This window comes from Blennius ocellaris, assembly GCF_963422515.1.
Source record: "Blennius ocellaris genome assembly, chromosome: 16".
Lineage (NCBI taxonomy): Eukaryota > Metazoa > Chordata > Actinopteri > Blenniiformes > Blenniidae > Blennius > Blennius ocellaris.
In genome coordinates, this window is record NC_137665.1 from 3,791,150 (window position 1) to 3,911,774 (window position 120,625).

At 44.1% G+C, this 120,625-nt stretch overlaps 8 protein-coding genes across 13 annotated transcripts; 3 read left to right on the forward strand and 5 right to left on the reverse strand.

Moving 5' to 3' along the window:
• Positions 1-1,148: 1,148 nt before the first annotated feature.
• On the reverse strand, positions 1,149-17,782 carry smurf1 (SMAD specific E3 ubiquitin protein ligase 1). 2 transcript variants are annotated; one of them, XM_080511695.1, is made up of 18 exons: positions 17,542-17,782; positions 10,650-10,688; positions 8,618-8,726; positions 8,330-8,463; positions 8,141-8,206; positions 7,917-7,992; positions 7,473-7,684; positions 7,285-7,369; positions 6,490-6,636; positions 5,953-6,181; positions 5,725-5,828; positions 5,024-5,138; positions 4,749-4,927; positions 4,513-4,650; positions 4,298-4,418; positions 3,961-4,162; positions 3,030-3,105; positions 1,149-2,949 (listed from the first exon to the last, which is right to left on the reverse strand). In XM_080511695.1, the coding sequence occupies exons 1-18, from the start codon at positions 17,594-17,596 to the stop codon at positions 2,850-2,852; spliced, it is 2,187 nt and encodes a 728-aa protein (XP_080367821.1). In that variant the 5' UTR covers positions 17,597-17,782; the 3' UTR covers positions 1,149-2,849. The 2 variants fall into 2 exon arrangements, with proteins under 2 accessions (XP_080367821.1, XP_080367820.1); XM_080511694.1 differs by having other exon boundaries at positions 3,030-3,114.
• An 11,516-nt stretch (positions 17,783-29,298) lies between these two features.
• On the reverse strand, positions 29,299-37,197 carry wipi2 (WD repeat domain, phosphoinositide interacting 2). Of its 2 annotated transcripts, XM_080512054.1 has the most exons (12): positions 36,963-37,197; positions 36,067-36,149; positions 34,361-34,530; positions 34,158-34,254; positions 33,830-33,927; positions 33,645-33,737; positions 33,479-33,549; positions 33,276-33,389; positions 32,942-33,106; positions 31,792-31,899; positions 31,529-31,626; positions 29,299-30,601 (listed from the first exon to the last, which is right to left on the reverse strand). In XM_080512054.1, exons 1-12 carry the CDS (start codon positions 37,034-37,036, stop codon positions 30,489-30,491), a joined length of 1,284 nt encoding a protein of 427 aa, XP_080368180.1. In that variant the 5' UTR covers positions 37,037-37,197; the 3' UTR covers positions 29,299-30,488. The 2 variants fall into 2 exon arrangements, with proteins under 2 accessions (XP_080368180.1, XP_080368181.1); XM_080512055.1 differs by lacking the exon at positions 31,529-31,626 and having other exon boundaries at positions 30,466-30,601.
• A 4,971-nt stretch (positions 37,198-42,168) lies between these two features.
• On the forward strand, positions 42,169-49,805 carry mmd2a (monocyte to macrophage differentiation-associated 2a). Its single transcript, XM_080511157.1, has 7 exons — positions 42,169-42,462; positions 44,582-44,663; positions 45,639-45,799; positions 46,489-46,563; positions 46,723-46,824; positions 47,099-47,168; positions 47,903-49,805. Exons 1-7 carry the CDS (start codon positions 42,434-42,436, stop codon positions 48,101-48,103), a joined length of 720 nt encoding a protein of 239 aa, XP_080367283.1. The 5' UTR covers positions 42,169-42,433; the 3' UTR covers positions 48,104-49,805.
• Positions 49,806-50,003: 198 nt separating this feature from the next.
• On the reverse strand, positions 50,004-56,300 carry ap5z1 (adaptor related protein complex 5 subunit zeta 1). Its single transcript, XM_080511647.1, is given in 18 exon segments — positions 50,004-50,315; positions 50,428-50,642; positions 50,738-50,870; positions 50,941-51,038; positions 51,121-51,248; positions 51,444-51,562; positions 51,650-51,971; positions 52,053-52,215; positions 52,671-52,708; positions 52,816-52,956; positions 53,799-53,852; positions 54,037-54,211; positions 54,812-54,849; positions 54,852-54,923; positions 55,036-55,186; positions 55,431-55,611; positions 55,834-55,971; positions 56,201-56,300. Coding segments are annotated over 18 exon segments (2,460 nt in total). The 5' UTR covers positions 56,242-56,300; the 3' UTR covers positions 50,004-50,062.
• Positions 56,301-59,096: 2,796 nt separating this feature from the next.
• On the forward strand, positions 59,097-82,772 carry card11 (caspase recruitment domain family, member 11). Its single transcript, XM_080511573.1, has 25 exons — positions 59,097-59,204; positions 69,750-69,949; positions 71,279-71,416; positions 71,904-72,080; positions 72,837-72,985; positions 73,112-73,291; positions 73,396-73,542; positions 73,763-73,888; positions 73,984-74,184; positions 74,274-74,423; positions 74,777-74,846; positions 74,931-75,142; positions 75,258-75,364; positions 75,502-75,542; positions 76,586-76,718; positions 76,817-77,018; positions 77,123-77,249; positions 77,335-77,578; positions 77,942-78,026; positions 79,118-79,213; positions 79,342-79,459; positions 80,963-81,145; positions 81,733-81,854; positions 81,995-82,110; positions 82,484-82,772. The coding sequence occupies exons 2-25, from the start codon at positions 69,760-69,762 to the stop codon at positions 82,686-82,688; spliced, it is 3,519 nt and encodes a 1,172-aa protein (XP_080367699.1). The 5' UTR covers positions 59,097-59,204; positions 69,750-69,759; the 3' UTR covers positions 82,689-82,772.
• Positions 82,773-85,090: 2,318 nt separating this feature from the next.
• LOC308141482 (carbohydrate sulfotransferase 12-like) lies at positions 85,091-92,693 on the forward strand. 4 transcript variants are annotated; one of them, XM_080511660.1, is made up of 6 exons: positions 85,091-85,161; positions 89,222-89,457; positions 89,544-89,918; positions 90,787-90,939; positions 91,025-91,204; positions 92,039-92,693. In XM_080511660.1, the coding sequence occupies exons 2-6, from the start codon at positions 89,437-89,439 to the stop codon at positions 92,585-92,587; spliced, it is 1,278 nt and encodes a 425-aa protein (XP_080367786.1). In that variant the 5' UTR covers positions 85,091-85,161; positions 89,222-89,436; the 3' UTR covers positions 92,588-92,693. The 4 variants fall into 4 exon arrangements, with proteins under 4 accessions (XP_080367786.1, XP_080367789.1, XP_080367787.1 ...); XM_080511661.1 differs by lacking the exon at positions 85,091-85,161 and adding an exon at positions 85,196-85,674; XM_080511662.1 differs by lacking the exon at positions 85,091-85,161 and adding an exon at positions 88,903-88,967.
• A 4,244-nt stretch (positions 92,694-96,937) lies between these two features.
• Positions 96,938-102,115, reverse strand: LOC308141483 (complement C1q tumor necrosis factor-related protein 6-like). Its single transcript, XM_080511664.1, has 3 exons — positions 101,972-102,115; positions 99,763-99,963; positions 96,938-98,252 (listed from the first exon to the last, which is right to left on the reverse strand). The coding sequence occupies exons 2-3, from the start codon at positions 99,959-99,961 to the stop codon at positions 97,699-97,701; spliced, it is 753 nt and encodes a 250-aa protein (XP_080367790.1). The 5' UTR covers positions 99,962-99,963; positions 101,972-102,115; the 3' UTR covers positions 96,938-97,698.
• A 7,862-nt stretch (positions 102,116-109,977) lies between these two features.
• On the reverse strand, positions 109,978-114,560 carry il2rb (interleukin 2 receptor, beta; the record flags this gene model as incomplete). Its single annotated transcript, XM_080511877.1, has 9 exons — positions 114,450-114,560; positions 114,213-114,345; positions 114,039-114,105; positions 112,431-112,524; positions 112,156-112,301; positions 111,823-112,006; positions 111,627-111,732; positions 111,473-111,539; positions 109,978-110,754 (listed from the first exon to the last, which is right to left on the reverse strand). Exons 1-9 carry the CDS (start codon positions 114,511-114,513, stop codon positions 109,978-109,980), a joined length of 1,638 nt encoding a protein of 545 aa, XP_080368003.1. The 5' UTR covers positions 114,514-114,560.
• Between the last annotated feature and the right edge of the window lie 6,065 nt (positions 114,561-120,625).

A 120,625-nucleotide genomic window follows, 5' to 3' on the forward strand; every position in this document is an offset into this window, starting at 1 on the left:
CGTTTATCTGAATTTATGACAATTATCTCAGAATTATGAGCTAAAATAAATTATTGAAAAGAAATAGGCTGTTTTTCTGAATTTATGAGGTCCTGTTTTCAATACGCTTCCGTACCTCGCACAGTGTTAAAAGCCATTGAGAAGAGATGAGCGTTAAAGACCCAAAAATAGACAAGAGTCAAAGCCTATCTAATGTGCAGTGACAGATTGTTACACAGTGGAAAAGCTAAATAGCAAAAGCATGGTCCCACCTGAGATTAAATGTTTTCAGGTCCCATCAGGAGCAGCTGATCAACTGACCTGATGGAACTGAACCTCAAAATCTTGAAGAAATTAATGGAAGCTCAAAAAAACAAATAAAGAAATAAAGAAGCTTAATCCCTTCATTTCCATCACATTGGTTCTTTCTTAAATATAACTTTTGGTATTTTCTGTGCTTCTAAAATGGTAAATGGTCTAGATTTATATAGCGCCTTCTAACCACACTGAGGTAGTCGCATTACATATCAGCTCATTCACCCATTCACACTCACATTCACACACCAATGGGACAGAGCTGCCACGCTAGTCGACCACTGGGAGCAATTTAGGGTTCAGTGTCTTGCCCAAGGACACTTCAACACATAGACCGGTGTAGACTGGGATCGAACCTCTGACCTCTCACTCCGAAGACGACCACTCTACCACCTGAGCCACGGTTTGGATCTGTGCAGGACTCAAGGTTAACTTCCGATGATGTCAGGAGGCTTCAGATTCTAAGCAATATTCAATCAGAACTATAACAATTTATAGATATTTCAACATAATCAATATGCTATTGTGGTTTCCTCCCACATTTAAAAAAAAAATTCATTTCAAGTGAATTTCTGATTCTAAAATGTTTGTATGCGTTGATGTATTTGTGTGTGAAGCGTTGCGTTTGCCCTGTAACGACGTATCCAAGGTGTGATCCGTTATCAACCACTGTGTCCTGCGATCAGCTCCAGTGTCCTTGACCACAAATTGGATGACGACTAATAGAACATAGAGAACAGACGGCCCACCAATAAACGAAGACAAAACACTGAAGAATGAAAAAAACAAATCAATGTCGACTCCTTACAAGACTCCTGCAAACCCACAGAACAATGCACACAACAAGGAATGTATTTTCAACTTAATTTCTTTTAATATAATCTTATTTACATTGTATTTTCATAAATGTTAAGTACATAGTAAGTTACAATACTTTTGCATCCATTACACAGTGAACTCCTAGAAAATGCAGATTGAAATGATACTGCGTAACAGTCTTCAATCTACAACCGATCCCAACTTTGTTTTTGTTTTTGTTTTGTTTTTTTCCCCCTCCACATTGCTCGCTCCAATATTTAAGTGTTTGATTTCATTCACTTCTACGAAGCATTAAAGACCATAAAGAGGCTCATTCATGGTGGTCTTGCAGGATGACAACTACTTTTTTTTTTTTTTTAACTCTTAACATTCAGGCCATGGAAGGGGAAAAAAAAAAAAAAAAAAGGTTGGCAGAGAAACATCAGAGCCACAAAAGAATCAATAAAAGATGGTGAAATGGTTGATGATGAAAAAGGCTGGAGAATTTTCATTGTACACGTCACGGACAACCAGAATTCCTGAAGCTGACGCCTTATTTCCATCTCCGTGGCTCATTTTGGAAGGGAAAAAAAAATAAAAAATTCCAAGTTATGCCCTCTGACCTCTGCAATGTCAGTAAAGTTAGACTTTAAAATAGTTTTTTTTTGGGGGGGGGAAAGTTATTTCCCTTTCACTTCAGCGAGTGTAACAAAAACACACAGTTCTCATGAACCGATGGGAGCACTGCCCCCCCCACCCCCTCCCCGCAGCCATATGAATGTTAAAAAAATGTAACAAAATTAACAAAATTCAATAGAACCCACTTTGTGGATTACTTGAATTGCAGGAGAATTGACCCTTCGACTCTGGCAGAGGGGGAGATGAAGAGATTAGTGTGGGCTCTTCGTAGAGCAGACATAGCAGCTTGGTCAGTAATCACTTAGTAATAAATAATAAAACATCAGAGTGGGTCAGAGTGGTCGCAGATACAAACGGAAGAGACAAAAAAGTTAGCAAACCGAGGAGCAGGCTCATTTGATTTTTTTTTTTCTTCTTCTTCTTCTTCTTCTTTACAGCGTAACCGAGTGCCATGCCTGACACACACACACAAAAAAACACGCACGTATAAATTCACACCATCTCACATGCACTCTCTCTCTCTCTCTCTCGCACACACACACACGCACATACACACAGACACAGACATGCACGCATTCTGACACACGACAGTGGTTAAACATGAAGCATGAATACTAGTCAATCAATCAGCTCCTCAGACGGAAAGACAACCGATCGCTGCTTGTTTGTCCACAAATCTCTTGTTTTCCAGCATCTCTGTTCGCAGGCTCGCGTCCCGATTGGCTGAAATCTGTCCGGACTCGACTCGAGTCCGATCGGTGGTTAGACATTCTGAAGGATGACATCATAGCTTGTTAAAACTGAAGGTTAAAATTGCTTCTTCAAAACATCTGAAAAAATTTTTAAAATACTTTTTTTTTTTTGTTTGTTTGTTTGTTTGTTTAAATCTTCTATCTGCCCGCCTCTGTCCTGCTGCTGTGCTTCCTCCTTTAACCCCCAAAAGTTCGGTGGTGAAGAGGTGGCAAGAGAGTGGATTCGTGTTCTTGTGATGCTTGGCTGCTCAGTATACTCGTCGTATACGTTATACATTGTTTGTGTGTGTGTGTGTGTGTGTGTGTGCATACATGTAAAATGTCCCAAAAAAAAAAAAAAAAAACTATGCGTTGGTTGTGGATTCATCACTCCACAGCGAAGCCGCAGGTCTCCTCCACAGCCGTCAGCAGTTTCTCGTAGAGCTTCTCGTAGGACTCGTAGGGAGGGATGTCGATCCTGTTAAAACTGGAGACGGAGAAGAACAATCAGTCGGCGACTCTTGAGAGGACGACTGCAGGGGAGACGTGCGAGAGCAGAGTTCTCACCACGTGTGGGCCTTGGGCAGGTTGTCTGTGTTGGCGTCTATCAAGTGGATGGTGAAGAGCCTTGGTCCTGCAGAACCTGTAGAACCTTACACACAGACATTCTAGTTACCACTGCTCTACCCCAGAAGACGGCTCACCTAGCAGTCGTTAACGCAAATCAAAACGATCAAATATGACCTTATTATAAAGTACATGCTTGCAGCATCACCATCCGTTTTCTAATCATTGAATTCTTAATACAGATCGGAAATCCCTCTTTAATCGTCATCAATATCCAATACTTTATGGATTTGTGGCAGTAATAATCTAAACTGAAAAGCCACGAGAAGTTTTAATATGTATTACTTACTCATTTTGATGTGCACAAAATAATAATCTCTCAAATCTGATTGGTGCTAGTCATCCCTTAATGTTTGTCTGTTTTTTTTGCTGAATTATTTCTAATTTTTGAAGGAAAACATTTAATTTAAACTTCAGCACAATATGCTATAATTATAATATAAAAATGTGATTTAATTAGTTAAAAAAAAAAGCTTGACCCTCTGAAATATTAAAACTATTATTCTTGTGTTTTTAAATATCTTGTGTTAGTCTGAGAAAAACATCGCAGTTCTTTTTCCTCTGTGGTATTTCTATTGCTGGTTAACATTTCAATATCAATATCCTGTTTTAAGGCTAATTTTGTATCACTTGGCTTCTATAAAGCTGGTATTCTCTTGTTTTTTTTCTTCTGATCTCTACTTTTTGCATGATTTGTATTTTATTGTTGTACATTTTATTATGGGTTTAAGGTAAAAGCACTTTGGAAAAGTGCTGTACAAGATAAAGATTTGTTGTTAATGTGCTTGTACGTAAAGACTTTAGAAAGATAGAGCGAAGGTGTGTGTGTGTGTGTGTGTGTGTGTGTGTAGTGAGCCGGTGCCTGACCCACCCTGCAGCGCCTTGAACCCCTGTAGTGGGACTCTGGTGGAGCCGGTGACGAACTGCAGGAGGCGCCCTCTCCTCTCCTCGCTGAAGGCCTCCACCGCCTGCCAGAACCACCGCACCACGTTGCTGTCGCTTGTGCAGTGTTTCAGCCGCGTGTTGGTCTTCCAGTCCGCCAGGTCGATCTTTCCCAGTCCGCCGATGATCAGCTGGGAGGGTTTGAAACACAGAGTTAGGGAAACTTAAAAAAAAAAACAACACATAATGTGGCATTTGGCGGGCTGAAATGTATTAATAAAGAGACACTATTAGCAGGTTTTTCTGTACGACGGCGGGACGAATACCTCCAGTTCTTTGTGGTCGAACGGTTTGAGGAGGTGCTGTGGGATGAGCTCACTGAATCCCTTCTGCAGAGCCAGAAACTGGGCTTCGATTCCTCGCATGAATCTCCAGTTGACGTAAAGTCTGAAACGCAGCAACGCCGGCACCCGGTCAACACGAACACAACCGAGTCACGCTGACGGAGGACGATTGTTTTTTTGTTTTTAGCGATTATTACCTGACGTATTCCTTCTTGTTCTCCTCGGTGACGGGGATATTGCGGCCGTTCGGCTTCAGTTCGTGTTGTAGGAACTTCCCAAAGGCGTTGTGCTCCACGCAGAACGTGTGGTCGAGGACTGAAGTGATGTCGTTCTCTCTGCACACACACACACACACACACACGAATTGGAGCCACTTCACAGACTCAAAATACTACCAAACGTGTTGATTTGTGTTGCAGGTGCATTCGCTCACAATATCCACACGAGGCTCTTGTGCAACTCGGGGTCGGTGGTCTCCAGGTCGTTGAGCTGGATGGGTTTGCCCAGCAGCTGCTTGTAGAACGGCAGCGTGAAGCTCCCGTTGATGTAGTGGCCGTGGAAAACCGCCAGGCCCATCACGCGACCCACAAAGTGGAAATACGAAAGGTGGTCCTGGGGGGAGGCGGACAGAACGCGGTCAAGCGGCGGCCGAAGCATCCGGGCCACAGGGGCGAGCGGGCGAGCGCTCGTGCCCGCGGGGTCACTCACGGGGTTGATGGAGGAGTCGGGGTTGATCTGTAGCGTGTAGATGTTGTCCGTGGAGTACTGGAACAGGCCGTAGTACGGGTTCAGCATCTCGTGACACAACAGGTACAGCCACTCCCTGCAGACGGGCCGCAAGAGTCAGACAACGTTGTCAAGACAAGTTTAATATGACCTGGGGCCCGTTTCCTTCCTTAGTCAGTGCTCGGTCATCTTCGGAAGCTCTTACGAAATAGATCTGATGCGTCTGAAGGAGAACGTATACAATGTCCTCGCATGTATTTTTATTGGTGTTTCGACAATGATTCTCTAGAAAAACGGACAATCAATTATTACAAGATGCCGCCTTCGCAAAAGAGTCATGATGTGTTTAAAACGGTGAGTCGAAAGATGTGCCCTTACATCTGTTACATGACAAACTCATAATAACATGTAAAATACTTGATGGTGAGGATTTTGTCTTAAATCATTTAACGAGAACAGTGGTGGAATTTTTAAAAAAAAATCTCCAACGCACATCGGAGGAAGTCTGCGTTCGAGAGATGAACAACTTCTTGCAACGTCTCTGACTTGCGCAACGTGCGGTTTTACTCAGAAGGACGAAAAATCGGTTCTTCCAGGAGAACGAGGTGAAATATCAATGTTCTGCGCGAGAAGAGCGTAACAGCAGTTTGCAGGAGGCCGTCGATCTCGTGTGGCGACGTTACCTGGCGACTCCCCCGTAATCCAGGCCCTCTTCGCCCCTGAACTTCACCATGAGCCGCTTTTTTAAATCTTTGGGTCTCATCTTCATTATCTGCCGATACGACTCCTACGCAAACACACAAATGTATTGTTAAAGACGAAAGAAGGAGAGTGGGGGGGGAACAAAAAAACAATAACGTTCCAATGGTTTTGTTAAAAAACAAACAAACTGGAGGCTTTGTTGCACCCACCTCAAAGATCTCCTCTCGGGACACCTCTATGCGGCAGTGTCCTGCTTGAGGCTGCTGTAGCGAAAGCTCGTGGCGGAGCAGCTTTAATTTATGTACCAAGTCTCTCTCGTAGCGCGCCGCCACGTCTCCGTCCCCTCCGCCCCCGCCGCTCACGCCGCCGCCGCCTCCCTCCTCGCCCCCCACGTCCATCTGGGGGGCCTGGGAGGATTCTTTTGCTTGGGATTGCTGGCTGGAATTTGGAAAAGGAGAGGGTAGGGTCAGTGTGACAACGGGGGAAGGCGGCCAGGCCTCGGGGCAGACGGGATCACACACTGTGCATTCAGCCAGCGCAGCTCAATCGGCTATAAGCAGCTTTTTTTTTTTTTTTCCCAGGGGGTTAAAAATCATACGTTTCAACACGGTTAATGTCCGGTCCGAGGTCAACGTCACAGCAGTGACATGATTAGATTAACAGATTAGTCCTGAAATCGCTGATTTCGTATTCATTGGCGACCAGTGATTGACCCCCCCCCCCAGAGTGCGCGCGCGCACCTGTACCTGATAATAGTGTGGAGGCGTGGGTCCGTGAACTGAGTGGTCCGATTGTTGTGGTCCACAAAGTAGATCCGACCGGACACGGTGCTTCGGACCTCCCAGCCAACTGGCAGAGGACCAAGTTCCTCGCAGCTCACGCTGGCCAGATCCCTGCAGCAGGAACAAGGACGCAGGCTGAGATTAGTGAGCTTTCAATCAGCTCCCTGTCTCCCGACTGTTCTCAACCTACATACGATAGGTAGACTAAAAGGGGGCCCCCGAGGAAATAACCTTTCCTTTTCTTAATCTGGACCATAAAATTCACGGGTGAAAAGAGGACAAAACAGGTTTTCCAACGAAAGAAGATAGAAACGCGTCGCGTGCGAGGAGACACGGTGGGTCTGTTGAGAATACCGTGGCTGTAAAATGTTAATCTATGCAACTTCTCCACTATGCATTTCCAGTAGCTCTTCAGTTGGATCGGGAAGCACGGTAAAATCTTCACTCCCAACGCATATCGATGAGTCTTCTTTGTTCCCATAACCACGTCACCGCTTTCCCATTCATGGACCACTTTAACTCGGTATACCGACACTGGGAAGCAAATCCTTATCCAACTCACTGAAATCCTTATTTTTGTCCATGTTTGTCTTGTAAGAACCCACTAGCTTTGTCGAGGACTAGTGTCAGCTAATATAACTTATCACACATGGCTGATGTATTCTGTTCTTTTCTTCTATATTTGTGGTCCATCTGCTACAGATAGTATGTAGTTTTGTTGGAACCGGTCCAAAAGAAACGGGTTCGGTAGCGTCATACCGGGGTATCCGAGGGTCGTGCCAGGTGCTGACGCCCGTCTGTGTGTGGAGGAAGTAAACTTGGCCTTGCACCGTTGTTCTTTGCTCTGTTTTTTAAAACGAGAAGAAAGACATTATATGAAAGTTAGAAGACCTATTACAAAAAAAAAAAAAAAAAAAAAAATCGAGTCGGGTTGCTTTCGGGCTGACCGTATCCCTCCGGCAGGTCGGGCGGCTGGTGCCCGTGAGGTCTGTTTTGCGGGGTGTGGCCATGACCCCTCGAGTCCTGCCCTCTTATTCGCTGCGTCTGAAGGCGGCTCTCCTGATTGGGCGAATCGAGCCGACAGCTCCCGCCGCCCGCCGCCCCCGTGGGGTCAGAGTAAGGCAGCGGCTCCTCGCTGAAGCATCCCTCGAACACGGGCCTTCACAAAGACACAGAGCTCTCTTGATCCGTTCCCTCAGGTTTTAGTAAAAAAAAAAAAAAAAAAAAAAAATCGCAACCTCTATCGTCTTTTTTACTATTATTTACAACTCGGCAGCAGATGGCAACGTCGACGATCCCTCAAACACAAACACCTCCCTGTGGGGCCTCATCGGCACAAACGGCAGCTTAGACGGCATAAAACGGAATTCAAAAGCAATTATCGCACTCACCCATCGTTTTCCAGCAGTCCTCTGCAGTCCACGACGGGGCCGCCGCTGCCGATGCGGTCTCGCGTCTGCAGGCTGACTGTAAACAAGCAGAGGTCACAGAGCTGATGGATCGGCAGAGTGGGAGCGCGGCATAATGCACACGGTGAAAGGCAAAGCGACACAGTGAGCGAGGAGGACAATGTGAGTGATTTACACGGATAATCGGTCACGGTGTCCGGCCTTACCTACGATCTGGCCCCGCACTGCATCACTGTCAGATGGGTTCAGCTTACATAGATCTAAACGCTGGTCTAGAAGTACAAATCAAGACATTTTTGGTTTGTTTTGTTTTTTGAGTTGAAACAGCCGTTGGTTAATTGCACATTTGTGTGTTTTAAAAGCAAACCATTGAACAAAAAAAAGACAAGACTTACACCCTGTGTCTTTTAGCCTGCTGATGGCATTAGAAAGCAGTCGTATACAGCCCAGGAAACCGGCCCCTTGTCGTTTATGGATCTTCTTGTGGTTCCATATACTAATGGTGATGGAGTCTGTCTTCCCAATATAGCTAATAAACAAAACAAACAAACAAAAAATACATCTCCATTATTACAGAGAGCTACAATTCACCACGTTTAATCTATTTTTTTTTTTATTTTTTTTTTTATAAACAACACATAAGAAAAGTTTGCAGGTGAAATGAGCTTTCAGAAGAGACTCACAGGTCATAGTGCTGGTTCCATTTGGGGTCCAGTGTGCTTTTGACTGTGTCTGTGGAGTGGCATTGACCCGATCCGTCCACCACAACCTTGGCAAATGGATCTGGCAGACCTGCACGCACGCAGCTCGCATCACAACTTTGCATCGAACTGTGAAACACGTCAAGCCGTGTGTTCTCTGACGATTAGTCTAAACTTTGAATTTTTCCTTTTAACGAATCGTCTTCAACCGGCTCAGATGAGAGCGATCATCTTGGGTGTGTACAACGTGGTCATGTTTGGTCTGGTTACGGCGAAACCCCGGTACGAGTGGCGTGTTGGAGCGATGCATGTGTGAACGCCGTCATCGGCACTAAACAGGAAGACTCAGTCAGCTTGAAACGGAGGTCCCGGCGTGCTTGTAAATATATTCTGATGCAATTCGATCCAAGCTGAAGTGTGAATGCTGCACAGACCAAAGAGCTGTAAGCAGACCAAACACAGGATGTGCTGCAACTTAAAAAAAGAAAAGAAAAAAAAAAAGGGGGTATAGCCGCAGTTTATCGTTGGTTGCATAACGGAGGAATTCCTGCCACTGTTTTAGCTCCTTCATACATTTTATAGACTGCTAATGAGCTGCGTGCTGGTGCATTTAGTGCAGCTCACAGCATTTCATTTTGCAAAGTAAACAGCCGGTGGGCATTTACAATGTTGATGCGAGTCAGAAGCAAACATCTCCAACCGTAGCTCGGGGGACCGCACCACCAACGTGAACGTCAGCTGCCGTTACACGAACCATAATCGGAGTAAAATCACGCCGTGAAATCACTCATGTGACTAGATTGGCCTTATCTGATAGAAACTATGATGGGATTGAAGCAGGTTGCAGAACCCGAGCAGAGTCCGTGTAAACGCCACATCTGACCGCTTCCCGTCAAGCTTTTGTGCGTGCGACTCTTGCGTAACATCAATACGACAAGGCTCTTGGACATCAACAGACTTTTAAAAACTTGACAGGCTTAATGGAAAACACAATTTGGTTTCAGTGTCAGAAATTAATCGATCAGTTTTATTTTTTATTTTTTTTAATCTATCTTCAATACTGACAGACTTCCAGGGCTGGATGTAGGATTTGTCACGTTTACACGACAACGGCATAAACGTTAAAGTGAGGTAGTTACCATGTTGGGCCACGAGGGGGCGCCGTTTGCAAGGACACAGACATGCATATGGACAGACGACGAAGTTGAATTGCTAAAACGGGGAGCCTGAACAATAAAAACTACCCAGGAGGACATGGACTGGGAATCATGCCGCTCTGGAGGCCGCCATTGTTGTTATGCACAGTAGCAGCATTTCGGAAAAAAAACTTGTGTTTCCCTCATTTCCCACAGACACGGAGGGTTTTCAGTGGCTCAGAGCACCATCGTCGTGTAAACGGACACGTCACTGCAATGACAGTTTAACTAATTCACTTGTAAATGGCGTCTCAATCAGATAATATTCTTGACGCAGATAAACCCCCCATATAAATGGGAGCACTTTATTCAGTACCCATGTAAATGGGTCTGTCTGAGCCCTCGATTAGAATAACGAAAAAGAAACAATAGAAGCATTCACAATACAATATCTATGACAAAACAGTGACTGCACACATTTATCTGAATATCTGTTGACCATCAAGAGCAAACTGAGAATTTCAGAGGCCAATATCTGAATACATTATTTATTTGGCATAGTCATGATCAGTGCTTGTGGTTAATGTTCTCAGCTCTGAATGATGAATAAAAACGAGCACGACCCCACAAACGCAGCCCTGGTTCGGGGTGACAGTGTGGGGTATTATGTTGTCACGGTGCTATCACAGGTCAACAGTTCTCCCTCACGACGGCAACTGAGCGACATCAATGCCACCTTGTTTCAAGTGCTGCTTCCGAGGACACACACACACACACACACATACACATTGACTCAGACACATCACTTCATTGTGTGGACCGATAGACGGTGGCATGACGATTACGCACGTGCAAGAGATCAGAATGAAAGTACTTACGAAAGAAGTCTTTCTTCGCGAGGTTCTTGGCACATAATACTGCGGAAAAAAGAAAAAAGAAAAAGGAAAACACATTATGAGAAAACGCCAGATATGCAAATATTGAACTAATCTCACAGTGTGTAGGATGCGACAAAGCTGCAAGTGTAGAGCAGTGAACAAACATCAGAGGAGGGCGAATCCTGGCGAGGGCAATATATGAATGCCAGCGGATGGGAATGAGAAAGAAAACGTATGTGACATGGAGAGTATGAGCGCAGTAAAGTATAGGCTAGTGTCAGGATCTTTACACACACACACACACACACACACACAGTAAGAATGGCAGGATGCCTCCTCTGCCACATCATCTTTGTGGCTCCACAGTGCAAAGCTCAAACTGACCACGGCTCGGGGAAATCTGGAACCATGTACAAAATGCTTTGTTTATTTTGCGTCTGTCGGGTTATGCAAGTTCTTGGTATTTGTTTCCCCAAACAGCTGGCGCATGTCATTTGGTGTAACGATCGAGCACACCGCTGAACCGCGGCTAATTTTTTTTTTTTTTTTTTTTTAAAGAAGCATGCTTCAGGTCTTGGTGACACGAGGCGTGAGTGTGGCTGCTAAAATGAGAAAACAAGCGGCCTGTATGTTTTTCGCGACTGATGTAACGCACCCGAAAAAGACAACAAAACACTGGAAGGTGTGATTAACCTGAATAATATTGACACTGCAGCTACTAATGCAACCTGTTGTTGGCCTTGAGATGTGCGGCTCTGCCCTGGTTGAAGAAGACAAATGCACAGGCGCAGCTTAAAAAAAAAAAAAAAAAAGTTCTGAACATTACACAACTTTCATTTTCAGTTCCACAATCTTAAATAACCTGATATCATGTGAGGATCATGGCTACATTTAGTCCAAAGCTGGAGTTGAATTATCGGAAGTAATGAGTATTTCTATTGTATACCAACTGTGATCCACCTGAATGCATGAATAAGCTTGAGTGCATCAATGTAAGAAAAAGCAACAAAAAAAAAAAAAAAAAAATCACTTTTCATATTGTTTTGAACCGACAACTAACAAGAGAAAACCAAAACCTATAGCAACGTGTCTCATTTGTCGTTGAATCTTCAAAAAAGTCGTTATTTAGCTTTTTATGCACTCATGAGGGCAAAGTTATCCTTCATTAGTGGGTCAAGCGTCTTGGTGGAAATCTAGAGTTCTGTACTGCCGACCCCTTTGTCAAGCCTGACAATCTGTGAGAAGGAGCTGGAGTATATCGATACCAGCATTTACAGCCGCGGCGTCAAACTGGGTCCAATCCGGCACGAGCACATTGCAAAGTGTGAAAATTAACAAGGACACATTGACGACTGGGATTGCTTTTTTTTTTTTTAAACCGTTATCAAAGTAACTTCAATTTCTAATTAATCGACTGGGGATTGCAGTGGAGCAGACATGTTCCTGAGATCCGAGCTGATAGATTGATGAATGCTCGCCATCGTATTGCTGAAGTGGCACCAAGAGTGAGTTTCTAAAAAAACATGCTGAATGATGCAAAACGCTGAAAATGGAGGACATAACAGGCGTCGGGGCAAAAAACAAGTTAGAAAACACAATCCTCAGCTGTTCCATTTGAGAAATGTAGTTAATAACCAGAGGTTTGTAACGCAATCACATCAGATTGGAACGAGATGAGATGAATCTGCCCCGTTTCTCTCTGTCGGTGTAGTTAGGCCTCATACGGTTGATCAAGATGTTGAAAAAATGTAACCCCAGGCACTTAAAAATCATAATTACAGTATTGTTTTTCTGACATTTTGAGGCTACGTGATAACTACTCCAATTACAAAAGAAGATTCATTAATGGAGCCAATTCTAACGTTCAGGACCAACTCAAAGCTACACTGCGGTAAACAAAAATGGTAAAAAGCGAATTGTGAAAAATGTTGTCTCAGCCCAGATATAAGGCCTTGATGGCAGTTTCTTTTTGATACGCTCAAGTACGCAAAGCACCCTTTGAGCACCACAGTAAAATCTGGCAAGATTTGGTTTGGCCCAGGGAGACGTGAAGGAAGTTCGTCAAGGAGCCGGCGGTCGAGGATGTGGTGACTGTGGTGGCGTAAATGTGTCTGGTATGGCCTTGTCTATTTCCTGTGATTAACCCATGGAGAATGGCTGCAGGATATCCTTCCCCGTTCCCATTCCTCCTCCTCCTGACTCACACATTCCACGTCGAGGCTTCATCTTTTCTGTAGACACAATGAGAGAAACGCAGGCCGAGAAGGACGGACTCAGGTTTCTAATCTCTGCCACCTCTCGCAGCAGAGGAGACTCTTTGTCACTGTTCCCACTGCACAACCCCTCCCTCCCTCCCTCCCTCCCTCCCTCCCATCTCCTGCCAGACATAGAAGACACCCCTAATTTCACCCTGCTGCTCCTTCATCCCCTCCACCTCTGACCAGCTCTTCTGTGGCACTGAATGTGTGTGACGGGCTCTTTGTCAGCCTCTCAGGAAATGCCTCTTTCTGCCAAGGTCATGGCTGGTAAAGAGACACACAGCAGTGGCTCAGCCGGGTCTCAATTTTCATTCAATGCCATTTTCTTTTTTTGGCATTTATGGCTTCTCTTAAAACACACACACACACAGACAGACTGACTAACTGACTGACTGACACACACACACACACACACATACACACAGACAGACAACTGAGAGCTGAGGAGAGCCAGCAAGGCGGGGATTTCTATTCATCCACTCTTGAGGGAAGAAGCACAAACAATCTGAATGAGATGATGAAAAGCTGAGCTGCTTCCTCGAAGGAATTTGAAGTCACGGCATGTTCGGAGCACAATCGGCCTCGTTTTGCACTTTTGCTTACTCGCGAACTTTCAGCAAAGAGGACAATTCATATTGTTCCGGTGACGGATGCAACTATTAAAACTGCAGAACCTCGTTAAGACTCCTTAAATCACAGATAAGGGGGGAAAAAAGCACTGGAAATGACGGCTAAGTGGGGTAATCTCTTTTTGTGCTTTCACCCGAGATGGAGTTAAAGTAAAGATCCGAGCACCTCTGTTGAACTCTCTTGGCGACCCTGCTTCAGCAAGGACTGCAAGACAAGAAAGGGAGAAGAATGGCCCATGTGAGACTACCTGGTGTGTGTGACCTTCTCCTCTCAGCTCCAAAAAAAAAACCCAGAGTGGCTGGTGGGCACGTGAGCAAATATTTCACCTACTTAATAACACACCCCGCACCAACACCCAAACACACAAAAACACAGTGTGACAAATGGGTTTCTGGGCTCCCTGAAACGCAAGTCTGAGCAAATATCAATCCAAATCAGTCGCGGAATATGTTCGCCCCCGCATTGTTAATGGGACCTCGGTGAGAAACGGTGTCGAAGGTTCGTCCACATTGCTGCATTCATCCTGGGCGCTTCTGCAATACTGCAAGCTCAGTAGGTGAGAGGATTACAGAGACTTACACTGCTTCCTAAGTTAGCACGGTTCGCTTTTCCTCTTTATCCCAAACACTTAAGCAGCTCTTTGTATCCTTTCACTTTTATTTTCCCCTTCTTTTTTTAAATGAAACTCATCACTCTCTCCCGCCATTGCCCTGCTTCCAGCACTATCCCTCCTTCTCGGGCGAGAGCGCCGGGTGGCCCGTTGTCCTGACGCCGCCTTGTTTTGGTGATTGAGCAAGTTGGTGTTCAATCCGAATTCCTGGCAGCCAAATCTGTGCAGCACGTGCTGCCTCCGTGCCCAAATCACACTGATCCTGCTGAATGACACACTTTTATTTAGTAGCGGATATTCTCAACAACAAAGCCTATTCATGTACTGACAAAATTACTGTTTTTCAGACTTTGTGACCCATTTATTTTCTTGGAATTGTCTGTTTGGACCACGTTTCTGCAGTCGCATCTTGTTAACAGCCAATGAAGCCATTGTTGCGTGAGGAATAGGTACAAATACAGGAAATAAATATTTGATCGCAGCAGAAGCACACTTCCAGTACCTTGGCGGATATAGCTATACAGCATTTTCTTTTAAAAGTGTCTATTCAGCTGCTTCTGTTTTACAGGGGTTGCGACACAAGTTATTGCAACTTAACTCAGACTAGATTAGTGTGTACACTTGATATTCTCTTGATGCAACTGGGATTTCCACCCTGTCTCCACACTCAAGATCAAGACTTTAAAAATACATCTTTTATTAACGCGACATGATCAAAAATAAATAAATAAATCAGGCTGACTTTCTTTTGTTTGTTTTCATACTATGCGCCATAGACACCAAAGCCACTTAATGGCATCTTCAGAAACCATCCAGCTTCTATCAGATCTCCTTTTTATTAAATATAAAGCGCTTCACTATTTTACAGTCAAGGTTGACGACACAAAAACAACAAGATAATCAAGATAAAAGATGCAATAATAAGTCCTCGTCTGACTGAACATAAATGCAGCGCAGTCTGTGAAATCTGACCCAGTATCAAACTCGCCCGAGTCCCTGCCACAGACACACAGGGCTTTTTTTTTCTTCTTCTGATGTAGGCCAAACAAGCGCTCTCTCTGACAGACTAAACAGAGCTGGCTAGCCTGGCGGCATTGCGCTCCCATTGGCTCAATGCACATTCCTCACCCAATTAGAATTCCACTCATACCTGTGGGGGCGGGGCACAGTCGGGGGCAATAACCTCGGTTTTCATCCAAGCTGAAATAATGACCGACTGCTTTACACACACAACCCCCACCCACCCACACGCACTTTCCCCGTTTCCCTTCATTTCAGCTCATCCACCTGTTTTCTTATAATGTACTCGTGTTGCTGTATTGCATTTACCACACTAGCACTGCACCTGCCATAACACAAAATGACAGAGTCATTGATTATCTCAATTCTTCTCATATGTGACTGATTGTTACCTATATAAATTAATCTACCAACTTCAATTTTTGAAGTTTAAACAAAACGTGACTGAAAAGACACAACTGACATCTTAATATCAAACTGGACAAAGCAAGCGACGGCCGGCTGACTCGGCCCCTTTAATGCATTTGTTCCTGTAACAAGCTGCATGTAATCAAAGACCCTCTTAGAAACCTGCTGACTGTCCCCACTAAATCATTAAAAACTAAAGCTTTCGCTGTTAAGAGCTCCACAGGTGCCTTTCCTTTATCTTAATGACTTCCGGAGATTTCATTTTTGCACCACACAATGCTTTCTGACACCCATTCGGCAAACCATGTTTACATCAGATTGATATTGTTACTTTTTCCTCGAATTAGGCTGTGTGACACTTAATATCTCAGGCATTTCAGGGTCTAAGAAACATACTGTAAACATGAGGGCCGCAATAATAAGCTTTGTGAATATACCAGACAAAGTTTGTAGAACAGCATTGGTAGGCAGAAGAAAACCTTAAAATCAATCATCCATTGTTTCTAAAAAAAAAAAAAAAAAAGTGCTTCTCCTGTTGTGTTTTCAGTCAATTGATATATTTGTTTAGTGCTTTTAAATCAGCTCTATTTTCAACAGTTAGATGAATTTCACCTCCTTGTTTTTTTTTGTGACAAACTCAGTTGTTTCCTGCTCAAGTTTGACTCTGCACAGCGGAATAAACTATAGGGTAAGATGATGGTTTGCAAAGATAATAAACTGAATTAAGTGAGGAAGTGAGAGAGAGATCTGATCTAACTTTTGACAAAAAAAAAAAACTGGCTTCTGCTTTTCTTGCTTGGATACCAGTTTGAGAACAAAACAATGTAGTGTCGAGAGGTAAACACTGCGTGGAGGACATTCTTAAAACAGCACATGAGGACATCAGTGTTTTGAGCAGCACTTTTTGCCGAAAAACCCATCCATCACAATCCTCCACTTGCTTTGCCCTCCAGAAATGGTTCATATAACCCACATAAAGAAATATTTTTTGGTGTGGTGTTTGCACAATTTTCCAACCATTGGGGGCGACCAGGGGGTTCTGTCCAGAGGCACAGAGGGGTCATTTCCATTTGAATGGAGGCCCCTGGGTGCACAGTGGGGTTACATTAGCTACAGTAAAACCTTTTGTTCCAGCTGTGTCCGTCTGTGACAGACAGAAGGAAGGGAAGGGGATACTCCTAAACGGGCTCCGGGCTCCGGGCTCCGAACCCCCCCCAATGTATTGAAACACAACAGTCCAAAGAGGCATAACGTGTCAAAGTTGATCGAGATAACTCGGCTGGAGCTCCAGCTGACACAGCAGCGATCGATGCTCACTGGTAATCCAGGCTAGCATGCTAAAAAAAATATATATCTAACGACAGATCGATGTATTTATTTGTAGTTTTCGTTAAAGGGGCTGCTCTTTTCATACGACGTTCAGAGGCCGTTGCATTCACTATTCCTCGGGCTGGTGGTCAGCTCTTCCAACCCCCCCTCTCCAAAAGGAATTAAAAAAAACTGGGTGTAGCGAGCAAAGCGTTAGCGGTCAACACTGAACTGCAATGTTGCTACCTGCTAGCGCTAGCTGGCAGTTGGTAAAGTTTCTCGTCGTGGCAGTCGAGCGGCAACGTTCCGGAGGGGGGGGGTTGTTTCGTTTTTTTGTTTTTTCCCGTGGGCTGAAAATAGTTAACCGGTGTGTGTATCTGAATTGCAGAAAACCCACGAGGCAGCGGGCAGCTTCTCAACTGTACCACTCGGTGGATGCTGTTAGCAACATGAGCTAACAGGCTAGCACTTGTTTTGCCACACAAAAACCGGATGTTTAGGCAAAACGGGAGCCCCGAAAGCCGCTTCGAACGCGTTTTACGTACAAACCGGCACATTTTACACAAGCGGGTTATGGTGGCTGTATTTCAGCTCCGGTTGAAACATGCACCGTAAGCGCTTTTCTCTCGGGCTCGTTTTTTTTTTTTTTTTTTTTTACCTGTCAGTCGGATTTTGATGCTGGACCCGTTCCTCCGACTCCCAGGATTCGACATCACTCCGGGAAAAAACGATCACACAAACTTCCCGTCGGAGTCGTCCGAAACAGCCGTTTCACCAAACGCCGGCACCGCGAAGAACTTCAGTTGAGAATCATGCGGTTTGTTGGTGTTTCCCTCACGGATAAACATGTATTATTTCACCGCAAAGTCCTGCGCTCCTTCGAAATCCTACAACACGGGAGAACATTTTTGGGCAGGCTCAGCGACGTCATGACGTCACGTTCTTTACGGGCAGAGCGTGACGTGCTCGCTCCAGGAAGCGTGGGCGCGCCCGTAAGGATCAGATACAGTACATTGAGAAAAAAAAAGGGGGATTTTGTTTTATGAACAATGTCATTACTTTATAACAAAATATTGTTTAAAACTCTGAATAACCCCGAGATGTGAATGTGCGTGTCTGTGGTTGTCTGTCTTTGTGTGTTTGCTCCGTGGTGGACTTTAGAAGATTAGATTAGATTAGATTAGATTGAACTTTATTGTCATTACAAATGCAACGAAATGCAGTTTAGCATCTAACCAGAAGTGCAATATCGCAAGTATCAGATATTATATACACATACACACTCACATATATACATAATAAATAAATAGGCAACAGTGTGAACTTGCTATTGCTAGAATTTACATTATTTACATTATATTACATTTAATGGACGAAGTGCCATTATCATGCTTTAATGGGGTGAGAGTTCAGTAGGGTGACTGCTCTGTGGAAGAAACTGTCTCGTAGCCTGCTGGTTCTGGCCCGGAGGCTCCTGTAGTGGCGGCCAGAAGATGGATGAATGGATGATATACCATTAATTAACCACTTGCAATTTTTCAAGTTTTCAAGATTTCATTTATGTAGATAATCATTCAAAAATTCCTGACGAAGTCGCGCTTGCTGCTTATCATGATGCCCATTCCACAACCCAGTTTTACGGGTTTTCCTATTGTGTAAATGCACACTGAAACAATACTAATAGTCGTCTGAGTAAATGTGGATGAATGCCATTTGAATCTTACTATCCTCTTCCAGCAGCAAGGGAGGAAGTACTTGATGTGCTCCCTTTTTAAAGAACGCTTTGATGCGTCATCAGAACCAAAGTCGAGCCAATATACTAGTGATGCTGTTGGCAAACGAACAAATGTATTCTGTGTGTGGAATCCTCCAGCAAACTGACTTTAGACTTCTCTTTCAGGAGGTCGCATCTATAATGTGATGGGCTTCTGAACAGAGAATGACAAATAAAAACAACGGAATCTATTGGTTCATGTTTTACAGTGTCTGGGTTAGGGTTCTGGTTCATTTCAGGTATTATTTTGTGATTATGGTTGCATTGTCGCTTCACAAAGAAGAAGCATGCGCATACGAGTTGATCACATTATAAGGCATCTTTAAGTACAACGCCAGTATTTCTAAGCTTAGAAGTGTCTTTTTCTGATATCAAAACATTTTCACAAACTGTATGTTGATCAGGAATGTACTGTGTGGCATACATGAGGTGAAACGTTGGGGAAAAAGCTCGAAGAAAAGCCCAGCGATCAGGGATTACAGCTGGTGGGATTTGGCTCTTGAGCAGCCCTGGAGTTAGCCGCATGGCTGCAGCATTAGCTGAGGGAACAATGGACCTTCTCAACTGCCTGTTTACAGGGCACAGTAAATCCACATCAGCAGCTTCAAGAGACGACACACACGCACACACACACACACACACACACACACACACACAGTCTCACAAGGCAGCACGTGTTAAAATATGACCCTCTCTTGTCAATCTCAAAAGGGGTAAATATGGTAGTTTGAAGATGTGAGCACTAAATTACTGTTGTTTTAAGACTTTATTGGGGAAAACTGTTACAATTGACTGGGTGATCAAGAGACATGATAATCAAAATTAAAGAAGTATAATTAAATTCAATTGATTATGTGGAACTGTGGCCGTTTTTTTTTTTTTTTTTTTACAAATACTGAAGTTTCTATTAGCATGTTGACTAAATTTCACCAGAAGCAAATTGGAAATCTGCTGTTTCATTCTGCTCTGCAAAGTAAGTGACTGCTTCAGTTATTACAATTATCCAAAAGCGATGGTCTCCGCTGCGGAGCGGCTCTGTTACTATTCCATTAAACTCCTGTCGAGTGGAGTGTTACATTATTCAGGAACAAATTCAATCGTGCAGACAACAGTTTAAAAGATTGTAACAATAACAACATTATACACCCTGCCTAAGATCATGTATTGGCCTTGAGACTTCCAACTTTTCAAACTTTTTCTGATGCATTTTAATAGTTTATCACAGCAATTTTGTTGCAGCTATTATAAGTAAAAAAATAAATAACATCGATATTTTTGAGTTTTTCCCCTGGACACAATGAGTAAAAATTTAAAAAAAAAAAATAACATTGATATTTTTGAGAGTTTTTCCCCCGGACACTCACTTTGCTAACATGTCAATATAAATAATGTGTATTTGATAATGTATAAATAAGACAGACTTAACTGAGGAAGACCATTCAGAGTAATAGTGTTGCTTTCTCAGTGTATATAGTTACTTCACAAATAAACAAGGATTTGAAACTTTTTTCACAGAAGTAACTCAGAACTGTCAAAATCTTGCGTGTCATGAGTACACGCTTGATGTCTGTGACATAATAAGTTGCCGTAAGATTATTAAAATTGTATAGAAAGCCCCTCTCTATAGACAGAAGGTGTACAGGTTTTACCCTGAAATAACACTGTGCTGTGCAGTTGAATCTATAAATGTTTGTTTGCTGCTCAGAAGTTAAAAGTACAAAAAGAACAGATCCATTATATATAATTCTTACAGAATAACTCTTTTTTTTCATATAGAACAGTTGGAGAATCCAGACTGATCGGCCAAATAACACTATACACAATATGAAATGACAATAAGTTACATATTTATGATAGAACAACAACAGAAAATGCATACAAATCCTCAGATTCTGCCGCACATTTTTCAAACTGGAACAACTAACAAGGGTTGTTAAGTTTGAAGGATGGAAAAAAAAAATATGAACTTCTGCTAGAAATACGGAGGGAGGGATGAAACGTTTGGGCCCATTGAGTCTCCTGGGGCTAATTCACTGTGTCTTCGTGTGCGAGCCTGCATGTATTTGTGCCTCCCGTCCTTTGAGAACTGAGAGCAACAGCTGCTTTAGTTCTGAGGAGTCTTGTTATGATTACGACTGTGCGCTGAATAAAAATGGCGGCACGCTGACGCCTCATCACGCTTTGGTGGACACGATGAGAAGAGTTCCCTTCTCACCGTGTTCGGTTCGTGGTTGTTTAATTATCCACAGAGGTCATATTAAAGTTGGATATTTTTTTTCGATTGGGAGGTACATGAGAAGCGGTGTCTCGGCGGCGGCTGGCGGATTTGTGAGCTGGTCAATCACTTGGTGTGTGTGTGTGTGTGTGTGTGTGTGTGGTGACAGCTGAAGTGGCCACCATGCCCAATCTGTGTATAAAGGGGAGAGTGGGGGACAATGAGGACCCCCCATGCCGTTCCCGGTCCAATCAGAGGAGGAGCGCCTGAACGCCATCAACAAATCGTATGACATCAAGAGCTCCTGCTGGGTCGAAGGCCAAAGGGAGGCTTTTTGTTGCCGGGCAGATTGAGTGACAAAGTCACCGTCAAGACCACCAAGAACAATGTAAGCCTCACGATAAAACTGTTTAATGCTTTTCAGTTTGTTTGTTATTGGGTTTTTTTTTTTTTTGCGTTTGTGAGTTCATACCGATCGAAACTCTGTCAGTCCAGCGACATGGCCAACCTCACTTCCTTCACCCGAGGAAACCGGTGGAGCCGCTACGTCAGCACTCATAATGGCCTGCCGCTCGAAAAGGAATCTATTGAAACACCACGGCTGCATAACAGCTTAATGAGGAGTTGCATGTCACCTGCGGTTCAGATGGTAGAGCTGGTTTCACTTCAGTTCTCAGGTTAGAGTTTCCAAATGTCCTCAAGGCAAGAAGTGCACATTCCGCCGCTTCTAATGAGGATGAACACTTTGCCTGGTCGGTCATTGGAGTGTATTAATAGACACACACCGGATCGTGTGCCGTGTTAGAGGGTGATCACCCAGTAATAAAATATGGCTGCGTAAGTCAATTGAACATTTATCTGTCTATCAGACTCAACAGTGCATCTCAGTAAATTCAGACAAAGATACAGCGAGGGGGGAAGTTTACAGAGTCGAGAGAGGGGAGCTTTTTCATCGGTCAATGAAAGGTGGCGACAAAGGTGGACAAGTAGAATGCGGTGATTTGCGGTGATTTGGTTTCCCCCCCCCCCCTCCGGAGACTGTTTGCTTGAAAGTCATTACGTAGCCGTACGTCGGTATGGAAAGAGGACAGTGGCTGGAGGTGTGTAATCAGTGTGGCGTGTGATGATTTGTCACGGGGAGTGGAAGAGTACTTTGAAGCCGTTACGAGGCATCGGGGGAGAGCTGACAGCTGCCGGTGTTGTTCACAGTGCTGACAGAGAACATCAGCAGCCCCTCTGATCCACCCGGTTGGGAATCAGCGGCAATTATCCGTCCTCTCTCTCCCTTTATCTCCTCTGCCCTCTTTACGTTCCTGTCGTCGCCGAGCATCAGAGTTCCCTACGACTCGCCTATCGTTTGCTTCCGACGATTCTCCACGAGTCGAGCGCTCGGCCCTGGGAAGGCTGGAGACGCAGAGAAGTACTCTCCGGTACTTGCGGTACGACGTCGGAGGCTCTGGGGGGAAAAGCTCCAGACTCCAATGGGCAGGCATTGATTGAATGGAATCTAATAACATGTCTCCTTGATGGAAATACTATAGATTTAGCTTGTCTACTTTCCGGAGGACCCAATCATTCAGGCTCACCCCGTGCTGGAGGGATTTGGGAAAAAACCATCAGGAGCAAGAAGTCCTGAACATTTTGTTAACGCACAAGAAAAAAAACAAAAACATTATCGAATGAAATATCTACATGTCATGAAACTATTACCTTTCGAAGTAATAGTAAGCCAGCTGGATCATTTATCTCTTTCGTCTTTATTAGCTTCAAGGGACCAGATAAAATAACACAATTTTACTGATCAGTCGATTTATATTAAAATTAGCACTTTTTTTTTTTTTTTTACAAACCCCTAACTGTTAATTACTAATAAGTAAGACAAATGGGTCCCCCGTAAGATCGACTTGAGAAATCAAGAGTAATTTCCCAGCAGGCTGCTGAATGAGGATATCACTTATTACCAACTAACTCCTCTCTGGAAAGAAGCCAGAATTCCTCAGTGAGGCGGGAAAAAAAAAATAAAACAAAGAACTTATATAATTGGACTTCATGTGAAAAGATGTAGAAGTAATGTGTTCATAGCCTAATATCTAAAAGGACAACCAATTGCAGAAAAGGAAAAATGATTCCTGGATAGAAATTATGTAAGGAGCTTGTAAGAAGTTTGAACTGCTTGTAAAAGTAATATTATATAGAGGAAAACCTGAAATTGAGAGATAAACAAAGGTTTTACTCAATGCAAACCTCATTTATCACTTCTGTATAATATGACGAAAATATGATAGCGTTTGTGGTTTGCAAGTTCAATTAACCTAATAACTCCATTGGAAAAGAGACAACATTGGTAGCAGACAATGGCTTTCATTCCTGTTTTGGGCACTTTTTAAGATGACATTTCTATTTACGCTATAACATTTTACAACAGTACAACTCAGCATTGTATAAGAGGTAATAATGTAGGGTTATACATGTTTTGGTCTTTTTCAATAGATGGTGTTCAAATCCTCGCCCATATTCTTACATCCTCGCATAATGCATATTTTCAGTATGTGTGTACTTCACTGACTGGCCTAAAGAAGGTTTAAAAGCCTTTCAGTTGAAAACATTTGGAACATGAGGTAGATTTTTATGCAGTCAAGCAGCAACTTTACTTTCATGTGCACATTTACTCGGGGCTCTGGTTTTGAATTCATAATCTAAAATAAAATCCTATGCAAAAAAAAATGGACCAACTCCGTATATTTGCCTGTTGATGGTGCTGCTGCTTCTGGGGTGATTTCACGTCGCAGTCTCTCTTTTCTCTCTGCGCCGTCGCGTCCACAGGAGGCCTTTGATGTCCTGGGCTTCACTCCTGAGGAGAAGATGAGCGTGGACAAGCCGGCCGGAGGCATAACGCACTTTGGAAGCAATGAGTTCAAACAGAAAGTCAGAGAGGGGCAGACTTGAAGTGGACTCACGCCACTGAGGGCATTAAAAAGCCCCCCCCTCTCTCTGCCTGGCGTACCCTTCTGGCCGAGTTATCATCTTTCTACCTCGTCTCCTTATCTTTTGACATCTCTCTCGATTTGTTCTGCTCCCCAGCTCATATATTCGTCCTCTCGACGTGGCATCTGTCTTCCTTTTTTTTTTTTTTTTTTTTTTTTTTTTTTTATTATTATTTTTAAATACTTTACAGTCATTCCAATTTGCTGTTATAGAGAAAATAGAAAAGCCCAACATATCCACATGAGCAAGCAGGTGTGTTTGCGACTGTGGAAAGGAAAAACTCCCTCAACAAGGAGAAACCTTTGCAGAAACCAGACTCAGAGGTGGCGGCATTCTGCGGACCGGTTGGGGTGAGAGGATAGAGGAGAGGAGAGGAGAGGAGAGGAGAGACAGAGAAAGGCTTGGTGAAACAAAATAAATACAAAAAATACAAAATACAAAATACATACAATACCCTTGTTAGTGCTACATACAATTGTTTTTTTTTTTTTTTTTTTTTGATAATACATTAACCACAGTGATCTAAATATTTTCCAACTGCCATGAGATTAAGACCAGCCTGAGCAACAACAGAGCAAAAGACCTAAATAATGACAACAATTATAACAAAAGCAAAAAGCAAAAGGACATAGAACAAAAATAAATAAATAAATAAATAAAACAAACAAACAAACACAACAACAACAAAAGCAGACAACAACTTGGTTTTGATAGTTAACAGAACAATCTCGTCAATGAGGAGTGGGAGTGTGTGTGTGTGTGTGTGTGTGTGTGTGTGTGTGTGTGTGTGTGTGTGTGTGTGTGTGTGTGTGTGTGTGTGTGTGGTTTGTCCTCTGGATGTGAATGAAACTGTTGTGGGGGGGCCGCAGCACCACCCCGGAGCCCAAGGCCACCAGGGCCGGACGCTGCCACTCCGGCACCCAGCGACCCACCGGATCCAGGGAGGCCCCGACAGCCCCCCCCGGAGAGCCACGCCCCAACCCGGAAGGCACCAGACGGAGCGCGGAGAGAGGACCCCCCCCAGGCCAGAGGGGCCCACAGGAGAAGGATAAAGGGCGCAGAGCCCCGGGCCCCGACCGAGCCGCCAAGCCGGGACCGGCCAGCGCAGCGCCCCCAGGCCACGCGGGCAGGGAGCCCCCCCGGCCCCGACAGCGGAGCCCGCCGCACCCCCGGGGGCCATCCCCCCACCACCCCCCCAACCCCCGGCGGGACAGAGAAGGCCCCAGCCGCCGAGCCCCAGACCAGCCCCCCCCCCAGACCAGGAAGAGCGAAGGCCCAGCCAGGCCCGGCCGGAGGACAGCCACCCCCCCCCCCACCCCATCACCTAATCCCAGCCCACCCACACACTCACACCCAAGCATACGCATACACACACACAGACATACATACACACCCACACAGATACACACACCAAGCATACACATACACACACAGACATACATATCTACATATATACAGACATACGTACATACATTTATATGGTTGGGAGGGGGGTGCCCCCCACTCCCCAGGCCGCCAGCCAGGCCCCCACCAGGCCACTACGGGATCTCGTCCTCCACCAGTCCAACTGTGAATAGGGAGGGAGGACCACTACCCAGCCCCCCCGGAGGTGCCACGCCCGAGCTAGCGTGCCCCCCGCACTCCAGCCGCACCCGCCCCGGAACACGGCGGGACCACAGCGGGAGGTGCTGGGGGGAGCCCCCACCCCCCCCTCCACCCTGTGGGGTGTTGGGTGCATGTGGATGTGTGTATTTGTGTTTTGAAGAGGTGGTGCAATGTGTGTGTCTAGGGTTAGGGTTATGGCATCTGTCTTCCATTAAACGCCATCTCGTCAGCGACGCTATTATATTATTCCTTCTTCTTCCCCTTCCTAACGGGCCTCGCAAAGTCGCCCACCTCATGGCCATCGACTCTGGGGAGCTGCAAATGGGCTTAATATGTCCAGGTGTACTGAAAAAAAAAAGAAAAAAGAAAGAGCTTCAATTATGGGCTAAAAATTCAAATCCACCTTTGAAAAGTCATCTATACAGTATCTGGACTTTATACTGTGAGGATTCAATCAACGCTCTTGCCAAGGCCATCGATAACTGCATGTTTAAGTGGACGTTGACCCGCTTCAATAAGACCTTTGACACCGAGATGCGGTGGCTGAGTGCTTCTCAGTCGTGCTGCTCATCGCTGGGGGTGAAATCTGCATTATGGTTTATGTTTTACAACGACGGTCGGAGGGGATCGATTAAGGTCTCCGTCAATATTGGCCCGGATCTTCAGGCTGGAGGAAATAAAAAAAAAAAACTACATAGAAAATACACATTTTCCCTTTCCCCTCTTCCATGGGAAAATCCTCCATCATTGGAGGAGCTGTGCGTTTTTCCAAAGGCGACTGACGCAACCATCAAAGTCGCTTTGCATGAGAACCACCGGGGAAAATCCAGGAACTTCCTCAAACCGAAAAAAAGGGGGAAAGAAAAGAGCCGAGGCCCGATTTGAACTGGTGCAGTAAGAACTTGATAACGTTGCACTTTGTTTCGTGAAGTTAGACGTCAGTCGCCAGGATTAGCCACATTGATATCCTTAGTGCAACAGAGATGGAAGCTGCTCCAGGCACCGAGCAGCAGAAGAAAAGCTCTTCCTGTAAAACTCTGTCTAACTTTTTACAGAGTGATTCAAGCACATACGTGCACACGACTACACACACATGCACACACACACACACACACACATACTCCCACACTGCAGCTGAATTGTGTATTTTGGTGCAAAATCCAAAATACATGTGAAGTGAATAAATCTCATTGACACTGTCAAGTCCGTGTTTCCACGTTACAGTGGCGAAGGTACGAGGACCAGTAGAAATTGTGTTGCTGTTGTTGCTTTTGTGTAAGGGTTTGTTTATTTTGGTTTCCCTTTCAGCGAAGCTGGAGGAGGAGCTGGAAGAGTCACGAGAGCCACGGTACAGGACACGTTGTTTCTCCGGTACATGAACAAACAGTGTCGACAACTTTAATCCAACTTTACTAATGTCATTAAAAAAATAATAATAATTATGTGATCCACAAATATTTCCGTTTTATTATCTTTCTTCATTCCATTGCTGCAATTTTTTTATTTTTTTTTGGGGGGGAGGGGGGTTAAAAGACACATTTGTGTTTCCACATCACCTCAAGTCCTTCCTATAATAACACACAGGCACTCTTGGTATCCTGCGATAGTCTGCTCTCTTCCACGGCCCTGACATCAGTTCCCCCTGGTGGCGCTCCGGGGTTCCTCCTGATCCTGTGACTGAGAGATCCAGGTCTGATGAACCACATATTCAAGTAGCAATAACCCACTGTGGTGATGTGGCAACCAGGCTGATCGACCAGCGAAAGCTTTAAGTTTCCTTCATTATTGTTTTTTTTGTTTTTTGTTTTACTTTCAAGAACCATGTTAATTTCTTACCCTTGGATGATGATATGCTTCCAGCTTATGCCTCTCCTCCTCCTCCTCCTCCTCCCCCTCCTCCGTCCTTCTTGTTTCGTTGTTTTGCAGCAGCAGAGCGTCGACGCCTGACTTGATCTCACTTTCCTCAAGGGGCAGCTGGAGGAGCTCCAGCTCCTTGTTTCCAGGCGTCAGTGTGAGAATGTGTCTGTCCTCCCACTCTTGTGCAGGCGCAAACCTGCACTGCGTCTCCAGGAGGATGAGGAGGATGAGGAGGATGAGGAGGATGAGGGGGATGAGGAGGATGAGGAGGATGAGGGGGCGGCCCGGGCCAGAGCTGCCAGACTGGAGAAGGTCAAGGTGTTTATTTATTCATTTATTGAGAATATTTGTTCACCAAGGGATTTGCCTGTAGAGAAGTCAAAGTCATATCCCGAAGCTTTAGGTGTGCTGGACAAGTTTAGTTTTTTTTAAAGTTATTTTTTCACCTGTACATGACGAGTGAAATGCAGCAGAAGCAGCAGTTGTGGACAAGAAGTCGTGAGTTTTTGCCAAAAAAAGCGAGAAAAAAAAAGAAGAGTTTGAAACTGGACAACAGCCAAAAGGGATGGATTTTTGTTTCTCCACCACTTTCAGTAGAATTTATTATCTCTGTAACATGAACAGAAACTTGTTTTTGTGTCCCTGAGTTTGTCTAAATTCAGGGAGAAAACTTGTGCAGGAGCTGGATGATGCAAAGGAGCCAGAGAAAAAGTTGGTCCAGGTCAGCAAGGCTCCCAGTGGAGGACAGGAAGCACTGAGGGGTAAACAAGACATATTAGGACTAAAGTCTTACATGTGGCTCAACAGAGCTCTGGAAAAGTCTTAAATGACCTAATTAAGATTTGTAGTCCTCATCAGGATATTCTTAGCAGGAGGAATTGATGTAGACTGTTCTGTACTTGTTGCTTCTAATATAATTTGCGTGTACAAGTTTCAGGTGTGTGTGTGTGTGTGTGTGCAAGGAAGAGGGGCGCAATCTGTTGTGGTTTTTAGAGAAAGAACATTTGTCACACCGTCGTTTCTGCAATGAATCTTCTTCTGTTGACTTAACTACGTTTAATTGTGCACAGTAAAGGTCCTCCTGGTGCCATAATGGGTTGAACTTTGACCTTAATTGTGGAAGACCCCTGGTTTTTACCCCAGTTTGTAGCAGGCAAAACATCAGGCAGAAATGATAGTCGAGTCTGAAGGAAAAGTTTTAACACCACAAACTGTTAAAGGCAACATCACCGGGTACTTCCCTGGCTTTAAATTGAGCCTGAGGTAAATTATAGATTCTAAGCAAAATTAAGACAAATCATTAAATTCCCTTTTCTTACACGATTGAATTCACAATAGTTGGTTTGTTCAGTGTTTCTACATTAACCGTAAAATACAGTGTATGCACAGTACTGAGGTAAAGTTTTAGACTGATTTGTTTACAATGCTTCTTTTCTCCCAACAGCTTAAATCTCATGTGTGAATAATTGGTCACTATACGATCCTTGCTGTAGACTGCCTCCATCCGTGGGTGGGATTCAGCTGAGGGTTCATGCATCCATAAATTGAATAATTATAAAAAACAAGAACAATTTGTGTACTTTATAGGGTTTAGGCTTCTTTCCTACATTTTAAATTAATACATATCCATTAACAGAAACAGAACTGCGTTAAAATTTTGTTTTACTCAACCCCAAATCCTGTTAATATACAATTTTATATTTGCCTTTGTTTAATAGAGAGACAGAAGTTCACTTTTTAAAAAAAAATTTCTGATCGATCTGGAGCTGGAATGCAGACAAATGAAAACATTGTCAGGGTTCATTCAGTCTGTGTTTCATGAAACCCCCCGGTCAAACAACAACAGGCACCCGTCTCATACATCAACATGGAATTTATTCGTCATTTTAGTTTCGGATGAATGCTTCACATTTTGTACAAAAATCATTAGAAAATGCCTGACACTCCCACGATCCCCACCCACCCCCCCCCATCGCTAATCCTCGTCCTGCGGCGTCGCACACCGGAGGACTTCTGCGGAGTCACGCAGGCATCCTGGACCGGCGCCTCCGAATCAATCGAATTACAAATCTACCGTCCGTCCCGCCGAGCGCGGATCCTCGCGAGTCATAACCCGATGATATGGTGACATCTTGTCACATCAACTCATGTAGAGATACAGTAGGATGAGGAGCAAAAGCAGGACCGAGGACCTCCTAAGCTGACCCCCCCCCCCTTCCCCAAATGTCTCTGATGTATGGATACAGTATCACATCAACAACACCATGCATGTTTTCATACACGTGACACGTCATCAGTTATGATTGGTTACGTAGATTTTTAAAAAATGAAAAGAAAAAGATCAGTATCAGTTTAAAATCAACCGATGATTGCAGGAGGGGGGGGGATGGGACTGAAGGAGGGACGAGTGAGTGGAGGCTAATTCTTTCTAGATGTTTTGCTTAATGTACATGCCCAGCACACACACATAAATGGGCTCTCGGCACAAGCGCACGCACACACACACATTTCATTCTGGGTAAACTTGTCACGCCACGCTGGACGGACGGCGACTGCAGGTGAGAGAGGAAACGATAGCGCACGCCTTCAATTAAGATTTTATTAAAACAAATGCAGAGAGGTCCTCCCTCTTAAAACAAGAGAAAGCATGGGGGGGGGGGGGGGGCAGAGAGGCACTTACACAATCACTTTCATTGTACACAGTGCTTGCGCCTGTGTGTATATATGGTGTGTGTCTTTAGAAGAAGACACAGCTACATTATTTTTGTTTCGTTTCTCTCTTTTTTTTTTTCTTTAAATCACACACTCGTGCCCAAAGATGCTCATTTTCACATGGGAGCACTTTTTTTTTTTTCTTTCTTCTTCTTTTTTTTTTCCAGCGGTTGGCACATGTACATGCAAAGCGTCAGTTCGACCCGCACAGGCTAAACTGAGGAGGGGAAAGAAGGGAGGAAAAGGAAGGAAAGAAGAAGACAGACGTGTATGTGAACACACAAACGCACACAGACGGGCTCTTGAACACTTTTGAGCGTTTTTCAAAAAAAAACAAAAAAACACTCCCCCCTGCATTTGTGATTCTTGTTCCTGACCCCTCCCTCCCTCCATCCCTCCTCGTGTCACATGTATGTAGCAGCATCAGAGGAGCCCTCTGATTGGCAGGCGTGTCAAGTCAGTCAGTTTCGAGGATGAGGGGCGGCTGCTCGTTCTCCTCCTCTAAGCGTAAGTCATTGAGGTCGTCTTCGAGCCCCGCGCCCCCGACGGCGCCTTGTTCTTCACAGTAACCTAAGAGACACGTTGGGGAGTTAGACGTCCACACGAATGGGAAGTGACAGATATTCACATAGGGAAATTGTTCTTCTTCTTTTTTTTGTTTTGTTTGGGTGCACTCCAGACGAGCCACTTACCACCCCCCCCCCCCCCCACAACATTTTATAACAGACGGGCACGAAATCTTCACGCACAAACATCTACTACACCACAGTGACACATTTAAAAAAAAAAAAAAAAAAACAACAACATGGTAACACTTTACTAAATGGGTCCATAAATTCCTAACAATTTCCTCAGGAGTCTTTTAAAAAGAGGGAAATGTAAATATTTATTAACTAACTAAATAACTGTAAAGAATTCACACAAGGATCACGCAGGGTTAGAATAGATTATGCCTTTAAAAGTAGAGGGAACCACCATTTTTCTGTGAAATTGTCAATTAAAGCCCATGTTTCGTTTTATTGCTTTAGCTCGCAGTGGAGTTCAAATTCAGTGCGTTGCAATGAAAGGCGTTTTTAATATTTTAGCATCCCCAGGGACATGCAGGAAAAAGCCCAGTTAATAAAAAAAAAAAAACTAATCCAAGGCCGCATTGACACGAAAACATTTAAAGTCAAAATTCATCTCGAGGCTTTCTCCCCCCCCCCCCCCCAACTTAAAATTGCTGCTGTGTAAATGGGCCCTAAATGTAATATACAGCCCGACGGGGCGCCGCTCCAAATAACTTAAAATATAGTCAAAGAGGCGAGTTAATGTGTTATAATTGATTGGGTTTTAAATAAAGCTCTGCCCCAAAACATATCGTTCAAAACTCCCAACTGCTTGAAAACATAAATTAAAATAACAGAATTTTGTTCCATCGAACTCCAATAGACAGATAAAGAGAAAACCATGAGGAAACTATGGACCGCTGAAATAAAGTGTTACTTGTGAATATACCTTTAGTGACAGCTGCACTGTAGGTTTGGGCCACAAGTGGGCGGTCATGTGACCCCTGCTCAAGGATCTCATTGGAGGGCTCAGCACTGCCGTCTAACCTGAGGTCAGTGACACAATCTCTCAGATCAACCGTCACAAATCACGATCCCCCATTACCGACCTGTGCATCATCACCCTTCATCGGACACATGCGCTCTGTATTTACTGGGAGAGTGTGTGTGTGTGTGTGTGAGTGTGTGTGTGTGTGAGCGTGTGTGTGTTACCTGTGCTGCTTCATCAGCGTGCATTCGCCTCCCTCCTGCGGGTCCAGATTGTACAAGTACAGGTAACCATCAGCCGCCGCTACCAACAGTCTGGGAATCTTTTGAATCCTGATTTGAAACACAGAAAAAAAAAAAAAAAGTTATTTTTTTTTAGCTTATTGAATGAAGAAGTGCAGTTTTTGCTGTAAATGCGACGTTACGCAACTCATGAACTTAACTGGTAAAACCCCACACTGATCAAAATCTACTGAAATGAATAAACTTTTCAGTGTTTAGAAATTGTGTGAAGCAGCAGTGACTTGTGGGAATTTGAAGGAAAAGGGAAGTGATTCATGTCGGACAGCAGCAGTGGAATTTTCTTTTTTTGGGGGGGGGGGTTAAAAATAGCTAAAAATCTCAGCTGGCGTGAGCAGCATGACGGGGCGCTTTTTAGCCGACTCACTCATCACGAGGCAAAAACCCGGGAAACAAATAGGTCGGCGATTGTCGTTTTGCGGTTTTGTGTGCGAGATTCTTGTCTGAGCGCAGTGACGCCGTCTCACTCCTTCTCAATAACCATCTTCGGCCGCACAGCAGAGTCTTACTTCCGCGCTTCTGCGAGCCAAGTGCTCAATTACAGCCGAGTGGGCCAAATCTCGTGTCGGCAAACAAAACGACGACCGGCGGCGAGCGATGCCTGTGCGGGACCGCACGCACACGTTAAGAAGTCGCAAGTCGCAGTTTATTTCTGGACGAGTTAACATGATGATTTGGTGCGAATTTCTCGAGGTCAACGACGCGAGACAAACTCATTATGGCAACGTTGCGCAATCGGGTGGAAAGAGCAACTTACTTCCCACACAAGGGAGTTGTTGTTGTTGTTTTGCTCGGCGAAAACACACCGGGAGCAGTTTTGAACAAGCAGCCCAGGCAAACATATGAAGTCACTATCATCAGTGAGAAGTTTGTATTTCAATTCACTTTATTTGCTCAAAGATAAACTCAGTTATGCAACAACCACCTCACAGAGGACGCAACATAGAAAAATGATGTTTTCCTGTATCCATCATTAGTTGAATTCTATTTAGTTTCACATTGATTTGAATTACCACGATTGAGCTGGAAGAAACCTATGAGTAATGCATGTGCATTGTATTTTGTTTATACTCACACAGCTAAGGCGCAGATGTTCTTGTGTCCGCAGAAAGGCAGGCGCACGGTGGCGAACGCCCGCCCCTGGGTGAACATTTCCGTGACCTGAGAGGGCAGGTAGGTGGTGGAGGCCATCAGCACCTTCCCCAGGAAGCCTCCCCAGGTGGCGGGCTCCTCCGCGGGCCTGTGTGCACACACACACACACACACACACACACACGTGAGACATCTGGGTTTTGTTTGGGGAAGGGGAGGGGGGGGTGGGGGGGCGGAGAAGGATGCATACCGTAGATCCGTGTGCACGCGATAGAGCGCCTTCTCAAAGAAAAAAACAAAGAAAGGACGGTACGTACACATACTTCTCTTTCTGTGTCTCAAGTTTGAAGATGTGGACCGTCTCTGTGTTACTGGAGGCGGACAGGTACAGACCCTCCATGCTGAACGCCAGAGAACAGATGCTCACGCACCTGGAACACACGAGGACGGGGGAGCTGGTGAACCTGAACGCACCAAACGCAACTTGCCGAGATTCTCTCCGGGAGCTTTTCGGTCGTACCTCTTGACTCCCCGTCGAAACTCGAACAGCTTCTGTCCCTCGGGGATGGAGAAGACGCGGATGACCGTGCCCTGGAGGGAGTGGACGACACGACAGGGATTTGGGACCCTCGCGTATATCTAGTGAAAAAGCCACACATCTGTATGGGTGCGGTCGCCGCTCTTACCTTCTCCGAGGCGGTGGCCAGTTTAGTTCCGCTCGCGTCAAAAGCCAGAGCCGCCAACGGGCTGTCGTGGGCTGGAATCATATTCGCCGCTCGCTGGGAAACAAAAAAAAGAGCTCCAATTAAAAAAAAAAATAATAATGTGTTGCTCGCTACCAGAGAAAAGAAAAAAAAAGGCGATCACCTACCAGGTTCACTGTGTCAAAAACCTGCACTTCGCCTATTGTTGCACTGCCTGGATACGCCAGGTAACAGTTATCATTACTGATGGAGAGGGCACACAGTCCTGCAGGGGGGCAAACACAAGCTGGGTAAACAAAGAACAATGCAGTTGATCTCGTCTGAACTCATAAAAACAAATCCGTCAGATCGTGGTTGCAATAGTAGTGTCAGCCTGGGTGGCTTATCTGCACCGTGGAGGTCAAAGTACTCCGACGGTCAAAAAGAGGTTTCGGGCGTTTTTCATCCTCGTGTCTTACGTCACCAGTAAGGAGATCCTGTATTGATCAGGCTGACCTGAAGGGTTGGGCGGAGTCTCTCTGATGGTGTGCAGCACTTTCATGTCCCGGATGTTGTGGATGTAAAGCGACTCCTCCAGACACACTATCAGCCTCTGCACAGGGAACACATGATGCACTGTAGACGTCAAGTCTGGGAAGGCCTCCGGGTCTCACTGCGAGCTCCAGAGCCCCCCCCCACACCCCCTTTAACTTTCCTACCTGTCTGTTGAGCTTGACGGCCAGTATGGTGTTGGAATAGGAGTAGTTGCAGATCTCGGTTCCCTTCTTGAAGTGGCAGACTTTGAGCTTCCGGGGAGCCTTCAGGCTCACGATGGCCACCAGGCTGCTGGAGAACAGGCGCTCCACGATGCACACGTCCTCGGTGTCGGCTGCAGAGGTGCACACACACACACACAAACCGGCGAAACACGTCACCTCACCGTGCCAAACGCAGAGCCCACAGCCAAGTACTTATTGGAGGAGGAAATATACATAAACGCATGTGCTTATAACGATACTGAGGTGACAAAAAAAAAAAAAATGGATTGGTGAAGGCTTTTGCAGCTTTCTGTTGGGAAACCAAAACCACACGGTCCCATTTCAAGTCCAGGTTGGGCTTTGAGAGCTTCTCTGTGGGGAGCATGCGTGTTCTTCCTGTGGATACTTTCCTCCCACAGTCCCCAAAAAACAACAACATGCACTTGAGGATAATTGGTCGCTCTAAAGTGGTAGGCTTTGAATGCGAGTGTGTGATTGTCTGTCTGTCTCTGTGTGTTTGCAGTGTGATGGACTGGTGACGTGTCCATGGTGTACCCTGCCTCCGCCCATTGTCAGCTCCAGTGGTTCCAGCGCCCCGTGACCCTAAGTTGGATAGAACGGTATAGAAGATGGATGGATGGATGAACACTCACACACACACACACAATGTACTTCGCGAGAATGGCTTGAGCAAACACGAGCCAAACAAACAATGAAGCGCGAGTTCCCTTCCTTTGGCTTCCTCTTTTGTGCCGGAGCTGTTGATCGTCTTAAAACTGCTGCAGAAATGAAAATGGGACTCTTTGTTTGAAAGACGCCTCTGTTGACCGTCAGCTATTGGTGAAGGTGTTTCTTTTATAGATTGCATTACGCTACACGTGGGTTATGCCAGGACACATCCCGAGATGCACCGTTGAGCAACTGCTGATTAACACAACATTTGATCAAATATGCCCACGTCCCCTCAAAAAAATCCTTCTCCTACCAAACATATGCAAGCTTCTTGTTAATTCCTCAAAGCCGACGACAAAGCTGCTAAAAACCCGTCTGAGCACCCAACTGAAAAATGCCGCCGCAAAGAACGAGACCCAATGTGAACTTTACCAGCATGTACGGAGCCTTTTTTTGGAAAACAAATTCAAACTTAATGTCCACGGTACCAGAGCGATTCCACTATCGAGTTGCTAAATTTACTATATGCGAGGTCAAGCAACTACTGAACCAGCATACATGACAAGAACGTTTCTATCTACCACTTAAATAAATGAGATGACAAGTGTTGTTTGATAGGCGACTGTAAGCCAGCAGCGATGTGCGACGCCCAACAGAATCAATACAACTCTTGATGTTGCAGATTGGACAATAGTATAAAAGTGCAAGAGAAGATTATGACAAATATATAGGACGTAATCCAATTTTGATGTGGACGCTCACTGTTGGAAGAATATGAGAGAAGTGCTGACAAGATACCATTGATATTCAAAATAAAAGCCTCATAGTGCGCCCAGACGGCATGCAATTAACAAAATATGACGATAAACATTACTGTGCAATAATTGAACCAAACTGGCTTTTGTCGAACAATACGAAACGTATTTTGCGCTCTGCGCACAAACGAGTGGGCAGATGGCAACTGAAGGCAGGGATGTTGCTTACGCAATACTTACTACATTCATAGATCTGCTCCAATTTGTCCACAGAGGACAGGGAGAAAAACTTGTATCCCGATTTGGTGCCAACAGCCAAGGACCTGCACAGATACAACAGACAGAGAGATTGGGCGCTGCAGTGAGCATGCAACCACACATTTGGGCTGAAGAATGAAAGTGAATATTGATGAATGAAGTCAGTGATCGTTATTCCAGTGGCCAGAGGCTTTTTTTTTTTTTTTACTGTGAACATCAGCAGGATCAGCCTGTTGGACTGACTTCAGAGTCTGAGCCACTGGACCAGCAACATGTGGGGAGGCACATCCTGGCTGTGGTCACACGACTTGGTCTGTTTTTTTTGCAATAACCACACCAGCCTTGTACAGTTTTGAACAGAAATCAGTATATTTCGCCAAATTCTCTCAACGTGCTTTACTTTAATATTTAAAAAGAAAAAGAGGTTTTAACTTTTACAGATATAAGTCGATTGTAACTACATAATAAACACTTGCAGAGGCTAAACCACTTAAGATACTATGTGAATTTAATGTGCATAAAACAAAGACATCCTCAGAAGAGCCGTGTTAAAAAAAAAAAAACAACAAAAAAAGTTCCACGACACCTAATCCACATGTTTGTGTATTGTGGCTAAAGTTAGCCCCATGACCACTCAGCATCATGCTAGCCGCAAACCTGCGCCACCGACGAGTTAAATAACTGTAAAAATGGGTCGTTCGTTATCCGACCGGCGTCGCCCTCCGTCGGTAAGTGTTTCTTATCAAGGAGTCCGCGTTAAACACGTTTCACGTCGAGCTCTCGGGAGCCCGCAACGCGGCCAGACGCGGAGCTAGCCCGCGTTAGCGGGTACGGTACAAGGCCGTCGGGTCCGCTGCCAGTCCCCGGCCCGGCCTTACGTGTTGTCCTGGTTGAAGTTGGCGAAGAGGAGCTGGCTGCCGCCAGCGTCCCCGCTCTGACTGGCCAGGTTCATGGGCTCGGCACCATCCAAAAAAGCTCCCGGGGGGGCGGGAAAGAGCAGCTCGCCGGACCGGGACGTGCTGGGTGATCAGGGCCAGGCGCTGGGCTTTTCAGGGAGCCATCGCTTTCGTCCACAGTGCCGCTGTAGTGATTGTTGTTGTTTTACATGGGGGCCGCTTCACCCCCTCAGCGCGCATGCGCAGAGCACGCAGCGTGCCGCACGTTTAAAGGGACAGGACAACACCCCCCCCCGGCTCGCTCCCACACTCTCACGAGGACCCTCCACACGGGAGACGCGCCACGACCCTGGAGCTCCGTCCTGAACTCAATAAATATAACACTGTCTGTATTTCTCTCTCAGACTCTGTAAGCGTCTGCTGCAAGGAGATGTTTAGCAACACTCGAAAAGTCCCCACTTTCCAGTTCCTCTATGGTTTTATGTACCAGCGCCCCCTCTTGGGAAGTTTAACAATTACAGATATTTGTTTTTAACTGCATCTCATCACAAGTGTTAAAGTAATTATAGAAGCGGTATTTGAACATACTATTGGTACTATTCATTAACCATTACTGTAAACTTTTTTTGCTTGAATGAAATAGCCATCACTTATTCTACACTGCTCCATCCTGTGCACGCTGGAGCCAACCCCAGGATGCACCCAGGGGGGGGGAAAGAGGGACACACTCACATTCACAAGTAGAGACAATTTAGGGTAATCAATTGACCTCACAGGTATATATTGATGAGGGTGTCTCGTGTTTAAAAAGCTGAAACATGCCCCGATTCGAAGGTACACTACTGATGACCTGTCACAAATTTGCATCAATCCCATATCTCAGACACAACTCTCATGCCACTCTCTCAAATGGTCAACTTTATGTGGTGACCATCTTTTGGCACAAAGAATAATTTAACAGCATGTTTAATGATGCACACACACAGGGAGAACATGCAACTCTGCACAGAAAGGCCTGTGAGGCAGGAGGACTAACCACTGGCCCAGATCAAATATTTATTGTTAAATTAGATATACAGATTTGCAGCTCATGAAGTGACTTTAGTAGTTTATGATTAAGTGACAAAAGTCAGTGTTTTATGCTTTTCAATCACAGTTTGTTTTTCAAAAGTTCCAGTGAGTCCGCATTACTATTTTCTTTCCAATATGCCGTAATCTGGCTGGATATCACAGCAGTAATTAAAAATCTCTGTGGTGGCAGAGTCCTGGAGATTGTTAAAATATTCCTGGAAATGCTTTTGACCCGGAGAAGACCTCCACCAGAGTTCCCTGTGACGTTTTACGGACTTTGGAATGTTGAGGCCACATTTTGGGAGAGTTATCTTTGCAGGCTGGAAGCCTCCGTCGTGACAGACAGCGGCGTTTGGATTACTTTGTGAAAAGCTCCAAATAAAGCTGCTCCTCATCCACATGGGAAATGAGACAAGTGAGGTGGTTTTACGCTTTTATCAGGATCACGAAGCCTTTGGGTTGCCTTATATTGGAGAGAAGAAACCCTGAGATCGGCCTTGAACGTGTGCCTGAGGAAGTGGCAGTGGAAACAATGACGGTTTTAATTTAATTTTGCACATTGAAGACCATGTCAGGAAGACACTTAGATCCAGATTTTGATTTTTGTATTGCCTTTTCCTATAGGATTCATCTAACACACACGACATATGAAGATAAATCCCACCTATATTACCCACACCTGCATACCAAATAACATGCAGCTCAAGAAGTAATCATACTGTATATGTGAGATCTATAAGAAGTGCACCTGTCATGTATGCATTTATGTGATAATATTCATTTTGTTCAGGAATCAGGAGCAATGCGCATCCATAACATAGCACAACATTGAATATAAAGGGGAAATGTTAGAACTAAATGCACATATCTGTTTTGTCAACTGGCCTCTGTTTTTTTTAATCATATGTGATAACATATAATGAATCAATTAAAGTATGCTGCAGACTGAATGAAATTCCATATATGTCTAAGATGCTCCACAAGGTATAGAATTATTGTCACAAACTCATAAATGATGCATCAGGTCTTGTTACATAACGGCAGATATTTAAATCAAATCTTCTCCAGTCGTTTGAGCATCGCTGTTGTTCAAGGATCCACAGTGATCGTTTCCTCCATGACCTGTCCTGCTGTATCATGGGCATGACTGTCACGACTTCTACTCGATTTACGCTCCAACCAACCGCCAACAACTCCGGCGGTTACAGAGACACGGTTTGAGGCGTGGGACGGGGGAGTAAACGGCGGGCGAGGCATCGACTGAGACGTAATTCTGAGTGTGAGTCACGGTTATTTGTGTGTGTATCAGTTTCATTGGAGTTTCAGGTGTAAGTCTGAGCATGTCGGAGTCTTTTGCAGACATGTGCTCATCCGATGAGCACGATCGACCAGAACAAAAGGAGGGGAGATGTGGAGTGGGCGAAAAAAAACAAAAAAAAGCAGGGACAAGATAGTAAGAAAGTAGTTTTATAGAAGAATTTATAATCAAATAAATACTTAAAAGCAATCAGGATTTGATAGGCGCCAAATGTTAGAGGACAAACTAATATTCATAAGGATGTTGTTGTTTTTGAAGTATAAATTAGCCTGTTTGCCATCCGGACTCAGCTGTGTGACCTGTTTGGTCCAGTTCACTGTTTCCAGGTCTGTCAGCACAGGCAGGGGTCCGGAGCACAGCTTCCAAAAAAAAAAAAATAGAAGATGGACAGAGACACTCAAGAAGACGGGCTCTGGGAAAATAAAGAACAAAAGGGCAATAGCAGCATTTCCCAGCTTCGAAATGTACTTTTAAAGCAAAACTTCTATATGAAGCGCTGCAAAGATATTACATGCATGTGTGTATTTTCTTTAAGAGGTCTGGAAATAAAGTGTTTTCTGTTCAATACACTTTCCTGTCATTTTTTTCTCCTTTTTTTTTTTTATCAAGTGGATTTTTTTTTTCTTCCCCTCGCACTTTTTGGGCGTTATGATGTTATTTACGTGCACAAATGTTGGTGAACTTGCAACAGTCCTTGACATGGAGTCTTATCTCCAGACACAGCTGCGGGGAGCGGGGGGGGGGGGGGGGGGGGGGGGGGGGGTAAATGTGTAACGTGTTTTGCTCCCAGCGAGGAAACTTGTTTGGATATCTGTGTGTGTTTGCATAATGCATCTGTTCTTTCTCACACAGCTGCCGCACCGTGCCACAAAGGGCTTCTGGTGGGCACTGTTATTGTTGGATAATATTTAATTTTCCGTTGACGCGCGTGTTTGCAGGGAAGGTGAACAGGATCTGTAAGAATAATGAACACGCACGCGACTGTGTGATTGATTAAAATCAAAGCCCACTTATTGACAGAATGTGCCAACTATCACTGGACCTGAATTGTCTAAACTTTAACCTAAAACAACATGATGACTGTTAAAAAAAAACCGCACCAAACATTGTGTAATCCAGCTTTTAAGTCACCCACAAGGAGAGTGTGTAGTGTGCAGTGAGTTTACACTCTCTCTCTCTCTCTCTCTCTCACACACACACACACACACACACACACACACACACACACACACACACACACACACGCACGCACAAACACACAGACACTATAGATGACATGTTTACCTTGTTCGTCTGTGGAGATCAATGACTTGCATTGCTCCAAGAACACTGCAGTCCCTGAACGCAACACAGTGAATGATTGTACTTTATACATGAAGGACAAACAGTCCCGCTTCAATCATCAGTCAGCTTGAAAACACATTACAAAAGTGACGTTTTTTTGTCTGGAAAAAAAAAAAGAAAATAAAGATTTTGTTACCTTGGAAGGCGCATGGTTTCACAACCGTACAGCAAACAATATTTTTTTTACTGCCGTGGGCTGATGGAGCCAGTTTGAACATATTGACCTCGTATAAAGTCCAAACATAATGTTCAGTGTTTCCCAAACTGTGTGCTTCACCCTCTCTGCAAAATGTCACCTTCAGAAGAGAGGCAGGAAAATAAGCAGTAGAGTCATTAAACACTCGTTTTTAAGTGTGACCATTCCATACATAACCCATAACCATCTTTAAAGAAAAAGCATAGGTATTAACTGTATCGCAAGTCCATCATATTGCAGTTTCGTTTTTAGCAATGAGTTACATGTTCAAGATACACTTTTGCTTTTAACATATCTGAATTATTATGTATGGCGAAATGCAAAGCAATGCTTCCCTTCAGACAAAAAGAGTTACAATTACAATTTGCTCATTTATCTGTCGTGCACATTTGGAACAAACTGTCAAAGTGTAACAACACTAAGCAAATCTATAATAATCAAAACAACAATGAAAACCACAATTTGACTAAATATGTAAATGAAATCTCTTATTACCATTGAGGATATACGTTCACAAATTATACAAATAATAAGTCATTCTTCTGAAAAGAACAAATACTGAGATGTTCTCAATGGACGCAAACGTTAAATTGTTTCAAGTAAAGGCATAACATAGTCCAAAACTATTATCTCCAAAACTATTCAAAGTACTAGTTACTTTTTAATCCATTGCATTTTGTTACAGGCATCGTATAAAGCACATTTTTTTCATGAAAATGCACAACAATCAACGCAAACATGGAGAATAAACCAATTGGCAATACATTTCATTTCCTATGGGGTATAAGTTCGAGTAAAAATGAAAATAAATATGTTACTTCTACCTTTTCTGTATTTATGAGAGAGAGTAAAGCTCTCCCACTTGGCAAATGCTCATTATTCTCTCATCTTTGATAAGTTAACTCTTACGCACGCGTTTACAGTATGAAGTGTAAGACTCCATTCATGTATTCGCTATCAGGGGTCGCGGTCACCCTGGAGCTCCTGTTCCTTTTGTTGTTTTTACAGCTCGGTGATTTTCCACCAAATCCCACATCAGTCCGGTGGAAAACATCCACCGGGACGCACGCGACTCCGGCGGCGGTGCGTCTCGCGCGAGGGAGGGGCTGCTGCTGTTTTGTTGGTGCGCCTGAGGGGAAGGGGAGGGCAGAAGAGGAGGGGAGGCGTTCCCAAGCCCAGTCCCGGGGAACATCCTGCGAACACATCCGAGACTCGGAACAAAACTCCGCGCACAGTTTCCTCTCGCGCTGCACTTCAACCTCCCGGGGACGGACGCGTTCGGGATGGCGCGTCGTGGCTCCGATCCGGCGTGGAAGAACTACTATTGCGTGATTCGTTCAATCATGTAGTAAAGTTGACCGACTCCGCAGGTCGCTGCCCCCTTCTTGGACTCTACATGTTTATGTTTGGACGCGCGGCGGTGGGATATCCGGAATGGATCTGTAGGAGGAGACGACGCCGCTCGCTGGTTTGCTGTGGATAGAGCGCGAGCGCGCGCCCACGCACCCGACTCACACGCACGAGATGGACTTTAAAAAGACAAAATTTGGCAGGTAAATCTTATTTGCCGTCGGGAAGTTTGAAAGCTCATATTTGGCACCATGCTGTTGTTTTGTTTTTGTGTTTAGTTTAGTTTGTTTGTTTTGTTTTTGTTTTTTTACCCATCCTTCGCGCGTCCATGCGCACTGACGCGCTCGCACGCTGACAACCAGGGGGGACGTTATAGATTACGCACATTGACTTATTTTGTGTGAGTGGGTGAGAGTGAGCGACGATCATTATTCCTACACCACTCTCATCTGTCTGTCAGCATCAGTTCATTTTATGCGTTAAATCTCACGCTCTCACTTTCCGTGTTGTGTCCAGTGGTACTTTATTGCGAGAGAAGAAACCATCCAATGGATTTGCTCCAGGCCACTCATTTATCACTTTTCTGTGAATGTCCCTTGTGAGTGCGTGGCTGTGTGACCGGGAGATGGCGATAATCGTGAGAACCAGAGTTTGGGTCCCGAAGGAGATTCGCTCGATCTTTGCTGGAATGGGAATATTCTTGTCACTTCCAGAGATTCCATTTAAACAAACGCATATTTACGTACGCGCACAGATACCTCGTGTGTGCACACTTCCGTGTGCACGATCCCACCGGCTTCCAGAGTTTCTGATCCTCTTAGACGGCAACTGATCGTATTAATGTGTGGAATGTGAAGTAATGGGCTTTTATGACCTAAACGCCTGCTTTGTGAGCAGAGACCATGAGACCTTACGTGCAAAAACATGCGCACGGGGAGATATTGGGCCTGTAGAGGTAGGAGGTGTAGCTGGAGAGAGTCTGAGCGAGAGAATGAGTGGAGTGAGGTAATAACATTCTCTCTGATCGGCCTGTGAATCCCGATTCCTCCTTTTCACTTCATTAAACAGAAACAAACAAACACACACACACACACACACACACACACACACACACACACACACACACACACACACACACACACACACACACACACACACACACACACACACACACACACACACACACACACACGGAGTCCTGTCATAACTGATTAGAGGACATCATAGAGCCTCATTCAGGTCCACACAGAGCTCCAATACAGTAACAGTGCTCAGAAGAAAATAGCCTTGTTATAGTACTTGGCACAGCTTGAAGAGTTGAAGGAAGAAAAAAAAAAAGAAAAGAAAAGAAACCACCGGAACAGTAATTTATTGTTTTTGTGTGCAACTTGGAGAAGATGGAGCCTCAACACTGAACGATAATTATGAGCCAAAGCTGAAGTGACAGGAAGTGCAGAGGAGACGAGAGTAAAGATTCTCCAACATCAATTGTTTATATTTTTGTGCGCTCAGATGTGTGATCCTTGCATTAAAAAAAAAAAAAAATTGTCTGTGAGATTGTGTTCGGTACTTCAATTTGAAGGCTGCCACTACACGACTTGAGGAGATCGCTCTGACTGCTCCTTTCGTTGACCTCTTTAAACAAACAGCAGCGGGAGGGATGCTTTGCACGTGATGTTGGAGCGTTTGGCCTAAATGTGTAATCAAATAACACAGCTGACCAACACAGACACACCTGTGGCCCTGCACGAGGGGCTCCGCTCCAACCAGAGCGTGTGTGTGTGTGTGTGTGTGTGTGTGTGTGTATGTGTCCATCTTCGTGTAGAAAATGTGGTTTCGTAACATCTCCAGATGTGTTTTTTTTCCTCCTGTAAGCTGGGATTTAGAGATCTACCGCCGATTAAATAGAATACGCAGCAAAGAGGAGTACAAATACAAGTAGTAACTTTCCCCGAGTGCAGCGAGGAAGAGGAGGAGGAGGAGGAGGAGGAGGAATGCAAATCTCATGGATGGTTTGGGGCTGTGGTATCCTGCTTGTACGGGCAGTGACATCACCGGTAATAATGAGGAACACTAAAATTCAGACAACGTGACGCGGATTAGAGACCTGCAAATCCTTCAAGAAACACGCACGCACACACGCACGCACACACACACACACACACACACACACACACACACACACACACACACACTGGCCTTTGTTAGTTGATCACAGTTAACTTGCCCATTAATAAAGACATAAACGTTGCCTCTGTGTTTTCCCCCTTTTCCTTCTCTCTCTCTCTCTCTCTCTCTCTCTCTCTCTCTCTCTCTCTCCAGGTTCATGAACTGCAGGGTGCCGGCCAGTAAGAGATACCAGCCGACTGAATATGAACATGCCGCAAACTGTGCCACACACGGGGTGAGCCGAGCAGACTGGCCACGAGGAAAGACGAGCATGCATTTTGAGAATAAATAATCAAAATCTAAATAAATAAAAAAGCATTTAAAAGCTGCCTGTGCCCCATAAAGCCCCTGTGTATAGTGAGAGTGTCGAGCTTCTGAAAAGATGGAGAGGATTGTGAGGAATGAAGCAGAATGTTGGAGGTTTTTTTTTTTTTTTTTGGCTGTGTGATAGAGAGAGTGGGTTTTAATCTGTGAGTCAGCCTGTAGTTTTCTCTAATCTGCTGTAATCCCTGTGCCTCCCGCCTCAGAGAGAGTGACTGAAGCGGACAGATAGAGACAGAAGGAAACATGGTCATAATGACCGTAAAGCCTCTAATGGGCCAGAGTTTTCTGTAGTCGCTTGTGTTCCTGACACGTTTTGCGCCCTCATTCATTTTGTCCCACTAAAGCGCCCGCCGGGTGTCCATCGACCAGCCAAGACGTCACGTCCACAATAAGCGAGCTGCGGATTAACAGTAACAAGTACTTGTGTTCTCGACAAGTAACGTGACAAGAGAGATTGAATATCTGTGTAGTAAACGTAAAAGACCTTTTGGTGATAACAAAGGTGTTCTCTCGAAGAAACACAGCAGTTTCTTAAAATACAAACACCGTACATATAATCAGGACTGGCTGACGTCTGGAGAAGGATCTCACACTCAAAAGGTTCAAATTCAACACACTGCAATGCTTTTTAATTAAACAAAGTATTTTTGGGCTATTTCAGGGAGGAATGAGGTTTTTATCTTCCACTTCATTAAAACCTCAAGCTGGAGCAGGTTGCTCGTCTCCCACTGGGCAAAATGTCCACATTTGCAGACAACAAGTTCAATTTGATATCGTCAATGAACGTCATGACGCATGTTTGTGAACCGTGGGAGGGAAAGGGGAGAAGTCCAGACTTGAACCAATAGAGATTCTCATAATTTTCTGTCTTTTTTTTATTCACCAGTTGTGGATCCTCCCCAGTTTGGTGGGCGGCTCGGTGCTTTACTTTCTCTCCGCGGACCAGTGGCACCGCACGGCGGCCTGGCTGTACGGGAGCGGGCTCACCGGCCTCTTCGTCACATCCACGCTCTTCCACACCGCCGCCTGGAAAATCAGCCACCTTCGGTGTGTGTTTGTGTTGCAGAAAATGCTGGTAGGGGATTTAGCAGATGGACGCGAGTGTCTGCGTGTGTGTGTGTGTATGTGTATGTGTGTGTGTGTGTGTTTGTATTTGTTGTGCCGCTCTGATGGATTTACAACACACTCATATGTGCACACTTAGTTAATTGGCACAGCCAGAAGGCCGGACGTCAAACAACAGATGTGGCACATTCACAGAAACCAGACCTTTCACATACAAACTACCCAAGGGCTCTTACTGCTTCCTGCTTTATTTTTGCTGTGTCCTTCTTCTAGTAAATAGGCTTTTTTTTTTTTTTTTATCCTCCATTAGGACCAAAAAAAACGTGGAGTCATATCTTTTTAAACATCCTTCATGTGTGTCACAGTCCAGATAAAGACACAACAAAATGCGGTTTTCTATATTCAAAGTCATAACAACACCCATCATTTTAAAATCAAGGTTAAAAAGTGCTTCGCGTGGGCACCGGTGGTGTAAATACTCCCCGCCGATTTGATTTCATCCATAGGGGAAAATGTAAGATGTACTGTCAACCGAGGTGAGACAGTCGCACACACCTTCATTTACCCCCCCTTTTTCCTTTAAAACACCCTCAGATTCTTAATTGTGAATAGTCATCCGGTCCCAAACAAATGAACGCCTCCATCTTCTTCTTCTTCGCGTGTCTGTGCAGGAAGGTGGAGCAGCGCTTCCACATGTGTGACAGGATGGCGATCTACTTCTTCATCGCCGCATCCTACTCTCCCTGGTGGGTGACGTCACGGCGGCCGGAGAACACCCCCGCGTGGGAATGTGGTGGACGAGCAGGAGTGATTGGGGAAGATGGGAGTGAGTTCGGGTGTAACGGTGTGTGTGTGTGTGTGTGTGTGTGTGTGTGTGTGTGTGTGTGTGTGACGCGTTTCCTCAGGTTGATGCTGAGGGAGCTGGGGCCCTGGGCGTGCCACATGCGCTGGCTGATCTGGGTCATGGCTTTTGTAGGATCCATGTACGTCTTCTTTTTCCACGAGAGGTAACACAGTCTCTCTCTTTTGACACCTCCCACCCCTCCCTTCACCCCCCCCCTCCACCACCACCCCCACCACCCTTCCTCCTCCTCCTCTGCGTCTCTTTCGTTTTAATACAATTAACCTGAAACCAAACCCTGCCCTTCCAGCGTTTACAGCAAACACTGCGCCGCTGTTTGCAGCCGAAACAGTTACTCAGGGAAAATTGACTTATTATCTTTTCATGCCCCCCCCCCCCCCCCCCCCACCCCTGTTTTTGTTTTTCCCTCCCGTGTCCAGGTACAAGTTGACGGAGTTGCTGGGATACGTGGCGATGGGGGCGGTTCCTGCTCTGGTCATTCTGTCCATGGTGAGCAGCACGAAAAAAAAACAAACAAGCTCTCTCACTAAAGACGGACTTCCTTCTATTGTTGGAGAAACAGACAGTCAGTACATTAAAAAAAAAGAAAAAGGCAAACACAATACTTTGTTTTAGCCTGTAACATAAAAACACATTTACTTGCGCTTTAGATTGGTTTAGATTTACATAATAATTTGCACGTTGTGGCCAATTTAGATTTTTATTTAATTATTTCTTTTAAAGTTTAGATACATTTTCTCTGTCCCTTGTTTTGTTGTCATTTGGCAGGGTTTTTTGTTATTTATTCAAGTTTTCTTCTGATCGTATAACATGGCAACATGTTAAATACATCTAACGGCAGCCGTAGTCATTTCCAAATCCTGCAATAAAAAAAAAAAAAGCAAAATCAGCATCATGCGACAGCACTCGATGCCAATTTAATTTGGTGAATGTGTGTAGCCAAAAATCTGTTGAACGAAGAAGCACCAGGATAAATGCATCTAAATCAACCCTTTTCTGTCAGTAAACTCACCATTCTGTATATTTCCATTAGTCAAATCCCCTGAAAAGGTGATTATTGTGGAATTTCCCCACGTTGTCTCAAGTTCAAAGTGTGAATGTTTCATATGGACTCATGAATGTCTCATTTCATTGGAGTCTGACATTAGAAAAAAAAGAAGAAAAAAAAAAGAAAAAGAGAAACACACTTACTCGTGACGCTTTTGTTTCCGTTGCGTTCGCAGGTGGAGCGTGCGGGCGTGCGCGAGCTGGCCCTGGGGGGCGTTTTCTACGTGGTGGGCGTGGCCTTCTTTAAGAGCGACGGCCTCGTGCCGTTCGCCCACGCCATCTGGCACCTCTTCGTGGCGGCCGGGGCCGGGGTTCATTATTACGCCATCTGGAGGTACCTGTACTTACCGGGGCCCCTGCTGCAGACGTCCAGGTGACCGGGTGACGTCACCCCCACCGGGCCGCAGCGTCACGGTTCTGTTTTTTTTTTTTTTACGACTTGAAATACGAGGCGACACCTGCAGGTTGGGTGCTGGTCAAGACCGACTCTTAAAACACTTTTAACGGCCCGAATAAGATCAGCACAGGCTGACGCTTATTAGCACGTAGCAGATTTATACAAACACACCCTTATACGTCTGACAACCCTGCAAGTGTTTTACTGCAAGAACTATGAATGCTTAGAGGAAAGCCAGTGCTCACTTAAAGGAATAGTTCAACATGTTGGCAATCTTCAAATTTTTTTTCAAGAGATGCTTTCTGATTGTTTCCAGACTTATTAATTACCATTCACCCTGTACCAAAGTCGATTTATCCAGCTTATATCTATACATATATATATATATATATATAGATATAGTTGGACACATTCAAAGTCAGGCAATGTTGAATTCCCACTGTGTTCAACTTCAATTCGGAAATTCCCTAAGCCACGAGTGGAACCTGTGGCAAAGTTGCTAAGCAGTCCACCGCCATACAGCATGGACATGAAAACTGCATTTAAAAAAAAAAAAATGTTTTTCCTTCCATAAGAATGAGGCATCCTTCAGTAGTGCTTACACAGCCAGGTCCCAACGCTATGAATTGAGTTGAAGCTCAATAGAAGCGACGGCAAAATGAACCGCCAGATATTCCTGGAATCATAAATTTCCTGTCATGCAAAAGGACGGCCACACAAAGTATCGACTAAGTAGTTGTTTTTTGTCAGCTTCCCTGCACATAAACAATCTATTTTTAGTCCCACGGGTTCAAACCGCCGATCGTCTCGTCGTGAGTCAACAGTGCCAACCACTGCGCTACCGTACACTGCCGAGTCCAAATAGCCAAAAGGAGACGTCGTTCAGGGTCACGGCGACCACGATGATAGCAGACGCCTAATGCTTAACAGGCCGACGTAATGCATCTCTCAACAGAAGTGAAGAACACGAAGTGATGAACTTTTTTCTTTTAAACGTGCCTCTGAGCTTTTAACTCAAATTTTTAATTGATTTTAAAGTGATGTGCCAAAAAACCCGGCCACTCAGGCATTCATTCGTTCTCACGCTGCTAACGGCTACATGGCAGTAGTCAAACTCTTTGAACACAATTTCAATTTTTTTGTTCTTTTTGCATCTTCAAAGTCAATAATAGCTCAAAAAGAGAGGTTACAACTTGTGGTGTATGTCGATGAGGATTTGAACTTTAAAATACTCGGTGCTGATTATCTGCTGCCTCATCTTAGGTGAACAGAGAGCCACTCAACTTTTACCTTAATTTTAACCCACCTTAAGAGTTTTTTTGTCTTATTAGCAGGTTGTTCTCATTAATTTTTGTAAATTAACCAAAAACAAATCTCAGATTATTTTGACAGGTATTCATTAATTTCTTAAGAGATCTTGTTGACAGTTGTTTAGTTGATTTGATGCACTCTTATCCACAAGCACTTTTACATCAACAGAAGTGATTTGTAATGTAGGATTTCCTAAAATGTTGCAGAATTAACCTTTAGACATGTTATACAGGGAGATTTTACATATATATAGGTATATGCAAATTTTATTTTCTATTTTTATAGGCTTAACTTTTACAACAAGCACTGTATGGATCAGAATTTTGGAACTTCTCGTAATTTAGCTTTCCCTTTTAAAAGCAGCACTTTCTCAGGACCTGAGCATTTATATCTTTTTGTAAATCTTTGAGATCTATTTTGTTAAAAACAAAAAGTATTTCTGTAAAATCACTGCATTAAAAGAAAACAACTTTCATCATCAGTAAAAGAGAGAGTTGTGTATTTGTTCGTCTTGACACACTTGATCACAGTAACACTTGGAAGTCATTTATTTACAGACAAATGTGCAAAACAAAACAAAAAATAAATCGAGGAAATGTCTCTTTTCCCGCCAATTCATCTCCGTGCTTCACTGCGAGTGTGCGAGCCTGGTGAGGAGTCGCAGCTGCAGCGGCGTGGCCACGTTCGTGTCTCTGTGCCACTGCGGCGTGTTGATGTGAGGCGGCGGCGTCAGGACGCTCTGCGCCACACCGGGGGTCTTCAGCAGTGACCACAGCTCCTCCCCGCGGGTTACCACGGAAACGAGGTCCTCCTCGTCCGTGCACCACGCCACCGATCCGCTTCTGGCGGCCGTCCTCAGCTTGGAGAGAAATAAGGACACCCTGAAAGAGACGGAAGTATTAACTCGAATAAAAAAAACGCGCAGATCGCATCGCAAAGACCGAGTATATGGGAGAGAGAGAGAGAGAGAGAGAGAGAAAAAAACAAACCCACCTGGGTATGAGGTCATGTGACCGAGATGCCAGTTTGGCGAGGGCACTCATTAAAGTGGTGATGACTTTCGGGGCGGGGCAAACGTTTCCGGGCGAAGGGGCGGACGAGGTGATCTCAAACAGCACGGCCTCCAGGGTCTCGAAACAGGACGTGATGAGCGACACCGAGCAGCGGGAGTCACACGACCCGGAGAGGTACTCCCCCAGCACCCACACCTGGGAGGATGAGGATCGGAACGCGAGTCGTACCGTCGCTCACGGACACCGCGCCATAAATGTCTGCACGCGACGCAGAGAGGGGCAGAGCTCACCACGTGCGTGAAGACTTCCTCTTTGCCGTAGACGTTGGCCGTGGCTCCGGCAAACTCCAGCAGCTCGTGGGACTGGTCAACCACCAGGGAGGGGTGGAGCTTGCACAGCCTCAGCAGGTGGCAGCTAAACACCCTGCTCAACACAGAGGGCAAAAGAGTGAGCGGCGAGAGCCTGGACGAGGGACGAGGGCCCTCCGGCTAACCTGTGTATCTCTTTGACGTATGTCGGGATGTTGAGGAGGAGGCTGCTTCTCTCGAGCGTCGCCAGGATCAAATGAGCCAAGAGCTTCTCGTCGGCCACCTGAGCAGATGACGCGTTGAGGGAAAAGCGTCCGGAGAGTGCGTCTCGTTGCAAAGAAAAGATAGAAAAACTCCCAGTTTACCTCGACAACTCTGTGGAAGTAAATGTGTAACAGCACGGGGACGGTCTGCGCACAGCGAACCACCCTCGGCCAGTCGGCGGCCTCGGCCAGCAGCTCGTGGAGCGTGCTCAGACGGTCGATGGTGTCGCCTGGAAGGAGGGAGGAAAGTTAGGTCTCGAGTGCCACATCGTTTTATGCTGAACAATTTTCATCCTTCTTTAACTTGAGAGTCGGTGAATCTTCTCTCTTATACCAGGTTGTTGAAAACACACGCGTTTGTACTTTAAGACTTGTGCGACAAATTGCAACTGATCCTAGGTCTGCACTGCTGAGGGTGTCAATACCTGATCCGACTTCCCCCCGGAGCAAGAAGAGGAAAAGCCCACGGAAAGAAGGATTTCGAAACGCGTCCTGCAGCCGGAGGCCGTGGCCGCTCGGCTCGGCGATCGGTAAACTCATCGACCTGCAACGCAAACAGACCTGGTGAGATTATGGTTAAAAAAAAAAAAAAAAGTGTAGAGGTGCTCTTGAGTATAATCTGTGACTGGACCTGAGCTGCAGGACCAGCGCGGCAGTGAGGCAGGGCAGGTCGAGGAGGCTGTGCAGCAGCTCCACTGCAGTTCCGGTTGTCACCAGGGAGGGCAGCAGATCCACAAAGTCGTCCACCACCGCCGGGCTGTCCCACGCCAGAAACTTGAGCAGGTTGGGGAAAGAGCGCGTGTACTGGGGAACCCGGAGCCGCACGCCGTCCAGGTTGAGGCGGAGGAAGCGCAGGAGCTCGTGCGCCAGGAAGGGGTCACTGAAGAGCTCGCCGGGGTAGCGGCCGAACACCAGCGTCCACACGCCGTCGCAGTCCACCGCCGCCAGCTCGCCTGAAGCGGAGTCGAGGGGACGATGGGAACGTGCGGCGGACGGCGACAGCCACGCGACACCGGCGGGAGCGGGTTACAAACCGTGGTTGAGGTAGAACTGTGCGATGGGGATGAGGACTCTGGCGAAGGACAGGTCGGCGCTGAGCCGGCCGAAGAGGGCCTTTACGCACGGGAAGGTCCGGTAGACGAGCGACGCGTCCTCGACGCACACGCAGTCCAGGATGCACACGGCCTCCACCAGACACTGAGGGGGGGGGGGGGGGGGGGGGGGGGGGGGGGGGGGCAGGAACAAGAGGCACAAGGATACCAATGTCATTTGAAACTAAAATAGAAAAAAAATAGATATATATACTGATTTCTTTCAGAATAAGACTTTTCCACACTAATACTCAGCTGTTACACGTGTGGGTGTACTGATAAAAAAAAGTAGTAACACAGTAACAGCATTTCTCTTGACCCAACACAACAGCTTCCCTTGATGGACAGAATAATATAATGGTGCTTCATTGGAATGAGAAAACGGTACAAAAAAAAAAAGCTGATATTTTCTCATTAGACCGTTAAAATTCCAACCAAGCACTAAGAGCACCAACAGAACTCAGGAGATTGAAGCAAAATATGACATTGATAAACCAGAAACAAGTACGTGTGTGAGAGCGCCGTAGAAACCACGAGGATAATAAATTGCAGCCAACTCACAGCTTTTTGCAGCTCCGTGTCCGACCTCTTGTGTGCCTCTGAAAGACGACGAGTAATTATACTTCCAAGTACAAATGCATGAAAACGATATTGGCTTCTTGTGCACGAGTACCTTTAGGTCAAACACACACACACACACACTCACTGCGATCGCTCTGCTCGATGAGCCGCTGGCAGTACTGGAACGCCTTTTCTCGAAGACGCTCCTTCGGCGGCAGCAGGCGGCTGGAGGACGACGTCGCTGAAACCATGGAAACCACCGAGCCGTCCACCTCCGACCGGTCGTCTGAAGGCCAGAAGTGACACTTCAAGACTTGAAATATAGCCCCCCCCCAAAGTCATTTTTCTGATCATAAAAAAACTCTAAGCCTGACTTCCTTTGGCCAAATCAAAAAGACTTTTCAACAATATAAAACTTGAAATTGAATCACCTCAAGTGTCAAGGCTCAGTTTATTTTTAATTTATAAACCTGCAGGTGGAAGTGAAGGGAGATTTTTTTTGCTACTGGACACTACAGCGTTGGCAAGAATCCATCAATATGGTGTAGAAGAGCAGAAAATACAGAGAAACTGAAGAACTTTAGCGTCGTTAAAACCTCGTTTTCATCTGTTTAATAAAGCCTGTAAAATAGTTCTCCAATGGAAAATGATGGAGAAATTAAAAGAGGTCACTGTTTGCTTCGTGTCCCCCCCCCCGAAAAAATTAACTTGAAATTATTCCTGTTATAAATATTTTGCACTACAAAAACAAATTCTGTCATATTGGAGCATAAGACACATACAACCTTTTCATCTAAACAATGATTTTTTTCCAATGCGGTCCTACGACATAGTCGCAAAATTGACGAAATAACACTGCATGCAAGTCGAGGTGTAAATTCACTTTTGGTATGTTTGGTATCATCATCTTACAGATTAGCAGATTTCACGGAAAGGAAAAGTTAAAAGAGATCAAAGAGCAGAGGTTGTGGTTAGAGACGGTGAGTTGTGAGTCGTGATCACGTCGTGAGTGAGGGTTTAGTTGCAGCTCTGTTGGAATCAAGCAGGAAACGCCGGAGGCTGGTTTATTATAGCGCTTCTGAGAACGCAGTCGCATGCCGGGGGTCGGTCCACAGACTCGTGTCTTACCATTAGAAAATGAGTGGGAGTGGGAGAGAGACAGGCTGAGCTGCAGCCTGTTTGCTGGAGATGAATGACGAAAACAAAGATCAGGTCATCTGGAAAAGGCCGATACGGGGGAATTTGCAGCCTTCACAGATTCACACGATGAAGTCTCTCAAAAGACGAGGGATTAAAAAAAAAAAAATCCCCAAGTCCTGAAAATTTGAAGAAGGGCTGACCGTTTGCATCTTTTATAAAGACGTACCGGCATCCGACATGACGTTGCCGTTGGAAACGGAGTGGTAGGTGAGGAGCCAGTGCCTCAGCATGGAGAAAGAATAGACGTTCATCCACTGGTCCTCGGTGAAGCCCTGACCCACGCAGAGGACGGTGAAGAAGTCCCCGGACGCCGTCCCGTCCAGCTCTGCGATGGGCACCGGCTGATGGAGGCAAAGCGTTTCAGTGATGCTTGTCGTGAATCCAAACAAAGACAAAAAAAAACACCAAAAAAAACTACGAGAGGCTGCAGAGAATTAATTCGACACGCGATCATTTAGTTAAGTATTGAATTGGGGATACGACTGACAGGTTTACGTAAAACAGTGTTCTTTGTCTTCTTGGGCTCATTTTTAACCATGATGCAACTATTCCATGTTTGTTTTACTGTTTTGTTTTTTTTACTGATCTCATGTGTGTCTGCAGTTCCCACGAGACTCGTTTTAGAAGTGGGTCACTTGGCTACGTTTGTTGTTTTTTTTTAATTATTTCTTCTACATTTTTGGGCTCCTGACTTTTTTTTTTTGTCTCTGTTCTCCCTGGGTATGATGTTTTGGCATAATGAAGAGAGGAATGATCTGTTGTCAACGCAATCTAAGCTCATAGGGCTCCATCTGATGAGCCAAATACGTTGACGTATAGAGACAATGCACAATGCGTGTAAACTTGTTTTATTGTAGGCCAGTCAGCCTTTTGCATTATGCATGCTCCAAATGCTAATAGCCCAGTCACTATATATTTGTTATGAATGGTGAATCGCTCACCTGGCGGGATCTGGGCCCTGTGAAGAATCCCCCTGTGAAGCTCCGCCTCCCTGCACTATGCTGGCATAACGCAGCCAATCCACAAGCTTCTTACTCAGGAGGGTCACGTGATCTACAATCAGTCAGATTTGGGGGGTAAAAAGGCCTGTTTGTTTAAACAAAACAAAAACAACAACAACATACTGACAGATGGAGATAAGGTGTGAGCTGTGCGTGTTATTTACCTTCGGTGAGGCACTCTGGGCTGTGCGCGAGCACGGCATTGATGATGGGCAGTGTGAGCGTGAGCGGGTGAGCGGGCCCTTCGGACGGTCGGCTCTCGAGACCTCGAAGCAGCAGGACGCAGAGAGATGACAGGTCGGCGTTGGATTCGGCCTGTTGTGGGGAATTAAGAGATTCGGCGACACCTCTCGATATCAATCATTTTGTTTAATGAGCTTCGGAATCAATAGCACTTCATGTCAATAAAACTTGTTTAGTTGTGATCATTAACAAAACAGCCAAAAACATCTTGTTTTAACTTCAAAAAACAGAACATTTAAATCACTTTAAGAGGCAACAAACAGCATAGAAAAGACCTTGTAATGGGGTTTAATAGAAGATCTTATTTCGTGCACACCTGTGAGAGCAGCAACGCTGCAGCATGGCTGTTCAGCTGACTGATATTCTCTTGGCTGCAGTTCAGCTCCTGACCAGAGAGGGGCAGTGTCTCTCTGAGCACGGCGGAGCTCAGCACCTGAAGCTGCTCCGAGGGTGACGACAGCAGCGACAAGAGCCTTTTGTGGAGCTCCGGAGGCAGCCTTTATGTCATGACAACAGGAGAAACAAGGGTTAGTAGCAGGAAGTCAATGAACAAACACTTTAAAACCAAAAAGCCAGTGATGATCAACAAAGTTATTCAACACGATTTAAGGCTCCTTCTATTTTTTTTTTTTGTGTCAAAAAAAGCATTGCAGTTTCATAACGTGAAGCTCCTCTTGACAACACAGAATAGATACAGATATTTGTGTGAGAGATCTTACAGTCTGGTGTACTTGTTGACAGAGAGAATGAGGTAAAGCCTCTGCAGGCTGTCAAGCGTCTCGTGACCAAAGTCCTTCCCCTGCAGCAGCTTCAGCAGTTTGCTGTAAAACTTCTGCAGCTCAGGCTCCTGAATGTCCCTGAAACAACACACATACACCGTATATATATATACTTTCATTTCCGTGAAAGCCATCCTTAAATTGCTTCGAGATTTAACTGTAAAGAATGACTAAACGTTGATCCGACAGCGCGTTAACTTGAGCCTCGTTAGCAGCAGCGTTAGCCTCTTTAGCTCAAAACATTTACTATTCACCAACAAAAACCCGCGAAAAAAGCAACAGCTGTAAGATAAAGTCCTCCTCTTACCGTGCCTGCTTGATAAAACTCTCTGAAGCTTGAGAGTACATTTTAATCGAGAAAAGTCACTCTGCCATAGCTGTCAAATATATGTGGGTAAACAGTCCGGCTGCTAATCAGGTCCTGACTGGAATCACGTGACGGGACTTTAGTTCCGCTTTTGGAAAAAAAAATTATTTCTATTTATCCTTTCAATAATTCTTCCTTTTTTTCCCACAGAAAAAAATGACAAAATTGTAATTGTAAAATGTTCTAAAACTTCGTTGTTTTTTTCAACTAAATTTTTAAAAACAAATTTGATGTAAAACATTAATAAAATAGGAAATAAATAAATAAATGAACAACAAACAACCAAAGATAACAATGAAGAAACCAAGTCTGTAGGAAAGAACTAATAGTCATAGTAAAAAAGTATCATGAACAGTATTTGCTTTTTAATTCAGTGTGGCCACAGATTGAGGGCCAATGTCCTTACAGTGTCTTTTGATAAAATGACCATCTCTTTACAAATTAATCTTCCCTTTAAAATTTTGTTTTTACACTCTCCATCAATAGTGGACCAATAGGAGCACGTCTGAGTCATTCTCATGTGATTGTAGTTTCTGTATGATTCTTTCAAATAGGATCAAAGAAAGCAAACACAGATTTCTTTTTTTATGTTGCTTCGATTATTACGGCAGCTAAAGTATCAAAACAAATGCAAATGAGTAGATTCTTTGAAAATTGGCTTATTATTTAAACGTACAGAGAGAATCAACAGTTCAGACGTGCTGATTTAAGAATATGACTTGACACTTCATTTGCTTTCTTGCAATATTCGAGGCCATCGCACTTCTATATTTTGATAATTGTGATACTGCATTTGTGAAGGAACTAACAGAAGATTCACTTGGAATTTCTAAATGTTCTGATTCAGTGCTTATTAACCAAAAGATGTCCCAAATTCAATTTTACAGTATACAGAAGTTATGTATGTAGCCAGTGCCTCTCGTGTTTGTCTGTATCCAAGGCAGACATTCAACTTTTAGTTTCAATACATTGTTAAATTGCAGGACTATTTCATCATGTGCTCAGAATGTATTTGTTCAAGTGTCTAACTTCTCTAATTTCAGTTCCAGTCCATTGGGAAACAGAAGGAAATATCAACACTCTTTCACTGAAAGCGCGGTTCTCTGTTTTCCCCGGATAGCCAGAGTAAAATCTACACATAAAAATAAATAAAATCACATATGAATTTTCCTAACTTAACACTTTTGGCCTCAATAAACTTAATGGGACGGAGATTTTCATCTTTATATGACAATATTACTTCGACAAAAGATTCTTGGATTAGAATTACTGCAATAATGTATACGTTAATAATTATTTTATTATATTATACATTCATTTCTTTGTGTTGATGGTCATCGATTTTTCTGTATATAGTCAAAGTGGCATGAACAATAAGACGATGTCTTCATCGTGCTACTTTTCACCATGCACTGTTCACATTAATGTATGACCCTGTTAAGTAAAATGTGGACATGGTTGAATAAATTAATAAATGAAAAAACAGTTTCATACACAGTAGTGACAAAAAACAAAGCATTGGTGCTTAATTGCTGTACTTAAATAGATTTGTCAGTTAGGCTTAAAGGCGTTTTACTTTTACGCACTACAGTATAACTATATGTTTCCCATCTTTACAAGTCATTCAAACAGGCTTGTTCCGAAGAGGACGATTCAGAGTTACAGTAAAATGATCCAAGCAGTTACATCAATAATAGTTGAACGCTAAATCTTCTGAAATAAACGTTTTAAAAGGAATTTCCAATGGCTGCAGTGAAAGTAGGATTGTTGATCATCTAATCTGGTTGTTATGTATGCAAGTATTTATCACAGGCTTTTAGACATATTGTGATTTTAAGTAATACGATCTGTTTGTATACGTTAAAAGAGGAGGAAAGCTGATTTATGTAACATTTCAATGTTTTCTGCCAGTCGAGACAGTCTGAATAGTTCATAATAAACTGCTGAGCTGCTGGGAGTTTCACACACAACCTTCATCAAGATCTTTGATTAGACATGAGGAGTTCAGTAGGTTCTTGGATCTTGGATGGTGAGTTTACAAAATCTGCGGTAAATGTGCGTCAATCTGGACCAAAATATCTGAGCAATATTTCTTATTCAGTGCAAGAATGAAAGCAGTTGTGATGGCCAACGGAATCCAACCTGCCTGCAGCCAGCTTTACCAGTTTGTCCAGTGTGTGACTCAACGCCATCGAAATTATCCAGTTTAAAGTTGCCCTGAAAAAGGAAATGTGTGTCATATTTGCTTTTACATTACATTTCTAAAAGCAGAGTGGTTTCCTAATTAACTCAGATAAAGAAGTTGTATTTTTGCTTTCATGCAAAATTCAGTTCTTCGGCTTAAGAGAACCACAAGTATTGTTTTTTTTTTTCAGATAAAGTATAGTTTCAATCACTAAAGAAGATTTTATCCATCCGTGTTTCTTCAACCAGATCCCTTCCCTCCCTCATGCAGATTCACTTTTTATTTCTTCAGTCCATTTAAAAAAAAAGAATAATAATTTAATAGAGAAAACAGATAATTGTCTCTGCTGCTATTGAGCGACAGTCAGTAAAAGCAAAAGCTGCTGTTTCTCAACAATTTTCCTGTGAGTTTATTTCCATCTGAGCTCTCTCTCAGCGTCCGCCTCCTCTCTCTCTCTCGCTCTCTCTCTCTCTCTCTCTCTCTCTCTCTCAGTCAGTGTCTCTCGGTCGCTCAGACGCTGGGTTGTGAGCCGCGGCTCCTCACGCGCTCCTCGTGCGCTACTCAACTTTCCTCACTGTCGGATAAATGGACACAACCTGAGCTTTAAGGATTTATTTATGGTGGAGCAAAAAAAAACACAAAAAAAAACAACCGGTTTGGTGTTGTTTTTCAAAACAAAACTACGAAAGCGAACGGCTCCTCACGCCTGTCGCTCGAGTTTCCTTCTCCTCCGAACGTTTTCATATCGTCGCATCTCAGGTAAGAAAAAAAAACCCAACAAACTTTTTTACACGCTTTTTCCAGCTGTGATATGTTGAGATTTGGGATTGTGCTTTTTTTTTTTGTTGAAATTGTGTTTTTTTTATTGTGTAAAAGTGTTGCCAGAGAGACGAGTGTGACAAATTTCAGTGGAAAAAACGAGAAGTCACACTTGCTTTTGCAACTCGCATCAATGCGCAGACAGGCGATCACGACCGTGGAATGTGTCATCTATTGTAGACTATCATGACAAAAAAATACAACAACCAAGAAAAACAAAACAAAACAACAATTGGCCGCCTCCAGACACACGCCATTCATGCTTTAAAATAAGTCTCCAATTTTTGCTTATTGGCAAAACATATACAGGTTGTTTTAACGAAAACAAAAAACAAAAAAAAACAACAGTCCCGCTCCGCCTGTTATCAGTGTTTGGTGGTTAATAATTGTTTACTTTACAACTCACTGACATACTTTAGTTTATATTATGTGGGAAGTGTGTTAGTCTCGCAACCCAATAGCCGAGATTCTGTCATCACAAAGTCTTTATCGGGCTTTGTTGAGATGTTTGGGATTCCAGTCGCAGGTGCAGAGGTCAGTGAGCTCCAGAGACGGTGGGAATGAAGGACATCACATAACACGAATATGCAGCATCGTGCGTTTTGTAGGCTGTGCTGCATCCCAACTTTTGTTGGTGATATGATATTTAGATATAATAAGGCTGCAATAAAGAGCAATAAACAAGGAGCTCTTCTTTCACAAAGTCTACATATATTCAAGAAAATAAACAGAATTCAGTGACAAACTATGAAAATCAGCATCAACCTTCAAAGAAAGGGGGGGGGGGGGGGAAAGCTTCCATTCAGAGAGTCTCCTCTCTCAAAGTCCCCAGCAGAAAGAGAGCCCAGGTATCAAATTCCTATAGGGTTCTGCTATTCGGCTGGACAATGGAGCCTTTATGACAGCTTGTACACCTGAACCAATCATATCTACCCATCAGTTCACCGGTCAGCCGCTCCAAGGCCAGTCTGCTGACAGGAAGCAGTGACAATGCAAGTCTGGGGTCAAATGGCTTTTGTGTACATGGAACACTTTTTTTTATGGGTCGTGGATTTGCGGCATTTTCTGCAAGACGACTGAAACCTACTGCTTGAAGTTTTATGTGCCACAGAAATATGCAGGGACACAGAGGCTGTGCAAAACGTTTCCTACAAATTTGGCTTGACATCGAATCATAATGAACTTTTAATCTGAGATTATATTTCCTCTCATGTCTGACAGTGGAGATAAAGGCGGTAATGCCTTAAGAATATAAATGAAGCAACCAAGTCTACATGTTTATTGAACATTCTGCTGCCATGAACTAAAAGGTGCTAGTCACCTCATTTGACTTAAAATCTTGTCTTTTTATTAAAAGTCTTCAAGATGACTTAGTGATAGTTCTAATAAATGTAAGGAAAATAATAGAATTCATTAAACTTTTCCTTCATTTAGAACACGGATGTTCACCGAGGTCTTTATTCATTCACATCATTTTGTCTGTGATGCATTCAATTACAAATTGTCAAGCTATTTAGCCTCTAAATAGTTCATCTCAGCAGAGACTTATATTTGTTTATGAGGTGTTGTGTGTTCATAGTGAGTTCATTAACCCATTTCGGCAGTTTATTGATTTATGTTTTGATTGCTGTAATCACGTTTGGTGAAATATTGTTATTTTCAACTTAAAATCAGTACAATTCATCTGCACTTTCAGAAAAGAATTGTGTCATTTTTAGAGGTATACGCCTGTTTCCAAGGAGCAAAAGCCACGTTCATGCAGTCTTTAAGCATTAAAATAGAGTATAAATATAGAAGGTATAAAAGGAGAAAGTCAGACATACCTTGAGTTGTGATTGGAGGCTGTGAGGATTTAACTTTGAGAAACAACAAATGAATCTCATTGTTTTTTGAGAAAATTGTTGAGGCACAAACAGGCGCTCAATGCTGACGCACCTCAGGTACAACTAATGGTATAATAACGTGACCTGTTTTTCTTTGTGTGCAAAACAAAAATGAATGAATGGAGAAGAAAGACATGACTTTGACTATATCGGGTTCAATAAACTGGAGTAAACTGTAAACCATGTGCACCCTATCAGGTTGTTTAGCTTGATAATGATGCGATAACAACATGGACTCAGGCTATTTTGAATTGCACGTATGCTACAAAAAATTGTACTGCATGTCGATTTCCTGTGCGTCCTCACTTTCCCCAAATAATATTTTTTTTGCAATCTGAACTCAAGTGTCCTCCACTGAAGCTGCTTCAGGTGTGAATTGCTGAGGATTTTCTTTTTAAGGGGGTTGTTGTGCTGAGCAGGAAACGTTAGTTCGACTTCTGCAAAGTCGAAATAAAATGTTGCCTTTGCAAAAACAAACAAAAAACCCCCCCAGAAGATTTAAGTCAAAATAAAGAAAATCTATGGAAGACAAAGATGGAATGAAGTGTTGGGAAACTTGACAGGGAAGTTTCAATGGTGCGTCTTGAGTACCGCAAGGTCAAGTATCATGGATGTATTTGTGTTTAAAAAAAAAAAAAAAAAATATTGGGTTGGATGACACACAGACCTACACACATTGGCACTGCTTTGAAGAAGAAGAAGAAAAAAAGACTATCAAGTCTTCTGACCACAGCACTTTATATAAAGCAGCTGTCTGCAAAGACGAAAAGAAAATAGGGGAAGAGAGATGTACTCACATCTGGTTTGAAAAGGAGGAAGCAAGGATTAACTTTCTCGGTAATGAACTCCAAAATAAGAGAAGAGAGAAGAGGAAATGTGTGCGTGTGGTTAGTGAAGGGGTCCGTGTGTGTGTGTGTGTGTGTGTGTGTGTGTGTGTGTGTGTGTGTGTGTGTGTGTGTGTGTGTGTGCGTGCGTGCGTGCGTGCGTTTGTGTGTGTGTTTGTGTGGTTTCATCATCCTCGGGGTCGGTAGAAATCCACTCACGGTGCACACACAAATAATAGCTTCAAGTGTCGAGAGGATGTGATGGTTTTCTTTCTGCCTCAGGCAGCTTTTTAAAAAAGATTTAATGACACACGAGTGATTTTGTTCACCGGCTCGCTGACAAAAGAGCAGAATAATGGAAACGAAACAAAACAAAACAAACACCCCCCCCCCAAAAAAAAAACCAAACAAAAAAATCAACTGAATTTCAAGCTGTACTTACAGTTTATACATATGGCACGTTACATAAACCTTAGCAACTGAGTCCATGCAAAAGTTATGTATATGTGATTGTGTGTGTTTACATAAGCAACGATATCAGATCATCTCGATTTGCCTCACGGTTGGCGACAAGTTACAAAGCAGGATTGTAGGATAACCACCCACCAACTGGACAGCATGCAAATATGAAACATGCATGGACAGTGTTTGTTTGTGTGTGTGTGTTGGTGTGTGTTGGACGAGCTTGTCTGACTCTGAGGGGACGTCCCCAAAAGCCTCTGTAATGAAAATCATTCAGTAACTCTTGATGCGACGACATGCAGGGGGAAATATTACAGATAGACCTGATTGTTATCTTTAAGGTTTTTAGTAGTCGTGTGTGAAACAAATATTAGCCCACAAAGTTTCGTCACATTGGCGACCTGTCCGGGCTGTAGCACGCCTTCACACACGGTCTGCTGGGGTCCGACGCCAGCACCTCTGACCCTGGATTCAGATAAATCAAACTGAAGAGGAGACGAATGCATGACGATTGCAGTGAAGGGTTGTGACTGCAGGAAAGGGGCTGTAAGACAATACAACGTCTTGAGAACAGGGATGTGTAACTTTTATTGTTTTGGCGGCTGAAAACAATGTCCTCCACCCGACCAGGGTGCTGAGCTGTGGCGGCCTACGCGACAATATATGAGAAGTAGAAAATGACTGCTGCCGACCGATACACCCTAAATACTGCCACTACTATATGTACTTGGAATTTAAAAGCTCCCAAATTGTTGAAGTGTTAAAAGCGTGTATCTATTAATCACAGAATCAAACTCATCCTCAAGATAACATTTTTCATAAAGGATTATTTGAAGCGATGATCATCAGAAGCATTTTGATTGTGAAGGAACTTTATTTCTGAAAAGCTGTGAAACAAGAGTCATTCATCAACTTCAACTTGAACACAACAACACAACAACACCGCCATGAAGACTCTGCCCATCGCCTTTTTGAAACGCTTGAAGCGACTCCTGGTGGTCGAGACCACAGGGACCTCATCTGGTCCACACTCCTCAGATATACCAGAATCTTCCTCCTCCACATCGACACTCTCTTCTGTGACTGAAATAACGTTAACGGCGTCGGCGGTGTCGACGTCCCTGAAGGGCCCAGAGAGCTCTGAAACGCCCGAGTCCGAGTCCAGATAGTCACTCGTGTGATACTGGGAGGGACCTTCGAGGGGCTCCTGGTCTTCAGGCTCCTGGTCTAGAGGCTCCTGGTCTTCAGGCTCCTGGTCTAGAGGCTCCTGGTCTTCAGGCTCCTGGTCTTGGGCCTCCTGGTTGACGGGGTTGTGGCTGAGGTAGTACTCACTGAGGTAGGACTGGGTGATGAAGGGGTGTTTCAGTGCTTCCTGGGGGGTCAGTCTCTTCCCTGGGTCCACATCAAGCAGCCCCTTGAGAAAGTTGACTAGCGCCGCTCTTTCCTTACACTCGATGTCGTTGTTGACCGGATAGATCTGCATTGACAAACAAAGTCCGGTTAGCGGGTCGGCTCGGAGAAGGGTCACAAAGCCAAATTGCCCGTTTGCATGACGGCGCTGCCTGCAGCAACTGGAAATGCAACTTTATGAGATCTAAAAAAGGCTCCGACTCCGTTGTCGTGTTGACGGACGAATAAACAAAGCAGCAAACAAGGAACTACTTCAACTTTGAAACAAGAGCATCAATGCTTAGTTTAAACTTTTTTCTTGTAGATATTAATACTAGAGAGGAGATACACTGTTAAACTGTGTTGCTCCAAAACAAAACAAAAAACATGTGAGAAGTTTAATGTATAAACATAAATAGCCCGGCTAAATGAACCACCTTAATATTTGCTGGAGTCATAAATTACTGCAATTTCCCGAACTATTGAGCGCACCTGAATATAAGCAGCACCACCGAATTTAAAAAAAAAGAAGAAAGGAAGTGGGAGTTACGTGATGCACCTGAATGCATCACCCATATATCTGCGATCAGTTAAAATACATAAATCAGCTGCGTCATTTTTTAAAAACGTGTGAAAAAAAGCAGCAGCTTCTAGTCTGGAAGCTACGGTAATATCTCCTTTTTCCTGTTGTCCAAATAGTTGAAATGACTTAAATTTGTCATCCATAACAAATGTCCTGTAATTCTCCAAAGTATTTCTTCCAGACATCAAGTCACATGAAGGTTGCATATGTGACATTTAGTGAGCTTTAAACTGAATGAAAAATTTACAAGATTTACAAATGAAAGTGTAGAACTCTCCTGAAGATGTTTGAGTGTATTTCGTTGTTTTGTGACGCCTTGTTAAATTGCATGTGAGAAATTGAAGAAGACAGAAGCAGTGAGAGAGTCGATCAACCGTTAGAGAGAGTACCAACCTTCATCAGGTCATCCAGGCCGCCGGGAGGGTAAAAACCAGGGTCTTCCTCTCCTGCTGGCTCGTCGTTCATCTCAACAAATTCTTCAGGTGTCTGCAGGAACACAAATATCACAACTGTTAGAGAAATGTTCCCAGCAAGATTATTTAACCAAGTCCAGCCAGAGAAAGGTACTTTACCAAGAGCCGCCATCTTGAGCCGTCCACGTCGCCCTCCTCCTCAGAGAAGAAGCGCCATGTGTAACCCCCCTCTGACAGCAGGTGGTCTGGTGGCTGGCCCAGGGTCTGAACAATACTCTTCATCTGCAGGCAGAATCACAGACACATGAGACAAGGTTCTCACACCTTCTACTGGAAACATGTAGGAAACAGGCAGACCTACCATCTGATACTCAGAGTCCACGGAGAAGAGGTTGCCATTGAGGTAGAGGAAGGCCAGGACGCAACCCAGCCCCCACACATCCACCGCCTCGTTGTACTGGAGGCCGAGACTGACCTCCGGCGCTCTGAGGAGGAAACACAGGAGAGTTGAACACCTGACCAACATGGAGCCTGGTAGTGTGGATGAAAACCGAGACGTGAACGTACCTGAATCCAGTCGCCTGGTACCACATGCCAGGAAAGATTTTGCAGACTGGAATCCCCAATCCAAAATCTACCAGCTTGACATTCATTGGCCTCTCCTCTGCATTCACCAGCATAATATTGTCTGGCTTGATGTCACCGTGCATGAGAGCCAGTCCCTTGAGAGCCTCGAGAGCTACCAGGAGCTGCAAGGCAAAGCATGAGAAGACTGGTCAGTGAGGACGCACTCACAGTTTCTTCTTGATCGGACAAAGAGATTATTGGAGCCAATTAAACAAACCTGCTTCGCGACGTCACGAATCTCGACGAGAGACATGGGCGAGTCTTCCTGGACCATTAGATTGAATAGGTCGATGTCTAGTTTTTCGAATACCAGACATGTGTGGCCCATGTACTCAAAGATTTCCAGGAACTTGACAAGGTGGTTCTGGTCTGGATCTACCACGCTGATTGCCTCCAACATGGCGAGCTGGAGGGAACAAAGAGGAACACGTGGTCAGGATCCTGGAACAAACTCTTGATGGTGAAGAATGAACGTGAATATAGAAATATCAGAGGTGTAAATATTTACCTCACGCTCTGTGTCGTCCTGAATACCCATTTTCAGGATCTTGATTGCCACTTTTTCATGGCTGTCCACGTTCCAGCACTCCAGCACTTTTCCATAGCCGCCCTCTCCGAGGACCTGCCCTATAACATACCTGCTGGAGGCTCCGATGAGGGTCTCTCCTATCTCAAAGCTGAATTCAGGATGGCCTGGAGAAGAGAAATTGTTTAGTGTGTGTGTGTGTGTGTGTGTGTGTGTGTGTGTGTGTGTGTGTGTGTGTGTGTGTGTGTGTGTGTGTGTGTGTGTGTGTGTGTGTGTGCATGAACAAGATGGAAGGAAACTTCTGGGTTGATGAAGACACATTTGAACAGCTCAATTAATAATGTCAATGAAACTTAAATACTGACGTCAAGATATAAAGGGCTTTTCCTCTCATGACACGTTCAGGAGCTTTAGTACGTTTTTTTTTTTTTCTGCAGCAGTTAAGAGCTGATTTCAGGAAGATGAACCTCCATTAAGGTCTGCAGATTTTGCTTCTTAAGAGTCATGTATTTCCTTTTCTAATTTTTCATTAGCAGTGAAAAATCCTTCACTCTGCTTCAATATTTGAACACACCAGGAGGATTCAAGAGAATTCCGAACCGATCAGAGGCCAGCTTTGAAAAGGTATAGACCACATGGTACAAATTGACCAAACACGTTGGTCATGACTGGGCGTAATACACCAGAAGTCAGTTGGGTACATGAGCCGATAATTCACTATATTTCAGCGAAAAAAGATGAATTCAGGCTCAATTAGATGGTGACAAACAGTGATGGCCATTATACGCATATTTTAGAGGCTTTGAGCAACATATCTGCTATATTTCGTCCGTCTTTTCTGAAAATTGACCGTCTAAATGATGGCTGGACGGCTCCTTGCCTAAGACCACGATGAGTTTAGATGTATGAAGTATAGTGAACTGCAACAGGAGCTGAAAAACTGTCATATATACATGTATATTTGAGATAAATAGGGATAAAACTATTAAAAAAATGCTGAAAATCAATTCTTAGTGTGTTGCTGAAACTAAAACAAAACAGGGAAAGTTTGAACATTGAATGAATAGAACTAAAGCTGCTGAGTGAGCAGGATTTTCTGAAGTTATTTGATTTTACATTAAATTAATTCAGCAATATTTTCCTTCAAATTATCTGTTCAGTCAGAGCTGCTGTGTTCCCAATTTACATTGACTCATCCTGGCTGTTTTCACCGCTTCTCCATTTCGTGTGAGGACGTTACTCACCTGAAGACATTTTTCCTCTCGTCGTTTTTCGCTCAGTTGTCTACAAAGTTGAATCCTCGTCTCTTGCTCGTATGCTGAAAGACGTAGCTGATGCTCGCAAATACTCGCAAATACTCTCCTGACCTCTAGGACCTGAAGTGTTGAAGTTGAAGACTGTGAGGACTTTATAGGTTCAATTCTGGCTTTGATCTCCCAGACCAACATAAATGGTTTGCAAAATTTTATCATCAATGGAGATTAAAGGAGATCAAAGGAGATATCCTTTGATCTCCGGTCATCACCATTGATGGAGCTATCCTTTGATTTCCTTTCAATCCCATTGATGATGAAATTTTGCAAACAATTTAGGTACACTGGATTTTGGGGGGTTTTGTTCCAAAATCAAAACAAAGACATATCTTTAACCAAAATGTCACTTTCTTTATCTTTCTTCATCCTTTTCTCTCCCATTTACTACTGATGATAAAATATGTATGCATACTAATATAGCATAGACACCCCTGTTTATTCATTTGTCTACACACTCAAATGCACTGTGGGACAGGGTGTACAGTTGCTGTGTGTGTGTGTGTGTGTGTGTGTGTGTGTGTGTGTGTGTGTGTGTGTGTGTGTGTGTGTGTGTGTGTGTGTGTGTGTGTGTGTGTGTGTGTGTGTGTGTGTGTGTGTGTGTCTGCCCTTATTTTACTCTTTTCTTTAAAAAATGTAACTAGCAGAGTTACGGTTAGTTAGTTAGTTCGAACACAATTCAATGTCCCTGCAAGGTGATAAATCACAATAATGTGTGAGAGTTAACAAGGCTCACAACAATTTAATAAATAATTCTCCTGATTAAAAAGGGGTTTCAAGGACTCAGGTTTTCCACCGGATTTCAGGATTCACACACAATTTTTTTTTCTTTTAACAGTAAAACGTACGGGTGAAGCCCACTCCGGATATAACTCATTTTCTTGTCCCATGGCATAAAAGAATAAACAAAAAAACAAAACCTGGTTCTGGTAATTAGGCAAAATAATGGCAAAATAACACATTTCTTAAGCTTATAATCAGAACTTTACTTTTTCTTAATGGTATAAGTAGGAAATGAAGTGGGAGTAAGTGAACAATAGACAGAGCAGCAATTTGTTTCTGGAAGGATGAGAGGCAAATGGAAAGACGTCAACGGCAGTGGTGACAATTCTAAAGTCTTTATGTTTTCACACGGAATGTTCTGATTTAAGACGAGTCCCTTCATATATTTCCTCATTAAAATCACTGTTGACGAGCCAGTTAAAGTACAAACACAGCATTTAGCTCTGTGATTGAGTTTAAGTGAGATTGTTTGTTCTGAACAAAAAGGAAGAAACCCACTCACTTTCAGCTTCTTGAAAAAAAAAAAAAGATATAGCATGTTTGCATGTTTGTTCGTCTTGCTTGCAACTGAAAGTAAACTTCGACATGTCTGCTTGTGGGTTGTTGTTTTTTTTGTTTTTGTTTTTTTTGGAACCCAAAATGAAACAGTCTCTTCTTTTTGTTGCATCTTTCTTTCCATCTACTTTTTTTTTTTTTAAATCAACAACTTCTGCTTAAATTTTATATCAGTATTAAGACATCCAATAACGTGAAATCAAAGAGAAACAGGCCACAGGTCAGACCAATATTATGATCGTGTGATCTTATGATATATTTTAAAAAAAAAGTAATCTAAATTGCTTAATTTAGTCAAGGTACATAGTGTAGACGCTCAAATTACATGTATTCCAAGATGCTTTGTCAGAGCTGTAGACCAGGGACTTCAAAAATAAGGTCAAAACTGTCTCCAATCTGGCAAAACTACCAAGCTAATTGTAAACATTTCAAAGAAAACATTGATTTAAAAAAACCAAAACAAACCTGAATAGCCATTATTTTTTTCAGGGTGAATTTGTAAAAACATGCATAATGCAGAAGTGTTGAAGACATGTCGTGGTATTTTGCGCCAGAAAAATCAGTAAAATTGCCTTTATGTTGAGATTCTAGTCATTTTATTTCAGTATGGATAAATCACCAGTCGAGCAGAGTAAACCTAAAATGATTTGGAGCACTTTTGTCACTGCAATCCTTATTTCCATTCCCTGCTTGCAGAAAATATCAGGGTTTTCGTCACGTCTGCCCTGCGCCACAACAAAGAAGAAAAACTTCACAGATGAAATGTACAAGTTGTTGATGCACTATTTGACCTTTCTGGCCCACTCAAGATGAAATTGGGCTATATTTGGCACCTCTGACGTAGAGAAAATAGATCTTTTCTCATAGATAAGAGACATTTTTTGCACAAGAGGAGGGACGAAAGAAAAAAGCAAAAAAAAAAGCACAGAGAGTAAAAGAACCCACAAACTCCCCACAGACTTCGCCGAACTTGAAGTGTGGGGATTTTCTTGCTTTGACACCTCGCAAACGTTTTTATTTATTTTATATATATATATATATATATATATATAATTCAAAACAATAAATAAATAACTAAAGCAAACACATTGCGTGTTGTCGTGTGTGTTTGCCCTGCTTTTTTCCCCCAGGGCGCGAGCGATGGAGAACGGGGCGTGCGAGGACGCGGAGACGCTGTGGGACAGGGTGGAGTGCAAACGCTACGACCTCTGCCGCATGATCTCCCCGTCGAAGCTGACCCCTTACCTCCGCCAGTGCAAAGTGCTGGACGAGCAGGACGAGGACGAGATCCTTCACTCCATGCTGCTGGTCACAAGCTCCAACCGCACCAGTGAGTCAAATCGTCTCCGTGCGTCGACTTGTGTCCAAAAAAGAAGTGGACACGCTGGCACTTAATGTGCTCAAAGTTTCCCCAAAGGCATATATTTAACGAATGGCTCCACTGTATCGATCGAAAATTAAATAATACATGAATATGGAGTCTGTTAAAGCTCACACACAAGTTCAGATAAGCTTCTTTTTTTTTTTATTACTTTCAATAATACAAATATAACTTAAAAGTCTAAAATGAAATATTGATAGAAGTAATACCTCTTTTGTATATTAAAGAAAATCAAAACATCTCTCCTTTCAGGTCTTACTTGATATATTTATCTCATAAAAAAAACACAAAATCCACCTTTATTACAATTTGCTTTACTGTTTCCCCCCCATCACAATGTAATAATGTAAAGAATGGAATCATCCAAAATGATAACTGGTCTGTGCAGTTTCAGACGTCCTCTGATGTCACGTGCAACAAAATACCATCTCATTCTGTGCAAATTGCCAGTCAATACATGCTTTATGGTCCCATTAAAAAAGATGCTGGATCACCACATCTGTGCTGTTAAGTCCTCGAGGGCTTCATTCCTGCATGTTTTATGTGGTTCATAAGTCATCGTCAGGACCTCCACGTCCAGGATTCCACACCGCTGACGGAGGCCATACATCACTGTCCGGCTAATTATATGTCGTTTTTTTTCGGATTTCTATTTTTATCGGTTACCGTTTCCTTTTTCGGATCAACGTTTCCTGTATGTCTATACATGTGTCTTAAGTGTGTTTTAAATATGTGTTGTGTTGTATTGTTTGGGGTTTTGTTAAAGGTTCTAGTAGAACAAACACCCAGTTTTGCAGAAGTTTGCAGTCGTTCATTTTGATATTTATTAACGTCAAAGTAAATCACATCTTTATGCTTGCAAAATATTCAGAAACCTGCTGGCTAGCATATCTCACAAACTCACAGCGGCCATAATATGTTATTTAATTTGGATGTCAGTGGCCATGATGTTATATAGATACGTACAGATCTTATTCTCTGTGTTTGGATCACTAACCAGCCCAACACTTTCTTGCTGTCTGTCCAAATGTTTTAGTTATCTGTGATTTCAGTGTTTTATTTATAATGCTGAAAGTTTAGAAAAGCAACAAGGCTGCCAGGGTAAAAAAAAAAACAAAAAACAAATCTATGTGTGATAATGTGAATGAAATCTAAATGGTCGTGGTGGAAAGTCTTTCTTAAACGAAACGTCGACTAAAGTCGACGTTTATTTTGAGACTTTGCACGTGATCGTGGAGTCTCCGTGTTTTGAAACCAGGCGTTCCGTTCCTCCGTCAGGTCGTCTTCTTGACATCCTCCACACGAAAGGCGAGCGCGGCTACGTGGCGTTTCTGGAGAGCCTGGAGTTTTACTACCCCGAGCTGTACAAGCTGGTCACCGGGAAGGAGCCGACGCGACGCTTCTCCACCATCGTAGGTGAGATACGATCCACAATCAGTGACCCAAATAAACCCTTTGAGATATATATCGATAGATATAGCTTTTTCTTGGTAAAATATTCTCAGAGTTGGCACAGATGACTCAAAACCAGCGAGAAACCTGCCTTATATGCATACTAGAAAAGGCGAGAAATGAGAAATTAGCAGATTTAACACGTTAGGAGATCCGTCTGGCTTCCAGATTATGACATCAGAGAAACACTTTTGACACTTTTGAAAGGGTAAAAATTATTTATTGCTACTTTTGTTACAAGAATTATCCACATTGGCGAGTAAATGTTGAGCAATTTCTGGGCAACTGATGCAACTGCTTCTCATATCTTGTCACAGGTTTAGATTAGAACCATATTCATTCACATGCACATGTGACAGACGGTTGTGCAGCATGCATAAACTTTGACGTGTGTATTGTTTTTTTTTTTTTGCCCTCTTGTGCTCCTCTCACCCGCCGCCTGTTTCTCCAGTGGAGGAAGGCCACGAGGGTCTGACTCAGTTTCTGATGAACGAAGTGATGAAACTGCAGCAGCAGTCGAAGGTGAAGACCCTGCAGCAGGCGGAGCTCAGCAGGAAGAACTGCACCCTGGAGGACGAGCAGAAGAAGCTCCGACTGGCGAACCAGGAGCTCCAGGCCTTACAGCAAAGTAACAATAAGCGCCTTCCGCTTCTGAGACGGGGACCGAACTGGACCGCGAGATGTTATTTCTGTTAAAACAGTTAATGCGACAGTACGGGGAAAGGGTTCAACTTCAAACCAAAATCTTACCGCAGTGAGCTGAGCGTGCTACCACACAGCGTGCTCGGTGCACTACATTTGAGCTCAACAAGGATCAGTTGTCATTCGCCGTCATTCAACCAAAACCTCGTCCTGAAACTACATTGCTGTGATCTTTTTTTTTTTTTTGAGATTTTAAATTCTGTCTTCTGCAGCTGCGGCACAAAGCACACTCACAATGAAACAAAAACTAAAAATAGTGCACGGATGCTGCCCAGTGTCACAGCCTTTTGTTGAGGAGGATATGTTGTGTGGGCATATGTCAACTTAATTTTAAGTTTAATTATCAGCTTATGATGTCTGAGCAGCTTCCACTTTCTGAATGAAGGAATTAAAAGAAGGAAAAAAAAAAGAGGAAATGGTGATGAATTTCACTTTTAAAGCAGCTTCCCGTTGCTTTAGTAGCTCAGTAGTTTAGTGGTTGATTAATTGATGTACGTTGTTGGTTAAACTGCTAATTATAGCTCATTATTCTGTCTGATTTAAACCCCTAATGTCTGAAGTTGGTCTAAATTAAGCAGACATCCCAAAAATTGTTCTTATAAAACCAGAACTAAGATCCATTGTTTTGCTTTTTTTTAATCTGTAAAAGCCTGGTTTCGTGATGATTTTGCTGGTTTTGCAGGGTACAACAAGTTGAAAGAGGAGAGAAACACTTATAGCGACGAGCTGCTGAGAGTGAAGGATGGGAACTACGAACTGGCCATGAGGTACGCCACGCTGAGCGAGGAGAAGAACATGGCTGTGATGAGGAGCCGGGACCTGCAGCTGGAGGTACCGATCAATGGCGCGACGCCAAAATAAAAGCGCGGGAAATCACCCACGTGAAGAAGCTTTCGCTTAAAACCGTTAATTGCACACATGGCGCGCTACGTATCCTGTGTCCACCCTGCGACCCAGATCGACCAGCTGAAGCACCGGCTGAACAAAGTGGAGGAGGAGTGTAAGATGGAGCGCCGGCAGAGCCTCAAGCTGAAGAACGACATCGAGAACCGTCCGAAAAGGGAGGAGATCTTCGAGCTGGAGCGAGACAACAACATGCTCAAAATCAAACTGCAGGAGCTGCAATCCATTATACAGGTGCGGGCCAGGAGCTTTGGATTCCTACTGATAAATCGAACGGCTCACGTCATGTGACTGACAGCGTGTATTTGTTGTATGTGTGTGTGTGTGTGTTAACCCAGCCGGGACCCTTGCCTGCGTCAGACAAGGCCATCCTTGACATCCTGGAACACGACAGACAGGAAGCGCTAGAAGACAGACAGGATCTGGTCAACCGTCTATACAATCTGCACGAAGAAGTCAGACAGGCGGAGGAACTACGTGACAAGGTTCCGACCACACGCGCACAACCACACAAAACATGTCCTTTTAATGGAAGTGAAGCACATGCGTGTGTGTGTGTGGGTGTGGGAGGGGGGGGGGGGGGGGCTTCTTTTTTTTTGAGTAGATGAATTTAATGTGAATTATTGCTGGAAAAAAAACAAACAAAACAACTCATCTACAAATAACACTGCGGTTACGTGCACGGCTGTGTGCGTTTGTGTGCAGTATCTGGAGGAAAAGGAAGATCTTGAGCTGAAGTGCTCCACCCTGCAGAAGGACTGCGAGATGTATCGCAACCGCATGGACACCATCACCGTCCAGCTGGACGAGGTGGAGAAGGAGAGGGACCAGGTGGAAAAACACAACACACGCGCACGCCTCAGACGCGCAGACGCTCACCTTAACCCGGTTGATTCACCGACTGTTCGCTCGCCGGTTTGCCGCAGGCGTTTCGCTCCCGGGACGAGGCGCAGCACCAGTTCTCCCAGAGCCTCATCGACAAGGACAAGTACCGCAAACAGATCCGGGAGCTGGAGGAGAAGACCGACGAGCTCCACATCGAGAACGTCCGTAAGGAAGCCAAGCTGGTCACGCTGGAGGCTCGACTCCGGCGGCTCTCCAAAGACGTCGTCCTGGATAACTCGCAGGTCAGACCAACGTTCGTATTGTTGTTGGGTTTTTTATCCAGCATTGTTACGGTTCTTTTTAAAAAAATTATTATTATTATTATTTCCAGAGCCTCCCGAGGGATCTGCCTCCAGCGATCATCTCTCAGGAGTTCAAACGTACGCAGGGCCAAACGGAATGGTCGAGCGACGAGTCGCCGGAGGAGAAGTTTCTACCCAAGGAGCCGCAACTGAAACGCAGACCCAACCTTAAAGCAGTGGTCAGCTGCCCGTCACTCACACTTTCTTTTTTTTTCTTTTTTTTTTTTTTCACAACTAACACAAAAGGTCAAACTTCCCAGAGGTGCTCCACTTGGTACATCATTGCACATAAAAAAAAACCAAAAAACAGCTCAAATGTAACCGTGTAACTTCTGTAAAATATTGTTTAAATGGGGAATGTGGCCTCATAAGAATAAACATGATGTCCACAAGGTCCCTCACAAAGTGTAAACAAAGAGGAAGACCTGCTTGTTTTCAAGATTTTCTTCCAGACAAACATCTGATTTGATTTTGCAGAATCGCCTGAATTGATTGATTTTTAACCTAAAACCTTTTGCATTTTCGACCTCAGATACGAGTTAAACTTCCAGCCACTGTCTCCAAAGATCTTCCTGTCAAACCGGAGGCCAGCCAACCAGCAGGTAACGCCCACGTCTTTCCGAGCAGTGAACGGGGGCGTTTCCCTTCACCATCCATGATGTTTGCGTCGCATTTCCTCCGTCCAGCGTCACCGTCGGTCAACGGAGGAGATTTTCTGAATATCCAGACCCCAAACGTGCCAGGGAACAGCAGCTCTCTTCCTTCGTCGCCCATCTTCCCCACATCCCCGACGTATGCCCCCTATTCAGCTCGGTCGCTCTGCTCATTGCCGTACCGGTGCACGCCCCCGGGCCCGCCCTCTGTAATGGCCATGGAGCTGCCCGGCAGGCCCAACATGGTGAGGCAGAGTGGATTCAAACGCACCCTTTCTACATTTTCTTGCTCCTCGCTGACATTTCTTTCTGCCTTGCACTGACTTTTACTTACGGTTTTGTCCACCTCTAAATCACCAGCTGCGTTACCGCAACGACAGCATCCTGTCCACGCAACCGGAACCGCCGGATAAAGCATCACTATACCGCAGAGAGAGGGAGAAGGAGTATGATTTCCCCCCACGCAGGTAACTCCACAAAGTTCACAATTTACCTATGCAACGTTTAAGTCACTCACTTTGTGAATGCAGGTTGATTTTGTTGAGTTTTCTTGTAAATGGCAGCTTCAGAAGTGATGGACTTATGTATTTTTTGTCTATTTTAGTCTCCTGGACTTTGACAGCGACAACATGGAAATGATGTCCGGTAATGTACTCCTACACTCTGTACAAAAACAAACTTAAGTATTTAAGTATTTCCTCCCCACCCAAAGTCACACCTTTCACTAATTCCCCTCCACTAATCCCAGCCTCCCTATATAAACAGTACATACACATCCCCTACAGCTCTTTAAACTACTACATCTACTGCTGCTTCTTCACACTGTCAACTGAAATTGAAGTCTAATATGTGCATAACAGCACAGTTCCGGTCATAACAACAGACCCACCTCACCGGACTCCGCTCCCACTTCCCCCTTCACGCCGTCGGATGTGGGACCCGGCCCGAGGCTTATCACTAACAACAGCTTTCGCCATCAGACAAGGCCTGATCTCTGCGGAACAGAGAGATGAAACACATTTACGCACAGAAATAAATCTGCCTTTCAGTACCTGATTTCTCTGATTCATCTATATTGAACTTTTTTGAGTGAACAGAAAAGGAAAACAACAGTAGGGTATAAAAAAAAAAAGGGGGGGGGTAATATAAAGAAAAAGGTGAAGAGAAACCGGTGAAAAAGAAGGAAAAGCAGAGACAGAAAAGTGATTTGTTGTAATTATTTCTACCCATAAACAAATATGCAAATAAAAATACACCTTACCTCACTGGGAAAACCCCCCAAATTAATTTAATTTAATTTAATCTGATTTTATTTTATTTTATTTTTTTATTTTTTTATTTTTTTATTTTTTTAATTTAATTTAATTACATTTTGTTTATTTATGTATGTATGTATTTATTTATACATCTATCTATTTTTTTGAACAACAAATATTTATTAGCTTCTAATCCAAAAGCCACCTAACAAAACAAACTTAATCATTAAACAAAACAAATCTTATTTTAAAAAAAACCCCAAAAAACAACATATTTCTTAAACCAAATCTCTTTTGCACCACATATAGTTGCACCTACATTCTCCCACACATAACCGCACAACGGAAATTAATTTGTTTCTATTCTATATTTAAATACCAGACTTTTTTCCATAATCGGCGTCTTCGTGTGTCTGTTCCTCCTCCCTTTAGAGGACGAAGTGCAGCGTCCTCTCAGCGGTCCTCCCTCTGTCCACTCGTCTTCCTCCTCCCATCAGTCGGAGGGGATGGACACGTACGACCTGGAGCAGGTCAACAACATTTTCAGGAAGCTGTCACTGGAGAGGTACAGCGAGGCCACGCCCTTCGCCACGTCTGAACGCCGAATGCTCCTCGCGGTGACCGACGGTCGACGTTCCGTTTCGCTGTGTTTGTTGTGCGCAGGCCGTTCCGCCCGTCCCTGTCCTCCTTCTCCAGAGCCAGCTCCTCCCTGAAGCCCGTGCAGGAGCTGTCGCTGCCCGGCGACAACCTGCTGAAGGACGTCACGCTGGTCGGCGGCAACGACAGCGGCATCTTCATCTCGTCCGTCCAGCCGGGCTCCACCGCTGAGAAGGCGGGCTTACGGGAGGGCCACCACCTCCTGCTGGTATGTGGCGTCCAACATTGGCCTTGCGCATTCGGGATACGATTCCTCAGCCGCTCAAAACTGCTTTGCTTTACTCGCCTCTTGCTTTATTGTTGGCTGAGCAGATTGAGGGATGCATGCGTGGGGAAATCCAAAGCATTTCGTTGGACACCAGCACTCAGGAGGAGGCGGTCTGGACCCTGCAGCACTGCTCCGGTCCGGTCAGCCTGCACTACCGAGCCAACTATGACTGTGAGTGGGGGATTTATTACCCGTCTCTTTGTTCGTTCACATTGTCACTCCTCCGCACGTGCCTCCAATGCCGTTTGCTCCACAGCTTATCGCCGTCTCCAGAGGGATCTAGCCGACGGCAAGGTCGCTTCTGGTGACTCTTTCTACATACGGGCCAACCTCAACATATCCGCGCAGGCGGACAATTGCACCTTGCCCCTGCGCTGCGATGAGGTGGTCCACGTGCTGGACACCAGACACCAGGGCCGCAGTGAGTGGCTCTGCTCGCGTGTGGACCCCTACACTGGATTTGACCAGGCCGACCGAGGCACCGTACCCTGCAACTCACGGTACGGAGCACCAGAAAGGCTTTTGAGTGTTGCACTGCAGACACCAGATGAGCTTTTGAGGCCCGCGCACGTTGCAGACAGTTTGATATGATGCACATGTTCCCGCCCGAGCGCGGCGTATTCTCACGGCGCAACAACAACACCGTCGAGCGCGACACGTACAGTTCGTCACCTTTGAAGACGTTCACACCTGAGCTGCCGCAGAGAAGCACAGGAAGCGGCTTAAAAATAACAAGAGTGTCACAGAGTGGGAAATTTCACAAGGTCGTGTGTGTGTGTGTGTGTGTGTGTGTGTGTGTGTGTGTGTGTGTGTGTGTGTGCGTGGGCGTGTGTATGTATGTGTGTGTGTGTGTGTGTGTGTAGAGCTAAACAGCTGCTTCTTGTCAAGATTCAAAAAATGGTATGTCGAGGGGGAAAAGAAGAAAATGAAATCTTCCGCAACAGCAAGGTAAGAAACATCACAATCTCTCTCTCTCTCTCTCTCTCTCGTTCTCTCTCTCTCTCTCTCTCTCTCTGATGTCAGGGGGATTTGGAAACAGGCGTCATGTTATCTGACATAGAAAATACATTACATAATGTTCTGAGGTTTTTTTTATCCCAAAATACGGTGACATAATCAACAAAATCTATGAAAATAAAAAGTGTGACTTTAAGTCAACGGGATGAGTTTGTAATGTGCTGCACATATTCACTTACCGTAAGTTAGCAAGCAAACCAATTATTTACCAAATATTTGTCAGTTTTGTGTGTAATACCACTTTGTGCCACAAGATGGTGGAGTGGGTCAGGACAGGGAGATGCTATGCATTACATCCCTGCTGGAAAGAATAAGTAGTTGTTTTTTTTAAACATGTCACTGTATTTTACACCAGAAGGTTTCATTAAGATTGGATTATTGTTGAGATTGTAGTCATTACCGGTAGTAATTGTTTGCTTTTGCGAAAACCTAGATATTTTTCATCACGTGTACTCTGCGCCACAACAAAGAACAACTTTAAAGTATAATTTTAAAGGACATTATGGCACTCTGTCACCGGTCTGGCCCATTTAGCATGACACTGGCCAAAAAAAACAAAGCTGTCTGAACTCAGTGTTCGGCTACAACCCAGTAAAAGCACAATTGTGTGTCGACAAAAGATCTCCTGTCTTGACCCATTTCTGGTATGAAAAACAACCGGCACGCTGGTCCTTTAAATTTTAATTGTCCTTGTTCTGTTTGTCTGCTTCTTGCCTTTTTAAAATTCCCTTTTAATCTTATTCGTTTTCTCTTCTTTCTTTTTTTTTTTGTCTGTTTACGTTTTCACTTTTTCATGACTTCATGAATTCTTTATCACACGAGTCAGAATTATACATGACCTGATGTGTGTGTGTGTGTGTGTGTGTGTGTGTGTGTGTGTGTGTGTGTGTGTGTGTGTGTGTGTGTGTGTGTGTGTGTGTGTGTGTGTGTGTGTGTGTGTGTTTCCACCTTCGTGAAGCCTCCGCATTCCATTTGATTTGTTTGACTCATCACTTTATGTGGCACCGTTTCCATCTGCACAGACTAATTTACAGCCAGAGGAAGGTAGCCCCTCGACTGATCCCAAAACCAGCCCTCGCTTGTCTCGAGCCAGCATCTTCCTCACGCAGATACTACAGGTAATAGCAAACAGGACGTAGGTGGCGCTATAATACCCCCCCCCCCCCCCCTCCCTCGGTGTCGTTGAAATGGATTTGCCACGCGTGTCGACGTTCCCCCGAAAATTGAAACGCCTTGATTTTTGCAGTTCGTCAGCAGGGTGGACATCAAGTACAAGCGAATGAACAGCAACGAGCGCGTGAGGATCGTCAACTCGGGCGGCGCGACACTACCCCGGCAGGGCTTCGAGGCGCTCAGACCTGAAGGTGAGGGCGACTGTGGAGGCGGAGGTCAACACGAGGATCCAGGATCCCGAACCGAGGAGAGAAACTATGGCCCAAAGTGAAAACTGAAATATATAATGTACACTACTTTTCATTGGAGTGATGATTTGTTCCGGTCAGAGGTGGAAAAAGGCCTCATGTGGGTACATAAGGAATGTTTACGATAGTTTTTTTTTTTTCCATTGAAAATCTATTTTCCTGGGTGACCAAAGCCCGTGTGAGTAGGTCCGACACCCCTGGTCGCGAATTTCTGCTCTAAAGTATCTTTAAATAAATTGTAAAGGATCCAAAAAGGGGTCACAGTTTAACGAACGGGATCTGGAGCAAGCGTGATCCAAAGAAAAAGTCAAGTTAAAATCCCACCAAACAACATTAAGCGAGCACAAAGACAAAGAAAACACAGAGCAATGAGAAGCAATTACGTACAAATTCACTTTTTATTATAATGTTAATGTCAAAATGTCCAGAGTTTTGAGTTTTAATGAAATGTTAAATAGAAGGGAAAAAAAGGATTGCTGCCATATATCAGGATGATTCTTGGTGTTCATGTTCAAATCTGCTGTTAAAGTAGAGAAAGGGTTGACGTTTTCCCACCAAGTTTATTTCGGTGTCGAAACAAGTGGAGGTGTGACAAAGACGTGACACGAAAGCTGCAAAACATCTTGTGAAGACTGAAGACTGCCCAAAAGAGGAAATATCTGTCACGGGAGAGCACATGAATGAAATAATTTAGGAGAAGCAGGGCAGATTCAGAAGTGATGGTTTAGTTTGAGAAAAACAGAAGCAGACTGAAGACGTTAAAGACGTCATTTAGTAGAAATAGGTGAATTAAGTTTAATTAAGTAAGTTTAAACGCAAGTCAAGTCCCGATGAGACTTGTAAATGAGTGTGCACCATCGATTCTTTAGATATTGTGAGGTTTATCTAAATATACATATATATTTCAACTTTTGAGAGGAAATTGGAAGAAAAATGAATGTGTGGAAAGCAAAACTAACATTTAGTATGTTTTATTTTGTATTATTCGTTTTGATAGATCATTTTAATCAACAAGCAGCAACAACAGAAACTCCGGAACATAAAAAAAAGTGGCATTTTGAATAAAAGCACATAAAATCACTCCTCCATTTGCAGCATATCGCAGCCTTCAGCATGCAGGTCTTCATAAGTATGGCTGTGATACTAATTCATATGTCCATGAATATTCCAAATGACCTGAAAATGATTAAATAGAGAATTTGATAGTCATTGCAGGCTTCTTCAGTACAATTGTATATATTCATAACAAATTGTAGCTTGTCACTACTGTCAAAGCTTTAAATAATCCCGGATAAAAGAGGCAGAGGGACGACATTCTGATCAAAGAGTATACGTTCTGTGTCCATTAAACCCTCTAACTCTCCCTGGACTTACTTAAAGCCCAGATTTCCTGGATGTTTCGACACCTTCATGAAACCTTTATTGAACCCTGGTCCTTTCTGACAGACGCTGCAGACCCAGACAGTGAGCTCAGCCGGAGCTTGAACCTGATCCCCTACAGTCCCGTCACCCCCCAGCGGACCCAGAGAAGACGACCCGTCCTGTTCAGCCCCAACGCTCTGGCCAAGATCATCATTCAGAAGATCCTCAACATGGGGGCGGCGATGGACTTCACCATCTGCAAGCCAGGTTAGTTTGTGGCGCAGACACTGGGAGTCACGACTCTGATGTCGGTCGGATGATTTCCCCACCTCGTTTGCACTACACCCCTCCCCCCCCCCTGCTGTGTCGTTCGCCCGCTGCGAATCAAAAGCTGGTGGAATAGCAAGTAGCTGAGGAGGCGAGAGAAAAGGTAGCTTTGCTCGGGATTCAGGTCAGGCATTGTGCCACTGTGACGAGACTGTGAAGGAGTGTAACCGGAGAAACGGCGGCGGCTGGGTGAAAGATGGCCCCCGTTGATTATCGGGACGACCGCGCAAGATCAACGGCGCGCCGGAGTCGGGAGGAGTCGACGTTTCCGTGCGAAACACCTCCCAAGTCCCGTGACGACCCGGCAGCTCCCGGGAGAGGCTTCGTCGGAGGAAGCTGCTGGAATACCGAGCCGAACATCTGGCGAACTGAGAGACGGCGTTACGACTTGGTTGCACACACCGAATCCCCCCGGGGGAAAACACAGAGTTTCACTTCCTTGTTACCAAATGAGCTTCATTTTGGGTGTTTTAGCAGAACAGACCACATGTCAACCCCCCCCCCCCCCCTTCTCTCTCTCTGTGCAGATATGTTGTCCAAAGAGGAGTTTCACCTAAGGCAGACCGTGGAGCCCTTCATTCACTACAAAGAAAAACACACCGCCTTCGAATGCATCACCCGGGAAAACATCGAGGCCGTCGCCACCAAGGTGAAGGGGCCTGATTTATCTGCCGAGACGGTTGACGACTGGCGACACACGCAGTCCCCACAGTCCAGCGGACGTGTCAATGCGCGACGCGTCGCTCAGACTTTGTGTGTTAAGGTCCGATTTCTCCACCCCGTCGCCAGGGCAAGCACTGCCTGCTGGAGGCCGAGCTGAGCTGCATCAAGGACCTCCTGCGCAGGGAAATCTACCCCATCATCGTCTACGTCAAGATCTGCGATAAGAACGTGAAGAAGCTACGGTAGGCCTCGGCATGACGCGCTCGCTAAAACCGCACGGCTGCAGAGCCGCACGTCTAAAAAAGCAGAACAGGCGGGAGGCGAGACGGAGCCAGGTGAAGCACGTGGCGGCTCATGGAGCCACGTGCCTTCAACCCAATACGATAACCGTCTCGCGGCGTTTCTTGCATATTCTTCTGACTCTTTGTGTGCGACTGCGTCAGTCTTCGTAAACAAACGGGTCTCGTCGGTCGCGTCTTCTCCGAGAGGCGCGCCAAAGCGCGGAGACCACTGTTGCAGAAGCGTCTACAGGATCGTTTTCGCAGACACGGGGTTCTGAACATCACCGCACTCATCGCCACAACGCTGCTTCCTTCCTGTTTCCTGTCCACACAGGAAGTTGCCTGTGAGCGTGGAGTCGGAGGACGAGTTTGTGAAGCTGTGCCGGGCCAAGGAGAAGGAGCTGGAGGGCATCCCGTGTCTCTATGCCACCCTGGAGCCCGACGCCTGGACGGGGACGGACGACCTGATCAGGATCATCAAGGACAGGATCGTGGAGGAGCAGAGGAAGACCGTCTGGGTGGAGCAGGACCTCCTGTAGACACACACACACACACACACACACACACACACACACACACACACACACACACACACACACACACACACACACACACACACACACGCCTTGTAAATCATCCTGTCACACATTTGTATTTATACCAAAAGAAAAGTTAGTACTGAACATGTTAAAAACTTAAATAAATGCATTATATATTTTGTAAATGTGTATTTGATTTAGAATAAACAGAATGAAAGACCAACTATGCCTTTTTTTTCTGAATTATTAACCATTTAAGTACTTTTTCAAACTTTGCTGCCGTTTAGAATTACATCTTGCGTTGCTTGGATAACAGCGCCCCCTTGCGGCTATTAGATTGTTTCTTCTTCTTCTTCTTTTTTTTTTTTACGTGTAACTCCCATTAAAAATAAACAAAGCCAGTCTACTAAAAGCCATTTTTACCCTCTTATCAAAGCATAAACATTTTACAACATCAAATTAAGTTGACATTTTCTTTTCCATATTACAATAATTAAATAAGTTTCATTTGTATTTATGAAACTGAAAGAACTAGAATTGCAACATGTTGAAATGTAAACACTGTTTATCGAATTTGTAGTTGTTTGTAATCTATTCTTCAATATCAATCCACAATCTGAATAATTGGGGGGAAAAAAAAATCTGAGTTAAAAGTAAAGAATTGTAATTACTTACATGAATGTAGTTTTGTTGCTTTGTGGCTCACGAGCTGCGGGGTCGCAGGATCAAATTATGATTATTCACATTTATAGCAAGCTTTATGCTGGAGAAACGTCTTCATCTGTGAATTTTTGTGAAATACTTGGGTGGCGTAAAAGTCTAAATGGATGAGATTCTTCAAAGTTGGAATTTTTACCACTTGAAAGGAGACTGATGGCTTCATAAAGACACGTCCACAGAACGGGTCAAACAAACAAACTGAGGTCTTGAGGCTGAAAGAAAATAAGGGGACCAGCAGGGAGAACATGCCAACCTCCCCACCGGGCCTCAGTCCACAGACCCACCCAACAAAATAAAATTTTCTTTACATTAATATAATCCATCAGCCGGCACAAGTCTGCGTTCTCGCCGCTTTCACGTCGGTGACCATCAATCTTGACGTGATAAGCTTTGACGCGGCTGCTCGTGTCGATTTCTAGAGCCTGAACGCAATTTCTTTCCCCTTCTTCTTCTCGCGGCGGCTGAGTTGAAAGTTGAATCGGACAAATATGGACGGGCCAGGAGAGGATTTATTGTAACCTCTTTCATCAGATAATCTCCTCAAATGCGGGCGCGCACACACACACACATGCACACGCACCATCAGACTCCCATAAAATACATGACCTGAGATTTAAATGTTGTGTACCTCATGAAGTTTTATCGTTTTATATGCTTCCACGTAGTATCTTCATTATAATAATACAATTTGTGATCCCTGAGAAACATACCTGCTTCTCCATCATCCTCCTGTCACTACTGAAGATATGATTTTATAATTTAGTGTGTGTGAGACACGTGCGCATTATGTGAACATCCTCTGAGCAGATCAAGACAATCACACACTCACATCCACGCAAACACGGGGGAGGAACATGTACAATCCACACAGAAAAAGGCCTGACCAGTATTTGAACCCATGACCTTCTCGCTGTGAGGTGAGGGCGCTCCGGCAAACACAGGAGTTGGATAAAACGGATCAATATTAAGAGTATAGTGAGAGACCTCTGTGTGTGTGTGTGTGTGTGTGTATGTGTGTGTGTGTGTGTGTGTGTGTGTGTGTGTGTGTGTATGCTGCACAGTGAATCAGCTGCTCCGCGGGGGCTCCTTGCGAGGTTTGATGGCACATGATGAGAAGAGTTTCACAAATAAGAGGATTTCATGAGCCGCAGGCAGCAGAGATAGTCGCAGACACCCACTGCCACGTTTCCTTGTCATCATTATAATAGTATAATTGCTCGTGTGTGTGCGTGTGCGTGCGTGCGTGTGTGTGTGTGTGTGTGGTGACATTTGTTTTTGCAGGTACAAGAGGTTATTTTGAGCTCGGTGGGATGTTGGGGGATTGGGGGGGGGGGTTCTGTCTACATAAATCATCCCTGATGCGCTCGAGCTGACCCAGAAAAAAAAAGTGATTTTTTTATTTTTTTTTCCCTCATGAGCTCAACTCACTCTGCAGAAAACACCAACGAACTCTCGCGACACTTTGGCACCGTGATCTCGCTCCATCGCCAACTGGTTTAAAAAAAAAAAAAAAAAAAAAGAAGAAGCGGCGCTCTCTCTCTCTCTCTCTCTCTCCCTCCCTCCCTCCCTCCCTCCCTCTCTCTCTCTCTCTCTCTCTCTCTCTCTCTCTCTCTCTCTCTCTCTCTCTCTCTCTCTCTCTCTCTCTCTCTCTGTCTCTCTCTCCCTCCCTACCTCTCTCTCCCTCCTCTCAGGCGGCAGGCAGGCAGCTCGGCTCGGCTTGACGCGGCGCAGGGAGCCGGGAGGCACGAAGGAGGTGAGGAGCTTCTTATTCTCATGACTTCTCATTCCCAGGAATCGTTAGAAAACAACGCCACATCTCCCGGCGGTGACAGCAGGTCTGCTTTCTCTCCTTCTGTGCACTTCTCAGAGGGATAGACTGCGAGCCACGCTGACAGCAGGATATTGATAAAAAAAAAAAAAAGAAAAAAAAACCCAACAGCGGGTCCTGGGAAAAGCGACCGTAAACATTTTTTTTTTTTTATTTAAAAACATTATTTGACGTGAATCGTGTTAAAAAGGTTAACGAACCGAACCACGCGCGCAGAGAGAGGGGGGGGGGGGACTCCCCGGTGCGAGGAACAGCCCGTCCTCGCGGCTCTGCCCTCCCCGTCAAAGGCTACATTGTGTCCGGTCTGGCATCCGCCGGCGGCTGCAGCGGGCAGGACGGAGCGCGCGACCCGCCGCTCGCTCACTGCGCCCCGGGCCGCCGCCGCCGCCACGGCTCGGCCCCGGTGGGGGTGGAAGGAAGGGGCTTCGCACCGGGGAGGTAAACAAAACTAACCGAGCAGAGCTGGAAGTCACAAATACTCACAACCCTGTGATTAAGGAGTATTTTTGAGTACTTGCGAACCCCCCCCCCCCCCCTTCCCCCTCTCCACCCCCCCCACCTACCAAGTATGTAATTTCACTCCAACTTTAGTACAGTGACACCATGTAATCTACTACAATCATAAATACACCCACACTTTAATTAACATCCACTGTGTGTCACGTGACATATTTGAAGCGCGTATTTCATGAGCTGGCAAATTGAATCAAATGTCGACAAACGCTTCTGAGGAAGGAGCTGAAACTTTCAGTATTACTTCCCCCATTGAACTCGGGTCATTCTGTAAACTTCGGATGAGAAGTTAGACTGTAAAAGATCATTCAGGAATTCACCAAATAAGTAAATAAATAAATAAATAACCGCCAGAAGGGCTCAACTTCTTCTGCAAATTGCATTATAAATAATTCATCAAGAAAAACCCACGAAGTATTAAAAAAAAAAAAAAAAGTATTCGAAATGTGATAAACCTCTTGACTGAATTGACAATTTAGCACCACGTGAGGGTTTATTACAATATCAGCACATTAGAAATCGAGAATATAATACATTCTAAAATGTGACATTACCTGTTTTTCCCTGAGGAAATATCAGTTATCCGGTTATTACACTATTGGAGACGTGGCCATGAATGAAAGTGTATTCAGTGACTCTGTAGTGCAGCTTTAAGGTGGAGTTTCTTCCTGCCTGACAACCTGGCAGACTGATGCAAAACGTGCATCGAGGCCTTTCAACACAAAGATTTACATGACAAATCACGACAAATCAAAGCTGCTCAGAGAGTCTCTGGGGCTGGAGGTGGACCGCCTCCCCGTTCCAGACCACCACACGTTCAGGAATGAGAATCGAAAAGGGCTAAGATTGAGAATCACGATCCTCTGCGCTCTGTAAACACTACATTAGGACCTCGACGCTGTGGAGATGCTTTTTAAGTTGTGAGAGAGGGATCGAGAGGTTGCTCATTACCGCTCAGTGGCGGTGGAATGGGAGTCAGGAAGATCAGTTTTAATGATCAGATCGAGGCTTTTTGTTGGGTTCAAACAAAACGGCATGCACAACATTGATTTATTTATTTATTTTTAAAACTGTGCGTAGATGGAGACGGTGCAATTACTGTGACTGTTGTAGAATAACCGCTATATTCTCTGTGTAAGCGTTGAGGATAAAAGCCTTTGCACACACTCACTTGGAGGTCATGTCGGGCAAGGCTGCATGTCGTGTTCGCTTCACACTGTTTGTATTCCTTTAGTCAGAAATCACATAATACTCAGAAATCACATAATAGTGGGAGTATGCTCAGTAGCAAATCTTGACCGTGTAAACAATCATTATATGGAAAAATCCTTGTCGAAAATTGAACACTAAACACTGCAAAAGGCTTGGAAATGGAATAAATCACCCTCATTTCAGGACTTTGGCAAAAAGATGGTAAATGTCGTTTTGTCAGGGAAGTGTGTCGGAGGAAGTGTCGCAATTTTCAGAATGTAGAAATATTTCACAAGCTCAAGTTATCGCAAGAGTTAAAAGTGGCGAAATACAGCGACTCGCCTGATAAAGGGTTAATACCTGCACATATAGATATATACATATATATCTATATGAATAAATGTTGACAGTACTGAATCACCTGATGCCGCGTGTTTGTTGATTGTAGTCATCACAGGTTGTTTAATACTTTCCAGGCACGTCGAGTCTTGTTGCTGTTGACAGGATTTTGCATGCATACTTCTCATACCCAGAACTCCCAGCCCCCCGGACGTCTGTGGGTTGAGCGTCGACAAGAACCACTGTGTGCCAAACGTTCGAAAATGAGCTTTTCACTACCGTCAGCAGCAACGTAGAGTGTCTCCAACATTGAAGTTATCATGGGGGGGAATAACAACTACTTTGTGCATTTTTTGAATAATTAAATAACTACATAAATTCAAGAAGTAACAGTTTTGAATAATAAATACATTCAACAAATAATATTTTTTGAATAATAAATAAAAATAAATAAATAAATCCATCAGGCAACAGTTTTAAATAATACATGGCGAAATTTATAATAAAGAAATAAACTCAACAAGTCATATTTTTGAATAATAAATAAATGAATGAATAAAACATAAATAAATAAATCCAACAAGTAATATTTTTGAATAATAAATAAAAATGAATAAATAAATCCAACACGTAATAGTTTTGAATAATAAATAAAAATGAATAAATAAATCCAACAAGTGATATTTTTGGAATAATAAATTTAAAAAAAATAAATTCAACAAGTAACATTTTTGGAATAATAAATAAAAAATAAATAAAATGAATAAGTAAATAAGTTCAACAAGTAACATTTGTGAATAATAAATAAATAAATCCAACAAGTAACTTTTTTTTTTTTTTTTTAAACCTACATGCTTCCTGCCTGAGTCACGGTGTCACAAGGTGACACCATTAGTGGGCTCAATCATCGTGATTACATAACTGCTCTTCAGCAGTCGGTGGCTTCAACGTACATAATTTCCTGCCCCGGCTTGCAAATTTTGTTCATTAATTAAGCCGCAAGTATCTCTTAATCACACTTAAGCACCGGAGTATCGGCGGCGTTCTGTTGTGATGCGCGTCATGGTGGCAGCAGCTCATTTGTCGGTGCGTCTGAGAGGAAGGAGGCAGCGCAGTCTGCAGCCTCAGGAGAGAGGAGTCATGATTTTCCATGCCAGTGGTCCCCTCATTGCTTCGGGAAAGAGGAAATAATATGAGCACTGTTGTACGAGAGGCTCCAAATTTAGAAGTGCGCCGGAATGGAAAAGCAACACCCTGTGACTTTCAGACTCACCGTGGCCGGGATAGGTCGCAGGTAGAATAAAGATTATATGTACTGCAACCTACCTGACGCTGCTTATGTCAGTTTTGCCCATTTTGTGCATGGCGTTGAACGCTTCCTCGCCGTGTTTCCCCGCTTGGCTCACTTTCAAAGCTTTCTCACATAAGGGGGCCTTTTTGTGGTGCCCGGCCTGTGACGGACCGTGATCCATAGGCAGGTTGGTATGGATACAGCAGGATACTTGTGCAATGCAAAATGTGTTGCTTTATGGCGTGCGCACCGACGCCTCCCTCCCTCCCTCCCTCCCTCCCTCCTCGGCTTGTAGATATTTGACAACCGCTCGTGATTTTACTGCCGGGAGTGGGAGTCGGGTCAACTCAGAGCTGCAGGAGGAACTCGGTGCATACCTCGTCGAAAACTGAACCCGGTGAACTGACAGGCGTGACTTTTTGCTTCAGTTTTGGAGTTCTTTTCTCTTTTTTTTTTCTATTATTATTATTATTAGAGGAGCATGTTGTTTGTTTCAAATTGTAGCTTTGAGTTGTGTGTTTTCAACCTAAAAAAAAAAAACAAGTTTACGTGGAATTGATTCACCCGATTGTGTGATAGAAACAATGAAAATAATGGAGAAATTGAAGACCTCGTTGTGCTTTTTCCTCCCCCTCCCCCCCACATCTCCAGGTGAGCGCTCTATGGATCCGCGGTGAGGCTTCTGCTCCTCGTTGGCTGTGCGGCGGACCCCTGCTGTGTGCCTCTATTATGCCGCAGACCCCGCTATAGCTGCCGTGCGCTCAGAGCCATGGGCATCGCCGACAAAGAAGCTCCTGGACCTTGACTCTGTTGCCATGGTGACTCTGTAGCAAGAAATCCGTAATCGTTGTGGCCCTGGTTGTCACATGAAAAAAAAAAATACCCGGGTAACTGTTTCAATCTGCTGCCATGGCGACGCCGTTGCAGAGATGCCGTGTGAAGTCCTAACTATGTTGCTATGGTGATCCTGTAGCGAGCCACCATGGGAACGTCCAGGCTGTTCCACATCTTCGTCATCCTGGGCTCGGCCTTCATGATTCTCCTCATCATCATCTACTGGGACGACGTCGGCGCGTCGCACCTCTACCTGCACACCCCCGTCTCGCCGGGCCCCAAAACCCCCCACCTGCCCCCGCAGCAGAAGCCCCAGGCGTCTCGGGCGCCGTCCTTCCTGTCCGACATCGACGCCTTCGTCAACCAGTTCCTCGAGCCGGGCACCGGCGAGCCCACCGACCCGGCCCCGGCCGACGCCGGCAACCAGTCGGAGAAGGCGGACGAGCGCTACGTACCGAGGAGGGAGTGGAAGATCCATCTGACTCCGGTGGCGGCGGAGCTCGTTGAGCGACAGGTTCGTTAAATCCTTATCACTCATATTAGTAGCAGGTTTAATTGTACGGGAGTGAAGGGTTTATTGAACAAGCGTGACATTTTGACACGTCTCGGAAGGGAAACGCAAAGGAGGAATTAATCAAAACGACCGCAGGCTGCACTCAGTTTACTCCAGTAGCCAGTCGCATGCTGATTCAGTGACAGGACTTAATAAGATACTTGGATAGAGTTTTCATTGGTGCCGTGCATTCCACCTGCTGTATGTTTTCCTGCTATGAAAAGTGGTGGCTGGGGGGGGGCTGAGGAGCTTGCAAGGAAATAATACTGAGCACTGACAGGCTGACAGCAGCAGCCTCTCTGTTCAATTTAATCCCATTTACCACCTTCTAGTTATGTTGAAAAGCTCCATATTTACTTTCTGATGATTTGAGCTTTCAAAAATACTCTCAATACAACCATTTACATTTTTTTTATTATTATTCTTTTTTCATAAATGACTGTTTCCTCCAGGGAAATGAGAAGTTTATTATCATGAGTTCATTTTACGAAGCGTTTTGTGACAACAACAACAAAAAATGTCACTTTACTTCCTGTGATTTGTTATATTTCTTAGTTCCCAATATTTTCAGCCAAAAAAACCCCAAAATTACATAAAAGTGTAACAAATGATGTCATCTCAGAGAAAATCGCGGTGAAATCAAGTTGTCAAGCACACAGAGCCGAGCCGCCGGACCCCAGACGGGCTGAAATGAAAACACGTCGCCGACACAAATTGGGGAATCCAACCAGGCTCCAACCACGTGTTCTTTGCAATAAGACGCTCATACAAATGATCAGGGTTTAACACGGCCTCCTGACGGATGTCGTTCTCTTTTCCCGGTCCGCAGGAGCAGCGGCGGAGGTTGCTCCGGGAGATGTGCGCCAACGACAGCGTGGTGTTTCCCGGGAAAAACCGCTCGTTCGACGACATTCCCAACAAGGAGCTGGACCACCTGATCGTGGACGACCGGCACGGCATCATCTACTGCTACGTGCCCAAGGTATGACGGCGTGACGGCGTGGGTTCGGCAGCCAGTCGCTGGACAGAAACGTCAAATGACCCTCCCTCCCTCCCGCCCTACACAGGTGGCGTGCAGCAACTGGAAGCGCATCATGATCGTTCTGAGCGAGCGAATGCTGCAGGACGGCGTCCCCCAGAGAGACCCGCTGGCGATCCCCACCGACCTGGTGCACAACTCCAGCATGCACTTCACCTTCAACAAGTTCTGGAAGCGCTACAGCAAGTTCGCCAGGCACCTCATGAAGGTCTGTGCAAATTTCACACCTCGGCGAGCGTCGCGGGGAAGCGTAACCGCCGGAGAGACGTTTTTTTTTTTTTTTTTTCTCCATTAAATGTGCTGTTTACGTGTTCGGGCTCTGGGACATTTCATCAGGTGTTGAGCTGCACAGCTGCAACTCGGAGTCGAATTGTTGTGAAGTCAACCGTGTTCAAATTAATTTGACATGAGCCGAACCCCGGAGTCGGTTTGAGCGGCGTGCGCGGCACACGCTTAGCTTTTTTTCCCCCTCCAGCTTTTTTCAGCGACACAGAAAACAGCAGAGAGAGATCTGGCTTTATTTACAAAAGGGACAGTACAATTAAATAAAAAAATCCTAATGTATTTTCAGTGAGCCCGTTTGCACGACTGGGATTCATCTCATAGTGAAAATAATGAAATCTGATGTGTTCATGTGCAGTTTAGATTGTCGTCCTTTATTACTTACATGCTTGGTAAACTAAGACTCGGGATATTTTTCAAAATAACGGGCCTCGTCTTGTTAAATGTGGGAACGTCTATGTTGCTAATGTCAGTCATTGTCGTGGGTTTCTAGTTAATCTGGCATGAAATGAGTCTTTTATTCACTCCAGATGATTCAATCATGTTTGTTGATGAAGTCACTTCAGTTTTCTAGATGTAGTCAAATAAAATCATATTAATCGATACATTAATGAGGTGTTTTAGTTATCTAATAACTCACATCGCATGATAATCACATTTTCAGGATGCACGTTAAAGGACTCTTATTTTGTACGCTTGATTTATCCTTTTTTTTTTTTTTTTTTTTTGTTCTAAACCCTCTGTTCATTTTCCTCCACAGGTGAAACTGAAGAAATACACCAAGTTCCTTTTCGTGCGGGATCCCTTCGTGCGCCTCATCTCCGCCTACCGGAACAAGTTCGAGCAGCGCAACGAGGACTTCTACCGGCGCTTCGCGCAGGTCATGCTGCGCCGCTACGCCAACCAGCCCACGCCGCCCGCCTCGGTGGACGAGGCGTTCGCCGTGGGCGTCCGCCCCTTGTTCTCCCACTTCGTCCAGTACCTCCTGGACCCGCAGACGGAGAAGGACATGGCCTTCAACGAGCACTGGCGGCAGGTCTACCGCCTCTGCCACCCGTGCCAGATCCAGTACGACTTCGTGGGCCACCTGGAGACGGTGGAGGAGGACGCCGAGCAGCTGCTGCGGCAGCTGCGGGTGGACAACGTGGTGGAGTTCCCCGCCTCCCAGAGGAACCTCACGGCCAGCAGCTGGGAGTCGGACTGGTTCAGCACGGTGCCGGTGGAGGCGCGCCGGGAGCTCTACAAGCTGTACGAGCCCGACTTCAGGCTATTTGGCTACGAGAGGCCGGAGTCGCTCCTCAACGAGTGACCGGCGGGGTCCTTCAGAGGTTCACAGCCACACACACACACACACACACACACACACACACACACACACACACACACACATACACATACACATACACATACACATACACGTATATAAAAAACAACAAAGCATTTTATCTCTTTATCCTGAAGCTTTGCATACACATTCTTGTTTACGCTCCAATGTGCACGCCGGAGAGGACGCTCGCTGCCTCAGGTGGCTTTTTTCCCGTTCCACGCCGCCGTACCAACAGGAAGAAGCACACGCGTCAGAGCGCTGGCCGAGCTCGCGACGCGTCACATTCAGCGGCAACCCGAACGCCACGTCTCCGGCAACCTCTTACTTTTGATGTGGCGCCGCCTGCCGCCACGCCGGCGTTGTGACCAGACTGTGATAATCACACGGGGCGTCAAGGAGCACAGCGTCTCAGAGAAGCGGCGCCGCCGCAGCGCACTTTTGCAGTGGCATTGGAAGCATTTTGGTTGTCGTGGCAACACGGAGGAAACGATATTGGGAAGAAATTGGGGCATTCAGATTAAAAAAAAAACCCAAAACAAAACAACAAAGTGTGTTTCTAGATTAGTTTTACATGTAGTTGCACAAGAGTGGTCGTTTTCAGTTAATTTATTTCACATTGTGTAAGTGCAATGTTAAAGGGACGTTTATGTTGAACAAAGAATTCACGGACGATAGAAACAGGTTCTTTTTTTTTTTTCTTTTTTCCTTTTTTCCTTTTTTTTTACCTCAGTGACGCACATATCATCGGAAAAACAAACCTGACTTATTTGAAGCTTCTGCATAGAGACGATTATCAGAATCGACAGCGATCAGCCATAATATTCTAAATGAAACAAGACAGGCTGTGTCTTTATTGTAGCTCCCTGTTTGTGGGTGAGTGTGACGACCTGAGGGGGTCTGACAGGGACCAAATTGGATCTCCTTTCTTGTTTGCAGTTGTTCAGCATCCATCCAGAGCGACGCGGGGAAGGAGAATCGCTCAAACTGCCATCCGGGTCAAAAGCCAAGCAGAGTGTTTTGATGGCCGGCTGGTGCGGCCTAAATCCACCCGATGAGCTATTGTAGCTTAAATTGCTGGCGAAATTAATCCGGGATGTAATCTAAAAGTGGTCAGGAGCGTGTGTGGCATGGGAGGCTGTGTGGCTGCAGACGAGTGTCGACTGTTGTTTATTGAAAGCATTAAAAAAAAACACACACAAAAAAAACCAAAACACAGGATGCCAGGACGCATTATGGAGGTGTGGATTCAGCCTCTGAATGACCTTGATTGAACTCGACGGCGCTTGAACAGATCTGCTGCTATTAACTCTGTGCCAGATGTTGAAGTAGTAAGAAGAGGAGACCGAGCAGGTGGCTATAGAGCCGTGGCCATAGAGCAGGTGGCTGTAGAGCCGTGGCCATAGAGCAGGTGGCCATAGAGCTGTAGCCATAGAGCAGGTGGCTATAGAGCTGTAGCCATAGAGCAGGTGGCCATAGAGCTGTAGCCATAGAGCAGGTGGCTATAGAGCTGTAGCCATAGAGCAGGTGGCCATAGAGCTGTAGCCATAGAGCAGGTGGCTATAGAACCGTGGCCATAGAGCAGGTGGATATAGAGCAGGTGGCCATGGAGCTGTAGCCATAGAGCAGGTGGCTATAGAACCGTGGCCATAGAGCAGGTGGCCATAGAGCAGGTAGCCATAGAGCCCTGGCCATAGAGCTGTGGCCATAGAGCCCTGGCCATAGAGCTGTGGCCATAGAGCAGGTGGCTATAGAGCCGTGGCCATAGAGCATGTAGCCATAGAGCTGTGGCCATAGAACAGGTGGCCATAGAGCAGGTGGCCATAGAGCTGTGGCCATACAGCAGGTGACCATAGAGCTGTGGCCATAGAGCAGGTAGCCATAGAGCCCTGGCCATAGAGCTGTGGCCATAGAGCCGTGGCCATAGAGCAGGTAGCCATAGAGCCCTGGCCATAGAGCTGTGGCCATAGAGCAGGTAGCCATAGAGCTGTGGCCATAGAGCCGTGGCTGATCGCCGCAATTACCAACAAGTCGTTTCCGAGACGATTTCCCGCCGCCTGCTTCCGTTTGGCCGCCGGTTCTCCAGCATGATGCAAACGCCACAATGTAGCCCCGTCACACGGAAGCACAGCAGCCAAACAGCGGGGATTTGTCTCGGCCTGTTTTTGAGACAAAAACAAACAAACAAAACAACAAAACAAACGCGGCGCGACGGCGTTGTTTAGATTTCCGTCGCCGCTGCACATGCAAAAGTGCGTCTGCGTGTTTTAACGTTTCTAAAAAGGGAACGATTTCTTACAGTTCTTCTTTGTTTTGTTTTTGTTTGTTTTTTAAACCTACAAAAGGCAGTTTGTAACATTAAAACCACAGCGGGAGGGAGCGACCCGTGGAGACTGCAACCACACTTCTTCTTTTTATTTTTATTTTTTAAAGGCAGCGTTTTCATAAGGTGCATCGTTCTTTGTAGCAACGAGCTGAGCACATTGCACAAAGCCAAGTGTAAATACACACACACACACACACACACACACACACACACACACACACACACACACACACACACATTGCGAATGCACTGTTGTGAAGATGCATGAAGTTGGTTTTTACAGTAGGAATTTAAAAGTAGAACTGATTGGTCCGAAGGATTTATGTGAGCAGATACGTGCCTTTGATTGAAAAAGTTTACACTGCAACAACAACAACAACAACAACAAAAAAGTATTTTTTTAGGAGGACTTACTTTTTACTTAAAGCCACAACAAGGTATATTTGATTAAAAAACAAAAAAGAAAATCACACAAAAAAAAAAAAAACGGGCCTTGTTTATCTTCATGTGACTTATTGTTTTGGGACAAATAAGAAACAGCTGAGCCCTTTAGTAGAAGGAGGTTTGAATGATTTCTTATGCTGTGTGCTTGTGTTCAGTGGATTGCACCGTATTTTCATCGCCACGTGGATGCGATGGCACAAACACACACACACACACACACACACACGCCTGCACGCGTCAGCCGCTGAGACGTATACACGCAATTACACACAAACACACGCACGATTACATCGGTGTTGTCTCAGTGCCTTTTGGTTTGTTTTCTATAGTCGTGGGGCGTTGTGACGGCGCGGAAAATGTTAAAACGGCATCGTCCCCTCGTCATTTCCTCACGCTGGTGTCAATATACACAAAGGAAAGCTTGTGTGTAAACATAAAAAAAAAAAACTAAAAAAAAAACTTGAAACTTGCACTCCCACCCCGCCAGTGTCTGTATCGCAAGCCGTCATCTTTTCATACCTTTGTTGTTGTTGTTTATGTTAAGTCAACGTTTCACTTATTTCTGCTGTTTATTTCTGTCAGAATGCAAAAAAAAAAAAAAAAAGTTGAGATGCAAAACAAATAAAGGGAAAGAGCTTGTTTGCGTGTTGGCAAAATAAAACCCGAGTTGATGCTGAAATCAGTCTTACAGGGTTAATGATGCTTTTGTTAAGTCGGACTGCCGATGTGCATATTTTTACCCGCGGTAACCCAGGGCAACATTTCATCCCAGAATAACTCCCATGGTTTGTTTAATCTTTGGTACCAAACCACGTCCTACATTTTGACCTCATCCTGACAGCACATTGAAGCACACAGAAAGAAGAAGAAGGGAAAGAGAAAAAAAAGGAGCGAGAGATTATTGTTCTTTTTTATAAGATTTGTACAAATATTCATGCAATTTCATCAGTATTTGTGGTTCGTACAAGAGAAATAAAGGTTGTGGGGCATGAAGGAGGATTTGTTATTGTGTCTGTGAAAAATCACTTTTCTGCAGCGGGTGATAAAAAAAAAAAAAAAGGAGCTTCCTGTTCTCCCTCGGTGCTGCACAGATACACTGAATATGGTTTTATTTTGGCGGCTTCGAGCCAAAAAAAAAAGGCACAAAGCTTCTGGAGGATGTAGGAACAGGAAATGAAATCTTCCTGTATCAGAACAAAAAGGAAGGAAAACTCCAGTGATATAAAAAGAGTGTTTACGGGAAGGCACTAATATTTATAATAACTCACATTTGTCATTTGAGTTAATGAGGCGAGTCTCAAGGCCTCATCAACACAAGTTTTGACTGAGGATTACACTTCATTATATTCTTAAAGAGTCATTGATTTCACTTAATCTTGTAAGACTTTTCCAGCCAATCCCTCATCACCCCCCCCCCCCCCCCACCGAAAGATTAGAAATGTTAATATTTTTACGATATATTGCATTAGAATTAATTCTTTCAAAGGCATTAGTGTCATTTTCTTGATTTCATGTCGGCATTTAAAAGAGAAACACAAAAACAAAAGTGGATTTATAGACGCGACGGTATCAGTCCCACCACACGACTGTTACACAAACATTTATTGATGCGTTTATCCAATATATCTTTAATTAGAGCTTTTAACAATCCGATGAGTTCTGCTTTTCAAACACCAGGTAGCGAAAAAAAAAAAAAACTGCGTCGAATTTGGATTTTTAGTCTATTTACAGTGCAAGTTTTAATTCACATTAATTATAACGTCAAACCGAGAACAAAGATTATAAAGTGTTGAAGCATGTCGTTTATAATGTTCAACTCAAAGTCAAGAAACCACACAAGTTAACCAAGCACCGTTTACAAAATAAGAGCACCGCTGGCATTATTATTATTGTACCATATCAACACGTTTTCTTTTGGCTGTTTTTCCATATGGAGTAAGAATTGCAAACGACAGCCATGTTATAAAATGTTAAACTTCTGAAAGGAATGAAAAGAAGGCCTGAATCGTTTCTTTCTGTAAATATGAAGCTGTGGTCGAAGACTGGATTCAAAATGGCTCCTTCAGCACCTCTTATGTCAAGTAATCTAACTACTTGTTGTAGTTTTAGAAGGCTTGGAAGTCAAAAAAACCATAAACTTTCCTCAGAACTGTACTTTGGAGCTGCTGGACGTCTTTTAAAATTTCTAAAAGCCAAATTCCTCATCCTGCTCCGACCGATTTCATCCAGAGCACAAGAAGAGTCTTTTTTTTGTTTGTTTTTGATCTCAAACGTTAGAAGTCAGAAAAGAAAACACCTTAAAGGCGAGCGGCTGTTCTGCGCTCGTTCACTTCCCCGCCGCGCTCCCTGCGACCAGGTGCCCGCTGAACGTGATGTAGACGTCGACGTCGTCGCTGTAGATCGCGTTCTCCCGCTCCCTCTTGTAGAGGCGCACCCACACCTCGTCGTCCGTCTCCAGCTGCAGCGTCAGGCTCTGGCTCTGCATGATGGAGCGGTCGGCGGGCTGGGCGTACACGATGGCCCGCTCCGCCTCGTTCTGCATGATGTGCAGGTACGTCTCCTTGAAGTTCCACGTGTGGACGTTGAGGTTGAAGAAGTAGACGCCCGGGACGGCGCAGAGGAACTTCCCGTCGAACATGTTGAACTGGGCGTCCAGGTTGACGAAGACGGTGTCGAAGATCAGCGCCTGGTAGGAGTCCAGGCTGTGGAGGGATTTGCGGCGGCCCACGGAGAAGGCGGAGTGCCGGGCTTTGCACGGGTCTCCTGGAAGCCCCGCCTGACCTTTGCTGCCTTTGGCTCCCGTGGGCCCCGTGGAGCCTGGGGGGCCTTCGAGTCCGGATTTACCCGGTGTCCCCCGGTCCCCTCGATCCCCTTTGTCTCCTGAGCAAAACAACGGACCGGCGTCATGAGATCAGGAATTTATTCTTAAGAAGGATTTTCAAGCAAAAAAAAAAATCCAAAACGAAACAGCAAAATGCTAATGCATCCATCCATCCATCCATCCATCCATCCATCCATCCATCCATCCATCCATCCATCCATCCATCCATCCATCTTTCCACTTGAACAGTCCTTCACATTGACATCCAGTATAACATCAACTAACCAACCAACCAACCAGTCAGTCAGTCAACCAACCAACCAACCAACCAGTCAACCAACCAACCAACCAACCAACCAACCAAACTCCACACAGAAGGCTCCTATTCGGACCTTCTTGTTACGTCTAAACACTCTAAACCACTTCATTCATGTGTTTCACCACAGAAAACTAAAGCCTCTGAAATCCTTCAATCGTTGATCATTAAAACCTCTGATGATGTTCATCTTGGCCACATTATCGTACTTTGAGTCTGATGAACTGACCGCATATTTAAGCCCCAAAACCCTCGTTCTCTCAGTGAGTGCACGTTTACCACATTTTCAAATCCGTCAAAGTAAAGTACAAGGTTCTGGATTTGAGTCACATATTTCAAAAGCGGTCTCCTCCAAAAAGTCTCACACTTGGATCGTCCGTTACCGAGGGATTTTGTTTCGATCCGAGTGCTCATGACATCTGCGTGTTCGCCTGTAAGCCCAGCGAGACACGTCTCCAAGTGGTTTGAACTAAATGATTTCACAGTGAGGGAAAATTACCTGTGAGCAATGCCAATTTCAAACACATTCCGGTTTCGGACTCACTGACCCTTCAAAGCCCAATCAGATCATTTGAATGCAGAACGAAGCCTCCAAGAAGTTACTTTTTTTTTTAATGTTTTTTTTAAATGAGAGCGTCTGCAGCTCTCATAACTGTTGGTGTCGTAGAGCATTTTTCCATAATCAGACAGAAATTACACAGATTTGACCTACATGCGAGGCTTGCCAGGACAAAGTCTCTCTGCCATCCAACAGAAACAACCACCAGCCAAACTGCAGGTTGCCAGAGAACATAAAAGTGAAAAACAGGCGTTTTCTTTTTTTTTGTGGGGGGGGGGGGGGTGGATGATATTCTCGGTACTGACAAATCAAAGAGCGATTTGTCTCAGCAGAGAGACTTTCTTCCAACTCTGAACCATGGTGCTGGTGGAAATGTTCTGCTTTGAGGTTTTCTTTGAAGTGGGACAGTCTTTGTCACAGACCAGAGGACAGTCGTTGCAAAAAAAACTCCCAACAAGAAAGTGTTATTGCGGAACCTTTGCTTTTCAAAGAGAAAACAATGTTTCCTTGTTAAAATACATCTATTCATCCATCTTCTAAAACCATATACAGTTAAAAAAACAAAAACAAACAAACAACCCAATAAGATGATGAAAGCTATGAATTCAAGATGGCCACATTTGTCCACATGCTGTATTGAGATGTATATGACAACGATGGCCCCGTGTGACGCGTTCTGCTGCAGACGCGTCACCTTTCAGGATGGTCATGTTGATGAAGGTGCGGACCTCCGGGACGTGGCTGAAGCCTTCCGCACTGAGCTGATCTCCACTGCCCTCTGCTGGCTCCAGGTGGTCACAGCAGCGTCTGCAGGGGACAGGAGGTGGAGGAGGCACCCCGGCCACCAGGGAGAGGGAGGACGGGAGGAGGAGGAGGAGGACGACCCCCAACATAACTGTGCATGGGAGAAAAGGGAAAAATAATCATTCAAAAAGACGTTTTGGGTGACAAGTGATGATTATAATTCCCCCCCCCCAGCATTGATCGAACAGAATTTATACAGATGTGCCTCAATTTGAACGTTTTTAGGCTGAAATTGAAGATTCTATGAGAATCACCCGTCCACAAGATGAAAATCAACTTTTGCAGCAATAACATGAAGGAAAAGAAGACTAAGTCATGGCTGAAATATTACAAATAATCTAATTATGAATCATAAATGTCATAAAGAGAAAGTGGTGGGTTCAACCGTTCATTACCTCATGAAAGAAAAACATAGTTACAGTTGTGGAAAACATGCACACACAAAACAAACTCTCCTCTTTAAAACAAACAAACAAACAAAAAACCAAACAACTAAATTGCCTCCATAAACTCACGGTGTCGTTGTATGTGCAGTTTCAACACGCTGCTTTTACATTTTACATTAAAAGTCAAAACAGAGAGAAGTTCCAAACAGGGCCAGAGTTCAAGTCTGCGTGGATCATAAATCACTTGGGGGAAAAAAAAATGTTTCCCAACACTTTCTTTTTCTGACATGCGAGCCAAGAGAAGCACAGCTTCAATGGAAACGTTGTGGCCGCGCGCCAGAGCCTCGGTGTGTTTCCAGTGTGTTACTGTAACCGGCACATCATGTACCGACGTGCGTATGGGAGACAGCTGGATCTGTTAGACCCTTTCCTATAAGTATATAGAGAAATATAACGTACATTATTATTTCCAAAAACAACTTGCTGCTGTGGTTCAGCTACAGTGACGAGGACAATAGTTTGTGAGAGACTGACGGCACAGACAGAGGAAACTAAAATAATGAAATATGCAAATATCCATATATAAATGGAAAGGCCCGCAAACCGTTGATGTTGCACCTCACGGTTAAACATGCAGGATGAAAATGCTGCTATCATCTGCTTTATTTAAACTAATTGGTGAAGCTTTCTAACACAAATCTAAAAGACTCTCCACTGCCACTCAAGGAACTAAAGTACAACACGTAAATGATGAAAAAAAGCACCTTTAAAAGCTCATATATTTACTGTCTTTAACTTTGTGTGGTTTTGCATATTTTCTTCATGGTGTATGCAGGAATACTGGACTCCGCACTATTTCTATTTATGACACTCAAGCATGGTTCAAACAAATTAGTATGATTTTAAACATATAAGACGAAAATCAAATCAAATACTACGTGTGTGTGTGTGTGTGTGTGTGTGGGGGGGGGGGGGGGGGGGTAATTACTCAGACTGTGGGACTTGAGTGTTTACAGACTCTCAGTGTGGGAACTTGACTTCCTCATAAATGTCTGTAAGCTCCAAAATGAGGCTTGATTTTTAAAGTAGCTCAGCCTAAATTTCTACTTGATTAAAAAATCCCAGTTATGGAAACACGAGAAAACACAGCTGCGCGTGCCCCGGGTTCCAAATACAGCTTCGCAGCTGCACAAGTTCAGATTCAAACCAAACATTCCTGCTGATCCTGATCCTTTTTTTTCTTCTTTCTTTTCTTTTCTTTTTTTTTTTCTTTCTTTTTTCGAATCGCATCTATTTTACAGGGGAAAATCCGCAGCCCTGTGTTTTTGACTCTTTGGGGATTTAAAGACCGCAGATGGTCATGCAGTGTGTTTGATATGGTTCATACGCTCAACAAGAACGTTACATAACTTTTTTTTTTTTTTTTTGGTGGAAACCTCTCGTTGAACTGGAAGCTTGTTAAAGAAACGGATAAAACGCAAGAATCTCTGATCTGAACATTTACTTTACAAAGGATTTTATTGCAGTTTATGTCACACTAACAAGATTTTAAATGTATAAACTTTAACATTACAAATGCACTCAAAAGCAGTGGAACCTTTAGAAGGTTGTCGCGGAGCGCCCCGGTGCGCGCCTGTTCGTGCGTAAATTGTGCGTAAATACGCGCAGCGCGCGCACGCGCGCGGCAGAGATTTGTTAGAGAAGGACTCTCACCTCGATTGTGCAGCCGCTTCAGTCCGCCGGGGAGACACAGGTCAGGAGGAGAGAGGGAGAGAGGGAGAGAGGGAGAGAGGGAGAGAGAGGGAGAGAGGGAGAGAGAGAGAGAGAGAGGGAGAGAAGCCTGAGTCAGCAGTTCTCTCGCCGTGCGGGTGAGTTCTGAAGGGAAGTCCAGCTCCTCTCTGATCCCTCCTTCATGGGAACGAGGGGTTATTGGACTGTAAAAACAAACTTAAAAAAAAAAAAAAAAGAAAGACAATTCCTGGTGGCAGCTGCGGATCCTGATCTGATGAGGAAACCGTTGCACCTGTTCAGAGCAACAATTTACAGATGAGATATTGAGGAGAACCTCGAATTAAAGAGAAACAGTTTACATCCTGCAAAGTGGAGCTCTTCTTATGATTGGAGCAGAGAGAGAGAGAGAGAGAGAGAGAGAGAGAGAGAGAGAGAGAGAGAGACAGCAGGGTGGAGATTAAAAATGGGAAGTATGTAAAATTCCAGATCCAGAATTTGTCTTTTTTTTTGTTTCTTCTAAGTTCAGTGAAGCTGGAAAAATAAATCGGCAAAGTTGAAGTTCCCACATCAGCAGCTCCTACATGAGGCAGTATGAAGTTACAAAAAAAAAAACAATAATGGAGTGACTCTGGGACAACAAAGACGTCCCATCATCTCTCTCTCTCTCTCTTTTGTTTTTATAAATGATTATTTAATAATAAGCGTCTCACCAAGAGAAGCTCCAGTACAAGAAGACACAGCCTCGGATGAAAAGCACCATCTGAAACCAATCAAGTCAGCGAGTAAATAAACGTAATAGAAAACAAACACAAAGCCTAAATATTTGCAGTCAGAACATAAATACTGTAATATTATCACCAGACGTACGTCATCATTAGAGGATAAATAGTTTAATTTCACCAAGTTCCTGCTGGAGCCGCATTTTGGATGTTAAAACAAAAAACCTGATCCACAAATCTGTTTCCACTTTTTTGAACCGTTTCTGTTTCCCCTCATCTTTTTATTTATTTATTTTTTTTACTTGAGAGATTTTTGTAACATTTGAAGGTTCATTTGAAAGGAAACTTGTCAAAGGATCTCTGGGGGGAAATCCCTGCTTTGTTGAGCAAATCACTGACATCTGGGAATGTCTGTTTAAAAAAAAAAAAAAGATATCAGAGGCACCAGGAGTTTCAAAGAGCTTGTTGGATTTTTTTTTTAACTGTCTGTGCTATTTTAACCTCACTGTTGATTCAATTCCACTAAAGTAAATAATGAAATAAACATTCAGTGAATTATTGTGAAAAGATTTGGCTACAAACTCAATGTTTGGTAATTCAAGGACTAAATTATTGTATTTTATTGGCTATATTTCAGAATGTTCTAGCTGGTGATGTGACTTATATTGTAAAAATAATAATGTACGTACCACAAGTGGCCACTGGATGTCACCGTATGACAACAGAATGCTGTTATAGCACCACCGACTGACAGTGCAAAGGAAATGCCACCAAAAAAAGACAAATTCAAACTAAAGAAACGTTTTCAAAAAAGTGTGCTGCAAAAATAGATGTTCTTTCAGAACCTTGGAATTTTCCCTGTTATTTAAACAGAATAATCTTGAGAAATTGTTAAAAAAAGGGGTTATTTTCATGTATAGTTGTGAAATAAAAGGTTGAAATATACAAAGTCTTTGATATGTTTTGATTGTTTTTAGCTGCAGTGTGTAGATGATAGGTTATACCCCTTTGATGCATTAGGTGGCAGTAGTGAGTTACTTTTTTTTTTGGAATTGCTCTCAGTTTTATCACATTATTTTGAATGCTGGACTTTCTTGTGTTTTACCATTCAGTCTTATTTTTGGGGGCTGAGGCTCCACACTGGATTTACAAGAGCGGATCAGCAGGATCAAACCACCGTGCCGACTTCCCAAACACAAAGCAGAAGAAGAAGCGGCGGCGGCGGAGGCAGGAGGTGTGGAACACCGCTCATTACTGACGGAGCTTCCATGGACAGCTGTGCTGCTACGTCAGGACGACATTCCTGTGTGTGATTCCGTCGCGACTGTGAGGAGGAACAACAACAAAAACCCCAAAAAACCCAAAAACGAAACACACCTGATGCTGCTCTGCTTCACCAGGGTTACCAGGGTTACCAGGCTCAGCCCATCCAGCCTGTGTTGTGCATCTGACCTTTGACCTCACAGCTGAACTCTTGATTCCACTCCTGGATTTAGTGGAGGATCACAGAATAAAGACAAAACCCAGGACCAGAACGTTTTACCACTCAAATAATGGCAGTCTAACACACAATATAAACTATTGACATTTTCACATTCATTGGGGGGAAAAAAAATCCATGAATAAAATTATTATAGGGGATTTTTATTTACTTATTTTTTCCTTCCTAATTTCTAAATAACAATAATATAAAACACTGATTATTTTCCTCCCCCCCGTCAGCCTGAAAATGGTTTGCTCCAACACTTTGCACGCTTGAATTTACTTCCTTCAAGCATCAAACACAGTAACTATCAAGGTTTTAATCATTATTGTGTTTATATTTTCAGTTGATATCAAAACTGCCTTGACACGTCCTTCTTATTAGACAATAGTTTTATTGTTTGCACAGCAGTATTTCTAAAGCATTCCTCACTTTAAAACTCAGTATAGACCTATATTTTGTTTGTTTTATTTGAACGGTTGCTAAAGTGTGTAAATCTTTCTATATCAACTGGAGGAAAATGTCAAAATGAACACAAAACAACCACATAAATTGTAAAAATGACATAGAAACATTAAGTTTTTCACACAGTTTCCTTAAGAGACGCAACTCAACTAATCAGTAAAGTACATTTTACGTTGAAATGTTCAGTTTCGCTGAATTATCTTCTTCTTTCCAAAACATAAACTGTGCACCATAATAAAGCAAATTTAGACTTAAAGGTTATTTCTGCCCACTTTCCACTCAAGAGGAACTAAAATGCGTTTGTCAATCCAGCGTTACTCTCGTCTTGGTGGAGATTTCTCCCGGGAAATGTGGGAATATATGTTTGCCCGTAGCTGTTTTCTTGAGAAAGTATTTGACCCCTGAAGAGGTCGATGCTGCAGCGGTCGTTACGCTGAACATCCTCTCATCTCCCGGTGGATCCGCTCCAAAACAAAATACAACACATTCAATGTGTGCAATGATGTATCTTACCTTTCTTTCTGAGAGGAGTTTGCATGTTTGTATAAAATGCGGGTTGTTTATGAACAATCTTTCCAATTTCACTGCCCTATTATGATCTTTATCCTCTTACTCAACGGAGTTCAGGGTATTTTGTCCCTCCTTTTCCCCGCCATATCTAAAATCTAGATTTTCCCTCGAGTTGCTTCGAAGATATTGGGCAACATTCTGACTTCCTCCGTTTTAAGGTGAGGTGTCGATCAAACGGCATAAAGAGAAACAAAGTGGCCGTGTGGGGTTTTTTTTTTTCCTTTTCTTTTTTCAACAGAAAGTCTCCATGGGTTTGTTCGCTCTTTTATTTGTGCACAGATAGAGCGGAGGTTGCTGAAATACTGAATCAAACCAGGTCGACGGCTTGAAATGATGAAAAATGATTTGCCACAAAAATAAATAAATAAAAAAACAACAACCTTAGAATAGAAAAAACTAAACTAAACTAAACTAAACTAAACTAAACTAAACTAAACTAAACTTAAATTAAATTAAATTAAACACAGTACATATAGTACAATAAAATAAAATAAAATAAAATAGAATAAAATAAATAAATAAATAAATAACACAAAATAAAATAAAATAAAATAAAATAAAATAAAATAAAATAAAATAAAATAAAATAAAATAAAATAAAATAAAATAAAATAAAATAAAATAAAATAAAATAAAATAAAATAAAATAAAATAAAATAAAATAAAATAGCTTTGTGGTCATTATGTGTGTCATATAATAACATTACTTTGTGCCTCAATATAAAGAGTGGACACATCGTACACATAATATAAATATATGAGAGGGGAAACTATCTGAAAGTCAACAAGTCGTTCTCTGTTGCACAGTCAGTCGAGTTGAATGTTGCCATGTTTGATTCCCGCGTCTGAAATCCCCCCCAAAACCTCTTGATTGCTCCCAACGGAGGCAGAGCATCAAGAAGGGGAGGCGACTGTCAACCACCTGACCGACACACAAAGGTTCTGGTCGGACGTCTGATATGTTGAGTATTAAATTGTCTTCTAATTAATTTTCAGGCGAGAACTTGGGAATAAGTGCAGGAATAAATGTGTTTGTAAGACATGAACGGAAGGTAAAGTTTACTAAAGTCATCGAGTGGCGAAGTGATTCAGTGTTTCTTCAGTTTCTATTGTTTGAAAATCTCCATTAAATTGAGAGAATTGATGCGACAAAGCCAAAGAGTTTTTATGTGTTTAAGCTACAAATTGATGCAATTATCCACAGAGCAAACATGAGGGTCTAAATCAGACTGAACAAATGAGCCAACATGCATTTTCAAGATTTTTAGAGGAGAATGGAGAAAAATGACAAAAGCTCACAGAGAATGTTTAAATTACAAAAACTGCAGTAAAAAAAAAGAAGCATTTTCTTTTCTTTTGTTTTCTTTTTGTCTTTTCTATTCTATTCTATTCTTTTCTATTTAAAGCACATTATATATAAGTATTAATCGATGCATAAAGCTAAAGCAAATATAAAAATTCTATTTATTCATGGGACATATTTTTCTCCCTCTGCTATTTCTTCTTTTTCAAACTGCAACGAATGGTTTCAATAGATTCCGGAATCATAAAGTCAAATGAAAAACTGAACTTGGGGATAAAATATTATCTATTCGACTCTGTTCTTTTCTTTTTTGAGTCGAACGCTCATGTCGTGAGGATACTGGGACTAAATCAACTAGAATTGCCATAGAGAAATATTAATGTGAATTGTTTGCGTAATTTGATGTCGTACCTGAAAACAAGAGATGTTGTGCAACGGAGAGAAGAGATTGCAGATGGAAAACAGCATCTCGTGTGTTTCTTCTTCTTTTCTTTAACTGACATGGCGAAATAATGTTACTCCTGTGTGAGGTGAGCGGATGTTGCTGGTTGGGTTATAGCTGAATGTCAAACCACACACTAATACACACACACACACACACACACACACACACACACACACACACACACACACACACACACACACACACACACACGCTCTCACAGGCAACAACACACCACCAGGACCAGCTGACAGGACATGTAAACACACACACACACACACACACACACACACACACACACACACACACACACACACACACACACACACACACACACACACACACACACACACACACACACACACACCCCCTCGTCGTTCCACAGGAAGTCACAGGTTGACACATTTAGCTCTTTATTGGCTTTGGTCTCTTTACAGACGTCACGGCGTGTCGATTGAGAAACAAACGTTCGTCGACCTTTACAATTCAAACCGTTTCTGTCCGAATGCAGGACTTTGATTTAGATGAACTTTGCGGCTCCTCTGGATTTAGAGATGTTGGGGGGGTCATTCACACCAGGGGTCTGCAACCTGCAGCTCTGGAGCCACATGTGGCATAAAGCTTACACCAAATTTTATGTAAATGTTTAAATATGTTGCCTTCAATTATTATTGTTTTAGAAATGGTTTAATAGCCGGGCTGAAAATAACCAAAGATGGCAAAAGAGGTCAAATAGCTCAAATTTCGAAAAAAATATGAAATATTGTTTTAACAACTCAAAAAACACCTAAAATGGTAAAATCACAGACAAAAAAAAGTTTAAAATTGCTTATATAGTTTAAACTGTTCAATTCATTAAAAAAAAGAGGAAAATATGCTGAAATTAGCTACATCAAATGTAATTTAAAACATTTTGCTAAAGTGTAGCGATGAAACAGGAATCCAGCATTTTTTTTAGATGTGTTGGTTTTATTACAGATAATTTGCACATTTTGAGATAAATTCTATCTGTTGATGAACAGTTCTTTTGGTCATCAAGGTTGCAGACCCCTGATTCGTACAGACGATGTACAAATCTTGAAATTCAAGTAATTTTCTGTATTATTCCCTTTTTCAAATCGTACCTGTGATAATTATCACGTCCATTTGAAATATCGTATTTTAGTTCATGATTTAAAAGATCCAACTGTTATGAGTAAAACAAATATATATATGTATTTTTTCAGATTATGTCCATTAAATAGGGAAAATGACCTGTTTGAATGGAATAAAGTGGACTTTTTCATCTTTTTTTTTTTTTTTTTACAAGCATTCTACTTTGAAATATATTAGAAGAAGACGGAGACAGTCTCAGTGTCCATTAAACCACTAAAGTTAAATGCTGAGGCGTTATTGGCTCGGTCACTTTTGTTACACAACAAGGCTTCAGTGTCGATAAATCATGTTATTATGAGCTTTTCACGACACAACCTTCCATCCATCCACCTTCAGCTTTGGATTAATCCCAGCTGCTCGCATTCACACCCGCCGGCTGTTTGTCAGGAATACGTTGAGCTACTTACACACGTCCAAGCACTTTGAACGGATGTTCGAAGTCTGAAAGCGCTGCTGCAACAAAGATCTATACAAGAACTGAGTTAAATTGATTCAAAGCTCACTGAAAACCTACGGTTCGTGTGTTTGCTTCTCGTTTTAAAGAGAGCTGTTCTGAACAGAGTTGCATTTTAAAGTAATTCCCACACTGCAATGTTGGTATATATGCGTATAGTCAAGGCAGATAAAGTCAAGCAAAAATGATATATAGATAGTTTGAAGTACCTGTTTTTGAGGAGGTATGATACTTCTCAATGTGGTAAATCTAAGACGATTAATGCCAGGGTTGGGACAACAAGTCAAGAAATGTAATTAGCATTTTTCTTTTTTTTTAAACGGTCTAATAACTGTTCAGGTGACGTATGTTTACAGGGGTAAGGGAAGTTCATGTATGTACAGAGGCTTCCTGTATGACGTGTAGCAGAGCCACCAACATTGCCATACAGTTCACTGAGTTAACGCCACGTTCTTTTATTGTTTACGCAATTTTGCAGTTTCGTCCCTTAAATTGAGTCACTTTTCGAGCTTTACTGCCTCGATTTGAACTTTACTGTTGGAGTTAGTCGAGGAATCGTCCCAAATCTAATTATTACCCCGGCGCCGTTTGACTTTTTTGCATTATATTGACATTGCCGTGTTGACCGTTGATCGTTGCACGTGAATCTCCAAGTAAACTGCTTGTATTGATGATCTGCTTAAAAAAAAAAGAAGAATCGGCACAAAGCAGGGCCATAAGTACCTTTGTGTTTGCTGCAAATACAGAGTTGTTACACCCGTGCTGTTTATCACAACATCCAGATATTTCCCAGCCAAAATATAGCGCAATGTTCTCGTAATTCGACCCCAGCCTCACACAGATAATGAGCCAGGTGCTCATAGCCGCTTGACGCCTGAGTCGAGTTCCTCAAACCGCACTGGATGCGAAAGACTGTTCCTTTCATCCTTCATCCAACGCAGGTACATTCTTATCTGTATGTGTCCTTTATGCTGTTTATTAGAACAGAACTCCCCCGTTTGTTAATCCGAGCGTCCGAAGCTTCACCTGAGACGCCGGTGGAGTGAAAGTATAAAGCGAAAGGTGGAGGAATCACCTCCAAGTCTCAGCGCCGCGGCTTCCATCGGAGCTCCAGGCTGAAAATCAGCCGCCGGACATGGAACCCGAACGGGGTCGATGCATTTTCACCTTGAAAACCTCGTTGGAAATGAGTGGTGTTTTCAAATAGTACCTGTGGTCACTACGTTAGACCGCATCGTGGCTAAAATTAGAATTATCTTTAAAATATAGACTAAAAAAAGATATGAATCCCATTATAAAGTAATATGCTGCTCTGCTGGTGTGTTTGCTTTTGGCTTGGCTCCACCCGTGCGACTCAAAAATGAACCGTTCGAGAATTGGTGACGACGTCTTCGCCTTCAGATGGATTTATTGCTGAACGTCATCTGCAGCTCTTTGACAGTCAGATATCCGGTGTTGCGCGGCTCCACCGGCATGGAGGACGGCCTGCACGCGGCACCGGGAGCGACCCGGGCCGCAGAGCCGCCACCGGCGCCTGTCGCCGGGACCTCCTCCCGCTGGAGGTCGGAGGCGACTGGCGCCACGCTGACGGGGTGAGGAGGACCCGGAGGGCGGGTCGGCGGGCGCATCTGGAGCGGGAAATGAAGGGGGAGGGTCAGAAGATGTGAGCTCAGGTCGTCCAGGTCGTCCAGGTCGTCCAGGTCGTCCTCTCCTTCGAGGTCAACGTCCAGTTCGTCTTCCTTTCCGGTGCAAAAGCCGGAGTCTGGGCTGTGCTGCTCTTTCTTCAAACTCTCGTACGCCCTCCGGGAGGCGGTGGAAGGGAAGACGAAGGGCTGCAGGGCGTAGGCATCGTCCTGATAGGTGAAGTAGGCCATTATGGAGTCGGTGCGAGCCGAGCCCCCGGAGGAGCTGGACATGAAGTATCCCATGTTGGAGAAGCAGGACGAGGAGGACGAGTCGCCAGCGACGCCGCTGGTCAGGGAGCCGCCGTCAGAGGGGCGATTGTGGAGGTGGAGCAGGGCGGTGGTGGAGCCCGAGGGAGGAGGAGGAGGAGGAGGAGGAGGAGGAGGAGAGGGGGGCGCCTCCCCGTCCTCACACACCTCCACCCGGGAGATCTGCTCGCATGGCTGGGACGTGAAGAACGGGTCGGAAGCCCTCGGAGGGTTCAGCCAGTCCTGCGTGAGAGAAAAGACTTCAGCAAACCCTTCCCTCTCAAAATGTTTACCAGCGTAAACTAACGACGAGCTCCGTTCCTGAGGAGGAACTCTTTGGGTTCTCGCTCTGTCATCCCTGCTTAAAAAGTCTTCAATTGCTGCAGCGAAAGTCCTGACAAGAACCAGCATAAGAGATCACATCACTCCAACATTAGCTTCTCGTCATTGGCTCCCTGTTAAATCCTCCTTCTAACCTATAAAGCTCTACAACTCGGCCACATCATATCTTAAAGAACTGTTAGTCCCGTATCTCCCCAGAAGAACACTCGGTTGTCAGAGTGCTGGTTTACTGGAGGTTCCTCGGTTTTCTAAAAGTAGAATGGGAGTAAAAAAAATCTGCTTGCTCATGTGGATTTGTTGAGTTTTTCTGTTTTCTCCGTTAAAAGCACCGAGAAATGACTGTGTTCTATTCGGTGCTATATAAATAAAGTTGAATTGAATTGAATTTGTAATTTTATTTTCAGAGTTCCCAACTGTTGTTTATATTCGGCCGATGAAACCAATTAAAAAGCTTCATTTTTGATCTGCAGAGAAAGAGCCACGGGAATCAAGAAGCTCATTGCTATACTTTGCAAACACTATATTACACATTTCGCCACGTTGTGGGGTGAAATCGACAGGCTCTGAAACTCTGGCGCATGTTGTGCTGAAAGGTTTAGCGAGATCGGCATTTTTCTACCTTGACATTCCCTTCGTGGACGGTGATGTACTCCGAGGGGTTCGGAATAGGCTTCTCTTGGAGGAGCCTGAAACAACACGGCGAGTCATTACAGGTTGTGCAAAAAAATAAATAAATAAATAAATAAGCACACATGCATCTGGAAAACACTCACCCCCTGGTCTTACAACTTCTGTAAACAAGCAGGAGAGCACAAATGATGAGACACAAGGGGAGCAGCAGTCCCACGGACAGCGTCGCCGTGTGACGGAGCCACCACTCTGGAATCGGAAGACAAAACTGTTCAATGCAAATATCTCATCCAGGTGAGCGTGGAGGGAAGTCGAGCATGAACTTTTCCCCGCCTCTACCCTCATTCTCTAACGGCGGCGCCTTGTCCGGAGGGCCCGTCCAGGACGTGGTGGGACTCCAGTCGCTCCACTGGCTCGTCTTCTTGTTGAGGGGCTTGACCCGCACCCTGAGCCGCCGGTCCCCCTGAAGCTCCTCCACGGGGATCGTCCATTCCTGCTGGTTGCTGTACAACAAGTCGGCCCTCTGGTGACAAGTTAAAAAAGAAAAAAAGAAACTATGTTAAAATTGTCCTGCAGCACGACGACGACTGGTTTGCGTGAGCTTTCGACGTGTACGTTAAAGTTTCGGCTCACGTCTGTTGTGTTTCTCGTGGAAATGTCCTGAAAACTCACCTCCCAGGTTTCCTCCTTCATTTTGAGCTGAACTTGAAACTCAAAGCCAGTCAGATAGTCTGAAACAGCGTGACCCGGACTCCAGGAGATCCACGTTCCGTTGGCAGTGCTCCTGACGAGGGGAGCGCTGGGAGGATGCATTTTAACTGTGCGCACACACACATACACACACACACTGGATTACTGAGACAAAATACACGATAATTGCGTTGAAAAGATGATTTCACATGGATTTCTAAAAGGATTCTGAGTGAGCTTATCTTAATCTGACTCACTGTGGCGGCTCGGCTTATAGTTATGGATCGCGTCCACCAACGTGTCGTTACACTTCATGCTGATGTTGGGCATCTTCTCCGAGTGGTAGAATTCCTGCACGGATCGGTGAAATGAGACGAGATGAAGCGGTTCGAACTCCCCAAGTGTTTTAGTGACGAGTTTGCATGATTTCCTCGTGTGGGAAAGAATTTTCTCCGAATATTCAGGTTTCCTCCGATACTCCAAGAACATGCATTTCAGGTTAATTTTTGACCTTAAATTCACGTGTTTACATCGTGATGGAGTCGTGACGTGACCCTGACATCGCTCCGAGTCAACTGGGAGGGAGGGAGGGATGGAGGGATGGAGGGATGGAGGGATGGATGGATGGATGGATGGATGGATGGATAGAAACTCAGTGAATATTAAACTTCTTTTTTAAATTAAATGTGTAAGTCCTCGTCCTTTTCTCTCTTTTAGTATCTTTTCATAGAGCGATGTAGTATTAGTAGGAGTAGTAGTAGTAGTAACAGTAATTGTAATAGTGATACTACAGGAATAATAATAGTAATAGTAACAGTATTAGTAATAGTAGTAGTAGAAATAACAGTAGCAATATTAGTAGTAGTAGTAATAACAATAACAGTAATATTAACAGTATTAGTAACCGTAGTAGTAGAAGTAACAGTAGTATTAGTAGTAGAAGTAAAAAACAACAGCAATAGTAATAGTAACAGTATTAGTAGTAATAGTAGTAGAAATAACAGTAGTGATATTAGCAGTAGTAGTAGTAGAAATAACAGTAGTGATATTAGTAGTAGTAGTAGTAGAAATAACAGTAGTGATATTAGCAGTAGTAGTAGTAGAAATAACAGTAGTGATATTAGTAGTAGTAGTAGTAGAAATAACAGTAGTGATATTAGCAGTAGTAGTAGTAGAAATAACAGTAGTGACATTAGTAGTAGTAGTAAAAACAATAGTAATAGTAGCAGAAGTAACAGTAGTAACAAAGGTGGTAGTAATAGTAGCATTAGAAGTAATAGTAGTAATGCCAGTACTACTAATAGTAGTAGATTTCACTTCCACCACTTCAGAAGGTCGACCAGTCAAAACGCTTCACACTCTGAATCCTTCACACTCCTTTACACACACACACACACACACACACACACACACACACACACACACACACACACACACACACACACACACACACACACACACACACACACACACACACACACACACACACACCAGTGGAGGCGGCCGCCACGCGCGACGCTCAGTCCATCCATTGGGGACAATTTGGGGTTCGGTGTCTTGCTCAAGGGTACTTAGGCAGTCATTTGTGGGATTGAACCTGTAGCATTTCCAATGAGAGGCGACCGCTCTACCAACCGAGCCACCCCCGCCCCGCTGGGTTGTTACGACTGGTAACCGTGGTACTTCTACTAGTAGTAGTAATAATAATACTCGTGGTATTTCCATCAGTAAGCAGTTTCATGAGCCGCTGTGAGACGATGATAATGTTGTAATTGACGCTACAGAAAGTAAACTGAATTGAAAACTACACGATTTAACACGATTCCATTGGGTGTGGATGAGAAAGGCCTTTTATTGACTCTTACTCGCTCTTCGAACACGAAACTGCAGCCGGGAGGAGAGTTTTCACGGAGTTCCAGCCGGCAGCTTCGGCTAAGAAACAAAAAAAAAAAGAAAAGAAAAGAAGAGAAAACGTCATAATTGAAGACGAATGCAAATCTTGTCCGTAATTCCGTAGAAAAAGGATGGCGACGTGGCACCTGATCAGTTTGGGCTTCCCGCCGTGAAACACTTTCTTGACGCCGGCGACCCGGCAGTCCACACGGGGATCCGGCGCCGAGCCGTTCCACGAGCAGGTGACGCTGTGGAGGTAGTCGTTGGTACAGAGGAGACCTTCGAGGGCGGGGAGACATTGGGGTTAAAACAAACAAACAAACATACAAAAGATCAGACTGGTGGCAGGTGAGGTTTTTGGGTGTGGTCGGCTTTGCGTGAACCTTTGTGGGAGTGGACGGCGTGAAGTGAGAACACAGCCGCCAGGACGGGAAACAGCTTCTCCATGGTCCGACCGCAAGCCTACGACCGACTCGACATCCGCACAACGATCCTGAAATAAGTGGCAGTAAAAAAAATTCAGTGCTTTTGAATTGAAAGCGCTCTTGAAGCTCGTGAGTGAAACGTGGAAGGAGAAGCTGCATCACAAGGCGACATACTTTTAGTAGGACTGCTGTTTCTCTGCTGAGCAAAAGGCTGCGGCGAACAAGAACCGATGAAACCTGACTCATAGCGCTATGGAGAGCGTATTAGCTGGGTTAGCGAGCGCTTCCTGTCAGCACACTGCAAATATCAGCGTCACGCTCAATTAGCTCCAATGTCACGTAGAACAATACATTAAAGCTTCTAATTTTAAATTGTTTTATCGTTATTATTCTTCTTCTTATTTTTTTTTTAGTAGAACAAAAGCGACTCTGAAAACAGAAGAGAAACCGTCACGACCGGGAAGGATTCATTTTGCCGCCACGCTGAGTCACTCGCTTTGTTTTTCTGAAAAAGGCTTTGATAACGTGCATCGCTGCAATTTATGCATTTTAAAGAAATAAATCAGACAGTCGTAAGAATGATGATGATGATGATGATGATGATGATGATGGTATTAAAATAGAAACGATACCTCATGAGACTTGGCCTCAGGTGGTCAACGGAGAGGAAACACAGGTTGTCTTCTCTTGGTGAAGATTCTGTCCTTCTTCTACTTGCTCATCAGTCACTTCATAGTCTTGTACAACACCCCCCCTCCTCCCTCACCCCCCCCTCTCTCTCTCTCTCTCTCTCTCTTTCACTCATCCCTCCATCTCCTCATTCTCACCCCTCGCTCGTCTCTTTTAGTGCCCAGTGACATTTTCCACTTGTAACCACAGCCTGTGTTCGGGGTTTACAGGAAGTGTCATGAGAGCGGTGAGTGATAGTGAGAGTGAGAGAGAGAGAGAGAGAGAGAGAGAGAGACAGAGAGAGAGAGGACGAGCCGGGGTGGTGGTTGTTGAGCAGCAGAGGACCTCCTCCTCCTCCTCCTCCACCTCCTCCACCTGAGCCCTGCCGCATCTCGTCAGGTAATAATAATTGTAGTGAAAACAAGAAATACAAAGCGACACCACATCCTGTTTCAGTCTCAACGTGAAGTGGGTTGTAAAGAGAGAAACCGGCCCTGTGAAGTGGTTTCGTGTTGATGAAACGCCGATTAGAACAAAAACAAAAGGATTGGAAGGATAAAAGAGACCGGCCAAACGACACCGGTGTCTCGAGTCTTGAGGAAGGTGGAGGTTATTGAAAATGCCAAAAAAAAACAAAACGCTCTCACACTCAAACAAATATGAACGCTGTCAAAAAAACCGCAACCGCCGCTGATACACTCCAGCGTCTGTAAAGAGGGAAGAGGTTGAAAGTTGAAGCAGCAGTCTTGATTTTTAAATTTAGCTTCAGGTTGAATGTCTTTGGAAAGCTCCGTCAACCAGTCTGGGACATTTGTACCATGAAATAGATGCAATGATAAACGTTGTAACGGCACACCGATAAACTAAAGGAGCTTTAACCGAAGTCAGTCTTCAAAAGAAGAACAAAAACTGAACCAAAGTCTGAATTTTCGATATTTAAAAATAGCATTGCCTTGTGATACAGGCTGAATGAAATGACCCGCATGTTTTCTGTCCCACTGAGGCGGTCTGCAATTTAACACAGATGGAAGGCATCATAGAGAGTCAATGAATCACTGCGGCCATTGATAAAGTATATTCTTCATTAAAAAAAAAAAAATACATTTAGCGTCTATGCTGCACGTGACAAATGGAAAGAGGCAGAACAACGTTCACATTTCTGGTCACTATATAGTAAAAAATTTTACTTTAAATACATATTTTTAACCTTTACATTTTTGCATCGTGTCGGTTGTTTTGCGGTAAAATCGCAAGGTTATCGGCCGGAGTCCTTTTTGTATTTTAAGGTCCCTCGTCACCCTCTGATGGATTCGTGGCTTTTAACGAAGTAACGTGACCTAAATGATTGCGAGAGAGAGAGAAAATCCTCCTCAAATCTTGACGAAGGGATGAATATTTGAAGGCTCTTGAAATTTTTTTTTAACAAATACAGGCTTCTTTTTCAGTCAGCTTGTGAGTTTTTTTCTTCTTTCTTTCTTCTTCTACACACTCACCAACCCAAATAACCACCAACTGAAAACTGCAAGTTTTGGGGGAAAAAAAAAAAAAGCCTTAAAGTTCAGTGATGGTTTATGATGCAACGCGAGTGTTGACACGTAAAGCGGCTCTGCGTGGGTTCAGACCTGCAGTCGAGGCCAGAGGGCATTTTGATGGCGGCGCTCCTCGTTCTCGCAGTTACCGAAGCGTGGCGGGAGGCCGCCAAGAAGACCAGGCTGATGTCGGCGCGCCGAAAGCGACGACTGAAAACGTCAAAATCGAGGCCGAGCGGGGGGGGAGGAGGAGGAGGAGGAGGAGGAGGAGGAGGGGGAGGAGGAGGTGAGAAAAGAAACAAGGGAGGATCCACTCAACCGCTGCTGCACGAAACCAACTCATCACTTGTTCTACAATAACAGGTGAAAAAAAAAAAAAATCAATCTCACACAGATCATTAAAACATTTATTGGGAGAAGCGAACCAAATAATACACGACTCCTGTAAGAAGTGCGAGAGCTGACTAAGAACGATTTCCCGCGACGCCCGAGGCTGATTAATAAAGACGATTCAGTTGTAAAGCTTGACAAGACGGATTTATTGTAGCCGAGCCCTTTAGGGCCCCTTGAGACAATTCCTTACATGACATACATTTCAAAGTTTAGTTTAGCTTGACGAATAACATAAACCGAGTTCCTGTTTCCATCTCATGGCCAAAAATATGAATTTGGGGCTTATTGATGACTGCAAAATTACAAATAAAACATATACATTCTACCTTTTAAGCACCGTGTAGAGCAGAGAATTGATTAACTGACAGCTGCACGATGGCATATTGTCGAGTTCTCCAGAAAATCCCTGCTTTGAGTCTCGTCTTGGCCTTTTTTGTCCAAAGTCTGCATGTTCTTCCAGAGCACGGCTGCTCTTAAGCCAATGCACAGGTCTTCTCCGTGGTTTTTTTCTGCCACAGTGCTAAAAAAAAAATCTGTTTCCCTCCTACTCAGATTTGTTCCAGAATTCGACGAAACAGTATGAAAAATGGATGGACGTTAAATTATTATTATTTTTTTTAAACAATTAGAATAGTATTTTTGCAGGTCACACAATGATTAGTGGCTGAACCTCGTGTCAGACGCACACAAAAAAGAGTCCACAGCTAAAAGCACAGCTACGATTCCCCTCATCCCCCCCCACCCCGCAGAAGATTCTCGTCGGCACAAACTTCTGACACCAAAAAAATGAACAGTTTCAGTGGTTTCAGTTGAAACCGCCTTCATTCTACCAGCTCTCACACGTCAATGCATGAAATTCAGCTGCTCAGGTCCTCTTATCCACGTCCCATCGCCAGGCGCATGAAAGACAACTACAACCTTTCAGTAGTTTTGACTTTTTTTTTTTCCTTTATTTGCATATCATACACAGATCTGTGTGGTTGCTTACAGCTGCTGGCAGCTTGGTTTCGGCCCAAAGCCAGATTTCACGGGACGCCTTCTGTCCAACCACTAATCTTTTATAGTTCATCTCCGGGGTGATCGTCCGATTGTTTTGGTGCGGCGGCGGGACGGCGGGACGGGGGGGACGGTGGGACGGCGACAGCAGTTCGCATGGCCTCGGGGCTGAAGAGGTGTGACTCACACGGGGCGCAGCGGTGTTGTCGTGTTGTGGCGTCGACAGGAGGAAGCAGGACCTCATTTTGCGGTGACCTTTTTTTCCATTTCCGTCAGAAGCTTTTTGAGCTTCTGGTTTACGATGTTCTTCTCCGTCCACTGGACTGCGAATCGACGGCGAGAAGACAAAACGGGACGTCTTGAGGGTTTTGGCGCGCACGAACGACGAACGACGTTCGTACAAAAACGAGGTCAAAATGAACCCAAACGGGGACATTTTAGAGGAACACTGAGCAAACCGGCGCTAAATACCTGCAGTGGAGGAAAGACTGAGCAAAGTGTGGCGACCAGTGTGAACCGAGTGGAATTCAACTCCGTTAAAACGCACTTATTAACTGTGACGTATCGCAAATTACAGCAATGGGTTAGGGTTAGGGATAGGTCACGGCCTTCCAGCTTATTTACCAACTAACTGTTTAGTTTCACTTCTAAATGTGCACGGAGGGTTAAATGTAAAGTTTAAAAGCCACCAGACTGATGTAGTCAAGAATGTCATCAAAGGGGACAATAAAAAAAACCCAACAACGGCTAAAATAGTTCAAAAAGGAAAATACTGATGTTTAAACAGCTAAAAAATGGAATTAATTCATAACTATGGAACATTAAGAATCCAATGTCGTTTTTGTGTATGTCGCAAAGTTTTATACGCGACTTTATTAGCTTCTAATTAAACAATGGATGAATAACGTCCTTCTATTCTTTTCTAAAGGTTGAAGACGTTTCGTAGCTTCAGACGAATCTTTTACGGCGAAACGTGGCTTAAAAATCCAAACAGGTCATTTGTTGTGAAATGTTGCGGACCTTGGTGAGTGTGTGTCCTCTTTCATAAAGTGCTTTGAACCAAATGTTGTTTTTCAGACTCACAGAAACAGAATCTGAAGGGAGCTCAAAGTGAAATGACCTTGAACGTGGCTGTTTGTCGCCGCGCAGCTGCTGCTGGAGCGAAAAACAAAACAAAAACAAAAAAACTGAATTCCTGCAAGTAATAATGACGGTGTGATGGTGGGAGAGCGATCTAGAGAAATGTCTACACCAACTATCGTTCAACTATGGTGTGTTTGAGCCATATAGGGTTTATTTATTTATTTATTTATTTTATATCTGCCAAAGAGAGACTACACTTTGAGTTAAAGGATGCAATGCTGACATTAAATAACCCGATGGGACGCGTCCTGCCTGGGAACGACGGCCGCCTGCACACCACTTCCCATTTCAGAAACTGACAAAGCCACACGGTTCACACGAGAGTCGTTTCGCGGACGGCGTCGCGATGCGAACGCGAGCGGAGAGGAGGCCTACCCACGTCGTCGGTTCTGTGGCCGTACCAGGGAGACCGGGGGTCGGGGGGCCAGTTGTTCACGGGGTGTCTGACGTAGGAGTCCCGGCTCTCTGACACCCAGGTGGACCGTGAGCCTGGAGGTCAAAGGGGGGGGCGGGTTCAAATGAGACCACGCCGTGTTGTTCGACGCTCTCCAGGAGGCATAATGGAGGGATTTCACTCACATAGCGACACACGTTTGGACTTTAGATGATATGGATTTGCATATTTTAACTGTTTTTTTTTGGGGGGGGGGTTCGATATTTCAATGCTGCTGAAAACAAACCAAACGTCACATAATTATCAAGATCAGAACGATTAAAATCAAGCTGAAATGTTAATATAACATTGTTTTGAGTCGACCTTTGTATGTACAATACATATTTACTGATTTCAAAAAGTATTTCAATGGCTTTACCGCAGTTTTTACAGTTGTCTTATGAATAAGAAGTGACTAAAATGTCATCTATAGGAAAGAGTATTTGTAAGTAACAATGACGAAATTTAACGAATATTCTCAACAAAAAAAAACACATTACAAAATGCAAGGCCACATCTTGTAACACCTTGACATTTTTTTTTTTTTAATCTCTCAGCCATGCTGCATTTCTTATTTGAAAAACAAGTGAATTTTTTGTACATTTTTTCATTTGAAAGCATTCTAGCATCATGTAATGCGACAGGAATCTAAATGTTACAAATCCTGATAAATATGAGAAATTTGATAGTTCTGATCAAGACGGAAGAAAATCAAACAAAATATATACACAGTAGTTATTTTTAATCTGCAATAACTGAAGAGGCAGGTCAGTTAAACTGATGCCTGATGATTGCGATTAATACATAAGTGATTTTTTTGGGGGGATCTGCAGGAGTTTAATGTGACTTGAAGTGAAACTTTTTTTTTAATGTCGTTTAAAGTCACTTAATTATTAAACGTAAAGTCAGAAGTCGACGGTGCAGCCTTCTTTGTTCTTCTCGTGATCGACAATGAAAGTCTCGTATACGTA

What these genes read in the sequence shown, in the direction of transcription:
- mmd2a (XM_080511157.1), top strand. Translation starts at nt 42,434, where the DNA reads ATGGACTTTAAAAAGACAAAATTTGGCAG. An exon ending in TGGAAAATCAGCCACCTTCG is followed by an intron (nt 45,800 to 46,488) that starts GTGTGTGTTTGT and finishes GTGTCTGTGCAG; the next exon opens with GAAGGTGGAGCAGCGCTTCC. An exon ending in GCCGCATCCTACTCTCCCTG is followed by an intron (nt 46,564 to 46,722) that starts GTGGGTGACGTC and finishes GCGTTTCCTCAG; the next exon opens with GTTGATGCTGAGGGAGCTGG.
- LOC308141482 (XM_080511660.1), top strand. Translation starts at nt 89,437, where the DNA reads ATGAAAAAAAAAAATACCCGG. An exon ending in TGAAAAAAAAAAATACCCGG is followed by an intron (nt 89,458 to 89,543) that starts GTAACTGTTTCA and finishes GTGATCCTGTAG; the next exon opens with CGAGCCACCATGGGAACGTC. An exon ending in TCTACTGCTACGTGCCCAAG is followed by an intron (nt 90,940 to 91,024) that starts GTATGACGGCGT and finishes CGCCCTACACAG; the next exon opens with GTGGCGTGCAGCAACTGGAA.
- card11 (XM_080511573.1), top strand. Translation starts at nt 69,760, where the DNA reads ATGGAGAACGGGGCGTGCGAGGACGCGGAGACGCTGTGGGACAGGGTG. An exon ending in CAACATGGAAATGATGTCCG is followed by an intron (nt 75,543 to 76,585) that starts GTAATGTACTCC and finishes TCCTCCCTTTAG; the next exon opens with AGGACGAAGTGCAGCGTCCT. An exon ending in ACCGTACCCTGCAACTCACG is followed by an intron (nt 77,579 to 77,941) that starts GTACGGAGCACC and finishes GTGTGTGTGTAG; the next exon opens with AGCTAAACAGCTGCTTCTTG.
- wipi2 (XM_080512054.1), bottom strand. Translation starts at nt 37,036, where the DNA reads ATGAACCTGGCCAGTCAGAGCGGGGACGCTGGCGGCAGCCAGCTCCTC. An exon ending in GACTCCGCCCAACCCTTCAG is followed by an intron (nt 33,928 to 34,157) that starts GTCAGCCTGATC and finishes GCCCCCCTGCAG; the next exon opens with GACTGTGTGCCCTCTCCATC. An exon ending in CAGTGCAGCTGTCACTAAAG is followed by an intron (nt 30,602 to 31,528) that starts GTATATTCACAA and finishes CGTGTCTCTTAG; the next exon opens with GTTACTGTGAAGAACAAGGC.
- smurf1 (XM_080511694.1), bottom strand. Translation starts at nt 17,596, where the DNA reads ATGTCGAATCCTGGGAGTCGGAGGAACGGGTCCAGCATCAAAATCCGA. An exon ending in CATCAAAATCCGACTGACAG is followed by an intron (nt 10,689 to 17,541) that starts GTAAAAAAAAAA and finishes TTTTTTCCGCAG; the next exon opens with TATTATGTGCCAAGAACCTC. An exon ending in TCGACCACAAAGAACTGGAG is followed by an intron (nt 4,163 to 4,297) that starts GTATTCGTCCCG and finishes AAACCCTCCCAG; the next exon opens with CTGATCATCGGCGGACTGGG.
- LOC308141483 (XM_080511664.1), bottom strand. Translation starts at nt 99,961, where the DNA reads ATGTTGGGGGTCGTCCTCCTCCTCCTCCTCCCGTCCTCCCTCTCCCTG. An exon ending in CAACATGACCATCCTGAAAG is followed by an intron (nt 98,253 to 99,762) that starts GTGACGCGTCTG and finishes TGTTTTGCTCAG; the next exon opens with GAGACAAAGGGGATCGAGGG.